Source organism: Acipenser ruthenus, chromosome 4, assembly GCF_902713425.1.
Source record: "Acipenser ruthenus chromosome 4, fAciRut3.2 maternal haplotype, whole genome shotgun sequence".
Taxonomy (NCBI): domain Eukaryota; kingdom Metazoa; phylum Chordata; class Actinopteri; order Acipenseriformes; family Acipenseridae; genus Acipenser; species Acipenser ruthenus.
The window spans coordinates 12,444,604-12,566,499 of NC_081192.1; the positions used below are offsets into that span (position 1 = coordinate 12,444,604).

Consider the following 121,896-nt stretch of genomic DNA (forward strand, 5'->3'; position numbering starts at 1 on the left):
GCAGAGATCTACAGCTGAGGTGGGAGACTCTGTCCATAGGACAACAATCAGTCGTATACTGCACAAATCTGGCCTTTATGGAAGAGTGGCAAGAAGAAAGCCATTTCTTAAAGATATCCATAAAAAGTGTTGTTTACAGTTTGCCACAAGCCACCTGGGAGACACACCAAACATGTGGAAGAAGGTGCTCTGGTCAGATAAAACCAAAATCGAAATTTTTGGCAACAATGCAAAACGTTATGTTTGGCGTAAAAGCAACACAGCTCATCACCCTGAACACACCATCCCCACTGTCAAACATGGTGGTGGCAGCATCATGGTTTGGGCCTGCTTTTCTTCAGCAGGGACAGGGAAGATGGTTAAAATTGATGGGAAGATGGATGGAGCCAAATACAGGACCATTCTGGAAGAAAACCTGATGGAGTCTGCAAAAGACCTGAGACTGGGACGGAGATTTGTCTTCCAACAAGACAATGATCCAAAACATAAAGCAAAATCTACAATGGAATGGTTCACAAATAAACATATCCAGGTGTTAGAATGGCCAAGTCAAAGTCCAGACCTGAATCCAATCGAGAATCTGTGGAAAGAACTGAAAACTGCTGTTCACAAATGCTCTCCATCCAACCTCACTGAGCTCGAGCTGTTTTGCAAGGAGGAATGGGCAAAAATTTCAGTCTCTCGATGTGCAAAACTGATCGAGACATACCCCAAGCGACTTACAGCTGTAATCGCAGCAAAAGGTGGCGCTACAAAGTATTAACTTAAGGGGGCTGAATAATTTTGCACGCCCAATTTTTCAGTTTTTTATTTGTTAAAAAAGTTTGAAATATCCAATAAATTTCGTTCCACTTCATGATTGTGTCCCACTTGTTGTTGATTCTTCACAAAAAATTACAGTTTCATATCTTTATGTTTGAAGCCTGAAATGTGGCAAAAGGTCGCAAAGTTCAAGGGGGCCGAATACTTTCGCAAGGCACTGTATAATGTTATACTCTCTGTGATTTGAATTTGTATGTTTTTAAGATCAATTTATGCCCGTGCCAAGATTACTTTGAGGACCACTGCTCTAAAGTAAGATTTAGAGTGAAGACTGGGGCCCTCAGTAGGAATCAGAAATCTCAAAGTATCCCCCAGCATCAATGCATACAAAGTAATGGTAAAATATGTGAGCACAGCAATATGAGCAAATCCCCCCCAAGCATGAAGAAAATATTGTCATCTCTATTCTGTATATTTGCTTGTGACATTTAAATCCATTCCAGGCCTTGTTCCAAACAGAGTATCAATGCTCTATTGTTCAATTTGACAGTCACATTTGTTACGTCTCACTCGGCCTAATATCTCAGATATTATAAAATATCTGCAGAAATTGACAGTGCAGACCAACTTATCAGCTGTATTCTAATTTCCTTATAAAGTCATTGATTTATTTAAGGTGCTGTGCCTTTGTAGTGTACTGTATGCATTTGTAGAATTGATCATACAATATGTTGTGGCATTATGCCTATTTCAGGAGTGTTCCTCATGTACAAGCGTGGTTATGTTTTGTCCCTGTTTTCATTACAATATGGAAAAGTGTATCAGAAAAAGGAACATAAAAATTGCTCAGAACATACTAATTCTTAATCAACCCATATGTGAATAGCACACTTTTGTATTCGTCAGATTCTATGAACTTATGTTTTCATAAATATTTAACAATTTGTTTGATAATGAATTACTTAAAACAAAACATGAAGATTTTTGACATCTCACTCTACCTAACACTAATATGCCCCCTAGTGAGTGCAACAAAAAAATATATTTTTACACTCTTACGGTTGCCCATTTTTTTGCAAATAACAGTTTTCATGAGTAGTACAGTCGCCTTTTGACACACAATTAAGTGTAACAGAAAGTAGAACGATGCAGTGCTGTTTCCTTCTCCAAAGGTGACACCACAAGTCCAGAAATGCTGCATTGAAGTTATAGAGTTTTTGATTTACATTCGTCTGGGCAGCAAAAACAGTAGTTTAAAGTGCGTGGGTATGCAAATGAGCATGCAGTCCACCAGTATATCCATCATTTGTTAGAGACCTAGAGCATCTTCACCAAGGATCACAAGCAATGGAAGTTTCAATGACAAGACCGCAGAAAAACCATGCATGTTTTCAGAGATTGCATGTCCATTCAGGAATGACATTCTGCAGGTTGTTCTACAAGACATTCCTACCCAATAATATTTAACTACTTGCCTCACTAGCTGCCATGGGAGTTGGGGACTTTATCATTTTGTTTCTAACTCTCAGGCTTATTAATTCGCTGAAGCATTGCAACTTTAGGCAGAGTGCTGCAAGCGTTTGCTGTGTTGCTTCTAAACAATGAAAGCAGGTAGGCACTGACTTGATGACTCAAGCAGATGATTGAGAATACTGAATAGAAAAGTGATTTATTGTGCAACCTACATTTCATTTGTGAGTGTATTGCTTCTATTGTGGAATTAACTAAAAACCTTTCAGACATATTCAAGTCCCATTCATCAAGTGTCAATTTTGAACTAAAGGCTCATTACCCTACTGGAAGAAAGATAATATCAAATATTTTGAGAGACAGCAGTCACTATACTGTACCTGGGTTACAAATGAATCAATCTTTTTCAGTGATAGGAGAGTGATTTAGGTTAGACCAGTTCGTTCAGGAAACCATGCCACGTTACTGACCCTATGTGGAAGTTTGTACCTTATAGGTATGGTCTTTCCAGAATGAATATCTCTGTGACAGTACAAAATGCTTTGGTTCATGCATACCATCAAAGCTAAACAAAACAACCGTTAGCCATTTTCAATAGGCGTTAGCAAATTCAGAATTGTACAAATAATCATAAACCACTTAAAAAATCAGCCCATCCTAGTACATCTTATCCATCACTTTTATATTTAATAGTGGTTCCTGAGTGCAATGTCTTTTTTAAAATTTGTAATAAGTTAAAGTTATGTGTAAGGTATCTCTTATTATTGTGGAAAACAGGGGTGCAGTACTGTCACCCAAACTGCAAGATATGTCATCCTTTATACAATTAGAGACAACTCACACATAGGGCCCAATTTTCATTAATGCTGACCAATGAAGAAAAGATGAGAGTCAGAAGTTCTTTATTGCCAAAGCACCATTTGTTAATGAAGTATTTAGAGATATTTACATTCATTGAACAATTCTGGCATATGTGACTGCAGTGTTTCGTTATATTCAGAAACATTAATTATTTTGATACTTCCAGCCTTTAATAAAGAGCTTATTTAAGATTTATATGGGAATTGTGATTTGAAACGTGGCTTCATTAACTTTAATATCACAGCACAGGTGTTGTTATTATTATTATTATTATTATTATTATTATTATTATTATTATTATTATTATTATTATTATTATTGTTGTTGTTGTTATTAGTGTGTCTACAGTTGCATTACAGAAATAATCGTCTGATCAGTGAGTGCTAATGGTTGGCTGCATTACGATAAATATTATTGATTCCATTATAAGATCCAATCAGTACTACAGTTACAGTTTTGGTGTTGTTCAATTCCATCACATTATTCAGTCAGTCAATTAATGGTACTACTGTATTGAGCACAAGGTATGCTATGCTAATAATATTCTGTGAAATGCTAACAATTTGTAAAGCTTTAAGCTTTAAGATGAAATAGGAGTCAAATGAATAATGAAACTCAGCTATATGCAGCATAACTCAGGGGACATGTCAATGCTTAAATAAACAGCTGTTGTATATAAAGTAAGGTGACAGCTCCTTTATTGGACTGCTGCAATTTCAGTCTTGGTGTTTAATTTATGACGGGTCATTTTCTAGTGGTAATTTGTTTTGTTTTTTATCCTTATTAACACTTCATTAATTTGTTTCATTTGACCGTAAATAAATCAGAGAAGGCAGGTTGATGGATTTTTTTTTTTTATTATTATTATTTTTTTTTACTTTTTTAAAATTTAGTAGTTGCCAATTGTTTTTATCATTTTTTTCTCCCAATTTGGAATGGCCAATTATTTTTTAGGCTCAGCTCACCGCTACCACCCTCGCGCTGACTCAGGAGCGGCGAAGACGAATATACGTTATCCTCCGAAGCCTGTGCCGTCAGCCGACCGCTTCTTTTTTACACTGCAGGTCCACCATAAAGCCACCTCAGAGCTAAAGCGTCGGAGGACAATGCAGCTCTGGGCAGCTTACAGACAAGCCTGCAGGCGCCCAGCCAGACTACAGGGGTCGTTGGTGCGCGGTAGGCCGAGGACACCCTGCTGACCTAAGTCCTCCCAGCTCTGGGCGGCACTTGGCCAATTGTGCACCACCCTCTGCTAACTCCCGTCCACGGTCGGCAGTGGAATAGCCTGGACTTGAACCATCGACGTCCAGGCTATTGGGTGCATCCTGCGCTCCACACAGAGCGCCTTTACCGGATGCGCCACTCGGGAGCCCCAATGGATTTTTTTTTTATCAGTTGCAAAATCCATTTAGTTATTATTGTAGGGGTCATTAAAAAAACCCTAAGCACCCCTGGCTTTTTTCTCAGACTGTGGCAGTATCCGTATAAAATGTCGTTCACTAAGTCTTGCTACTGTTTCCACTCTTTCAGTCTCTGGCATTTGTTGTGCATCAAACAGGAGGCTTGAGATCACAGAGGTCTGAAAGTCCAGAAAAGTGAGTCGATTCTCAGGAGCCGTAGTGTACACAACATGGCTGTTGTACAAAGAAATCTGGACCATGTACATGCCAAGTTTTTTGTACCATGCCATGGTCTTCCTAGCAGCAGTGTACGGGTCCAGCATCTGGTCCGACTTATCCACGCCTCCCATGTTTTTATTGTAGTCCATTACACACTTCGGCTAGTTTGTGTGCGTACCCGCACCTCGCACAGGAACTGCTATTGTTTGTAGCAGTTTGTAGCTGGCCCCTGGGACTTGTGTGCACAGTCTGCTACTTCAGGCGGGGCCTGGGTCCCACCCTGAGGCTGTGCTGACAGGCTCTCCCAGGATGCAACCGCCAAGTTGTGGGCACAGTTGCAGCGCAGTCAACTGCTTCTGGGGGGGTTGGACCCTGCCCCTCCGGCTGTGCTGTCGTGTCCTCCGTGCTGCGACCGTCTGTCAGGGTTAGAGGTGTGGTACATCTCTGCCGTATGCCGCTGGCTGGACGAGCCCTGTCGTTCAGCGTCGGCGTGCCGTGCTCCCTCCGACTCTGCTGCCCTGCCTGGCCAAGTTCCACCGTTCTGCCTTGGGCGCCGCGCTCCCTCTGGCTCCGTTGTCCTTCTAATTTAAGACTCGTTTTTTTAACCACTTCAACTGCAGATGTAAAAATGAAACCACTTCCCAGGTACCAGATTTTGAAAATAATAATAATGTTTTCAAACCAGTAATTGCTATAAAATGTTAACATATGATAAATAAAACACAAATAAATTACTTAAGCTGTGTTTTTCATTAACCCTTTATGCTGCTGTGTACTACATACCCATATTCAATATAGAGATAAAAACGTTTGTTTTTTTTCATTCAATATAGAGATACAGCTTCTCATTTGCAGCTGGCTTACCTGTAAAGTAGCTGCATGCTCTTCTGTTTGTACAGTTTGTACTGTTCTTGGCTCCACATCCTCTTCATCATAATCGCTGAGTGATAAGTCAGCATCACTGTCGCTGGTATCGAAATCCTCCGAACCAACTTCACTCCCGTTGCTCATTATAGAAAGACCACGTATGTTTCCAAGTTTAGCTTTCGCTAAAAACTATACAAACTATAACTAAACAAGTAAAACTAATAATAAATAAAAAAATAATAATTTAAAACACTATATATATATACTTGTATAAGCTGAATGGCTTCCTGCAATATATCTCCTCCTTCTAAACGCCCACAGCTAAAGACTGGAATTGCTACATGACACGCAATTGGATAAAAGTGTCACCTGACCCTCCCCCAACTTTCATTGCACATTCCATAGTACTAGCACTGCTTTAGAGAATGAAACCTGAAACGCTAGACTGAGAAACCGATCATAGAATAGAATGGAAAATGTGACGTACGCACGTACGGCATGGTACTGTAAGTGGATTTTCAATTGACGTATGTGCGTGCGTCATGGTGTTGAAGTGGTTAACCATTTTTTGCTTCTCAAAAATAGCCTGCATCTTAAATTCGAGTACAGTATAGTGATGCGTATATTAAAATCTCCAACAAAAGACGTGACTATCCGAGTACACAAACAGCAACATGAATGACTGCCTGGAAAAGACAAACCAAGCTTCCTGAGGAATTCCAAAAGAAACATTTACAATTTCAGCATTTCTAACAAACTGTACCAGCTAAGCAATACCACAGTTCAATGGGTAACGCTTTGTTATTATTTGTTTATTTAGCAGACGCCTTTATCCAAGGCGACTTACAGAGACTAGGGTGTGTGAACTATGCATCAGCTGCAGAGTCACTTACAACAACGTCTCACCTGAAAGATGGAGCACAAGGAGGTTAAGTGACTTGCTCAGGGTCACACAATGAATCAGTGGCTAAGGTGGGATTTGAACGGGGGACCTCCTGGTTACAAGCCCTTTTCTTTAACCACTGGACCACACAGCCTCCCATTTATATTACATGGCATAAATTAATATTAAATAGATATGCAATTCCATATTAAATTGCTAGGTTAGGGCTCTGGACTCTTGACCGGAGGGTCGTGGGTTCAGTCCCAGGTGGGGGACACTGCTGCTGTACCCTTGAGCAAGGTACTTTACCTAGATTGCTCCAGTAAAAAACCCAACTGTATAAATGGGTAATTGTATATAAAAATAATGTGTAAAAAATAATGTAATTGTATGTAAAAAATAGTGTGATATCTTGTAACAATTGTAAGTCACCCTGGATAAGGGCATCTGCTAAGAAATAAATAAATAAATAAATAAATAAATAAATAATAATAATAGTAATAATAATAATACATTAATGTTAAATTCATATTTAATAGATATGCAATTATTCCTTGTTGTTTTCCATTAACATTTAAGTCTGATTAACTGTATTTTCAATTAAAAACATATAAACAATGGGAAATTATTACATTGTTTACAAATTATTACAAAAAACAATTTGTTGTCAAATTGTACAGAGAAATGGGGAGAGGTGAAGAAATATATATCCTAAAAAATAAATGTAATAAATTACAATCAATATCGTTATTTCAAAAAATAGGCTGTAAATTATAGTTAACAACTGTGTCACATCAAATATATTTTATCCGTGTAATATAATGCATAATTAAAGCCACCAACCTAATATGTTATGTAATAACTCCTGGATGAGTTATCGACCCCGAGTGAAAAAATGGCAATCCAGCTTTTTTTTTTTTTTTTTTTTTTTACCATGTTTTTAACATGACGTACCAGGTACGCCTGTAGCACAGGGAAAGCACTTTTTATGATGTGCCAGGTACCTCCGTAGCACAGAAGAGGTTAAAAGTTGTCTGTGGTGTTCCACAGGGCTCCATTCTAGGTCCTTTGTTGTTTTCATTATATATGCTACAGTTAGGTGACATTATCCGCAGACAAGGTGTGAACTTCCATTGCTATGCTGATGATACCCAGATATATTTGTCCCTAAAGCCAGGAATTTCTTCTGCCTGGGTGTTATTAGCTACTTGCCTTACAGACATCAAGCATTGGATGTCACAGAATTTTCTAATGTTGAATTCAGATAAAACAGAGGTTATGCTAGTGGGATCACAGAACCAACTAAAAGGAAATGTGGGATTACATGAGCTCGACCCTTGCAGTCTCTCATCAAAACTTAAACTAGAAATTAAGAGTTTGGAGGTCATCATTGATTCTGATCTATCATTTGAGAGTCATATTAGGGAAGTTACTGAAGTATCTTGTTAACATTTGAGAAATATAGCCAAACTTAGACCAATTATTTCAGTATCTGATGCCGAGAGACTAATGCATGCCTCTGTTTCATCTAGAATTGATTATTGTAATGCACTTTTTTTCTGGTGTCCCAAAACGTGTGGTATCCCGCTTGCAGCTTGTTCAGAATACCGCCGCTAGAATTCTGACCAAAACCAGGAAAAGTGAACATATTACCCATGTCTTGGCCTCTTTTCACGGGCTCTCTGTGAAGTATAGAATTGATTTTAAGATTTTGCTGTTAACTTACAAGGCCCTGAATGGATTAGCCCCTAGTTATTTGCAGGAGTTACTGACCCTGTATCTTCCAAACCACACTCTGAGATCACAAGATGCAGGCCTGCTGGTTATTCCTAGGGTCAAAAAGCAACACGGGAGGGAGGGCTTTTTCTTGTAGAGCTCTGAAATTATGGAATGCTCTGCCTTCATTTGTCAGGGAAGCTGGGACCACTACAGTTTTCAAGTCAAGACTAAAAACGCACTTTTATAAAATGGCTTTCTTATCTTAGTGGATTTTAATGTAACTTTAAAATTGCTGCTTTTGAATTATTATTACGTGTATACTGTTATTTAAATCTGTTATTTAAATGGTCTGATTGTGGCAGTTGTATGTGTGACATACTATACAAATGTCTGTTTTTCTCAGCCTTCTTGTTTATCTACATTTCTTAATTTCAACTTTATTAATTTATTTATCAGTCTTTCCACTAAACCAAATTACACCCCAAACCATGATTCTGCAGCCACCATGTTTCATCTACAGACCTCCTCCATTCCCAAATGTGCCCTCCGTACCCTATTGGAATTGAATTGTTGGAAGTGGGACATCTGAGAACTGAATGGTCATCCAAAACTGTACATGTCTGTCTAACATCTACCGGTCCCAGTGCTTTCTGTGCTGTACATGTGGGGTTTCCGTCGGGCCACTTGCCCATAGTATATGCAGAACCGATTGTGCTGTCCATTGGTCAAGTACGGGGAGCTGGCGATGTCCACAAGCCTTTGTTGTGGGTTGGAATGGACTTGGTGAGCTCTGGCATTCTGCTTCTCACTTCGCCCACAGTCACAATGCCCAATTACGCAACCTCGCTAAGAAGGGGAGATATCGCATGTACCTACGCTTTGAGGCACATTGTATTCTCCTTCTGAGCTTCGCAATGCAGACGGCTCATATTTATACCACCGCTGTGGAGGTATTGTGGGTATTTTCGAGGGTGCTCATTTTAATATGGTTGAGCACTGTATACAATTGAGATCCTGGGTTTGCAAGTCTGAATGGTACATTTTTTTATTTTATTTTATTTATTTATTTATTTATTTTTGTGTTACATGAAAAAATATGCAAAGTGTTTATTTATATGATAAATGTTTCATATTGAAACACTCAGTTTTGTTGTTCTGTAACAAAGTTTAAAGTACTGTCATTTATTATCTAACTGAAGCAAAATGGTAATGTTTTTCTGATGCAGGGGAAAGAAAATGTCATTAGATCAGTGAGGCTAATAAAAAATATAATTTCATATAATATAATATCACCTACGGGATTAGATATCATAGTACTTGGTCTTTCTGTATGTTTTTAATGTTTAGCATTATAACTTAATGTTTTCTATTAAAAAAAAACTGATCTATTGCCACATACTAGTTCACTTATGTTGAATATTTTGACTGCATTTGAAGAATGCAGTACACACTTGATCCCCATTTAAATTATAAACCTGGTCATTACATTAATAGAGAAATGATATGCTGTAGCTGTAATAGAGTTTGGTAATTAATAACAAGATAACTTTTCAATTTAATGCAATTGAGAAAAAGAGTATTTGAAAGCTGGTTTTATAAATGATTAATTTGCATTAAATACATGTTTCATTAGTTCTACTATGTTTTGCATTGTCTTTTATTTTTAAGCACTTGTTTCCAAAAAATGATTCAAATATAATGGTTCATGCAGTAGTCCATTCAATGTGCCCACTTAAGGATCCAAACACAAAGACATAAAGCCAACAATTCAATTCACTTTCTAGTGCTGGTGAAATGCTATGGGACAATAACTTGTTAACTTAATCCAAATAAACTCTGGTTTTTTTTTTTTAATGAATTTGGGATTTCTCAAAACGGTTCCCTCCTGCAACAAAGTAATTTAAAATAGGCCAAAAGACAACAATAATACAGGTAGTTAGCTGTACTGTCAATCAGAAATATCAAAAGCTGACAAATACAGATTAAGAATAGAATAACATATTGAATCACAAAATATAAATCATACAATGTAAGTATCCCTAGATAGCTTCTAAAGCTTCAGTCTCATTGTTTACCTTTTGTAATTGATATGTGATGCAATAAGAATCCAACCAATTCAAACACTTGCGGTGCATTTTCAAGTCTTAACCATTACAAATAAGCACTGCAATATGTTGGTGATTTGCCGCAGTAGAGCAAAACCCCTTACACTTAGGCAATCAAAAACATGTAAGTCCATATTCACTTCAGCATTTACTCCACCAATTAACTGCCCTGTTATGCCATATTTTGTTAAGTCAAGACTGAAAATGCACTTTTATAAAATGGCTTTCTTATCTTAGTGGGTTTTAATGTAACTTTAAAATTGCTGCTTTTGTATTATTATGTGTATACTGTTATTTAAATGTGTTATTTAAATGGTGCCTTCACATGGGACCTTGAATGAACACACCAACTTATTTATTTAACATTTTGCTAAATTACCAGGTTTGTTTTTCTTTTGGGAATTTGCCCCTCTGCATCCAAAATAATGTATTAAACCTGTTCTTAAGGTTAGGACTTGAAAATGCACACACTCCTAATGGACTATAGCGTATTATCATCTTGGCATTAAGACTGTTTTAAAAGTCCACAGATGCAGATTATTATATGTAAAAAAATGTACTTTATGAAGCACCAGCCCTACAGTAATAAGCAACATTTGTAATAACCCAATTGTCATCAAAGATGAAGCCAATTATATCCACTTCTTAAATGTATCTGCAGGTGATTTCATCTTACCTAGTACATATGAAATAAAATATTATAAGATTGATGTCTGTACATTGGGCCTGTACTGTTCTTAATACATTTAATAATACATTATTCAGGTAGCTCTAACTGTTCTTCTTTGGCAACGGAATGGTTTATTTCCAACTTAATGAGTTTATACAATTGCAGTTTTCAGTGGTTTGTATCAAGCTAATGACATTTGATTTCTTAGTGCTGTGATTCTGAGAGGCTTGAATGCACACTCTTCTGTGACTTTCTGTTTTAAAGTCAACCAGTGAAATAATGAAACTCAAGAAGAATCTCAATCCTCCTGTGAGTGAAGAGGTAAGCTAATGAAGAATTCTTTCTTGACAATGCTGAGTTATAAAGATCACATTATTCTGATCTGATAATCATACATATCTCCTGTGTAGAGAACTAGACTGTACAAATAATTGAATTGCCTTGTTAAATGGAGGGTGACTATTTAGAGAAATTGTACTTTATGTTTATGCAATCAGAAAATAAAATGGGGAGAGATATTTAATTGGATTAACAGTATCATGAATAAACAAATATTCAGGATCAATGATGTCAATTGAGTTGCTTTCTTTTTTGAATGTCCCTTACTATTGCAAGGTGTTTACAATCAACTGTTATCAGGTCGACAGCAACCAAGATGCATTATGAAACAATTAACAGATGAAACAAAGCTAATCTTGGGGAACATTAACACATTATTGATCAATACTGAGAATATTGATCTCTATAACTATTAAAAAAAAAAAAAAAAACTCTTCTATCCATGACTGTCTGTCGTGGGTTCAATCCCAGGTGGGGGACACTGCTGCTGTACCCTTGAGCAAGGTACTTTACCTAGATTGCTCCAGTAAGAACCCAACTGTATAAATGGGTAATTGTATGTAAAAATAATGTGATATCTTGTAACAAGTGTATGTCACCCTGGATAAGGGCATCTGCTAAGAAATACATAATAATAAAAATATTGTAAGAACATAAGAAAGTTTACAAACGAGAGGAGGCCATTTGGCCCATCTTGCTCGTTTGGTTGTTAATAGCTTATTGAATCCAGAATCTCAACAAGCAGCTTCTTGAAGGATCCCAGGGTGTTAGCTTCAACAACATTACTGGGGAGGTTCCAGATTCCCACGATTTTCTGTGTAAAAAAGTGCCTCCTATTTTCTGTTCTGAATGCCCCTTTATCTAATCTCCATTTGTGGTCCTTGTTTCTTTTTTCACGTTGAAAAAGTCCCTTGGGTAGGCATTGTCAATACCGGTACCTTTTAGGATTTTGAATGCTTGAATCAGATTGACGCATAGTCTACTTTGTTCAAGACTGAATAGATTCAATTCTTTTAGCCTGTCTGCATACGACATGCCTTTTAAACCAGGAATAATTGTGATTGCTGTTCTTTGCACTCTTTCTAGAACAGCAATATCCTTTTTGTAACAAGGTGATCAGAACTGAACACAATATTCTAAATGAGGTCTTACTAATGCATTGTAAAGTTTTAACATTACTTCCCTTGATTTAAATTCAACACTTTTCACTGTACATCTGAGCATTTTGTTGGCCTTTTTATAGCTTCCCCACATTGTCTAGATGAAGACATTTTTTAGTCAACATAAACTCCTAAATCTTTTTCATAGATTCCTTCTTCAATTTCAGTATCTCCCATATGGTATTTATAATGCACATCTGTATTGCCTGCGTGCAGGACCTTACACTTTTCTCTATTAAAATTAATTTGCCGTGTGTCTGCCCAGTTCTGAATGCCGTCTAGATCATTTTGAATGATCTTTGCTGCTGCAACAGTGTTTGCCACTCCTCCTATATTTGTGTCATCTGCAAATTTAACAAGTTTGCTTACTATACCAGAATCTAAGTCATTAATGTAGATTAGAAAGAGCAGAGGACATAATACTGATCCCTGTGGAGACTTTTGTATGTGAATGAAGGATTGAAGCCAAGAGAAAATCAGTACAGAATACCAATTACTTTTTTGTATGACACTTCATGAGGCAGGAGCCAGGCCTGCGTAAAGGGACTGCTAGAATAAAGTCTAAGTGCTTGTGACAGAATAGGGGTTTCCCCTTGACTACTCAGAGAACCGCCCTCACTGAGGTGAGGCTGAACCGATCAACCTCCAAGGCCGGGAAGCGAGTTAATAGACTGAAAACATAAATAAAATACGTATTGCCTTAATTTTTAAATGTAGTAAACTTGAATACAGTAGGCCCACTTCTGATTTTGCTTGTCAAATGCAAATGTAGAGGCCTCAAGTGTGTATCCTAGTAATGCACTAATCTACTGTACTAGCACTAAAAGAAGCTCACTCTCACACATTCAAGGTCATAATGCAAACTGGCAACAGGAGACTTCAAACTGCTTTCTAATTTGATGCATCGATTCACCAATATGTAATCAAAGCTCAGGAAATTTAAGGACAGATGATCAATAATCGATGCATCGATTAATTGTTGCACCCCTACCTCAAACCATCAAAATGACTGCCATGGCGGTTCTAGTGTTAAAGAGACAGTAACCAAATACACAGGCCCTCTACATACCAGTATTTTTTTATCAGCGTAATTTTGAGTTCTCAACAAAATCCCTATTGAAAATAATGGTGTGATATCCTTACAATCCGAAACCTGTTGATTATGGAATCCGGCATTGTTTGTAAGTCTTGTCAGTCTAAAACCAATGGAAACCTGACTGTCAGTCTGGCAAGTCCCATGGATTTTATACCTGGGTCAGCAACATAGTATATATTTTATACTGTTACAGGGTGCACTTTTAAGCACATGTTGCAAAAATTGTTGAATACATATTTTGTTCCGCATATCATTTGCTTAACTTTTTGCTGAGATTCAGTTGCCCTTTGACAAGAGTCAAACTAATCACAATTCATTATACAGCCCTGCTCTCTAGAGGCAGAATAATATACAGCAGCACACAAGTAAAAAAACTGAAGCAACCTTGTGAACCCAAATTGCCACATAACTTGTTTGAAAGAGAAAAGTGGATTTGGGTTGAGTGAGTTTTGATCAGAAGCATCAAAAAGAAAGAAAGAAAAAAAACACTGAACATATGCAAACACACAAACTAGTGAAGTGTTATTACTTTCAGGGATGAAGTGGACTGAAGTGTGGGTATAGTGCCCAAAGCAGACTTATTGCACTATTGTCCACTGTCAGTCATATTTCCTACAGGTACTGTGATTATTTTCCAATATTTGAATAATAATTACAAAAAAGTACAGTCAAAAAGTATTTTATTATACCAATATATAAGTACTGTATACATTTCACTTGTTTTTTTCAAGTGTTCTTGGTCTTGCTTGTATATTTGAACAATCACTTGGAGTCTTTTTCATGTGTAATAAAGACTGAGTCCTCTTTTGAGAAATCAGATATCTGCAACTGTTTCAGCTTTTTCACTATTCTGAAAACTAAAATTATGCTAAGCAATGGGGGATGAAAAGTCAGCAGTCTATAACATGTGATATATTGGCCATTTGGGGCACTATTGTCTGCTAATAGTTGATGCATTTGTTTATACAAATGTTTGCATGTTACTGAAAGGTCAAATGCACTATTAATCAAAGTGCATTTGACCAACATCACCAAATAGTGAATCATTAATACATTTGAATATATACAGCTAGGTTTCCTCTTTGAGGTGAAACAAAGGCAAAGTTACTCCACAAGGTATCGTCAGAATCATCCCTTTGTAGAGTAATTACTAATTACTTAATGCAAGTCTAATTGGATGTTAATTATTACAACGTAAAGTACAGTACCATATGAATGTGACATTTTTTTTTTCAAAATTACTAAGATTCACTCAGACATTCCATTCTAATGAAAGCTTCTTCATTGTATCAATGTAAGATCATTTAGATCATTTTTTGCATGAGTTCTGGCCTCAGAATGGCCACTCTATACAGCACCTGGACACAAACCAAAGATAATCACCAACAGTTCACAGTGGTGTGGTTACATGCACAAATTAAACCTTTTTCTAAAGTTATTTTGGTAGTACCCTTTTGGGTAATTTGAGTTTCCATGTAGTTTTCTTTTAGGTAGAGAAATTCTCCATCCAAATGCAAAAGACTGAATTAATGTTAAAATACGGGAGGGTATATTTAAATGTTTCTGTCTGTGTTCCAGTTTGGACTTGGGTGACTAATGATATTGTACAGCTTTCTTTAACTAGGTTTCCATAAAGTTGTTTAGTGCAGCCTGCTTCATTTGGCCACCAAAAAAAAAGCGAAGGACACAAAACAAAAACCCAGACATATCGTAAAACACAGACAGCAAAAAAAAAAAAAAAAACATTCCATAAGATAATTCTTTGCACTATCCATGCATTGCAAGAAAAATGTGACTGCATATATATATATATATATATATATATATATATATATATATATATATATATATATATGCATATACATATTATACACGTACATATATAATATATACAAGAACAGTAGCTTGAACAATCCTAAAATCCAGCACTTTAGGTTACGCTAATGATATAAAAAATATCCAGTCAAAATGTTTGGTAGTAAATCTACAATAGGCTAACCTAGTTGCCTACATTTCCCACTACATAACATTCTTATAATACTAATAATAATACGGGCGGAACCTTGGTCTGTGTGTTTGTGTTGGACTGTGCTGCTGAACCACCATGGGCTGCACCCATGCTTGTCAGCGTGCAAAAGTGCCTTCTCCTGGTTGCAGAACCTGGTTACCACACTGGGCTATGGATGCAACTTGCACCAGCGTTGACCCCTCTCAAAGCATGGGAAAGAGGCCCCCGAAATTAATCAGTGCACCTGGCAGGAGTCAGGGGGAATGAGACAGATCACAGCCACTGATTGGCTGAAGTTAATTCACATTGTTCCGATATTTAGGGGTCGTGGGTTGTAAAAGAGACTGCGAACTAGCCAGTGTTGGGGATTCCAGTGAGTGGTGAATCGTTCTGCGTGCCGGTATGATCACCTGCTGCTGATGAATAAAGAGCCTGCTGTTTTGAGCTGCATATCTGTTTCGTGTCCTTCCTTAGCTAAAACACCACAATAATAATAATGTTATTTATTTTTTTTGTTACTGAGGATCCAGTATACCAGTAGCCCATACCAGTTTAATAAATTCCTCAGTAGATGCTAATCCACATGGGCATTTTTTTAACTTTCTAGAACTTCATTCTATAAATCTTGCAGCAAACTGATGTTAAGCCTAGTATTTGTCTTTTTGAACCAGCAGGGGATTTTTTCTTCGTCAACAAATCTTGCTCTATGAATTACGTTTAAGAGATTTTACTCAATACACGGTCCCTAAAGTCTTGTGCTGAGCAATAATATAGGATCACAAGTACAAAATACCACCTATGCTAATTTAATACATTTTAGGGTACAAACATGACTTTTTTGTCCTTGGTATCTACCCATGATATATGCTACTTAAGGATTGTATACAATGAATTGCATCTTATTGTTAAGGGACAGAAAAGTCTAAACTTAAAGCAATCAGCTGTCCGATCACCAAACATGAACGTAGAGGGTGAAAAAAAAATCTTTCTATATATATATTTAAAATTTAAACAACCAAAATATAATGCACTTTATGCTTCACCTGCAAATGGCAATAATCAATAATTTGAAACGTTGAATAAATTGTTTTAAAAAAATAATACTACTGAAAATAGAGGTCTCTAAACCCCTCCTACTAAATGCTTTTATTCTATTTGGTCAAAGAAGCATGCCAGGGCTACTTCCAGCAGATCTCAGATGTTAATAAAGACTTGCTTGGTATGGCCTTTAGTTATTGTAGAAAGTGCATGAGGTTCCGTCACAAACATGATCTTCACTGCTGAAGTCTTGTGAACATATGGTACAGATTTCAGACTTGTTTCCATGCACACACAAAAAAAGTTGTTGGTCAATTTGCACGGATGTTTTGTGTTAGAAGGTGATTTACTTTCCCTTTTAAGTCGTACCATGTTTTGGCAAGTGGTGCAGTCCTAAATGTGAAAGTACTGGAAAGCCAATTAAAATATTGGCTTCTCAAACAAATGATATGAATTTGCGTTGTATATGAACTTAAGGTAACATTTAATAGGTAATGCATGCGTCTCGCATGCAACTTTTAGGCTACTCCCTCTTGATCAGTGCTGCCAGATTGGTGTTTGGCTTGTTTTGAAAGCATCTAGCAGGTAAATGTTGGCTTTGGTGGTTTGGTTATTTTTTGGTTATTTTTATCATGGGTGTTTTTTTCTATTCCTTTCGATTATGAGGTAATCACCAGGGCAAAACTTCAGTCACTACAATGCCCTGTATCATATAACACATCCTTTCCTTGTCTTTTTTCTGTAGCTCTGCATCAGTAAAATTACACAAATGCTATTTTTTATTCGTCACCAATTTAAAAACTGTATCAGTACAATTACAATTGCTTTTTAATTTATTTTATTTATATCTGCCGACAGTTCTGGTCAATTTAATGTTACACTACATTCTGAATACATAGTATTCCCCTGGACCTACCAAGCACATACATTAATAAATAGTTTATAACATTACTTACTTATATAAAATCTTTATAAATATATATATATATATATATATATATATATATATATATATATATATATAAATAAATATATATATATATATATATATATATATATATATATATATATATATATATATATATATATATATATAAAATCTTAAATATAAGTGCAGTTTTTGGCTGGTTTACAAAACTCAGTTTGGCTACTTGTTGGCTGATTACTTCCAAACTTTGGTGGGGAATTACAAAAACAAAAATCTGTCAGGGCTGCCATTGATTAACCTCCCCTAGCTAAGTCAGACACAGGAAAAACATGGTTACACATTCCCCACCAAATTATAGCTTAACATACACCTTGTTTCCCTGCAAATTTACAATGTCACCCCTAGGGCACAAAGTGGTATACTTATCTAGTTGCAAGGGCAGTCATTCATTCCAATCACCGGTCTCTGCACTGACTGATATACAAAGCAGCTTTAAACCCATGTCCACTGGCATGCACTTTTGCTGTATTCTTTGCCAACATTTTTACTAAAAACATTGTTAGCCTTCTATCACAAAGATGGCTTGGTGGTGACGACAGACCAGGAAGAGACACACACAGTACTGAGAGGTGAAACGCTGATGTGCGTATTTAATAAACCAAAAGGTTGAAACACAAAACAAACACTTATACTAAACAAACGGCACAATGGCCAAAACAAAACAGACAACAATTAAAACACAACAAACAAGTATCGTGCCGGTGTAAAGCCAGCACAAGTAGCAATTTTTATCTGTTTCTCTTAACTTACCTTCCTCCTTTGAACAATACCAAACCAAGAGTGAGAGGTTCCTGCCTCTTTTAAGCAGCTGGGCTTGATTGCTTGTTCAGGCACAGTCTACCCTTCCTTGCCAACCTAAAACACCTGTGCACAAACACATACATTTTAAATAATAATAACACAACACAAAACACCCAGCCACACCTTCTTAAAGTAGTACTAGTTTGTAATAGAAGTTTCTAATTTTCTCTTCATTGCATGACAAGGACGACTGACTGAATCAGACAATTGTGTGGGAGATGTGTGGACTCTTGACTCTGCAAACATTTAAAATATGTGCCGCTTATCAGAGTCTCTATTTGGAGTGTACCATCAAAACTGGTATGTAGGGAACCAGACACATATTTTTTTGTTCCTAATAGCAAGGCGCAGAACGAATAATTTCATTTCCCCATGGAAAAGAGATTGCTTCATTGGTGCCCAGGCACCGAAAATAGAGCGATCAGGCGCCATATAAGCATTTTCATAACAAATCGGTATAGATTCTTAAGTTAAGGTTCTGCCTACAGAAAAAAAGTAGCGTTCCAGCTCAACTACAGCAATGGTTTTGGTCGTGTACTTCCTATAGTATGAGGAATGTACATGATAAGTACGTGCTATGTCACTTTCTCACGACAGTGGAGAATTTGGAGATCTAAACTGCATGTAAAATCTAAATCTAAAACAAAATGGCCAAAATGGTTTAATAGATCAATTAAAAAAAATATTCAGTGAAAAAAGGCACTTTACAGAGCATTTAAAAGGGACCAGAAACAGAAAGAGTACTTGGAACTGCAAACGCAAGTCAAAAAGGACGTTAGAAAGGCCAAGAGAGAGACAGAAATTAACATTGATAAGGGGGCTAAAACCAATTCCAAAATGTTTTTTCAATATTATAACAGCAAGAGAACATTCAAAGAGGAGGTTAAATGTCTAAGAGATACAAATTGCAAAATCATAGACGAAGAAATAAAAAGCAAATATATTAAATTATTACTTTTCACAAGTTTTTACAAAGGAGGATACGGACAACATGCCCCACATTTCGACCTGTTTTTATCCAGTTTTAAATAACTTTAGCATAACAGAGGCAGAAGTGTTAAAGGGACTAGGGGCTCTTAAAATAAACAAATCCTCTGGGCCAGATGAGATCCTCCCAACAGATTTTTCTTTTTGTAATTCAAAATGTCATTTTGAAAACACAAACAAATAATTCTCAAAAACAAATAATTATAGGAAAAATCTTTTGTTCCAAAAGTCTTGCTCTTGTGGAGGAGGAAAAAAGTTACAAGAAATAGATACAATTATTTATTTCAGCAATTTTTTTGCAAAACTCCAAAAATGCTAAGTAAAAGTATTCATACACTTTGATGCTATGATAGTATTGTCTACAAGCTGCTAGACATTTCAATATGATAGTGCAGAACCTAATTCTAGAAAATGCTGGATTGTAGATGGACATTCTTATAGAGTATAAAAGGGTTTGGCATAGGATGATTGGATTGCTGTCATTACCAGTAAGTCAATATGGGACAAGTAAAGAGCTATCTGAAGACCAGAAAATTATTTATTGTCATAAAGCCGGAGAAGGATACAAGATTTTCAAGTATTTGAGTATTGCAATTTCAACTATTGTTTCTATTATCAAGAAGTACAGGACTCATGGTACTGTCACAATGCTCCCTCAGTCTGGAAGAAAGAAGGTTCTTTCACCAAGAACAAGTGGAAGAATTGTGAGGAAGGTTAATAACAATCCGAGATTGACTGGCAAAGATATTCAAAGTGAATTGGTTGCAAGTGGGACTGGGGTTCCCATTTCAACCACAGGTTGAGTATTGCATGTTGAAGGTCTCAATGGTCGTAGGCCAAAAAGCCACAAAGACAATCACTTAAAGCTTGCAAAACGGCAATTGAATGATGGATTTGAGTTCTGGTCTATGGTTTTGTGGAGTGATGAAACAAAAATAAAGCTATTTGGTCACGCTGATAGTCAGTACATTTGGAGAAAGTTAAAAAAGAATAAAAGCAAGGTTCTGGAATGGCCAAGTCAAAGTCCCGATCTAAATCTAAATCCAACTGTCTGGGGATTTCTCGCAGTAAAGCATAGCGCCGATACCACTGTACAAAAGAGCCAGCTCCCTTGAAGGAGCGTATATCGGGCTTATGTCTTTGTGTGTGATTTCGTCACCTACCAGCCCTGCTGCTGCCTTCCCCCGTGCATGCTACAGTATTAAACATTCAAACCAATATATTGTACAAACAAACCAACCAGTACATTTTCAACACAAATCAACTATGTGTATACGCGAACCAATGCATTTGACACATAAACCAATCAGATATATATATACAGACCAGCCGTTATAGTTTTTAGAACCAATGCACTACATACACTAAATAAGAACATAAGAACTTAAGAAAGTTTACAAATGAAAGGAGGCCATTTGGCCCATCTTGTTCGTTTGGTTGTTAGTAGCTTATTGATCCCAGAATCTCATCAAGCAGCTTCTTGAAGGATCCCAGGGTGTCAGCTTCAACAACATTACTGGGGAGTTGGTTCCAGACCCTCACAATTCTTTGTGTAAAAAAGTGCCTCCTATTTTCTGTTCTGAATGCCCCTTTATCTAATCTCCATTTGTGACCCCTGGACCTTTCTTTTTTCAGGTCGAAAAAGTCCCCTGGATCGACATTGGCAATACCTATTTTGAATGCTTGAGTTAGATCACTGTGTAGTCTTCTTTGTTCAAGACTGAATAGAGTCAATTATTTTAGCCTGTCTGCATACGACATGCCTTTTAAACCTGGGATAATTCTGGTCGCTCTTCTTTGCACTCTTTCTAGAGCAGCAATATCCTTTTTGTAACAAGGTGACCAGAACTAAACACAATATTCTAGATGAGGTCTTACTAATGCATTGTAAAGTTTTAACATTACTTCCCTTGATCTAAATTCAACACTTTTCACATATATCCGAGAATCTTGTTGGCCTTTTTTTTTATAGCGTCCCCACATTGTCTAGATGAAGACATTTCCGAGTCAACATAAACTCCTCAGTCTTTTTGATATATTCCTTCTTCAATTTCACTATCTCCCATATGATATTTATAATGCACATTTTTATTGCCTGCTTGCAATATCTTACACTTTTCTCTATTAAATGTCATTTGCCATGTGTCTGCCCAGTTCTGAATGCTGTCTAGATCATTTTGAATGACCTTTGCTGCTCCAACAGTGCTTGCCACTCCTTCTATTTTTGTGTAGTCTGCAAATTTAACAAGTTTGCTTACTATACCAGAATCTAAATCATTAATGTAGATTAGGAATAGCAGAGGACCTAATACTGATCCCTGTTGTACATCACTGGTTACCTCGCTCCATTTTGAGGTTTCTCCTCTATTTAGTACCTCCTGTTTTCAACATGTTAACCACTCCCTAATGCATTTCCTTAAATCCTTGAAAATGTATGTGTGTTGGAATGGCTGGTTTCTCATATCTAATTATGCATACATACTAGTACTGTAGACACCGTATTCCTATGCATCAGTTATCTTCAGAGATGAACATCACCTGTATGTGAACATCAACATGCTTTGCATTACCGACAATTTAGCTATAGCTTTATCTCTTTACTACTAACATATCTGCTCATTTGTTCATTTCGGCAGTGCACGGGTATAACCTAATCTCTTCTTCAGATGCCGTATACTCACATCACACAATCTTTAACTGCGCAGGTGTTAATCAACTGATTCACACATCTACACTTTCATTTAGAAATGTGAATCCCCTGTGCACCAAGCTGTCAGTCAGATCAGACACCCATACAGGTAATGTGTCTTTAAGCGTAACTGAGCCCGCCGGCCAGTGGCTCGTTGAGGAGGAGCTCCTGCTTGCTTGCCTACTGTGTGTGCAATGTGTGTCTGTTTAGTCTCATGCGGATAATTCCTTGCTGGTGAAGTGAGAGAGCAGTTAGATTTAGAAGCAGTAAATATCACTGAAAACCAAAAATATCTTATATATATATTTTAAATTGTTTTAATTTTTTTTTTAAAGTATGTAAAGACATTAACGTGTCAACGTTTATCTTGCGTTAACTGGACCCCGGTTTCTTGTAAAGAAAATATTGTATTTTTTCATAAATAATAGTAATAATAATAATAATAATAATAATAATAATAATAATAATAATAATAGTACCATCTTCCTGATGTTGGATACCACTTCCAAAGGAACTCACTAGGACTTCATCCCAGTCTACATCCATCTCATAACTGAACTCCATCTGTGGATTCTCTGACAAAGCTGTCATCGCCGATCTACAAGTTGAATACCCGGTTTATAAAGCTTCATCAGGTAAGGGTTTTTTTTTAGCTTTTTTTATTTTTTTTATTTTTTTGTTTAGTTTTATTACATTTCTATGCTTTTTTAGTCGCCACATTTTACTGGTAAAGCTTTCCGTAATTTAAGTAACACCATTATATCAATTATGGCTGTAATGCAATATATATATATATTAATGTGATCCCACACAGACAGTATTTAAAGATCATTTACAACAGTGGTACTTGCTTCAATTGGTTATGAAGCGTGTGAATGAAATGTTGACATGATCAATACATTTAAGGTCAGAGGGTGTTCTAACTACATAGGTCATTTTGTTTTAAAATTATTTGACAGTTTTGTTTATTTTTTTATTTTTCTTATTGCATGTTCCCTCTCATTCATTTCAACCTGTATAACTGTTGTTAACAGCTGTTAAACTGGAATTTAAAAAGTGTGCAAATACAAAAGATCACATCTATTATATTTAAATACGCGATTAAAATAAGAGTTTAATAATTATAGCACACCTTTTTTCAACAAGCGCTTTGAACTGCCTTAACTATATGTTTAGTTGATTAGAAATAGTGTATGTATGTGTATTATTAAAATGTTACCATTACACCAATTGACTAAAAAAGTAAGCTTGCTAGATGGAATACAGGCTGTGTTTTACCTGGGTATAAAACAGAACATTTTGTTATTTAAAAGTTCAAGCTGCAGAATTTCTGATCCTTCTATCTTTGTAACCTAGTTCCAATGTATGCATTACGCGCAGCGTCATCTTTCCAGCGCTCATACAGATTTTTTATTTTTTATTTATTTTGTAAATACATATAAAAATATAATTTGTAATTTATCTCTTTGTTTATTGAAAACAGAAATGTAAACTGTACCTAATCTATTAGGAACACACACTTCAAATACTAATACACAAAGGGTTAAAAAGTACACATACACACACATATATATATATTAACCACCTGTTTATATTACGTACAGATAATGGTCTGTGTTCACAAAATAGTCAGGTGAATTTGTATGAATATTTTATTTAATATACAATCAGCACATCAACACCATAATACTGAAATACTAACAGTGATGCCTGACCAGAACATATGAAGTTATGTTTTGTATTAGTGATTGATTATTATAGCCTATACAAGTTGTATTCTTTAAGGTGTTTTGTTGTGAAGTTTTGTGTATACCAAGCATATCGTAAGTGTTTAAACTGCTCTTCTCACAAAGTTGTATTAACGACATAGTAAATTAGCAAGTATATATATATATATATATATATATATATATATATATATATATATATATATATATATATACACACATTTACAGTATTCCGGCAATTAAGTTTATCAAATTAAGGCACTGGTGAGAATTCAGTTCAACCACATAAATGTATATAAATGTGTCTGTATTTGTATTTAGACTGTATGATTGAAAACCATATTAATAGTCAGTAAAAATCATCAATTTAAAAAGATTATTCATATTAGATAAACCAGATTCCTGTTACCCTTAAATGAGATGCAATGTTCTCTTAACAGCATAATCTCCCACAATGTATCACAGTCCCACATCACCACATACATCTTAATTGTCATGTTGTTTCTGCCTTGGGACAAGATTTAAAACATCTGGTCTTGAGGAAAGTGTCCGTGTAGATTCTTTGACTACAGTGTAACTTTGCAATGGTTTATTATCTGCCTTATTCTCACGTTTCCTATTCCACATGAAACACCTTAAGGTCTGTCTCATTTTGTAGTTCCACACATGAAAATGATGTATCTTTTCTCCTTCTGAAGTTTTAAAAAGGTTGTTTCAATTGCAGTATGCTGTTTTTTCTATGTCATATATATGGGACCATTCAACAAATTTAGAATATTCATGATATTAGAAACCTTACATTTTTAGTACATGCGGGGATGTTTGAACATACAGTATCAGTAAATATTCTTTTTGAGAAATTGTTAGCAGCTATGGTTGCTAACATGTGTTAGTGCATAGCAGAACCCATTAAAAAACGACATATAAAATGAACAGTTTTTACTGTATGTGTCAAAACATCAATATTATGGGTCAACACTTGTAGTGAACAATCTGTCCCTAATCCATGTCTAACAAAGAGCCACCGGTCCCTATTTTGAAGTAAGTGAAATAATTGAAATGCTCCTTTCTGTAATTAAATAGTTTCTTGATAGTTATAGGCAACTATATTGTTTGATTCCTTTCACCGAATTGTTTTGCTTGTTTCAAAAAAGGCCACAATAAGTTTGGAGATAATCAAATATAAAGACAAGTATTAATCACTTGTAATAGTGAAGGCTTAAGAAATAGTTGACTTTGTAGTCCTTAAACAGATTTTGCTGAGACAGACTTTTTAAAATACTCTGAAAAGTAAACTCGTATTATTTTATATTGTATAATGAGATACTAACAGATGTGCAGGTGATAGAAAATGGGTAAAATCCTTGAAGTAACAATACAAAAAAAGTAAACAAGTTAAAGTCTCATTCAGCTTTTTGGTTTTAAACCAGACCATTATCAGACTGTGTGTAGTATCAAACTGAATCTTCATGGAGGATGTGGGGCACAGAGATAATATTATCAAGCTCCCATCGACACTGGAAATGTGTGAAACAGATGGAAAAAGAGAAAGGAGACATTTAACAGAAATGTTTTATTTTTACAGATTCAAATGTATGTTTTAGATTCAAATGTATGTTTTAATTCCCTTTGGCTCCCTCCACTATAGACAGACGGAGAAAGAAATGCCAGATGTGAATTATAACATTTTATCAGAAGCATTTAGGCTGCTACAATTATTTCAAACCAATTTATTTGCTGCATGTAAATGCCATTAATGAGCCATGTAATCTGTAATATTGTGATTGTTTGTCTTTCTACCCCAGAGCCTATTAATGTGCCCATTAAACATCTTTCATTTCTTAACGTGTTTTTTTTTAATGAAGGTGATGCACATCCACCTCAATAAAAAAATGAAATTTAAACAATTGATTGATTGATGTGTTAGCCCTAATGCAGACTGTTTGTTTTTTAAAGGTGGTTGCTCATTTCATCTCAATCTATGTTGTTTTCAATAATATAAACACTGTGACACTTGCTTATATGCATGCAAGTAGCTACGCCAGTGACAAACCTAGTGAGTCACATATGCTGCAGAAGCGTGGTGGGAGATGCAGAGCTTGCTACTTTTGCGCCAACTGACTGTAAAAAGTCTGCCATGAATGTCATTTTAGATGGCTTAGATCATTTCCCATTCAGTTGTGGCATTTCTTTGTTGGATGGTGATCTTAGGAAAGCTCAGGGTGCATTTACAGCCTATTGTAAACTGCACTTCAGCCGATTGTTTCATGTGACGCATCTATACACAAACTTGTCTCTCTTTTGTCACCAACAAAAACAATATGAGTTATTAAAAAAAAAAAATAGAAACTCACCCTACCTAGCCTACGTAAATAAGTGCTGTCCGTGCAGTAGTTCACATTTTGTAGGTTTACAGAAAAATGATTATCGATCTAGGGCTAGGACTCATAGATCCTGTATTAGTCACTGCGTTCCTGTGAACTAAGGAAGAAAATAAGCTGGGTGCCAGACATGGCCAAGTAGAGACCAGCCAAGCTGTACTCTGGCCTCCATGTTGTAATAGCTTGGCAGCTGTGTAAGTGACCGGATGGACGGCAGGAATGACCTGTTGATCTTCAGTCCATTCAGTCGGTATGTAGGTCCAATGCAGCTGTGAAGTCAAAGGCATTTCAAACTGGGGACAAAATGGGGGTAAAATACATGGCTAAAGTACATAAATAATTACAAGAAATCCATAAACATAATAAGAGTTCCAAAGAAAATGCTTCATGGAGGAAGGATTTTATTCCTGTAGATTTATATTGACTGAGTTGGTGAAATGTGTGCTGGGGTCACCAAGCACAATCTGTCAAATAGCTTACTGAGGACACTACATCTTTTTTTAAGGTATCCCTCAAAACAATCAACAAACTGCATCCCAACACATTTACCTAAAAGTATATTCTTTTTTTTGTTGTTGTTGTTGCTAACTATCTGAATATTCCCTAAAGACCTTGGTCATTATGAGAATTTAAGCTCTTTTGTGTCTCAAAGAAATATATCTGCTGCTGCTCCAGGATCTTATCTGTTCTCTGTGATTAAACTAACATAAATGCAATCTGACCTTTTTTGTCACTGTACAGTAAGCTCTCACAAGATTTGTCAGAAAGTCATTAAAATGCTTTATAATACTACTAATTAAGTTTTATCCTAGCAATAATAGGCATATATATTCATTAATATTATCTTGTTACAACTGAATTAGTACTTTAATTACATTGGATTTAAAATATGTAGAGTATCGTTTTAAAGTTAAATCACTTCTAGAACAAATGTTGCCCTGGGCTGAAATTAAAGGTTGTAGAACATGGCTTATTTTTAATATTTTGTTTGCATAGAAAACATAAATCTGTATGTTAACTCCAGTGTGCCATTTTCTTCTTTGCTATGGAAAATACATCTATATAACTTTTATTGTTATATAGATGTAATCCAACAACCATTCAATTCATGTTCAGTAGGTGGCACTGTGTTTTTTTCATATCATATCCATGGGGTACACTTACAGTAAAAGCAGTGTTACTGGATTCAGTATAAAAAAGTAAAAGCAGTGTTACTGGAGTCAATATAAAAGAAAAAAAAAAGACATTTATTGATTAGAAGATACTGGGGAATACCCAGCGGTACATTTAATAATGTAGGTCCTACACAGCTTGTGTTGCAATATTGTGCTCTTTATAATCTGCCATCCCAGACATTTACCTTGTTGTTCTGTAATGGAAAATACTTCTATGGTACCATGTCTTCGTCCCTGTGGTCATTTTATTTGTTTATGTATTTTTGTACATATTAGCATCGAAGAGCTTAGGGCCAAATGATATCACATTGATGAAGATAGAACCCTTTTGCAGATTGAATTCAGCTTGGAGTGGTAAACAGTAAGGTTTTTATTGACAGCAGGGAATCGTGACAACAATGTTATAAAATAGGTGTTAAAATCAATGTGTTTCATTTCCAGTGACCAGTTTTACACAAACCATAATATCAGTTATTGACTGATTATCATAAGTATAAATATAGTCACTTATCATTCTTAAACACCAGCGACCCTGTTGAAGCAAGTGCAAAGGCAATTCTTCTGAGAGGAATATTTTTTATATGAAACTAGCAAGAAACTGCTCTGACCAATAATTTAATTACATCATACGTTAACCATAAAAATACTGCGAGTTTTCTATCTTAAAATTGTGCTTTTGCACTTCCGCCACAATAAGGCCATTTAGGGCAGCAATGTGGAGTAGTGGTTAGGGCTCTGGACTCTTGACCGGACGGTTGTGGGTTCAATCCCCAGTGGGGGACACTGCTGTTGTACCCTTGAGCAAGGTACTTTATCTAGATTGCTCCAGTAAAAACCCAACTGTATAAATGGGTAATTGTATGTAAAATAATGTGATATCTTGTAACAATTGTAAGTTGCCCTGGATAAGGGTGTCTGCTAAGAAATAAATAATAATAAGTTACAACAAAGGATTGAATACAGATTAGTCTTGATTTATTTTTACATTTTAACAAGGTATAATATTTATAGTATCATTGGTTTCATTATTATAAAGACAATGTGAAATAATCTTTCTCAATTACATTCTAAAACTTGAAGTTCCACATGCTTGGGGAAGTAAATTATTTGATAATGACATAGCTTGTCTTCCCCACACACAAAAACACAATCCCCAACCATTTGAAACGATCCAGGGGAAGCAAACCCCAGGAATATGTGGGGGCAATCTATGCATGGATTTCAGAAACAAAAAAAAATTGTGGAGGTTGAGTCACTCAGTGATGTTGAAATTAAATACCGCAACAGATTTTCATCTAAGTTTCAAGGGGATTGACAGAAATGTAATTTTGTTTTCAGTTGTGGGATGATGAGTCTGAGGAGAAAAACAGACCTTGAAAGAAAGATTCAATGTAAGGACAGTCTTACTTGCTACTTGAGATAATAATTTAAAAAAAAAACATGCCATTATGATATTAACACTGAGAGTTCAGACTTTTATTTTTTATTAAGTACTTAATTGACCACTTTTTCTCACACTAACTTTTATAAAGTATGTGTCAAGCATAATACAGAGATTGAAATGGTCCAAAAAGTCCAATGATAATGGTGTTTCACTTTTTACTGAATATTTTTAGTAGTTGACTTTCTGCCTGATTTTCCAAACGTGCAAGGGAATTTAGAGGAAATATACTTACTGTTATCAATCTTAAATTATAAATCTGCTTTGCTTTTGTATTTCTTCTTAAATATAATGTTATATTTTGCAGTGAAGTTATATTGCTCTTGTAAACATGTTAAAATGTGATTAGCTTTATTAGTTCCAGAGCTTTCTTATCAGAATTGTCCTCAACACGAGTTACCCAAACTGTAAAAATTTCCTTCATTGGTATAGTTTCCTCCAGTACCAACCCACTTCCAACAACTCCCTTGGGGTTGACAGTAGTTTATCCATGTTGTTTACGATTTTATTTATATTTCTTATCTGGCAGACAAACTGTGAAGGTTTCTATTCTTTTATCTGTTTCTTATAAAAGTATGAATACAACAGAGCTATACCCAAGATATTTCAACGTTTTTAAAGAGTGCCTATCTCCAACTAAAATCAGTTAAGATTACATTTCCAGGTTTTTAGCTTCTGAATTTAAATAGCCTAGGAATGTGTTTCTCAGTTTGTTTAGCATGTTTTATGATCAAATGTATCCCTCCACGTTTGTAAAATGTGGAAATATGTAACATTATAAAATATAACATCATTCTTGTTTTAGCAGTCAAGTGGACTCTAACCAGAACTTTAAACCTTCCAAGATTACCAGATTAATTTAAATGAATCGGAAATTTCTAGGTGCTGTTTTCCGAAAACTGACCTAAGGAATATTCCGATCCTTTTTCCGAAAACTATGTTTACATGACTTTTGATATCGGAATTAGTTTTTGGAAAACTCAGTTTTCCGAAAAATATCGGAATTCTTATGCTCATGTAAACACACTGAGTGTTTAGTTTTGTTCTCTTGTGTGTTTTTTTTTTATTTTATTTGTATTTCTTCTTTTCTTGTGGGGGGGGGGGGGGTTGTTAAGTTAAAAAAAGATGTTTTGGATAGCATTTTTCAATGTATTTAAATCTCAGTAAGACAATTTCTTCCCCATTAATCTGATATTATTTCTGACTGTGCATTAGACATTCTGTGATACATAGCAGCTCAATACAATGAACTAGCATACTTAAAAACTATTTAAAACAATACTTAAAAAATCTTTACTTGTTTCTGCACACCACGCTCTGGTGCGATTTTGCAGTGAATGTTTTGATTTGTTATGTTAAACATGTGTTTTCACAGGCTTAATGTTGTCACGCCTAATGGTTTAACTCACATTAGTGGTAATAATATATAGTAAAGGTCTCCAAAAAATACATAAGTAGCTGTTGAGTCATTAAAGTTCTGTATGTTACCCAATTCAAGTACCATGTTAGTAATAGACTGAACCGCCAGCTCTCTGCTTTCCTGTCCAACCACTCTCTGCTCGACCATCTCCAATCTGGCTTCCGCTCTGCTCACTCCACTGAAACTGCCCTCCTGTCTGACCCTAGGAATAACCAGCAGCCCCACATCCTGTGATTTCAGAGTGCAGTTTGGAAGATACAGGGTCAGTAACTCCTGCAAATAACTAGGTTCTAATACATTCTTCAGGGTCTTGTAAGTTAACAGCAAAATCTTAAAATAAATTCTATACTGCACAGGGAGCCAGTGTAAATAGACCAAAACAGTAATATGTTTGCTTATCCTGATTTTAGTCAGAATTCTAGCGGTGGTATTCTGAACAAGCTGCAAGCAGGATACCACACGTTTTGGGACACCAGAAAAACGTGCATTACAATGATCAATTCTAGATGAAACAAAGGCATGCATTAGTCTCTCGGGCATCAGATACAGAAATAATTGGTCTAAGTTTGGCTATATTTCTGAAACGGCAAAAAGATACTTTAGTAAATTTCCTAATATGAGTCTCAAATGATAGATCAGGGTCAAAGATGACCCCCAAACTCTTAATTTCTAGTTTAAGTTTTGATGAGAGACTGCAAGGGTCAAGCTCATGTAATCCCACATTTCCTTTTAGTTGGTTCTGTGATCCCACTAGCATAACCTCTGTTTTATCTGAGTATCAACATTAGAAGATTCTGTGACATGCAATGCTTGATGTCTGTAAGGCAAGTAGCTAATAACACCCAGGCAGAAGCAAACATAGCTGGGTGTCATCAGCATAGCAATGGAAGTTCACTCCGTGTCTACGGACATGGTGCTGGCAGTCTAAAGAAACATTCCTAAATCTTGCATTCAGTAAGCTTTTATTAAATATACCATGTTTTTAATTGAATGTCATGATATAACAGGGAAATAACCCTGGTGTTGTTTTTTTTTTTTTTTAAGTGAATCCCCAGCTAAGACAACATGATAGCTAAAAATAAAGGTTATTGTCCAAATTATAAACACAAATATTGATTTATACCCTATCCTGCAGTTAAATCTTTGTGTAGCAAGACTGCTATATGATCTGCACTGTTTGAGGTATATACCACTCCTCTGTCTATATGCTTCTATTTACATATCTTAGTGCATAGTAATTGCCCAGATTCTTCCTACAGTACAGCACAAAGGCACTTGAGACTGTTGATAGTTTTATAGTGTATGGTGGGTCAAACTAAGCACAAGACATCAGGAAGATTTGCAAGCTAGTTATATTGTTGGCAATGGTACCTTCAGTAAAAAAAGACATAAATGTTCTAGATTACCAAGAAACCGCTGTCTACAAGTATAGATTGTTTATAGTTGTTTTGTTTTTTTTCAAACAGTTGTACAGTAAGCCTAATGATTTTCATTACTGTATTTTTCTTTAGCTGTCTCATGTTTTAAATGCTTCTGCGGTCATTGTCTTATTTCAGCTGAAAATAAATTACAAAAGAGACTTGCCTTCTGTTCCTCTCGATGCTTTGCTATTCAGGAAATCTACTTCATTTTAATTGGAGGTTACTTTTTTATGTGTGTCTGGAAACAATACTGTATTGTGCAATGTGTCTCCCATCACAGTTCTGAGGATAGAGATGTGCAGCCCAATGGACAAAATGAACTGTTGACTTTATGTACAGATGTCATTGTGAAAGAGTTATGATTAATAGTTATAGCCATTGTTGAGTATTACTTTCAATTGTGTATGTGCAGATGTGGATTTCCTTTTCAACGCCTTACCAAGGCCCCTGGGTAAAATTTGGCTCAGAGCTGGCCACCACATTGTAAACCAGCTGATACTTGCATAAGGGATGTGGAAGAACATATGTAACAAGTTTGCCTCTCCATTAAGGTGTAAGTGCTTGGCCATCTATTCACTAATTATTAATTTAAAATAATGTGAATGTTCCTCTTAAATTCTACACATGTATAATCAGTTGTCACAGTTCCTACTGTCAGTGATTCAGGTAAAAAACAGTAAGTATTAATATAAAAAATTAGAGCAATTTATTAACTTTGAACATATTCCATAGACAAAGTTAGTTTAAAGCTGATATTGCCAAACTCCTGACATCCCTGACATACAGCATCATACTTTAGGCTCCACAGATTTGATAAATTTTCAGGAAAATAATGCCATTGTCTGGGACAGTTGTCTAATGGCTACCATTATCAGGCATTGTTTTTTGGAAACATTTGATTCCAAGTGAATAATTTTCAACCATTCTATAGTAACTAAGTTAATATCCCATTAAAGAGCCATAGCATCTGCTGGATTTATGATTCTTTCATATTAAATAGTATTATAATAACAACAGGGCTTCCAGAGGAACTGTGTTATACCAAGTTATTCACATAAAAGAGTAATAATTATTGGTCCAATATACTGTAGACCTTTGATGGGATGCATGTATCACTGACAATCAGTTACCATTTTTTGACTTGTAACAGACAGAACATATTATTGGCACCTATACACAAGTATGCCCAAACCCTTGGACACAACAGTAATAGCCTGATCTTCATTATAAACAGTAGTACTTTGTGAACCAAAGGACCTGTTATACCTCTTGGCTTTTTCAATGGTAAGTAGAGGTTTGCTGCACAAGCATTAGAAGTATGCACTGTGGCAGGGAATCCATTATGACCATTTGTGTTTCTGTTGCAGTAATTCAATAATTCACCAAGCACAATCATTTCAAAGGAGAACTTTCATTATTGAACAAAACCATCAAATTACAGCCCTGTAAACATCTGTGTGTTAGCTATAAAATTAATTATGAGAATCACTTTTTTCTCCAAGATTGATAAACCAAAGCTAAGGGTGTGTTCACACGGGTTCATTTAGAGGGTTTGGTCTGCACTCGGTACGGTTCGTTACATTTGGTGTGAAGTGTAAACAAGAAAGTCAGCTTGGGGAACCAACCATACCTAGTTCACCTAAAGAGGTGGCCTCAGTCCGTTTGGCAAATGCACTGAGTCTGGTTCGTTTGCTAAACCTCAATGTGAACCAAGTCCTGCAGTTGTTCCAGCAATTATTTGAAGTAAAACTTCAAATAATTGCTGGTAAATAAACGCCGGGTCTCTGTCATTGCCATTAAAGCTGAGGAAAATGAGGAGGAGCTTGAACATAATTAACTGCTAATAAGTGACAGCGATGAAAGTGTCTCTCAGGATTAATAAATAATAATAATAATAATAATAGTAATAATAATTGGTGTATTTTAATGTACAAGTTTGAGATTAAACAATAAATGATTTTTGATAATGATACTTATTGCTTTTATTGTTCATTTTTAAGAGGATTTTATTATTATTATTATTATTATTATTATTATTATTATTAACAATGGTAGATCTAATTCTGTGTTAAAATACAAATTCGTACTTCTGCTTGTTTGTTTTGCATACCATATCCTTGTTAACCAGTGCAATGTAATTTTGTTATAAAACAAAACTATTACTTAGTTCCCACAGACACGCAACCTTTTAAATTGAGTTACAATGTTGCTACAAGGCTGTGTGTTAGCGGCTTCTCAATGACCGCATGAAGCATGTGAAGCTTGTGAGCTAATGTAAACGGCGGTATCAAATAATCGCCGGTCTCCAATATGTGTCGGGTTTGCTGACAAATATTGTAAATAAACACCAGTGGTGTTTAATTGAAGCTTTACGGTATACTGTTATTTTAACGGCTTCAGAGTTGCTACGGCGTCAGTGAACTGAAGAAAAAAAAATGTCCGTTTTTCACTGTGGTGTAGTCTGAAGCTGACAGAAATTTGGTCAGACACCAAAATCCAAATTACTTTGTTTAATGCCAATAGTAGAAGAACCATGCAGAATTGCGTAAACTGCATTATTCTCCTACTGTAGGCATTCAATATATGTATTTATTAAATTAGCGAAGTGAAATTTGAGAATCAGCGAGAGTGGCTAGCAGAACCAAATATTAATTTGTGAAAGAAATGAATGCCTGATGTGACCACTTTAATGGAAGAAGCTCATTTGTGATAGTTTTTGAGGTAGGTTCAAATAGATGCAGTGACTGAAACTACAAATGAAGCAAAAGGAATGTTAAAAGTTGTATGGAACTTTTTTAAACGATTCCAGGCTGACCAGTTTGCAGCGTGCGAGGTGAGATGCTGAGTGAGGCTGTTTCCTGTGCTTGTAAGATAAGGGGATAGATAGAATAATTTACAGAAATGTTAGGTAGGGAGGAATCGGGAATGGAGCCAAGAGTCTGAATTTCTGGAATTGAAAACAAGAAAGTGCGTCAGCAACCTGGTTCATGTAGCCTGGAATGTAATCTACTCTTTATGAATTGATGGCAAACTGCTAACCAAGTGATTCTTCTGAAAATGTTCATGATAGACTGAGAGGACGAACGGCCTTTGTTTATAATTTGAACAGTAGCGACATTGTATGAGTGGATGCAGATAGATTTTTTTAGCTCAGGAAGACCCCCAAAGAAATACAGCTATTGCAACTGGGTACATTTCGTACAACGCAGAAGACTAATCAGAATTAGGAATAGATTTAAACTCTTCGGGCCAAGAAGCAACAAGCCATTTTCCATTAAAGTATCCTCTGAAACTATGAGAAGGAGCAGTCGGTAAACAGCTGTAAATCTTCGAGTCATAGAAGGCATTCATCATAGATGTTACATGGATAAAATGTCTTAGATGTGATGTGACACAGTTTTTAACCAACTTTATAGCCTGCTTGAATGCTAGTGCTCTGATACATCCAGCGAATTTAAATCAATCTGCATGAAGCTTCCGTTTCTGTTCAATGAGGATTGATAATAAAAACTAATTCTTTTGATTAGGAGGTTTATTACTGTCTCGCGTTTCATGAATTAAAATTCCCAATTAAAACACTGGGCTGATTATCTACCTTTACTTGTAAGCCTGTGTTTTTTTCTTTTTTTCTTTTCATCAGTTAAATCCTTTATATTTAAAAATGGTCTCATATTGGAAACGTGTTAAGCGTTATACTATTTTTTTTCCCCTTAGCAGCACTGGTACCTCAGCAGAGTGTGTTTTGTGTTTTTTATAACAAAAAAAAATGCAAGTTGCCCTCTTTTAATAGACAACATTTGTTGTGACATTTTCAACAGAGATGCAGAATCGCATTGTAAGTGCAGTTTAAGATTACATTTAATAGAATCACTTTAACTGCAGTTTAACAGTAGCTTGTAATATAATCACACTGTAACTACAGATTAATACTAGACTGTAATCAAATGACATTGTAACTGCAGTTTTACACTAGATTGAAATAATCATTGTAACTGCAGTTTTACACCACAGTGTAGTAAAATTCCATTGGAACTGCAGTCTAACTACCACTGCAGCACAGTCCCATTGTTCCTGCAGTTTAACAGTAATACACATTGGAACTGCAGTTTAACACCACACTGCAGTAAAATCACACTGTAACTGCAGTTTAACATTTCATTTAATAGAATTGCTTTTAAAAAGTTTTAACTTTAGTGAACAATGAACAATATTTTAAATCCTTGCTCTCAATTTTAAAAACAATTATTTACATTTATGTTTCATGTTCATGGTTTTTTTTTTACTGTTAATGAAGATTGCATTATAAATGTTTCATAAATAGATGATAATTAAATAGGTTTTTATGAACAAAACATGAGGCATTTTGAGACCTTGTGAAATGAACATTATGTCTCGTCCATTAAAGCCTGTTTAAACTGACATAGAGGGCTACTACATTACATTAAGTCACTTATGTTGTCTAGTGTGAACCCACCTTAAGAGACAATTAATTTCTTACCTTACAATTATGCATCAAAAGCGATGTAGTTACAAACGATCAACATTGTTTTACTATTTTGCTAGAATTTCTAGTTTTTGCACTCTTTGCATTAACAAAAGCAAGGAAATTCATTGCAAAAACCTATGTTTTTATGGGCAGCAGTGTGGAGTAGTAGTTAGGGCTCTGGACTCTTGACCGGAGGGTTGTGGGTTTAATCACTGCTGCTGTACTCTTGAGCAAGGTACTTTACCTAGATTGCTCCAGTAAAAACCCAACTGTATAAATGGGTAATTGTATGTAAAAAATAAATAAATAAATAATGTGATATCTTGTAACAATTGTAAGTCGCCCTGGATAAGGGCGTCTACAAATAAATAAATAATAATAATAATAATGTTAATGCAGCAGAAGCAAGGAAATGTGGCGTTAAGGTTTTTAACCCAAACTCGCCATTCCCACCCTCACACAAGCAGCCAAAGGAACCATACAACACAAGCAACTGCAGACTGCCGTCATCAGGTAAGACAGGCACCTCCTGGCTGCTACCTGTAAATCAGTATGCACCTCTACATTCCATTACTATATCGACCTTGAGTTACAGCCTTGGATCTGCAGTCTCTTTTCCTAAATGTACGCCTTTAAATGTCAGCTTCAACAACATTACTGGGCAGTTGGTTCCAGACCCTCAAAATTCCCTGTGTAAAAAAGTGCCTCCTATTTCCTGTTCTGAATGCCCTTCTGTTCTGAAGACTACGCGGCGATCTGATTCAAACATTCAAAATCCTAAAAGGTATATAGACAATGTCGACCCAAGGGACTTCTTTGACCTGATAAAAGAAACAAGGACCAGGGGTCACAAATGGAGATTAGATAAAGGGGCATTCAGAACAGAAAATAGGAGGCACTTTTTTACATAGAGAATTGTGAGGGTCTGGAACCAACTCCCCAGTAATGTTGTTGAAGCTGAAACCCTGGGATCCTTCAAGAAGCTGCTTGATGAGATTCTGGGATCAATAAGCTACTAACAGGGCAGCAGTGTGGAGTAGTGGTTAGGGCTCTGGACTCTTGACCAGAGGGTTGTGGGTTCAATCCCCAGTGGGGACACTGCTGCTGTACCCTTGAGCAAGGTACTTTACCTAGATTGCTCCAGTAAAAACCCAACTGTAAAATGGGTAATTGTATGTAAAAATAATGTGATATCTTGTAACAATTGTAAGTCGCCCTGGATAAGGGCGTCTGCTAAGAAATAAATAATAATAATAATAATAATAACAACCAAACGAGCAAGATGGGCTGAATGGCCTCCTCTCGTTTGTAAACTTTCTTATGTTCTTTATCTAATCTCTATTTGTGACCCCTGGTCTTTGTTTCTTTTTTTCAGGTAGAAAAAGTCCCCTGGGTCGACATTGTCAATACCTTTTAGAATTTTGAATGCTTGAATCAGATCACTGTGTAGTCTTCTTTGTTCAAGACTGAATAGATTCAATTCTTTTAGCCTGTCCGCATATGACATGCCTTTTAAACCAGGAATAATTTTGATTGCTGTTCTTTGCACTCTTTCTAGGTGATCAGAACTGAACGAGGTGATCAGAACTGAACACAATATTCTAGATGAGGTCTTACTAATGCATTATAAAGTTTTAACATTACTTCCCTTGATTTTAAATTCAACACTTTTCACAATATATCCAAGCATCTTGTTGGTCTTTTTTTATAGCTTCCCCACATTCTCTAGGTGAAGACATTTCTGAGTTAACATAAACTCCTAGGTCTTTTTCATAGATTCCTTCTTCAATTTCAGTATCCCCCATATGATATTTATAATGCACATTTTTATTGCCTGCATGCAGTACCTTACACTTGCCACTTGCCATGTGTCTGCCCAGTTCTGAATGCTGTCTACATCATTTTGAATGACCTTTGCTGCTGTTGTCTGCAAATTTAACAAGTTTTCTTACTATCCCTGTTGTACACCACTCGTTACCTCCATTTTGAGGTTTCTCCTCTAATCAGTACTTTTTGTTTTCTACATGTTAACCACTCCCTAATCCATGTGCATGCATTTCCTTGAATTCCTACTGTGTTCAGTTTGAGAATTAATCTTTTATGCAGGACTTTGTCAAAAGCTTTCTGGAAATCTAAATAAACCATGTTGTTTGCTTTGCAATTATCCATTGTTGGTATTACATCCTCAAAAAAATCAAGCAGGTTACTTAGACACGATCTTCCTTTCCTAAAACCATGCTGACGGTCTCCTAGGATACTTTTACCACATAGGTCATTTTCCATTTTGGATCTTATTATAGTTTCCATAAGTTTACATATAATAGAAGTCAGGCTTATTGGTCTGTAGTTGCCTGATTCGGTTTTGTCTCCTTTTTTGTGGATCGGTATTACGTTTGCAATTTTCCAGTCTGTCGGTACAACCCCTGTGTCAAGAGACTGTTGCATGATCTTGGTTAGCGGCCCAAGGGATTTGTTTATTTTAAGAGCTCCTAGTCCCTTTAACACTTCTGCCTCTGTTATGCTAAAGTTATTTAAAACTGGATAGGAACAGGTCGACATGTGGGGCACGTTGGCCGGATCCTCCTTTGTAAAAACCTTTGAAAAGTAATCATTTAATGTATTTGCTATTTTTTTTTATCTTCGTCTATGATTTTGCCATTTGTGTCTCTTAGACATTTAACCTCCTCTTTGAATGTTCTCTTGTTGTTATAATATTGGAAAAACATTTTGGAATTGGTTTTAGCCCCCTTAGCAATGTTCATTTCTATCTCTTTCTTGGCTTTTCTAACTTCCTTTTTGACTTGCGTTTGCAGTTCCAAGTACTCTTTTTGTGTACTGTCTTTTTGGTCCCTATAGGCCTATTACAGAGAATATCTGGATCGAGATTTGTTTTTTTTAGCAAAGGAGTCACAACGGCATATTTAAATGCTAACGGAACTACTCCAGTACTCTGTGATTTATTGATGATGTCGGTCACCATCGAGCTGAGATCTGGGAAATGAGACACAATAAGTGATGTTGGTGCTGGATCCAAGAAACAAGAGGTCAGTTTCATTTTAGTGACTATTTCAACCAAGCTAGAAGAAGTAACCTCAGCAAAACTGGACAAGTAGGTACATGTAAAAACCGATGTGGCAGATGGCAAGACAGCATGTGAAACAGAACATGAAAACTGATGTATATTGTCAATTTTACTTATAAATTAATCAACAAACATGTTACATTGCTCTTTAGAGCTCGTGGGTGTAGACACACACATGTTGGTTACAAAATATGATTCATTGTTGAAAAAAGGTGCCTGGGATTTGCAGAACTGTCTCTAATGAGGTTAGAATAAAAGAGTGATCTGGCTGAATTTAAGGCATGCCTATATGCCAGTTTATGTTCCCTCCATATTTGAAGATGAACAATTAAACCAGTGTTCCTCCACCTGTGTTCAAGCCTACGCCCAGCTGTTTTCATAGAGCGTAGCTGATCATTGTACCATGGTGAACAGTGTGTGTAGAAAACTACGCATGTTTTCGTAGGAGCTAAACTATCAAAAACATTATGTAGGTTTGTGTTATAAGACTCCACCATATCCACCAGCGCCCGGGGATAAACGTCATATAGTGATGTGGCCAAAAGGTTTTCAGCAAATGCAATTAAATTGATAAATTTAACATTGTGAAATGTAACAATATGTTTAGCTCTGATTACTGGTAGGTAGAGCCAAGTTAAACAAATGGCCATATGATCAGAACTTGTCAGATCAAGGGCTTGGAGATTAGTAACTGACAGGCCCGTGGTGATAACCAAATCAAGGATATGACCTTGATTGTGAGTAGGGATATTTACATTTTGTGTGAACCTACAGCAATCCAAAAGTGCCAAAAACTCTCTTGACAGAGAACAGGACTGAGAGTCAACATGAATATTAAAATCACCTGTGAGCAGAATCCGATCGTTCTTCGGATGTAAAAATGTTAACAGGTCCGACAGCTCATTCAGGAATGAAATATTTTGTTTAGGGGGTCGATAAAGAAGGACCACCACCACAGGCACGGAAGAAACTAATTTAAAAACTAGAATGAGATAAAAACAGGAACAGCTACCGCTCTAATATTCTAACCAAATCGGTATACAACAGCCAACCCCCCACCATGAAATATTGCTACTTTAGCGGACCTAGGTAGTAGTGATTGACTTATATGGTGCGACTCAAAGATAGCCTTTGAAAGACAGCATAAACTGCTAGGTCTAGCACCATTGCACCTAGCAGAGTGGACTCGCGGGGAGACCAAATAGTAGTGATATCAACATTGGTATTGTTAGAATAATCAGAAATAAAACTGCACCCGGAGCCCCTGTGCAAATATTTTGGTCTACACACTATTCCAAGCCCATGATAAACAGTCAAAACATCATGGGAAATTGAAAAAGAGCCAACATGTTTTAAATACAATAATTGTAAAATAAAATAACATAAACACACAGGAAAAGTACAGTATACCACAGTCCAGGGAAATGTTCAATTTATCACAGTTAGAGTTCAGTGTAGCAGTGAGGGAGCAGAAATAACCTGCACGGCAGGAGGAAAGCACAGACCGGCAGTGAACAGCAGTGTAGTACGGCAAGGTCAATTTTAATTGCCACTTGCAAACCAGCGCTCATGCAGGTAGTCAACGGCCGGACCAGCTCAATAATTCATGCAAACAAAGCCGAGACAAATGCGCTCAGTTCAGGTGTAATTCAGCAGCTAAACCGAGGAAAGCAGGACCAGCTCAGTGATGCAAGCAGGCAGAGCCGGAACACAACTCTCATTCAATATGCGTCAGCGACAAGACCGACGGTGACAGAAACCGTTCAATGAAGCAGGCAGGGTAGAGAAGATCAGTTGCCGCTTGCAGGCGGCACTAGGTTCAGGTAGTCGGCAGCAAGATCAATAGGGCAAATGAGCAGGTAAACAGCAGACTCGACCGCAAATGAGCACCAGCAGGAATTCCAGTGGATCGGACAGGTAAGTCAATGGAGGCAAATCCGACGTAACAGGCAAAACACGTAAAAAGAAAAAAATAATACAAGTAAAAACTAGGACGTTAAAAGTAAGCTAATGTATAAAACTAATTTAAAAAGATCCCACAAAGCTAAAAGAAGTAAAGAAAAAACTAAAAAGGAGACAAAGAAGCGGCAGCTGTAGTGCGCCAGTGTCCTCTCGTCTCCGAGTTGTTAAACTACATTGTTTTGTTCTATTGAATGCAATGCTACTACTGGTCTGGGCAAGGAATCTGCAAACAGGTTTATATATACAGTGTGTATATATATATATATATATATATATATATATATATATATATATATATATATATATATATATATTCTGCTGCTATTGTATATATTAGCTGCTGGACTTTCTGGTAAACTAACAAAACCACTGACTTAACCTCAGTGGATGTTATATTATGCACTTGCTAATGCTTTTGTACTTTACTGCCTGCGACTGAAGCTTTTTCTTCATGTCTGTGATCCATATTGCATCATTTTGGGTTCTATGTTCCCACAGATGTTTGAATGTTAATTAAAATGATCATTAACAACAGTGAGATTTAATTATCACTTGCATGTGATTTCTGTCGTATGGTACAAGGCAATAAAGGCATATACAGTTTAACAAGCCTCATGACCAACTATGATCAGCAAAGAAAACATCCTATATAAAGTGTTAAGATGATCTAATTCAATTTGAAGACGCTTTCTCATTATTATTGATTGGTACTGAAAAAATGTGCAAATTGAAAATAAAGTAAAAGTTAGGAAATAATCATCTTGCAATTAACAGGTTTTTAACAGGTTCCAACAATGTCGTGTAGGTGCACTCACCTATTTCAAACTTTGCGTATGATTCGTATCAAATTAGCTTGATGCTGGGCTTGTTTGTATCCAAATATCTCATAAGGAGCTCAAAGCAACCCACAAACACATGTGAGTCTCAACGGGGCTGATGGACCACCCTGTAGTGTATGAACTATCCTTAAAAGTGCAGAAAATATAAACCATGTTCACAGCACTGTATTGGGGCATAACCATAGAACTGTATAAGAACAATATAGGCTATGTAATAACCACAGACAGATGGACACACTGATGACGTTTCTCACATTTTTATATGACAACTCCACAATCGGGAGACTATATATTTTTCCATCCATAATGAATTACAGTCAGCACTCACATATCCAACCCTATATGTGAGTGCCATATATATATATATATATATGTATATACAGTATATCAAAGGAGGTTTCTCAGGGGAGGCTAGGGAGGCAGCGCCTCCCCATTTAAAAAAAAAAAAGTACAGTACTGTGCAAAAGTTTTAGGCAGGTGTGAAAAAATGCTGTAAAGTAAGAATGCTTTCAAAAATAGTCATGTTAATAGTTTATATTTATCAATTAACAAAATGCAAAGTGAGTGAACAGAAGAAAAATCTACATCAAATCAATATTTGGTGTGACCACCCTTTGCCTTCAAAACAGCATCAATTCTTCTAGGTACACTTGCACACAGTTTTTAAAGGAACTCGGCAGGTAGGTTGGCCCAAACATCTTGGAGAACTAACCACAGTTCTTCTGTGGCTTTAGGCAGCCTCAGTTGCTTCTCTCTCTTCATGTAATCCCAGACAGACTCGATGATGTTGAGATCAGGGCTCTGTGGGGGCCATACCATCACTTCCAGGACTCCTTGTTCTTCTTTACGCTGAAGATAGTTCTTAATGACTTTCGCTGTATGTTTGGGGTCGTTGTCATGCTGCAGAATAAATTTGGGGCCAATCAGATGCCTCCCTGATGGTATTGCATGATGGATAAGTATCTGCTTGTACTTCTCAGCATTGAGGAGACCATTAATTCTGACCAAATCCCCAACTCCATTTGCAGAAATGCAGCCCCAAACTTGCAAGGAACCATGCTTCACTGTTGCCTGCAGACACTCATTCGTGTACCGCTCTCCAGCCCTTCGGCGAACAAACTGCCTTCTGCTACAGCCAAATATTTCAAATTTTGACTCATCAGTCCAGAGCACCTGCTGCCATTTTTCTGCACCCCAGTTCCTGTGTTTTCGTGCATAGTTGAGTCGCTTGGCCTTGTTTCCACGTCGGAGGTATGGCTTTTTGGCCGCAAGTCTTCCATGAAGGCCACTTCTGACCAGACTTCTCCGGACAGTAGATGGGTGTACCAGGGTCCCACTGTTTTCTGCCAATTCTGAGCTGATGGCACTGCTGGACATCTTCCGATTGCGAAGGGAAGTAAGCATGATGTGTCTTTCATCTGCTGCAGTAATTTTCCTTGGCCGACCACTGCGTCTACGGTCCTCAACGTTGCCCGTTTCTTTGTGCTTCTTCAAAAGAGCTTGGACAGCACATCTGGAAACCCCTGTCTGCCTTGAAATTTCTGCCTGGGAGAGACCTTGCTGATGCAGTATAACTACCTTGTGTCTTGTTGCTGTGCTCAGTCTTGCCATGGTGTATGACTTTTGACAGTAAACTGTCTTCAGCAACCTCACCTTGTTAGCTGAGTTTGGCTGTTCCTCACCCAGTTTTATTCCTCCTACACAGCTGTTTCTGTTTCAGTTAATGATTGTGTTTCAACCTACATATTGAATTGATGATCATTAGCACCTGTTTGGTATAATTGTTTAATCATACACCTGACTATATGCCTACAAAATCCCTGACTTTGTGCAAGTGTACCTAGAAGAATTGATGCTGTTTTGAAGGCAAAGGGTGGTCACACCAAATATGGATTTGATTTAGATTTTTCTTCGTTCACTCACTTTGCATTTAGTTAATTGATAAATATAATCTATTAACATGTCTATTTTTGAAAGCATTCTTACTTTACAGCATTTTTTCACACCTGCCTAAAACTTTTGCACAGTACTTTATGTATATATATATATATATATATATATATATATATATATATATATATATATATATATATATATATATATATATATATATAATTGACCACAAAACATATAGTACAATTAATAATACAAGTATAAGTCGCTGTGTGTGCGTGTGTTAACAGTACAAAAATAGAGATTGCAATATATCGCCCTCTGCAGGTGCAATTCTAATGGTGGCGCTTCTTCCATGGGTTTTGCCTATCTTGGTTTCTTCCCATTGAAATTGCATAAAACACGTGGTGCGTAAAAGCGTTCTCTTATTGGATTAAGCGCAGTAATTTTTTTAGTACAGGGAGACAGCGCCACCGACCCTGTATTGCACATGTGCGAGAGAGCAAGGATTGAGAACAGAGATTGAGAGAGCACGGAACAGTGAGAGAGCAAGAGATACAGACAGAGTGAGCTAGATGTAATTGGAATTTTGAACTTGACAATTTTAATTATCGCCGTTACACCAATTAGGAAATATTAATATATTTGGAGTAAGCCTTAGTAATTAGGGAGGTAGGAGAAGAGCTCCCTATTTTTTTTTTTAATCAACAACTTAACTATTATAAATTTAAAATTGTCATTTTTACTATTAAATTCTTAATAAAGCCAACTTTTGTTTGTATAAGTCAGTTCGTTTTCAATGTTGTCATAACATTTGTGCTTAATTGTTATGTTTATTATTGTTATTATTTATTATGAAATTATTACAATTCTACTGAGATGATAAATTATACAGTTGTATGCTTATTTCTGGACATTTGTATGTGATCTGCATTCTAGTTAAAATACATTTATAGCTGGGGAGTCTCTTTTCTTCTGATTACATTGGTGGTTAAACGCAGAACAAGGAAGCACGAGCTATGGTGTAGATCATGTAATATTAATATATCATTTAATTATATTTAATTAACTCTTATTCTCCAAAAAAAACCTATTTAAAACAAACAAGCAAACATGCCATTTTTTTAATGAATACAGTAGATTATATTAGATTATTATTTTGTTTATTGCAGTAGATTACCAGCAGTAAAACAGTAGACAGGGAGACCAGAGAGAGAGAGAAGGAGGGATTGATAAAGACAGAGTAGACCTCAAACAGCCATCCACCCTCCGTCTGCCCTGCTGTGTGACGCCCTGTGATCAGAGAAAGGGAGGGAGAATAATACATGTTCAGCTAACCACCCACCTAGGGAGCCTTTTCCACACTAACACCATCAACCTGTGAGCTGCTCTGTGACACCCTTATATACACAGGTAGGCTTCTCAGACACATACCAACACACATAAGAGTGCCGTACAGTTGGGTTCAGCCACAACTCAAACTCACTAATTCTCCACTCGCACTCCCGCCTCCCCTGCCACAGACCTCACCAGCCGCCACTGATATATATATAATCTGACATATTACACAGAGCTCTTTTTCATTTGTCATTTTTTAAACTGTCGCACAACTTCTGGTGAGGCGGTAAATAAGTGCAAGGTATTTTTGTCATTTCTAGCGAATATGAATATCTGATTTTTGTATCGGAATACATATGAAAATATATTTGTTTGAATTTTCGGATATTAGTCCTAGCACTAATCTTAAATATTTGTTGGAACAGTAAGTCATACATACTCAAAATACATATGGAAAATTAGCACATTTTTTAAATGTTTTTTTGTGTTAAAATTGGAAAAGCAATTTAAACAATCTGGCCGATCCGGGTATTTCATTGTAGAGTTTGAAAAAAACACAGTACAACTTCTATCACGCCTCAAGGCATATGGAGAATTATTCACTTTTTTATTTTTATTAAATTAACTCTTTAATGTAAATGCTTTGTGAACACAAAGATTCTTATAGTAGGTCCCATAGCTGGAAAATCTGGATGGCAAACTGTCCAAAAGCAGCAGTTTCCCAGTCTTCAGTTACTTTTCTATCTCATATACTGCATAATGTCCAAAATAATGTTTTATTGTCCTTGGTTTGCTTTTAAAAAAATTGACTATGTCAGGGGAGCAGATGCAAAGTGTTTGTTTTGACTGCAAAGGCAATGCCTAAGAAACAATGGCTTAAAATGATAAAGTTGCACCACACTGTCCATGTTGTTTGCTGTGTGCAACAAGCTGTTGCTGATAAACCTCTTCCAAGCTGATTGACATAAAATAAGCTATGTAATGACAGAAGCACCTGCATTGTTTATATTATTGCAAACAGGACAACACTACACACCAAAAACCTTTGAAAGAGTTTCATTTTCTTAATGTATTATCTTTGCATGCATCACTGCTTACTGCAGTATGATTAGAGGTTGACAATTCACTGTTATAGTCTAAGCTTTAATGTTCTCTGTAGCTTATGACTGCCACACAGACCTTTTCACATGTATGTTGAGATTGTTTTGGTACGGCTTAGCAAGATATAAATATAAATTGTTGTTGTTCATTTGTTCATGAATCTCAGACTTCTCTAAATTTCACAAACTTCTCTAATTGCATGCAAAGTTAATTTTGCAAATTTATTTTCTCAAGTTTACATAATTATTTATTGGTTTCTAAAAAAAACAAACAAAAAAAAAAAACTGCCCACCAGTACTAGAAAATTATAAATAGGTAATGCTACAGTATTTTTTAGACTCATTTAAACCTTTCTTGGGCTAACTATACATATATTTTTAAAATAAATGTATTCATTGTTGTCATTATTTATTCTCTTAAAATAAGTATTAAGCATGTGTTTGAAGCTGAAAGGTCATTACTGATAACATTATGGGATGCTTGTCTTAATCTTTCCCATGTTCTTAAAAAATGTAAGACAATTAAATCATCGCCAAGGGGCAATCTTTGTATTGTATTGTGGCAAAGTGGTTAACAGTGTGCAGGTGGAGGTGATCAATAATCAGACAAACAACGATAATCCAGGTGCAATGAAGGTTTACGTGTATAATCCAATGCCTGATGGCTAACAGCAGTAAACAATAACAATGTTAATGAAGCAATACAGCGGCGTGTATTGCTTATTTATAATCCGCGGGTTGGCCCCGAAGTAATAACAGTCCTGTTTCAGTTCACACACATGTAACACATACACAAACACAAACACCAGTCCACAGTGCGTGCTCTGGTGCTCGTGGTGAATACAGTTCTTTAGTGACAACAAAAGTGCAGTGTTGTTGATCCGGGTTTAGTGCTGGCTTTTGGTGACAGCTCCGGATCGTGTTAGCCATCCAAATAATTACAAACAGTAGTATTAACGACAAACAAAAACAAACAAAACACTTTCACAACACAGGTTCTCCTTCTGGTCATTTAACTTAACCATTTACAAAGGAACAGATCACATCACTACGTCCCCTTTTTATAACGTCACCCATGACCCATGACCTCCAATCCACGGGTGCCACACAGTTTCCCGTCCGGGTCACTGAGTTCATATACCGTAGCTTTCCCCCCTTTCTAGATGGCCAACTTTCACCTAACCCTGGGAATAAACTGTCGTAGCATTTAGTCTGGGTATTCTGTTCCCTTTATGCAGCTGCCTCGCAGGTCGGGAGGGAGATCTAACACCAGAATCTTTCGATCTCTGTCACATGCATTCATAATTCTATTTGATTCTATTCGATCTGATTCAAACATTCAGAATCTTAAAAGGTATAGACAATGTCGACCCAGGGGACTTTTTTGACCTGAAAAAAGAAACAAGGACCAGGGGTCACAAATGGAGATTAGATAAAGGGGCATTCAGAACAGAAAATAGAAGGCACTTTTTTACACAGATAATTGTGAGGGTCTGGAACCAACTCCCCAGTAATGTTGTTGAAGCTGACACCCTGGGATCCTTCAAGATGCTGCTTGATGAGATTCTGGGATCAATAAGCTACTAACAACCAAACAAGCAAGATGGGCTGAATGGCCTCCTCTCATTTGTAAACTTTCTTATGTTCTTATAATTAATAATTCATGTACACCACATTTAAAAAGTGCATCTTATTGGGGGAATAAAAGTTCCTTGCTAGAATCTGGAAGCCAAAAAAGGAGCCTTATGTTAAAAAAGTTATAGTTGATCATCACTCAGCCAATACTAATTTCCATTTCACAGCTTTTCCCTTCAGATATGCATGCATTATAAAACAACATTTAAGATCTGTGTAGTAAAGCATTCTAATGAAATAGCAGAAGCCATTTTCCATGGGGAGTTCCTGTCTCTTTTACTTATTTTAACATGGTTGAACAGTAGCTAATGGAGTTTTCTCTTGAACTAAGTTTTTCATTGATATAATTCCCTTAATTGAAATCTGATCCAAAAGGTCCTGATGTTTTACATTTTATAGGCGTCAGAAAACTCCTCTAAATCTGGTGTCGGTCTCAATGGATTTCTCCTAGTTAAAAAACAAATTAATAAAAAAAAAATAATAATACTGCTTTACATATCTATACATTTAAAAAAACAAAACTAAAATTCCAAATACATGTAATGATATCTAAGGGAATACATCACAAATGTTCATGGAATACCAGTAGGTATTTCACAAATGAGGATGACTGAATAACTGTTGAGACTCGATTGTCTACGGCCAACCTTATGATTGAAATAACCACAGCATACCATAAATGTTCATGGAGTAATACGAATGCTGAATAAGATGTCTGTTATAAAGTGCCAGCACAGCTTTTCTTCAGTTCAGATACTGTATCAAAAGGGAGAGACAGAAACAAAAGTTAGACTGAGAAGTTGTTTACAGTTTGAACACCAGTGCTGTATTTACTGTAGAAATATTGCATGAATCACTAGTATAGGGAATTGGAGGGCCTACTGTAGGAGTGTTATATCCGAGGCATGTTACAACAAAGAGCCTTATAGTGAGGGACTACTGTACATAATCCCAATAAAAAAGGGTTTTGTCAAGTGTTATTTTTATTATTCAGAAAGTATTTTCAGGAGTCGCCAGATCTAGTTTGTCTTGTCTTTTGTAGGTCAAGGTGCCATCCAGATCACCATCCCTGTCTGTTATTCCTGATATTCAGTAATACTGTGGACATGTTTATTAGAAGGCAATTCAATACCATTAAAAAAAGACCAACACTACTGAAATCTAGAACAATAACATTTATGTGGACATGTAAAGACTATTTATTACACTTTATATTTATTACACATTAATTAATACAGACTGAAACTGATTACAGCAGGATTTACCAGTGACTCTTCAGCAGGTGTGCAGACCTGTAGTTTTGTGAATATTAAAATGCCTAATAATGTATGAGAATCAGAAGTAATCTCCTGAATTACTTAGATCAGCTATTATCGTAAGAGCTTGATAACAGAGAAAATAAAGGTCTTCGCTTTCAGACACTTTTTTATCTGTTGAATCATATATTTTCGGATACCTTCAGTGTGCCTCCTACATCATGAATTGTAAACTCGGTTGCTTTTCTGCAGGAGAATCCACCCCTAACCAACACGTCATCAACAAGTGCATAAAGGCGCCGTGTGTTATTCTCTCATGTCGCTTCTTTTGTTTCGGCTGCTCAGACAAGTGCTGGGAAGCCGAAACGGGAGTCGACCGCTTAGAGCCTGGAGGAAGGGCTGCCCTCAGCCACGGATTCCCTGAGGTTTCCCCCTAAAAAAATTAAAATATGTGAGTAGGGGGTTTTTCCTTACCTGAGTGCTGAGCGGTTCATATTTAGTTCTACGGGGTGCGTGGTCGGGCTGGAGAATCTGGGACGGGCCGTGTCTCAGCTGCTTCATTTTCATTAATTTTTCAATATTTTGGGGGGTAGGTGGCATGCGCCACTGTGGGGTGCGTTAATCATTCATTATTATTTTTCCATTCATGGTTTGGCGGCCTCGTCTTTTGGGGGGAGGTGGCTCATAGCCACTTCCTAACTGCGGCACTGGGATGCATGTAACTGTTCACGTTTTTCCAGCCAGCCTCATGCAGCTAGCCTTTGCGCATCCACGGACGAGGCCTCCAGCCAAATTTATTATTCACTCAGGCCCTGAGCGCCCATCACAGTAATCGGGCCCTGAGCGCCCATCACAGTTCACTAAACCATCTGCAATTGCAATCATTAAATCTCATTCATGGCAGATTCTTTGTGCTTGAATGTTTTTGTTTTTTTCTGTTTCTGATGCTGTACAAAGATCCCTTTTAAACTTCAATACCTTAAAATGTTTACATTTTATTGTTATTGCTTGATTCTGGGTGGTCTAAAATGTTCGGAGAGTTTACATTTAAAAGAATAGAAAAATACATTTGCCTTCAGTGGCTTGGGCTGATATTTCTATCATGTCTTTCTGAAGATGGAACTATTACAGTTATATACATAGCAATGCTGCCTCTTTGATGGCAAAGCCAATCAAAGAAAACACTGTTAAGACAATTACCAGGGTTTGTTTTCAGTACCGTAGCATTAACCCCAAACAGCATGCACATGCACTAAATATTCCCAATGAATTATCCATTCAGCAAGAACAGCAAATATATGGAGTTTATAGATGAGATATTTTTTTTCAGAAGTTCATACAGGTGTACCTATTTACAAAGTACTTTGTTCAAATTAACTACAGCAAATAAGCTGAGGCTAATCACATCATTTGAACAAAGAGACAGAAGGAATATGACAGGTCTTTTGACTGTACAGCAGTTAGAACATTTATTTTTTTTCCATCATTCCGTATTGAGTGTGCCCATCACTGAATAAGATAATAGTGATGTGATGAACCCCATTAGGACTCTTGAAGACGCATAGACGTATTTCCTTTGTTATATAAAGAGTTATACTGCTTTTTTTCTAAAAATAAAAGAAATTGCATGTCTTCTTTGTCAGCTTATTAGAAATAGAGGTTACAAAAGTCAAGTTCATTAACTTTAATTCAGTCTATTCCAGCTAAACAGCAGTAGATTTTATTCTGCCACTATTAACGTCAATCTAACAAATACTATAATACTATATGTACTGCAGTATACTAGACTCCTCCTATCTCCTTAAACTCATAATTGCCATAGTAGCTGTCACTAAACAACTGATTGCTGTTGATGGGTTCCCTTACATCACTAAATCGCTTTGTTTTTTATCAAAGAAGGAGGTTTCTATTCTCATAAACTATACACTAGCTATAGTTCTATCTATGAATAGTTTATGTTTTTGTCAGAGTCTAGATTTAGCAGCATATAGTGATGTGTACTCTCTTCTTCCTAATCAGAATTATGTATTTGGCCTGTCATAACTCAATCAATCAGACTAACGGAATCAGATGCCTCTTATAATTTGATACTGTTTGGTTGATGGGTGGATCTTGGTAGGGAAAGTTTGTTCACAGTGATGGGTGGGATTCGCATGAACTTTAATGAGTCTGGGACTGAACAATGAGGTCATAAACCAGAATAGGGTGCTGAACACATTTAAGGATCTCTGCTATCATTGAAAGTTGAGAGATAAAGAGATCAATATAAACTATATAGTGATACTAAAGTAAATATTTTGTGGTGAAAGACGTTTAGTCTTTGTCAAAGAATGATAAAGTCTCTTTAACTATTCCTAAATGTTAAGAGATTGTATACACATTTCTGAGAAGGGAACGAAATGCTGAAACAGTGTAACTTAAAGTATTCAACTGTTAACACTGTTGTTTATTGTAGAGTAGGTAACTTGTCTGTAATTTAGGTTATGGTACAAGTTATTTGCATTCATATACAGTTTTTATGTGAATGAGCATGATATAACCCGTAAGGTACAAGTCATCAGATGTGCCATGGGTGACTCTCATTGATATCAGGGCCACAGTACAATGTATACTGTTTTTTGTTCTTCATTTTATTTTCTGTTTTTCTACCTTTAGGGACATGCATTTTATTGCATTTTGCACACTCTCTGCTTAGGTCGTCTCTAGCTTTTATTTGTACTTAAATGATCTATCATGGCTTTGGACTTCATGACTTCATTACCTTCGCAATCTTGCTTGGCCACCTCTTTAAGGGCTCATAAACAGTGTGAGAGCACATGTAAATGAAATTGTGAAAGAACATTGCATTCCTTGTAGGTTTTATTGAATGTTTTCTATTTATTTCACCATAATTAATACAGTTATATCGATGACACACCTTGTGTCATCTGATCTTGATTCATCTGTAGTGGCACTCACAAAGACATGTTTTGTGGATAATACAATAAATAGAGTCCATTGGTTGTTTATCTGGTTATATAACTATTAAACACTCAAGAGTGCTGAAATTAAAAATACTAAAAGAGACACTGAAGACATTGAAAAATAATTCTAGTCAAAACCTTTTTTTTTTTTTAAATTTAGTAGTCGCTAATTAATTTTTACCCCGTTTTTCTCCCAATTTGAAATGCCCAATTGTATTTAGGCTCAGCCCACTGCTACCAGCCCTCTGCTAACTTTGGAGTGGCAAAGACGAACACACACTGTCCTCTGAAGCGTGTGCCGTCAACCAACCGCTTCTTTTCACTCTGCAGACCCGCCATGCAGCCAACCCAGAGCTAAAGCATCAGAGGACAACGCAGCTCTGGGCAGGTGCCCGACCAGTCTACAGGGGTCGCTGGTGTGCGGTGAGCTGAGGACACCCTGGCCGACCTAAGCCCCCCCCCCCCCACAGGCGGCGCTAGGCCAATTGTGTGCTGCCTCCTGGGAGCTCCTGTCCACGGTCGGCAGTGGAATAGCCTGGATTTGAACTGGCGACATCCAGACTATAGAGAGCATCCTGCACTCCACGCGGAGTGCCTTTACCGGATGCGCCACTCGGGAGCCCCTAGTCGAAACTTTGTAATTGAATTGAGTTTCTTTTTGTATTTCTAAATTCAGCACTATTTCTAACTTAAATTTTACAAACAACCGCTTGCTAATCTGGCATGGGATGTGCAATGCTCCTGTGCTCAGCTGACATAGAGAAAACACACCAGTCAGCTCTCAAGTATCTAAAATACAGTTCAGTGTTTTTTGTTTACAGAGATAATCATTTATGTATGTTACTGGATTGGGAAATGCATATAATGTTAAATGAATGAGTTGATTTATGTTTATGCCTTTGGGGACTGATGTCTTCTAACCCCAGCTGAAAAGAAGTGGGATGCTCCTTGGGAGCATTAGATGAGTTGAGTGTGTGGGAGTAGCTAACACATAACTGCAGTTATTAGTACCTGATATTGTGTGCTTATAAAGAATTATGAAGGTTATGCTTCTGTAGTAGAGGGTGTAACAGAATGTCTAATAAACTGAATAGACTAATAAACTAATCTAATAAACCAAGGCTTCTTCAGAAACATATGAAGGACATTTTTGTGAAGTGTAATTTAATTCTACACATCATCAAGTCAACCAGAGAATATCACAAGACATCTGCCAGGTTAATAATATTGCGACACGCCTGTTCATCCATTACATGTTAGAAAGTAGGTTTACACTAAAATACACTGTGGTTGATCCCCCGGAGCCAGCATCGCAGCCGTTGTGTGTGCTGATGCACTAGGGAGGCAAAATAAGCTGATCCCTGGAGCCAGCATTACACTTTAGCCATCAACACCAGGCAGAAGGATATCTACATCATCAAACGCAAATGGATGGAGACACAGATGGATCCCATTAGTTTACAAACACTGTATTTTTAACACGTGTTAAGGACCTAAAAATGTTAGCACTCTTTAGTGAATAAAGGTTTGTATATCAAATACCTCTCTTGCGGTATTTTTTATTTAATGTGCATACATTTCCGTCATTAATTATATTTAAATGACTCTACTTGTTTAAATGACTGTTTATCACACGTTAGGTTACTTTTTACTACTTAGTGAATACAGCAGGTGGCCTAAAGAGGCTTACTGCGTGGTAAACACAAGCATGAGGCCCTAAATGATTTATGCATGCATTGCTTTAGTGCTCCAGTCCTTAGATCATAATAATTTTTAAAAGCATATAATTCGTTTCTATAGCATTAAGAACTATAAAAAAAGAAATCATCATAAGTACTATAAAAAGAAACTAAATCTTAAATGCAATGGATTTTATTTTGCTCCTTTTGGTAATTTGGGTATCCTGCTAATTTTACTTTTAAGAAAATAACTTAACAGAAAACTGAAATGCAACTGGATCCAAGGAGATACATTTTTCACATTAGTAAACATCTCGTTAGTAAATCAAGTTCTTAGTGACCATTACAAAGACAGATATAGCACCAGCATTGGTCCAGTTCAGTGCATAAGTTAAGACCTTTTAAAGTGGGAGAAAGCACCTTAAATATTCATGCAGTTTACACAATTTCAATAAGGGTGTGTTTACCACTGGTTCAGATTAGCCTATAGCAATCTAGAGTAAATTATGCTTTCAAAGATATAATTGCCCTTAAACCCTTCACCACATAACTGTGATTTGGGTCTGCAGTTCAGATAACAAGACTGTTTGAAGATGAATTGGCATATCTCGTCTTGCTCTGTTACGTTGTGTAATCTTGTTGTTGCTCAGTCTGGTACATAATCTCCATTTCTATGTTTTTCTTGTCCTGTCTGTTTTGCCTGCCCTTTGTTTCAATTGACCACGATCCTAATGCTCAAAAACATGTGTTCTGTCCCAATGTCCTCGTTATTTAATCTGTAAATGTGTGTGAAACATACTGTCATGTGTAGCAAATTGATTAGAGCCCATCTGAAGCTGTGCTGAAAAGACCAGAGGTGATATCTAAAAGTAAGCTGCTAACACAATCTAAAGGCTGGTTAATGTTTGAGATACTGTAACACCTTAGGGTACAAAAAATAGTATTACAGCTTAACACCAAAAAGTTTATTTCAGTTACACTGCTTTATTACACTCACATCTGGAGCTATATTTTGATACTCAACCCATTTAGTAGGAGTTCTGCTGAGAAAAGGTTAGAAACTTGTCAAACTGGAAGGAAACAGTCTAAATGATGTGTAATGTGTGAATGTATGCAACACAGGATACACTATACAGTAGGTTGTCATTTCTTGAATTTCTTGTACTAAGGGTGTTCTGTAACCCTTTAAGCTAATGGTAGTGGTGTGCAGGATTTGGTCACATTTAAAATTGGTGAGATGTCATCACATCAAAAATGTGTTTTTGACCAACAGCTTTTGGACTTCTCTGCTTTCGATGTGAGCATGTCCACTTCTGATTGGACTTCTCTGCTTTCGATGTGAGCATGTCCACTTCTGATTGGACTTCTCTGCTTTCGATGTGAGCATGTCCACTTCTGATTGGCCCCGCCCATTTGTGGTTCGGTCAACCCATTTCCAAATTCTATAAACAACCCTACTAAATTACATATTGACTGTATGTATGTCCTTCAACTTTGAGTTCATCTGCTCAATTCCACTCAGCTTCTTATGGCATTTGCATTGTTGGGAGTAAATTCATTAATAAAGTATTTGACAGATAATAGTTAAATACATATAGAATAAATACCACCAGACTGAGAATTATGTTTTTGGTCATGTGAAGGTTGGGTTTTATGGCAGCCCATGCTGTAATATGGATTACAGAAACTAACCATGCTGTATATTTTATGTGGCTTAAGGACTGACATGAGTAACACAATGTGACAGGGTGAGTTGTCGCCTGTTGCATTATTTATGTGGCTGTATAAGGCTGCAGAAAGACCAGTCAGGCCTGGAAAGCTGTTGGAAGAGTGAGCTGTTAGAGCACTTGATATAAGTGTTATGACATGCAATGCTAAGAAAGTATACATTTTTGATGGTAAGACATAGCTCTGAAGCTAGAGAGCAAGTTTTTATCTGCATGTGTCAAGGGTAGCTGCTGCTGCTTTTTACATATTGAATCCCCAAAACTGCGAATGCAATTCTACTAATATTTCAGTACTGATCTACACATGCCACAGTCCACAAACATGTTGTATCTGTTAATAGATCTGGAGAAATAAGCAAAATGTGGGAAAACATATTCTTCTTGTTCTTCCTGCACACCTTGTTGAAGATGAAAATCTTGAAGGCAGGTGTTCTTGAAACTCAATTTTTTTTTTTAACAATTGCAACAGGCTCTAGCTACATGGATAAAAAAAACCTGAATTATATAGTAAAAAGTAACCTGCTAATCAAAAGTGTGTGATTGGAAATTCCTTGGATGTAATATATTGGGCACATGTTGTGTTCAGAGTGGGCATTATTGTTTTGATATTGATCAAGTTTTATTGGCTAACATTATTGTGATTCACACATGAGTAATGCTACCCCTCAGGTCTTCACCATTGTATCGATTTCCCTACCCTATTACTATGCACTTGCATGCACAAGCTGCTTTTTAGACTTTTAAAATGTTTTAATTCAATTTATGGATTGCACATAGTGAAGCAGTGCATATTGTGTGTGTGGGTTTGTGAAAGGATATGAAGCTAGCTTTTGAGTAATCATATTACTATGCTAATGTAAAGCCATACCAAGTATAAAAAACTGTGCTGATATTACATTTAAAAAGTGTTCTTCTTAAACTAATTAAAAAAAGTTTTAGGAACAATGTGTTCTTGATGTCAGTAGTGAATTAAATTCAAACAAATGTGTGCAGTTGTCAAAAAAAAAAATTCTGCATGTGTAATTAACTTACAGATCTCCCATAACAAAACAAAAGAATGAAAAGGATCACCTGAAAAGTCAATATGTTCCTGGTTCACAACTCCAACTTAAAGTGTAAATTGAATTGCTTATCAAAATTGCTGTGTAAGCAATATTTTTTTAATCTTTTCAAATTGACTGTTGTAGATGGAGGATCAATGAGAAATAACTAAGTATTGCTTTTTTTCAGTAGTCTGTGAGGTGAATAATTCCTCTTTAGTAGGCTATATATTACTTTTTTAAAATTAATTATGATGAGGCTGTGAAGGTAGAAATGAGGGACATGGGCAACCTTTAAAAACAACATGTTATTACAAATTATTGTTCATCCGGTGCTGAGAGATAAGCAGGGAGGGAGTTTGACTGCCAACTCCTCTGAAGAAGCCAAAGGTGAGGTGGAGGTTGGGGGAGTAGGAGGTCAGATTAAACCATCTGCTTTAACTTCTGTTGATTTTTCTGCTGAACAGGAACCCTCTATGGAACGGGCCTGTAACTCACTGACACGTTTGGCTGACATGACGGCCAGGAGAAAGGCTTTCTTAAAAGACAAGTATTTAGGGTCCACTGAATGCAGAGGCTCGAAGGGAGCCTTCGTAAGAGCCTCTTGAACCAAGTCCAGACGACAGGAAGGAACCATTGGGCTAAGGGGAGTGCGGAGCCGCCTAGCCCCTTTTAAAAAATGCACTGCCAAAAAATGAGCTCCGGGAGACGGAGTCAATTTTGATGTGGCACACAGATATATCAGCCTGGTACACCTTCAACGTAGAGGGGGATTTACCCTCCTCTAGGAGGTCCTGTAGAAACTGCAAAACAACTGACATGGGGCAGGAGGTGGGGTCATGGTCTCTCGCCAAGCACCACTCCTGAAATATCCTCCATTTATAAGAATACTGAGACCTCGTTGAAGAGGCTCTAGCATTCTGTAGTGTGGCTATAACGGAGTCTGAGAGTCCGAGGGCACTCAGACACTCCGGTTCAGGGGCCAGACCCACAGCTGGACGGGTGCCACAGATGGCCCTGAGCCTGACTGAGAAAGTCCCTGCATAGCGGGATCCGCAATGGCTGTCCCTGAATTAGCTGACTCAGAGCGACAAACCATATCCTCCTGGGCCAGTGCGCCGCAACCAGAAGGACCCTCGCGTCCTCGTTCCGTACCTTCTCCAGGAAGGACGGGATCAGCGCTAGAGGGGGGAAGACATACAGCAAGCCCTGAGGCCAGCTGTGGGCTAGAGCATCGATTCCCAGAGGGCCCCCACCTCTCTGAATCGAGAACCACAGAGGGCAATGTGTGGACTCCTCTGAGGCAAACAGGTTGACTGTCGCACTGCTGAACCTGTGCCAAATCATGGCTACCACCTGGGGATGCAGGCGCCACTCGGCGTGCTGAGGAGCCCCCCTCGACAGCAGATCTGCTATCTGATTTTGAAACCTCCGGCAGGTGTACTGCCCTGAGGGACAGAAGAAACGGTTGTGCCCAGGTGACCAACTGGAATGCCGCTTGGTGCAACCCCGGAGACCGTAGCCCCCCCTGGTGATTGACATATGCCATGACAGTGGTATTGCCCGTGTGCACTAGTACATGCTTGCCCTGCAGCACTGATTGAAAATGGTGCAGGGCCAGGTGCTCTGCCCTCAGTTACAGCGCATTGGTATGGGCGGACTGCCACCTGCCAGTCCAGACCGCCCCCAACCAAGGTTGGAGGCATCTGTGGTCAGCACCTCTCTCCGGTATATTACACCCCATAGTTACTCCTTCGCTGAGGTGGCGAGGATTCTTCCACCAGCTCAGGGAATGCCAACATGACCGAGACACCGTCAGCCAGCGGTGTCTGTCTCGGGCTGGGTGAACTACTTGGGCATTGAGCCATGCCTGCAAGGAGCCCATATGGAGGAGACCGAGAGGGAGGACAGAGGAGGCTGCAGCTAGCAGACCTAGCAACCGTTGGCACAGCACCACCTGCACTGAGATGAAAAAGGGAGAGACAGGCTTGCAATGCGCTTACACTGTTGTCCGACAGGGAAGCGAGCATGGAGCAGGAATCCAGCCGGATCTCCAGGAAAACCGTCACTTGCGCCGGCTGCAGGGAGCTCTTCTCCAGGTTGAGCGTGAGCCCCAGCCGGGTAAGATGCTCCGTCATTAGCGCCGTGTGAGACACGGCTTGCTCCCGCGACTGGCCACAGATGAGCCAGTCATCCAAGTAATTGAGGACCCTGACCCCTTGCAGCCGCAGGGGTTCCAGAACTGCGTCCATGCACTTGGAGAAAGTCCTGGGAGCAAGAGACAGACCGAATGGCAGAACACAGAACTCGTACACGCTGCCCCGAAAGGCGAAGCGGAGTTACTTTCTGTGGCCAGGACGTATCGGGACATGGAAGTATGCGTCCCGGAGGTCCACGGTCGCAAACCAGTCGCCCAGCCGAATGGACTGTAGAATGTGACAGGTACTTAGCATCTTGAACTTAATCTCATTCACCAGCCTCAGCTCATTAAATATATGAGGTGAAGGCTGGGCAGGCAGGTCCTGCAGCAGCTGCGATTGGTACACAGTCAGAAGACCAGCTGTGTTTGCTAGTCTTGCTGCCAGTGCCCCCGCGCCATATGCTCTTTTTAAATACGTCTCAGTGACCCTGCACTGTTTATTTGGGCAGGAGAAATCACGGGATAGCGTTGAAATAGTCGGTGTCTGCACTAAGGCAGCCACCGTGGAATCAACGTGCGGGAAATGCTGGCGCCCCAGCTTCTCCACGTCCTGGAGGGCATACAATGCTTCCACACATCTGGAGCAAGTGGGCACTGATGCTGGGCTGCCCCACAAAGACTGCAGCTCCTCCACAAAATCCGGAACGACCAGAAGGGGCTTACAGCACTGTGTAGTCGACACCTAGGTTTCAGCGGACCTGGGTCTTCTCAGTCCAATGGATCTGGACCCGGGAAGCAGCTCTGCTCACAAGGGCTGAATTTGCCTTCCTCCATGGAGGTGGTGAGGAACTCCACATCGTCCTGCTCCTCAATCAGCTTAGACTGCGGGAGAGCAGGGACCAGTGCTGGAGCTGAGGCGGTCTCCAGTACCCCAAAAGCCAGAGTGGGTGCAGGGGGAGCTGTCAAATTGACAAGAAGTTCCAACAATGACTGCTGATTTGCAAACATGCTTGCTAGCTGTGTCATTTGTGCCCGCAAGGCTGACACATCTGCATTGGGCGAGTGCCTGCGCTTCTTTGCTTTCTTGGTCTTGTGCTCCGGAGAGCGAGACACAGACTGAGCACTGCGGCTCGCAGACAGCTGATACCAGGGGCTCCTCGAGAGTGTCAGCAAAGGCCATGGAGAGCCAGAGGAGGTAGAACGACCTTCAGCACAGTCTGCCCTCTTAGCCCCTCTTTTGAAAGCTAGCGCACATAGCACAAAAGGTGGGATCTGCCAGCGCTCACCGGGCATGATCAGCGCCCAGGCATTGGACACACAAATTGTGTCCGTCCTCTGGGGGGAGGCTGGCCCCACATCTCACACAATCGTAGAACGACGTTGTACGGATGGATAAATGTGCGGGGTGCTCTGCACGGGAGTGCTATGCACCAGTACTGTGCACAGGGTAAGACACTGGTGCTATGCACAGGAGTGCTAAGTACCGAGGTGTACCGGGCACGGGGACAGTACACAGGGATGCACGGGAGTGTTATGTGTACCAGGGCTATGCACCAGGTTAATCCAGATGAATGCACGGGGCACTGAGTACGGGGCACCAAGCACGGGGCACCGAGAGTGCTATGCACAGCAGTACAATGCACGGGGATGATGAGTGTACCAGGGCTACACACAGGAGTGCTATGCACTGGGTAATGCACGGGGCACGGAGTACCAATGGATGTTTAACGGGTACTATGCACGGGAGTGCTATGCACTGGGTAATGCACGGGGCACGGGGTGCCGATGGATGTACGGGGTACTATGCATGGGAGTGCTATGTACCACCGAAAAAGGCCCAAAGTGCTATGCACTGGGTAAATGTGCTATAAGCTGCCGAGCCGGAGCTACGTGGCGCGGCCCGCTAAAACAACTGGAGCCGGTTAGAAGACAGAAACAGTATATATATATATATATATATATATATATATATATATATATATATATATATACACATATTTGGAAAAACCCAAAAACAAAAACACAAACAACTCAGTTTGGCACAACGCGCGAACACAAAACAATTTTATACCAAAAACAGTCTCCGAAGAGAAAGAGATTCTCAAGAAAACAAGTGAAGACACGTCTGCTCAGGTTGGAGTGAGGAATCAAATGGCGAAGGTTGCTATGTGATGTAGCATCTTGTTTCAGATTGCAACAGACACGTGGTCACATCGGGCCTATCAGGCAGCTTTTTAAATATGTGCTCAGGTCATTTCCCAACTCGTAAGAGAAAGTAGTCTGTGTAAACACTGCTAAAAAGGTCTAGACAAAATCTGAGAGAGATTGTAGAGCAACTAACTGAAAATGTCTTCATGGTTGAAGCTATATAGGTGGATATTTAGTCCATACTTGCAGTGGCTGCCTTTGAGCAAGGCTAATAGCATCTTTTATGGCAGTCAATCAAACTTCCAGGCATATGAGGACACACTGTGAACAGGCCAGGGAAATACCATAACACAGTTGCTTTATATTTAGTTGAATCTTCCCTTAAAATAATGTAGGTTTTTGAATTAATTTTTTGAACGCAACAAATATTGAATCGACATGCCCCACTTTATCCTTGAGCCTTTGCACAGTATTTTTAATCTTCCTAATGCGGAAGAAGGTCTAAAACATTTCCTAAAACAAAAATGACTTTCATTCTTTTGACATCACCTTCTAAGAGAGACAGTGCTTCAGTCCAGTTATTGACAAACTAATGTTCGATTTTCCAAAGCCGTTACTCATTATTTACTTTTTGACAGCATTTCTTGACTTGTCTGGTCTGTTTTTAAAATAGCCGTCTGATCCTACAGGCTACATAGTGGGATAGTGGTGGTTTCTTTCCTGTCATATGCCGTCTTTGACAGACCTGAGCTCAATTATAAATTATAATTACAATTACAATTACAGAACAATTGTTTGCTGAAATTACAATTACAATGCTATTTTATTTAATTACAGTTACAATTATAATTACAATGACACTAAAAAGTAAACAGCTATACACATTAACATGCTTGCTCGATTCTAAATAACATTACAGGTAGAAATACAGAAACATACTATATAGCTTTTTTTGTTAAACAAATGGGGTCACTAAAAGTGGTTGAAAATACAAGATAAGGATCAAATGACAATGATGGGGTATAATTACAATTACACAGACGCCAAGGTTAAACTCCATTTGCAATTATTATTAGATTGTAATTTAAATTACCGTATTCCTTCGAATTTAAGATGCAGTTTTTGAACCATTTTTTGCTTCTCAAAAATAGACTGCATCTTAAATTTGAGTACAGTATAGTGATATTGAAATCGCCAACAAAAGACGTGACTACCCGAGTACACAAACAGCAATGTGACTGACTGTCGAGAAAAGACGAACAAAGACGTCACTGCCCGAATACACATGCAGCAACTGCCAAGAAAAGATGAACTAAAACGTTACTCCCAGAATCATCCATGACATACAGGCAGCCATTTTCAAAGAAGCGTCATTAGCTTCATGAGGGATTCAAAGAGAAACTTTTACAATTTCAGTGTTTCTAACAAACAGTACCAGCTTGGACAGATCCGAAATGCTGATCAGACCCCTGTATTTTTCGACATGCCAAGCAGTTCTCAGAAAAACAGCTGTGAATATGAGAAGCAACACATAACCGTAATGCTCTGTGTGATAGCAGACGGCCGCAAACTGCCTCCATATGCGTAACTGAGGTTGTATCTTTGTAAATGCATATTTATTTGATTTGTTATTCCTCCCTGGGCTATGTCTTAAATTCGAAAAAATAAGGTAATTACAAATTGCACAATTCCAATTGTAATTGACCCATGGTCTGCTCTATGATACAGATTAGTTCAACACATGACCTGCCACATGGGATAAGGCCATTTGGGTGATGGTTTGGCTTCCACCAAAGATCGCTGTGGTTGACATTGGCTAACAAGTGCAACGAAACATACCAGTAAGCAGAATCCAGTTATATCTTGTCATTTTCAGAGGTTAAAGGAGTGTGTAAATGTAGGGTTAGTTAGAATGTATAAGGAAGTGTATTGTGCCTTATCATATTCATGAGTATTCAAATGGAATGTTTTCTGAGCTTGGGTAATATGATTGATGGTCAGTCTATTATGAATTCTGTGATGGATCACATTCAAGGTTATTCTTGTATACTAAAACTCCAGTAATAAAAATGAACTGCAGTGTCAAATGTTTTTGTAGAAGCAGAAGGCTTGATTATATTTCTGAGGATAGAAAGGGGTCCTTTTCAAAACTACTGGAATATCTTTTTTTTTTTTTTTTTTAATCAACAATAATTTCCATTTACCATAAATAAAAGTTAATTGGTCCAAACCCTAGTTTGACTTCATGTTTGTCTTCTCCTTGCTGTCTAAGACTAAAGGTTTTTGGTTTTAAGTTTAAGATGGTCTTAAAGCAGCCTTGTCTCCTAATGTCTTATAAGCTGTTTTGGATCAGGAGCTAAGGATAACATAGGGAAGCTTTTTAAAGGACACTATACTTAAGCAATAAAACCCCAAGAAGAAGGCTTTGCAGTCTGGTAAGGCCTGCCTCATGTTCGGCTCAGGCATGTAACATAACGAGAAGGGCCTTATTGATTTGTAACAGTTATTAACATTGTTTGAAAGATAACATTTAAGGTCCTTTACCAGAGATTAAAGACCTCATATTGACCGATCAGGTACAAGGAAATCTCTGATCCATTTTCTAATCACATTTAAATCATTTAAAAAGAACACGTCCTACACATCCACATTGTGAGAGGATACAAAGTAATTACCCACAGGAGCAAACAGTGCCCTTATATTTATATACCACATGTGAAAATGAAGATTTTACTCATGAACTACTATTAATCATAAAAAGGTATTGCCATTTAAAAAAAAACTTTACAACAATGCTGTATGGTTCTACATTTGGGGTGACATCTACAGCCAGAATACATTACTGTAATTTTGACCGACTCTTAATGGTTGATTTCTCATACGTGATTTATAATGAGTAGAACTAGCCAATTGGTAATGTTAATGTATTCACACTGTTCAAATAATGTACTGAAATTTACTGTATCTTGATATGGAACATTTAAAAAACTAGCATTTATTTAAAGCGTGCACCTCATTAGTCAACCTTTTTTGGACAACCAGGGCCATTATGATAGCAGATGGGTGAGGAGAGCCAGAGGCAGTTATAGTTTCCAGTCCAGTAGTCAAATGAAATTACTCATTAGCTCACTGGGAAGATTAAAGGAGACATGGCTAAGATGATTTTTTTTTTTGGCACAGATAAATGAAAAAAGAACTTTGAATTTAATAATTGTATATATATATATTTTTTGTTTTTAACGTTTCAAAATGGAAACAAAGTGAAAGTTAAACAGATGAAGTAATGAAAATCAGCTTTAGACCTTTTTCTGCTTAATCAAAATTAACTTGCTATACCAGCATGAAGTAAAGTTTCCATGGTTACTGTGTACATTTAATTGTTATATAACTTCTGCATTATGTGTTCAAGCTACTCAGGTTATCTGGGTGTGTCTTTTGAGTACTGTCCTGTTTTAAAGTTGAATATCAAATCAACAGGTCAAAAAGATGAATACATATAATAGATTGTCATAGTTCGTGCAACATGGAGTCCAGTGTGTGCAAGTATTTAGACAATTGTAAAAGAAAACATTGTTCTGTACATACAGTACTTCTCTATTATCTAGCTATAATAAAAAATAAAACAAAAACACCCTAAAAACATTCCCATCCCTACCCAAACCACAGCTAAGGCAGAGTAATGTGGAAACATAAACATTTCTTTCAGGAGCACAGTGTACTGTATTATCACTATATTATTATTGTTATTGTTATTGTTGTTTTAATGGTCCAGAATTGTATTAATTGCTCATAATATATTATGAGGGATTTGTTTGTATGATGAATCCTGACAAATAAACAATAGACACGCCATTAATAATCAAGTTCTTATTCTGAAACAGCTTGGTTGGATCCTTGTTTATACCAGGATAAGCATACAGCTGTTAGTCAATCAACGGTAAATATGAGGTGTCACTCCTTGCCAAGTCAGGCATACAGTAGTTACTGTAGCATAACATGATACTCGTTCTTTCAACATTATTTGACATTATTTTTAATTGGAACATTTGGGCAGTTAAACATTGATGATAGATGGTGTAAATTAATTATAATTGTCCTATGTGTACATTCAATGTCAATGTCATGTTGTCATTTATGTTTCCACATCAATCCAAATTCTCCTTAATTGGCAATATCAAAATCTGTTTTATATATATATATATATATATATATATATATATATATATATATATATATATATATATATATATATATGTAGTAATTATGGGCTGTGGAGAGGAGGGCTATAGTGGAAAATGATTGACCGGAGGGAAGATATTGTTACTGACAGGGGGCTATAATGCCACTGCACCCTAGAGGTAACAGTCTTCCCAAAGGGGCATTTGATTTTCCACTGTGTCTGAGTCTGCAGTACATATTTAATATATGAATCAGTCAAGAAAATAAGCAAGGCAAGGTTGGGTAGTAAATACGACTTTATAGAAAAATACAATAAGAGCAAATTCAAATGAGAGAAAATAAAAAATACAGGAAATAATTACGTTTGAGAATGATCACGACTACGCTGAGTGGAGTAGTCGGTGAGGAAGGGGCACATTCTGCGTATGTTGCTGAGGAAAAAGCAATATATACCCCTATGATATTAGGGTAAGCTAGAAAGTCACAGGCATCAAATCCAAACTTTTTTGAGCTACAAAAAAACAGTCAAACCTATAATTTTCTGTCTAACTAAAATAGTAGTTTTTAACCGCTATTACTGTACACAAACTCATATAATGTAAACATGATACTTACCAATTATAACACTGACAGAAATATACCACGGCCAACCAACTTATAGCCCTATAATAAATGTGTTATGATTTTGAATGTGAGATTCTTAAGAACGGTATTGTCACTGTTTGCGCCCTGGCACCTCTATGTATAAATTAAGCAGTGCTATTTTTCATACATTTAAATGAAATGATAGCTTTGTGGGACAAATTCAATTTTAAGCACGCCTATTGTAAAAAAATAAAATAAAATAAAAATGTTTTTTTTCCGGTTTAAAACTTAAAAAAAGGCCTGGAACAGAAAGATGGTTTAACAGGTGTTACTATATCAATGTAAGATGTAAAAGCCTACTTGATGCATTTTGTAACACAGAATTATCACAAAATGCAAGAGACCGAGCTTGTACTTGCATAAAGTTCAGTGGCTGCTTTTACAACAGAATGTGATACACACACAAAAAAAAATACTACTGTATTGATAAAGAATATTAAACAGCTATAAAGTATTTGTTTACCTTTAATAGCCTACCTAAAGGCAATTTTTTTTAAAAAGTTCTACAGTTATTTACTGCTTCGGACACAAATTACATGAAATGGTAACACATGTTCTGTAGCGTTACAAGATGACGAATGTAGAAACATTCCCTATCACACACCTAATTCTTTGCTATAATTTTTCCAGCATCCACTGTGTTAGTTCTATCTTTGTGTATGCTTATCAAAGCCACTGCATTTAAAGTTGTCAGTGTTTTTGCTTTACTGTGTTGAGTGGCTCCTGCAAGAATAATTTTAATATGTTGGCTTGTTTTATTACATTTTTTGGTGGTGGTGAAATTAAAATTTTTTGCTGCCTCATCCACAATATTATTGCCTTGTTTTCCATTCTTTAATGATCCAAGTTCTCTATATATTTCCCATTTTAAAAGTAATCTATTCCTCACGCTGAAAAAAAAACTTATCTTACAGCAAAAGCAGTGCACACATTGAAAGACTGTCTGTCTATCTGCCACTGAGCTGGGTGACATATCCCTCTCCCACAGTCCTATTGCAGTCATGATCTGACACATTTTTTAAATCTGAAGAAACATTTTTGGGGTTTCTAGATGCCATAGCATCTGTGTTAAACAATACTTTTTTTTTGCTATTTTAAACAGTCCGGTCTTAAATTGCAGATTTATTTACCATTTCAATATCATTTTGCATTTCTTCTGATTAATGTTCTGAATGTTCCTTGGACATCTACCCAATAGAGACCTTTGATGGAACTTGCTGAGTTTAAAAAAAAAAAAAAAAAAAAAAAGACTTTTGGCAACTCCTGTTGTTTCAACATTTTTAGAACAGTGTGTACATTTGTAGCCATAAAATTTTTTTCACTGGTTTAACAACTAGGCTCGATTTAGATTTATTCGGAAAGGGGGAATTTGATCATGCATGTGTTACGCAGCACTGTTGCAAAATGATTTAGACCACCACTTGCACCATTGTAGTTATGTCACTGATTTCGGCCAATGTATGTTTTTTTTGGGAAGTTCTTGATGTGTTTTCTCCCACCCCTACATAAATAAAATAAACCATACCGCTCCCGCTTACTTTTACAGGCAGGTTTGTGTTTCATTAGCAGTCAAGCAGTGTACAATTGAGTACAGTAATTATAGAGCAGTTTCTCATACATCCAAGAAATTACACTGAACACAGTACAAGCAATAGTACTTCTACTGATACAAATGAACAACCTCCTCTCACCATTACTTTTCTCAATTTTTACTTATTCTTTCAAAATATTGTTTTGAAAGTAAGGTACTCTGTTTCCATTGATTCATTGGGGGGGTCCTCAGTCTGGATGCCTAGTGTCATGGGGGGCCTTGGGCCAAGAAAGTTTGGGAACTCCTGCTGAGGTCAACTTTAACCTTTAATTGTTTGTGTTACAGAGCTGCCTGGAAGAGGTTGTATTCTTGTGCAATCAGTAATGGAATCCCAAGCATTACACTGGCTCTTGTTATCATCAATATTTCTTTTGGTAAGTTATTTCATACATTTTTTTTTTTTACATTTTAGAAAAAAAGGTACGGTAAAGAAAACTATATTAATACATTAGATTATTATAGCATGTGCAGTAGGTTGTAATGAACAATTTGTACAGACGATCATAACTGTGCAGTAAAAAAATAAATGCAAATATATTTAGTAACAGGAAAAAGTCTTAAAATCCATTAATAATTTACATTACAATTCTGAATCTATGAGGAACTTATCAAAAAAGGGGGGGCATTTGTAATTGAAAGCACAATTACTATGTTTTTTTTATTTCATTTATATCGACCTGCTAGTAAGTTGGTAGGTCCTCTACTTGCCCATACACCTGAGATGATTTTCCTTGATAATGTTCTATTAAATGGTGTTTTGTTATTTGGTCCTGTTCTGGAATTAGCGAACTGGTGGCTCTCCACTGAATTTGAGACTCTGACAATGTTATGTTATTGTTTTAAATGCCTCAGTATACGATGTGTGACAATGCACTTTAAATTGTTTGGTTTTATTAGTAACACATTCTATTAAATGACTAGATAGTATCAGACTCTATATTAGATACTGTAGAACAAGATCTAAACTATAAAGTATCAGACTCCAATACTTTCATATACAAAATTGTTAATGAAGCCTATGCAGAGCGGTAGACAAACTTTCTGCCTTAGAAGCCAATGGATCCTAGGCCAAAAAATGTGGGTGCCAGATCCAATTGTTGGGTGCCACTTTATGAGCAGGTTGGTTGCTTCCATATTCAACTGCTTAAAATACAAGAAAAACACTAAAATGATGCAAAACAGAAATGTAATGTTTGTACTCACTGGTTTGCTGCCACATTGTTCATCTGTGCTCCCTGACACTGACTTGCTCTGCCTTGCCTGTCCTCCATGTGATCTGCTGTTCTGACACTGCTGTTCTGACACTGCCCCTGTCCTCCATGTGATCTGCTGTTCTGACACAGCGCCTGCCCTCCATGTGATCTGCTGTTCTGACACTGCGCCTGTCCTCCATGTGATCTGCTGTTCTGACACTGCGCCTGTCCTCCATGTGATCTGCTGTTCTGACACGACGCCTGCCCTCCATGTGATCTGCTGTTCTGACACGGCGCCTGCCCTCCATGTGATCTGCTGTTCTGACACTGCTCCTGTCCTCCATGTGATCTGCTGCTCTGAAGCTGCACCTGTCCTCGAATACTGCTGCTGGAACCGTTCTTCTTCATGCTGGCATTTTACATCTTTGGTTCTTTAAAAGTGAACTTCAAATCTCCTGCAGTTCTGCCTTTTGGCAATATGTTCCTTAGCCTTCTGAACTAATTGGAATTTGGCCTTAACTTAAGCCTGTGAACTATATACAACTATTACATCTTTCTTATTATTCACAATCTGAGTGAGCCTCACTAGATGTCCTGTGGTGCTTGGCCTGCCTCCCTGATCACCTGCACCGGGGTCTGCACTGTAAATCAGAGAAGTATGGTAATGTCACATTCTCGACCTGGATTAATCACAATCACACCCATTCTCCAAAACTAACTGGATTGCAGCCTGCGCATTTACCTTGCGAGAACACTTGCTGAATTTCATTTTACAAAATTAACTCTCTCTGTTTTCACGCCTAAAGTTAGTTCTGCAATCTCACCCGGGTTCAAAGTTCATTGAGCCTTCCCTTCAGTCCACATGACTGTTTGTTTTTTAAGCCTATCAGTCCCCACAGAGCTGAAATATTCCAGCCCAGCCTTGAAAGGGTAAAAGGTGTGTGCTGGCATCGTAGCGTATTGATGCGTATTGCACATAAATAAATAAAATTAAAGTGGGAGATTGCACTTTTGGTGTTTTCGCTAGTCTTTTTAAAAGCTAGGAAGAGGCAGTATTTCTGAGTCACAAAAAAAAAGAAATTGTATTTGCAGTCTGGAGCCCTGCTATGGAAGATTTCATCAACATAAATCTCTTTGAGTCGATTCCAGGATTTCACATTTGTTTGCAGCACTAAATCCTATTTATATCACTGATCATTGGTCTACTACATGTATATTGATAACATGCAGTGCAATTCTAATGTACATTTGTCATTAATCAACCTTTCAAAAAAACAAAAAATTGAACTAATAAATGATAAGTGAGTAAGTTTACAGCTGATTGAAATTCCATTTGTAAAATAAAAGGCTACTTTTATAGAATATGTGCCAGTTTCAGTTTAATACAAGGTACTAACATTCATAAAGTATTGTAAAATTGGTCTTTTCCCAGGAAACCTTTACAAAGAATATTTATGGTATAAAGGCAAAGAGCACATACAAGGCCTCATTATGAAAGGGCACTAAACATTATGGAGCACCATAATTGCAATTAGTGTGCATGTTCAAGATTTCCGTATTTGCTATTGCATTTGTATTCATTATCACATGAAATAGTGGGCCTATTATGCCGCACACTGATTTTATTGGTGGTCAGAATGAATATGTGATTTGTATGGTAATGTGTGATAATGCATTTAAATGAGGCACCCCACACTGAATAATGAGATGAGCTTTATTCACACCGTACTAAAGGTCAATAATCGTAGAGTGCACCTTAAAGTGGGCGATAATTTGTTTGTTTGGAAACCAGGCTTTAACCACAGATAGGAGTGCTATTTAAACCTATTTTTCTGGGCTGAAATCTATCTGGCATCAAGGAGGCATTACTTGCATTACAATTTTCATATAGAGTAGTGAAAAGTACCTGTAAATAAAAGGTTATATTAAGCTTGAATAAACATGAATGACTGTTATAATTTCTCAGATTTTATAGTTCATTCCATTGGTACAAATAATATCTGGTTAAATAAAACACTGGCCCAAACAAGGTATTCTAATTTAAAACAACCTCCTCCACTAGAATTTCTACCTTTGCGTTGCCTCTGCCTGTCCCCTGTGGAGAGCTGCGTCTGTTGATCGCTCATTTTCAGTCAGTGTAAGCCTCCACCTTTCACAATAAGTCACTGTCCAAAAAATACACCTGGACTGCTGGGGCTTCTTACATCACAGTGGTCACGGGTAAGTCTTGGACATTATCGTGCACATTAAATTATCGCTCACAAAACATGTAGTGTGCACACTGTGGTATGTAAATTAGCCAAATAGCCACATACAGACGTGCTCAAATTTGTTGGTACCCCTCCACAAAAAACGAAGAATGCACAATTTTCTCTCAAATAACTTGAAACTGACAAAAGTAATTGACATCCACCATTGTTTATTCCATATTTAATAGAAATCAGACTTTGCTTTTGATTTTTTATTCAACATAATATTGCAAATAATAAAACAAATGAAAATGGCATGGACAAAAATGATGGGACCGCTAACCTAATATTTTGTTGCACAACCTTTAGAGGCAATCACTGCAATCAAACGTTTTCTGTAGCTCTCAATGAGACTTCTGCACCTGTTAACAGGTAGTTTGGCCCACTCTTCCTGAGCAAACTGCTCCAGCTGTCTCAGGTTTGATGGGTGCCTTCTCCAGACTGCAAGTTTCAGCTCTTTCCATAGATGTTCGATAGGATTCAGATCAGGACTCATAGAAGGCCACTTCAGAATAGTCCAATGTTTTGTTTTTATCCATTCTTGGGTGCTTTTAGCTGTGTGTTTTGAGTCATTATCCTGTTGGAGGACCCATGACCTGCGACTGAGACAGAGCTTTCTGACACTGGGCAGTACGTTTCGCTCCAGAATGCCTTGATAGTCTTGAGATTTCATTGTGCCCTGCACAGATTCAAGGCACCTTGTGCCAGGCGCAGCAAAGCAGCCCCAAAACATAACCGAGCCTCCTCCATGTTTCATTGTAGGTATGGTGTTCTTTTCTTTGAAAGCTTCATTTTTTCGTCTGTGAACATAGAGCTGATGTGACTTGCCAAAAAGCTCCAGTTTTGACTCATCTGTTCAAAGGACATTCTCCCAGAAGGATTGTGGCTTGTCAATATGCATTTTAGCAAATTCCAGTCTGGCTTTTTTATGTTTTTCTTTCAAAAGTGGAGTCCTCCTGGGTCTTCTTCCATGGAGCCCACTTTCGCTCAAAAAGCGACGGATGGTGCGATCAGAAACTGACGTACCTTCACCTTGGAGTTCAGCTTGTATCTCTTTGGCAGTTATCCTTGGTTCTTTTTCTACCATTCGCACTATCCTTCTGTTCACTCTGGGGTCGATTTTCCTCTTGCGGCTGCGCCCAGGGAGGTTGGCTACAGTTCCATGGACCTTAAACTTCTTAATAATATTTGCAACTGTTGTCACAGGAACATCAAGCTGCTTGGAGATGGTCTTGTAGCCTTTACCTTTACTATGCTTGTCTATTATTTTCTTTCTGATCTCCTCAGACAACTCTCTCCTTTGCTTTCTCTGGTCCATGTTCAGTGTGGTGCACACAATGATACCACACAGCACAGTGACTACTTTTCTCCAATTAAATAGGCTGAATGACTGATTACAAGATTGGAGACATGTGTGATGCTAATTAAAGAAACTAATTAGTTTGAAATATCACTATAATCAAGTTATTTATTATCTTTTCTAAGGGGTACCAACAAATGTGTCCAGGCCATTTTAGAATATCTTTGTAGAATAAGCAATAATTCATCTCTTTTCACAGTTGCTTTGCTTTATTCTATGACATACCAAAGGCACACAAGTATACATGATAAAATAGCTTTTAATTTCATCACTTTTCAGGAGGAATGAAGCATTATTTCAATGAGCTGTAAGGGTACCAACAAATTTGAGCACGTCTGTAAATGAATGCGTTCTCTGTTAGTAAATGAGACAGTACATTTAGATTTATGGCAGGCTTACTACTTAATGTACACATTACAGCTACATTAAGTGCCCTTTTGTAAATGAGGCCCATTGTGTATAGTTTGCTAACAATTTTTATTAAAAAAAATATTTGTATTATTTTAGCAATTGGTCTCTTCTGGATTCGCACATCAAAAGTGCCAGTGTTTAAAATAATGTGTTTTCATCCCTTACAATTGTAGGTTGAAATGCGTGGTGGCTTGGTGGTCGTATGTATGACGTCATTTACTTCAACATTTGGAGTGACATCATATGTACGGCTGCTAAACTGCTGCATGGGACATCAGCATTCAATGGAAACATTACTTTCATATGTTGTATTGCATTAAACTCATTAGTCCTGAGTTGTTATAATTATGTCTATCAAATTGTTTTCAAGTTGTTGACTCTGTTTTTTAAAGCTTGCCTTTACTAGTAATAAAGAATAATAAGTATGCATAAGTGTTGGCATTGAAGACCGAGGCCCATATGCATAAAGTTTACCATGGTGATGCATAAACGCCATTTACCGTCAAAAAACATCACTCATCGCAACTTTATAAGAACATGCCCTTATAGAGCAAAATGTTCTCATTAACATATTTGTCTGATTCATAAATCTTTACTGTACCGTTAATTGACCCTTACCGGCATCATAATTAACACATGCCTCAGACCAGACGGAGAATGAGATGTGTCTTAACGGTATAATTTCCTATCATTATTTCCTATGTTTAGGAACGTGTATTTAAGCAAAGAGCAATAATAAAAAATAATTTTAGGTTTAATTATCCAATAATTAGGTAATTTAAGTATTTTGTTATTTATAACACATACATTAAATTGCATTGTTAACTCGTCTGAACAGATTAGGCCACTTACTGGTTGGAAAACATACAAATCAGGTTTGTTGCCTATTCATTGTCTACGTGGAGAAAATGGAAGTCTTCACCTTTGGGGAGAACGAGAAAATCAACTGAAGAGTTAAATTGCTAGAAACAAGGCTGTGTTCCCATATAATGAAGCTTACAAACTCACTGCATGATTTGGATTCTGATGTTAGCAAGTTTTTTCAGGTAAAAAAAAAAAAAAAACACTATTTTTCGTTCCTATATTGATCACTGGCAGTGCGCAGAAAGCTAGTAACTTCACATTTTTCATAGCATTCCATCTATCGATTAGAGGCAGCTCAAGTCATTTTAAAGTAAATTATATTTTGTTAATGTCTCAGTCCTACAATTCTAGATAATGCAAAACCTTTGGCCTTAGTTGCTGAAAAATACATTTCATGTTAAACAGGATCGTAGTTAGTTCAATAAGTTGTATTTTAGTAACTAATAATAAATTGCAAGAAATAGGTAGCATTTTCTAATCCAATTTCGCCATGAAACCGAGTAGTATTGTGTGACAGGCAGGATTTTTCATTCCCTTTACAAGCGGTGCAGTCATCACAGTGCTGGCAGAAGTCCTCCATATCTTGCCGGCACTGTCCCCAGTAGGCGTTGCCTGGCTTTGTTACGCGAAAGTGGCCGGTGCCTGGAGTGCCATGTCCTCAAGGTGCATGGGACCACCACCTGCCACCTCACTTCCCCGGTCGTTGGCTCTCTCCTCTCTCTCTGTAGGACTCCATCCCTCACGCTCAGGCTGGTCCATTGTGCCCACAGCCCTCTTGTGGCAGCCAACTCCCGGGCCACCTCTTCCCAAGCTAGCCATTGCATCAACAGTCCCATTATGCAGTTCTCCTCCTGGCTGTGCCTCCAGCCGACCACATCCACCAGCACCAGCTCCCTACACTGCACCTTACCGGTTTGTCTCACTTCAGTCACAGACAACTCTGTGCAGCCCTCTCTGGCAAAGGGTCGGCGGGACAGGGCTTCCACGTTTGCATGGCAGGCTCCAGCCCGATGCTGGATCTAGTAACTGAAGGACTGGAGCTGCTCGATTCAGTGGGCGACCTGTGCCTCCAGTTCCTGGAATGTGTCGAGCAAGAACGGCAAGCGGGGATCTGGAGGGGAGAGCACCGGCGACTGGGTCGGAGCCTCCCGGAGAGCGTCAAAGGCCGTCTGGCGCTTCTCCGTCCAGTTGTAGGGCTCTCCTTTTTTCAGGAGCTTCTTCTAGGGGGGCTTCGTAGCGAAGTCCCAGATGAAGCGGTAATAGGACATGAGGCCCAGGAACCCTCAGAGCTGGCGCTGGTCAGTTGGGCCCGGTGTCCCAAGAACCGGCACTTCTTCAGATGCAGCTTCAGCCACGCCACCGCCACTCGTTGCAGCATCGTCAACAGGGCTTCAGGAGCAGACTTTAAGGTCTCCCCATGGACCAGCAGGTCATCCAAGTAGACCAAACACTCCTGGGGGTGAATTCCCTTCATTCGTGCCGCTGGGGCAAGAACTATCTGCCAGTACCCGCTTTTAAGGTCCCACAATGAGAACCATTTTGCCAGCCACCAGGTCCAACGACTCGTCGATACAGTGGAGGGAGTAGGAGTCCTTTGGTGCCAAATACTGCCAGGGGACTCTATTTCTCAGGGACTCTATTTCGCATAACACCGGCAAGCCCGTCTAGGGGTCAGGACGCTCTCACTGTCCTAGAGCACGGCCTCGACCCTTTCGGCATGGGCCACAGTCTGCTTCAGGGAGGTGGGGTCAGGCCGCGGACGAAAGCCTCCTTCGCCAGGTCTCCTTGCGCGACCAGCGGGTTGTCCGGATATCCTCGCCGCGCCAAGTACAGTACGTCAGCGTCCAGAACCCTAAGCTTCTCAACGCTGGCTCGTATGCGGGTAGGGAGGCACTGGCGCAGGCCTACAGCAGGCTCCTCCCTACCAAAGCGGTGGTTGAGGGCAGTAGAGAGGGCCTCGAAATCCCTGAGCTCTTCATGTACAAGATCTAGTAGCATTTGCAGTGCTTCCCCTTCCAGCACTGCTGCTAGCTCAGGCAAAACAAGGCCTCTCCAGTAAGACTGGCTATTAATTGCAACAATTTGTCCCAATCAGTCTTATCATCGAACTTGGGGATGCTGAGGTAGGCCCTGTTGTTATTGTCAGTCATTTCCGGGTCCCCTGTGCCTCCTTCTGGTGTCACTTCTGGCATCAAAAATGATTATTAACGATATACAGTAAGTTCTTAAAATCATGTTTGGTATAAACATTTGAATATTATTTATTAAGAGCTGCATTTTCAGGACCCATTGAGAATAAAGGATAATATAACCATAATAAAATATAAATAATAAAGTCCAGTCTACTCATAAGCCATGAGCGACAGTTATTATAATGTTGTAGCGCATTAATAATTATAGGTACTTTTAGGGACGTTTTGTTAGAAAAAATAACTTTAGATGCATAACATGTACAATAAAAAACACGCTTTCCTGTTCCGTGAATTGAATGACAAAAATGTACTGTAACAATATATGTTTAGTTTTTTTTACATCCAAATGGTGAAACTCAAAAAAAACATACGGTGTCGTCTCTCCTGTTCATCAGATTAGTCGTCCCGCTGCAGGTTCTGTTCAGTCCTAAAGATTATGTTAAAACATGGCTTGGCACAACAATAACGCATGAAACCTACAAGCAGATGAGAACTTGGTATGTATATGGATGCTTCTGTAAATCAAAACCGGTACATTAGTAACACTATAGATTTATTGGTTTTTACACAGTGATTAAAACCTTCAGCGTTATGGCTTAGCTATATTTTTAACCTTAATTTCCCCAAAGCTTTATTCTCAGTCAATCTAAAAAGATTGGTATCTTGTTATACTATAAAGATTTTAGGAAGCCTGTGCTGTTTTTTATGTTTTATTATTTCCCTTTTCAAAAAGGAAATCAGTACCACATCAGCTCCTACAGTGTTTTTATTGCCTTTTTGTCAAGAATGGAAAACCACACAAATTAAATTGTCGCCTGCTCATTTTTAACAGGGGTATACATTGTTAATGTTTTGGAACAACATAATGGCTTTATACCTATTCTGGTAGTGCTGATGCAATGCAATCAGCATGTGTAACAGTACCTGCCAGTTGAGGCTATTTAATAAAGGTTTCCTTAAAAAGAGTCTCCTTTTTCTCAGTTTATCTTTGTGAATGGACAAATACGTGTTCATTTTACCATGTGTAACAAATGAAATGTGCTTTGATTTTGCTTAGTATGTAGGAATACCTAGACATTAAATAAACCATGGTACAGTATCATTGTTGACTATGATTGATTCATGCTCAATCATGGTCTAACAATGAATGGTTAGCAATAGTTTGGTTTGTAAAGCTACTTTAGTTTTTGTGATGTGGTACTGTCTTTAATTCTTCAGTACTACAAATGAAAACTAAAGTTATTGAGCAAACAAAGGTACAAAAAAAACTAAACCTTGGGAGATTTTAGGTTTTTATACTAGCAAGGGGGATGGGTGTTGATAAACTAGCGAGGGAGATTATTTGCGTCCTCTAGATATATCATATGACAAGGGCTGTGAATTTTCCTTTTTTAAAAGGTTCTGGGAGAAAAAAGTGCTCTGTGCTGCTTCCACATCCAGTAACGCATCCCATGCCTTTTGTTTGATATAGAGAAACCAAGGGAAATGATATGTTCTTTGTTCGAGAACCAATCCAGCACATAATACTGCATGATTATGAAAAGCTTTTTGATAGAAACACATTTTTTATTTTGGGGGGGGGGGAGGTGGGGGCCCCACTATAGAATTTGATGGGATTAAACTGCCTTTCATTTATATATATATATATATATATATATATATATATATATATATATATATATATATATATATATATATATATACCATATATAAACAGTATTAAAATAGGTAAAATGGAGACAGAACAGAATGCATTGTACAGATGACGTTTACATTTAACAAAAACAATGTTATTTTGATTCTTGCACCCTTGCATGTATACACGTTATCCTTCTGGCACTCTGCTGCAGCAAACCACAATTCAACCCCCACTATTTATTTGAACAACTCTTGCAGTGTATAATGCTAGAGATCTCGCTAAGAAGACACAACAAATATTTAAATGAGTATATTGCTGCTTTTTTCATTAACATATTTTCTGTTAGTATATACAACAACATGCAAATTACGGTATGTTTGCGCTGCGACTGGCCCATCTTAGTACATCTACCCCATAGTCTCCCAAGCACTCTCATGTTGCTTGTTTCTCATTTGCTAACATTAATATTCATTTTTCTCTGTTCAAAATATATTGAGTTAATTAAAGAATGGAGGAAACGCTGAAAATAAGGTCCAATATGTGTTACAATGAATATGAAGAAAAAGTATGTTTTCTTTTACATAAAAGAACACTCTATATAATCTACATTTCCCTAATATTTAATTTCTTAACTTCTTAATATATTATTATGGATCTAAACAGTAGATGATCTGTAATATACTGCCAGAGTTAATTAGGCCTAATTATGAGGACCAAGGCTATGAAAATCAAACATCAAACCGTGTATGTGAACCTTTTCAGGGCATTACTTGAGATTCATCCATTGTTGTTTGAGTTTAGATCATTATTTCCCAAATGCTTACACATTATTCCAGTAACAACAACAACCAGCTGCAAATTGCCAGAACCAGATCATGGGGACAATTTGGCTGAAATTCTGTATTCCCAGGGATAACTAAAAGAGCAGTCATTGAGTATTATCTACATAGTAGTATATGCATATTAAGTTATATGAACCAAATGTTGTGCTTGTAAGACAATTCCATAGTTTGGACGAAGATACATTTTAATCAGAAACTCATTAAAAAACAGTGCCCACAGGAATTCAAAGAAAGCATGTTGGATTTATATTTAATCTGTTATTAATTGCATCCTTGAGTGCTGCATAGGCACAAATTATTTTGTATACAGTACTGTGTGTTTTTAAGCATGTATATTCTGTAAAAAATATTGCTGTTGTCATGTCTGAGGTACCCTTGCTTACATTCTTTTCTTTTTATACAGAGGATGCTACCAAGCCTTGCTACAGAAACGTATGCAGAGCCTACAATAGGAACTGTAGTGACTCCTATAGGGACACAAAAAATTGAAGAAAGACAAAAGATAATAGATGCTCAATACAAATGCTTTGAAAAAATGTATAGAGATCCTTCATACAACAAAACAGGTAAACATTCTTCTGTTGTATACCTTTTTAGAGCTTTCTCGTCTGACAAGATGCTCCTACTTGTTCAATGGGGTAGAAAGGGGATAAGGTTGCCAAGCAATCATTTTAAATTCTGCTATAGCCACAAGAACATTTACAGCGTGAATTTATCTTAGAGAAAAAAAAAAGTATCTTCAAAGCTTTTGCCATTTAAAACAGTCTTCACCCAAGCTTGACCTTGATCATTTGCATCACAATAAGTTATCCGAAACTGTATTTTCCTTGTGATTCAGATTCTTCTTGCCTGTGACGAGTTTCCATAGATTTTCATATAAAATATTTAATAGCAGTCCATCAACATACTACTAATGATGACACTTCATTAGTAACTACCTCAATATCACCACAAGTTTACGAACAGCATAAATTAGCGCTCATTATACAGGAGCAATCAGAATGTGCATCTCATTATAAATAGATTTGCAATGCTGAAAGTCAAGATGTATAACTTCCTTCTAGCAAAGATAAATGAGTTGGTTTAGTGAACAGAAAGAAGTAGTAGCCAAATAATAATAGGATCGAGCTCTGACTTCTGCAGACTCTGACCTCGATGCAACTATGGCACCGGCCAAAAAGAAAAGGATAACAAATTTCCAGAAAGACAAAATTGACCTGTTAGTTGGTGAAATTGAAAAAAAATCTGGCTCTTTTGTACAGCGGTATCGGCGCTATGCTTTAGTGCGAGAGGTCCCGGGTTCGCTCCCGTCCTCCGCCTGTGTGTGGATTGCTGCGCCCTGTGTGATGCGCCTGCCTGCGGGAACCAAGATCGCTACAATATGTAACCCTTGGTTATATCAAAAATCATAGAGGCCAGGTCAGAAATTGTAAAATGCAAACACAGGTTTTATTTATTATTACAAAATAATTATACAAACAGCAGACATCAGTTCCTTTTTATGAATGTATAGTACTACTAGAAGCCAATCGTGAGCTGAGCAGTCAGTGTAACACACTGTATCTAATATAAAATTAACAAAACCAGTGAATTGACATAACAAGGAAACAATAATAACACAAAATCAAACGATCCAACACAACACTTTAAGTGCTCCAAAAATAAATAAAATAATTAAGTGACAAACATAGTGGCAACCGCCCCCTTTTAAAACAATTAGTGCACACACAGCAATTACACACATTCATCGACTGCATCTAAATAATCATTCCCATGCAAGGACTATAGAAAAACATGAAAGGAAAAGGAATAAAGCTGCCCAGCTCATTACAGGATATTTATACAAACTGAAGTTTTAAAAGAGCAGAACCCCACTGAATCCCCAGAAACGTTTAAACAGGAAGTTTCAAATACGACCAGCTAATTGAATCTATGCCAGTGAAAGGCATGCGTAAAATAACAGGCACAACCTGAAATTATAAATCAGGAAAAAATGATAATACATCAAGGGTAAGCGCGAAACATCGATATTATAATGAGATTTGTACATTTGCATACGAAAGTAGTTTGAAACGAACAGTTGTAACTAAACTATGGAAGCGCATTGCTGCCATACATTAAATATATATATATATATATATATATATATATATATATATATATATATATATATATATATATATATATATATACAGTACTGTGCAAAAGTTTTAGGCAGGTGTGAAAAAATGCTGTAAAGTAAGAATGCTTTCAAAAATAGACATGTTAATAGTTTATATTTATCAATTAACAAAATGCAAAGTGAGTGAACAGAAGAAAAATCTAAATCAAATCCATATTTGGTGTGACCACCCTTTGCCTTCAAAACAGCATCAATTCTTCTAGGTACACTTGCACAAAGTCAGGGATTTTGTAGGCATATAGTCAGGTGTATGATTAAACAATAATACCAAACAGGTGCTAATGATCATCAATTCAATATGTAGGTTGAACCACAATCATTAACTGAAACAGAAACAGCTGTGTAGGAGGAATAAAACTGGGTGAGGAACAGCCAAACTCAGCTAACAAGGTGAGGTTGCTGAAGACAGTTTACTGTCAAAAGTCATACACCATGGCAAGATTGAGCACAGCAACAAGACACAAGGTAGTTATACTGCATCAGCAAGGTCTCTCCCAGGCAGAAATTTCAAGGCAGACAGGGGTTTCCAGATGTGCTGTCCAAGCTCTTTTGAAGAAGCACAAAGAAACGGGCAACGTTGAGGACCGTAGACGCAGTGGTCGGCCAAGGAAACTTACTGCAGCAGATGAAAGACACATCATGCTTACTTCCCTTCGCAATCGGAAGATGTCCAGCAGTGCCATCAGCTCAGAATTGGCAGAAAACAGTGGGACCTTGGTACACCCATCTACTGTCTGGAGAAGTCTGGTCAGAAGTGGCCTTCATGGAAGACTTGCAGCCAAAAAGCCATACCTCCGACGTGGAAACAAGGCCAAGCGACTCAACTATGCATGAAAACACAGGAACTGGGGTGCAGAAAAATGGCAGCAGGTGCTCTGGACTGATGAGTCAAAATTTGAAATATTTGGCTGTAGCAGAAGGCAGTTTGTTCGCCGAAGGGCTGGAGAGCGGTACACGAATGAGTGTCTGCAGGCAACAGTGAAGCATGTTGGAGGTTCCTTGCAAGTTTGGGGCTGCATTTCTGCAAATGGAGTTGGGGATTTGGTCAGAATTAATGGTCTCCTCAATGCTGAGTACAGGCAGATACTTATCCATCATGCAATACCATCAGGGAGGCATCTGATTGGCCCCAAATTTATTCTGCAGCATGACAACGACCCCAAACATACAGCGAAAGTCATTAAGAACTATCTTCAGCGTAAAGAAGAACAAGGAGTCCTGGAAGTGATGGTATGGCCCCCACAGAGCCCTTATCTCAACATCATCGAGTCTGTCTGGGATTACATGAAGAGAGAGAAGCAACTGAGGCTGCCTAAAGCCACAGAAGAACTGTGGTTAGTTCTCCAAGATGTTTGGGCCAACCTACCTGCCGAGTTTCTTCAAAAACTGTGTGCAAGTGTACCTAGAAGAATTGATGCTGTTTTGAAGGCAAAGGGTGGTCACATCAAATATTGATTTGATGTAGATTTTTCTTCTGTTCACTCACTTTGCATTTTGTTATTTGATAAATATAAACTATTAACATGTCTATTTTTGAAAGCATTCTTACTTTACAGCATTTTTTCACACCTGCCTAAAACTTTTGCACAGTACTGTATATATATATATATAACCCTGCCCATGGATCACAAGTGATAATATAGTTGACTACGCCACCCTTACTAGATGTTATAATTATATAAGGGAGTTTGAGTATTTAAACAAGCAAATCTTAAACCCCCCGCATAGATTCCCTTCAGTTAAATGAAAGACATAGACATATATGCAGTTCAAAGATGCCAAAGCTGTTTATTAAAATACAAAAGAAAGAGATGAATAAAAAAAGCTCAACAGATATCATGCAATTCAAACCAAACAACAAGTACAGTAATATTAATTAGATTGATGTATTAAGGCAACTTAAGACAATAATTAATTAAGACAATAGTTAAACACAAGCAGTGCTATCCACACATAAAGAGAGACAACTAGGTTGGTGTAAAATGTGAAATATCCTAATATTCCTTTACGACACCGACAGCCCAGCTATAACTCAAGTGCAGAAGGCCAATCACGTACAGTTATTAAAGATCCAAACCTAGTAGAAGAAAGCAACTTCAACGTTCAAAACAATACATAGATCAATTATTTCATTATGTATAGCACCAAAGTCTCATGTGCAAAATAGCAAGTTGCAATATTTATACACTAATCAATAGTCTCATTTAAATATGTATAGCAGCAAAGTCAAAGTGCCATGAGTGCATAATAGTATTAGCTGCCTAATAGGTGGACTAGATATTCAAATACACATTTATCCTAATGCAACAAAACCCCAAAGTCCAATCCGTGCTTAATGATATTAACCAGTTAATGCAGACACTTAACAGTCGGGGTATTAAAGCAGCATAGAGAAAATCGTTAGCGTCAGTACAAAAACTAAACTAGTTATCTGACATTCACATGGTGTCAATGTGTTTACAAGCAGGATTCCCCTGGGTTCTACAACTCTACCTGTTGCAGTCAACCTGCTACATATATATACATATATATATATATATATATATATATATATATATATATATATATATATATAATGTAATTTCGTGATAGGGAATTATCACATAATTACGCAATAGGGAATTATCACATAATGTCATGATAGGGATCATTTATGGGCACTTTTTACAACCATGTTGGGACCGGACACTAACAGTAGTGATTTGTTTGGAGCACTGATCGGAATCTGTACAAAAACAAAAATACCTTGTCTAGTAAAAAGAAACAGCTGCCAATGTTATACACACCACAGTAGTTTGATATTATAGTTTCATTTCTACAGCTGCTATCACCAATCATTTCATTATGATAGCATTGTTCAGATTATGCTTCTACTTATGATATCCATCTGCTGATTATAGACTGCAGTAATATTATACAATCCAAATATACACTATATCACTTGTACACATAATTCTGAGCAGCAATTACTATATAAGCTTTGAAAGCCATTAGAACTGTTTTTCTTTTACAAATAGACATTTATATTAAAACATGTTTTAATAAACTTTCTGAGGTTAGTCATTATACTGTCTGTGTATACATATATACACCACACACAAACACCCAACACAGCATGATGAACTGGCACCAGAGCATGGCTCTTTATTATCTCATTAGATAGATGCAAAAGCATCTGCACAATGAACAGCAACCTCAGAGCTGCATGAGTGTCATTGAATTGAGTAAGATACTGTTGGGTACTCCATTGTTACAAGAATCAGCGAGCAATCGGGAACTGAAGGGACCAAAAATGTGTCTAAATTGTTTGCTACCTGTGTTGTAATTCCCTGCAGAGTGAATACCTTCATAGGTTACTGTAACTTATACAGCAGTGTATTGCTTGTGCTAAACATAACCGGTAATGTTATGTTTAGCACAAGGTGACCATTATTACTCGTTCTCAATGATACAAGTCTTACATAAATGCTAGTGTATGAACCTAAAGAGACATTAGCACCCCCATAGTGGACTTGTCTACAGTAATTTGTTAGCACAAAGTAAATATTGATATGATATGGTACAATGGTAATTCAGATAGATTAGAAAAGATTGAGGGAATAACTCATTGGTGCTTGAAACTTTTGAACCATTTTGACTGAGTCACTTTGCAACCGATTCAATTTGGCAGGGGTGGGGTTGGGTGAGGTGTGCAATTGTATAAGTGCAAAAACACACTCCAGGGTGTTTAAATATAGTCCAATATCAACAAGCAATGTCATTGTTAAGGTTGCTTGGTAGTTTGCAGTTTACTATGCTTTCACTGTGATTTACTATGCTTGCCAGTTGTTTGCCATGCGTAACTACACTTTGCTATGCTTTTACCTCAGTAAACTTTTATAAGGGAAGACACATACAGCTGTAGACTAAGCCTGTACAAACATGTTCCGATGGTTCTTTACTGTTACAGGGGAGAAACGTTACATTGGCAAGCTTGTCTTCATTATCATGGGAGCTGTGATATAAACAATGGATCATTTCTGATAATAGGTCCTTACTGTAATCGAACCTGGGATGGATGGCTGTGTTGGGATGACTCACCAGCCGGGACGTATACCTCTCAGAACTGTCCTAACTACTTTCCAGACTTTGACTCCACTGGTAAGGCATTGTTAGTGGACCCTATTCGCAAAGCTTTAACTCAAATCAGTTATTTAAAGAATATTTCTTTCCAGTGTTTCATATTTACAAAGCCTTAAACACACGATTCTGTCTTAAATTACTTTGTGCAGACTCATGTACTGTATATTGACATATCCTGTTGTCAAAGCACAAACTAAAACAATGAGTTTAAAAATAAAATATTTAAATACAGATAATCTCATTCAACTCCATCATTGTAGAAAGGTAGTTTTTTTTTTCTGGTCTAAATATAACCATGCATAATCTATTACTGTACAGATGCTGTGTCACTATAAAGAAGAAAATATATTCAAATGACTGCTAGATTATTCCAGTACATTACAGCAGCAATTACATCTGGTTATAATTTAAATAATGTACACAATTAAAACAATATTTTCTACAATACATGGTTTCCAGTTTTTCTGACTTCATTACAATTGAAAAACGTACATGCTATACAGTTAACTGAATAATGCTGTTTATTGTACTCTTTAGAGTTATACATTTACTCTGTCTATAACAGTTACATTCTCTAGAACAAGTTACTTAGAATATTAGAATCTTGGAATAGATATGTGCCTCTGTCTGTTTTTTGCATACTGTATGTATGCTACGTTTCAATATCTATCCAAGAGATGATCCAATGTAATTGTGATGCAACATAATAATGACATTTTTTAGCACAAGTTATCTGGGGATATACTGAAGAACCTGTCCATCTTTCAGTATGTCATAACTGCATTTTTATATGCGTGAACAATACAGTGGATGTAGGTCATAGTGGTCTACATTTTAATGAAACGGATACATTTGTATTTACATAATCAATGAGTCATCATGAAGCCCAGTATTTATTCCACAGATGAGCATGTATGAATAACCAACAAGACCTGTTATGTACAGCTATCCTCATGAGTGAAATAAACACAGCATTCCATGAATGTACATAAAGTATCCCCTGTATAGCTTTATGGGGTACAATGTATGGCAAAGAAGATACATTGAAATCTAAAGTAAAGGTTTTGGGGATTTACTTTCCTTAAACCAAGCTCTGCATCTGCTAAGCAATGATGCAACACTTTCAAGGGTGCCATTTGCCTAGTCATTCTGTATAATTCTATAAAACTAACATAATGCTTTTATTTGTTTTTTTAAGAAAAGGCAACAAAATTCTGTGATGAAACAGGCAGCTGGTTTCGACATCCTGAAAGTAATAGAACATGGTCTAACTATACCCTCTGTATTGCCTATACAACGGACAAATTGAAGGTATAGTCTGAAACAGAGGATTTCCTGGAGTATGGCTTTTAAATGTACCTTGTATAAATTATACTTTAAGTTAATTTGATTAATATAAATATATTTGCACAGCGCAGCAAGAAGCAGTGTGTCTATACCCAGCATACTGTTTGAAAACAGCAAAACCAATGTATTACCGTAGTAGAGGAACTAACGCCATTACAATATACTGCACTGGACTCTCAATCTGTATTTAAATTTGACATTATAGGATAAATAGTGAGAGAGAATTATTATGCCTTATGAGAAATAAATATATCTGCTTGTGGCCAAAAAACATTGATACTGACATATACATAGGAGATTTTTTAAGCATTGTCAAATCTCAAAATCCTAATATTTAGATATTGAGCACTGCATCCCTACAGGCTTTCTGCCTGCCTCTATCAGTATTTCCTCCTCCCAATTGAAGGCATAAAGCTCTTGATTCCTTCATAGCTTGCTTCTAAAATTGGAAGTAAAATATCTTTGTTGTGAAAAATAACTATTGAAACTGCTGTAGGATTGAGTATACGGAAACTGCTGTACTACAGTTCATACGAATTAATCATTCATTGGTCAAAAGTTAAAGTTTCTACAAACACTTTATATCATGAACTTTAGGGTTATCTAGGTTGCTTTAATATACCTTTCTTCAGTATACCCAATACAAACTTAAAACTTATATATGACTATGACAGTCAACAAGAACAGAAAGTATCAAAAAGTAGGAGGCTGTGTGGTCCAGTGGTTAAAGAAAAGGGCTTGTAACTAGGAGGTCCCCGGTTCAAATCCCACCTCAGCCACTGACTCATTGTGTGATCCTGAGCAAATCACTTAACCTCCTTGTGCTCCGTCTTTCGGGTGAGACGTAGTTGCATCAGCTGCAGAGTCACTTACAACTACGTCTCACCTGAAAGACGGAGCACAAGGAGGTTAAGTGACTTGCTCAGGATCACACAATGAGTCAATGGCTGAGGTGGGATTTGAACCGGGGACCTCCTGGTTACAAGCCCTTTTTTTAACCACTGGACCACACAGCCTCCTATAGTAATGTAAATTTCTGACCTTACCGAATATAAGAAGACACTCCCTATCATTACAGTGTAGTCCCTTGCCTTCCATGAGGTTTGAATTCACAAGCACCAAAATTTGGAATGAAAAACAAACAGAACAATGGCACTTGAAACATCTATTGCTTTTCTCTGCTTTTTTCAGATGGCGTATATACTCTACTACATGGCCATTGTTGGTCATGCTTTATCCATAGCTTCTCTATTGATTTCCCTGGGGATATTCTTCTATTTCAAGTAAGTATACTGTATAACATCATTACCTGGTGTTCGCTACCATTCACTTTTTCATAGTGTTTGTGCTGCACTCTTGCAAGCCTAATACTCTACAGAGTGTCCCAAGTGCTTGTTTAATGTGTGCAGTTTCAGTTACTTTCCCGTGGAGGGTTTTTTTGTTTATTTTTTTAAACAATACATAATATAAATATTGGCACCTAGCAAGTCCATCCACAATTCAAATTTGTGTTTTTAGGTAATCTTGCTGCAGTTGTTTTCAGGATAAAACCTCACGGTTATTTTACTCATTGACAGAAATGCAAAGGATAGTATCAAAGGTATATACAGTTCTACCTTCATAAAGGGATGCAAGGTTTTACGAAATAAACTTATCTTTGACTAATCATAATACAAAGAAAATCAAATTCAGTTATACTATATTGACAACACAAGTCTGAATTAATTATCCCTTTTATTATTACTTAAAAATCACAGAAAACACATGCGCAGTAAGAAGTATTCCACATCTCTCGATAAGCTAATGTTTTGTGCATCCTACTTTTCATGGATTGGCAAGCATTAATCAAATCTTGCCAGTGTCCAGCATTTATTCTGTTCAAAATCATGTTAAATTGTTTCAGTGTTTATCAAAATTGGGCCTATAGACCCTTTTTTTAATTAGCTTGTAAATGAATAGTGGAGACTTCAGGTGAATTACAGGCAGTGAAACCTGTGATCTTTACAGGTACTGTAAAGGTGATATATATTCAATATGAGTGGTCACTATAGACCAGGATCCTTACAGGTGGTCAGGTCACACTTTTCTCAAAGGGGGGTAAAATAAAAAGCTCAATACAATGAGATATAACACCATCCATATAACGGTAAAACAGACTACTAGAAAACTGTGTATTACATTTTCCTCAAGTAATTCACAACCTGTTTCACATAAGATTGTAGGAAGTGATTTGGAAATAAGAAATAAAAAAAAGAAGATTCACATTTTAACTTCAGTGATGTCCAGTCCAGATTTAGATGCTGTGATTACAAATATCTGCCATGCATGAAGCTCAGAGGATTAATTAGGGGGAAATCCTGTTTCCAGATGCTGAAAAGGTGAAATTTCTAACATGGTGCAAGACTAATAAACCTCTTAACCTAATTTACAAAGTTCAGCCCATAACCCAAGTGATCATAGATATTGTTATTTTACTATTTTACTGAGCACTAACTTTAACATCAGTGTGCCATCCAGATAAAATCATGCAAATGCGTGGTCAACGCGAGTGATTATTGACAAACTGGCTGTTTACCACGCATATGAGAAAGCCTGTGCCGAATGTGGTCGAGGGATAAACTAGGTAATTGATAGCCAGTTAATCCTTCGGCCACAATATAAAAACCTGCAGCTTTGGTTGAAAACGGGTTGGTTGTTCAGAGGTGGAACGTGAGTAACAGAGAAACTAAAAAGAATAATAACAATTGCTACTCGTGCTGGCTGTCTGTTTTGGCCAATGGGTAATTGTATGTAAAAATAATGTGATATCTTGTAACAATTGTAAAGTCACCCTGGATAAGGGTGTCTGCTAAGAAATAAATAAATAATAATAATAATAATAATAATAATAATAATAATAATAATAATAATAATAATAATAATAACATGCTGTTTTGTTTTGTTAAAGCGTTTTCATTTTGTTCAAGCCTTTTATTTATTAATAAACCACACATCAGCGCTTCACTCACTCCAGTCTGTGTCTGTCTACTTCCGGGTCTGACGTCACCACCAGCCATCCTGTTCACAGTGTCATTTAAAATGTTTTTGTAAAAAAAAAAAAATATATATATATGTTAATAATAGACAAAGGGCCTCATTCACTAAACAGCGGTAATGTGTTTTGCATACAGTAAGCCCCTTTACTGCGTGCTTTGCACACCTGCTGTATTCACTAACCATTGGCAGGCAACTTGGCGTGTGGAAAGAAACGCACAGAAAAAGTACAGCGTTCGACTCATTTAAATATAATGAATAATGTTAATGTATGGAAATGTATACAAAACACGTCACAAAATACCACAAGGGATTTAATATGCAAACCATATTCACTTAAGGGCGCTAACTTTACTAGCTGCCTCAGCTTGTGTTAAAAGTACCTCTTATTGAAACCAGACGGTCACAGAACCAGCAGAAGAGCTGCACAGGAGAGCGAGAAGAAGAGTCAGGGAGAGAGTATTTCAGACCAGGCAGAGGTTACTAGGGCTGTGTGAGGAGGAGATAATAACTAGATACAGATTGAGCACAAATCATACTAGCCTTATATGTAGGGGCCCAGAAAATTCACAATATCACGAATTTCACGGAAATCGTGTATTTGACTGCCTACAATGAAAACTATGCATTTTATTTTCCTTACAGTATTTTATATTAATCTTCACCTCCCCTGTTCATTTCATACTTTTATCAAGTAAGAGCAGCGCTACAATAGCTGTACGCGGTCCAGCGTCAATGCCTTGCATTTGGTTACTACGGCAACGGGGTCAAACAAATACGGCTTCATGATTGATGAATTCCTCATACTGTACAATGACGTAACATGCGAATCAGAGGCGGGAAGTTTCAAATGGTTGTTAAATAGTGTTGATTTATCATCTTGCAGTGTATGATTAACATGATAAAATGCAGACAGCTGACAAATCAAAAAAAGCTAAATTCATTTCAACAGAAGATCACGTTCTGACCATCGAAAAGGGGAATTTGCATGCATATGGTGGGATTCTGTTTTGCTCAACTTGTATTGTGTCTTTGGATCATCTAAGAAAAGGTACTATTGACAAGGATCTTGACAGCGCAGTACACAAAAACAAGAAATTTGAAGTTGAAGTTCAGGCTAAACAATTACCGAACAAACATGTCACAATCACAGGATTGTTTAAAAAGAGCACAGAAAGTGGAGAAACACGTAATGTCAGCACATTTGAATTAGTGGAAGCCTTTGTGCAGCGAACATACCAATACAATGGCTGGTCAATGAAATATTACAACATTTTTTAATGAAAAAAAATCCCTAATTGTGGAGCCGTGCCTAACAGTGACAAACTCGGACGAAAGTATCTCCCTAAAGTGTCTTTCATAAAGAAAAACAGAAAAGCTTTGGTTTTGTCATTTCAGGTTTGCAGTTAACATTTCTCCCGTGTTTAATATTTTGGGATTAAAAGCAGCAAAATAGTCTATGGTAATTACACGGTCATTGTAATTAACGTGTCAACATACTTTTTAAAGGTTTACAAAACTTGAAAATGTTGCTGAATATGTCATTCAAGGTTGTTTTTAAAAAAATTATTTTGTCTGCTAAACGACTCTTGTTTCCAGCAAAAGTTTGTTTCTCATTTTTTAAAGATTGTTTCAATAGCGACTACAATGTTCCAATGTACTCGTACATCCTCAGACAGTCCGGGATATATGAACATTACAAGGCAGGTGTATGTGCAACACTTTTGGCTATGTCAATACATGTATAATTGACTGAGCGAGTGCTTTGCTGACATTTGATTAATATTACAAAATAAATCAGAGGGAGATTAAGTTGAACAAACAAATATTTATTTGATTTGCAGAGTTAAACATAAATGTTCCATTAACAACTACTTTCTTTGCTTTGACTGTCTCACAGGATGCTGTGATTTGGGACAAGACCCCCACCCTCCTCCTACAGAGGGCATTTATGTTGTCCTTAATGTTTCATTGAAGTTAATTCCCCACCACTTCTTCTGCTAATACATTTAGTTCCTGGTCTGTAAAGTTTAGATTCCTCACTCTGTCCTCCTTGGTCGCTGTCATTGTGACAAGCTCAGAACCGCACTTACCTTTTCTTTATAGTGCCCTTATATATATATATATATATATATATATATATATATATATATATATATATATATATATATATATATATTATAATACAGTGTGTGGAAAACTCATGCATAATTACGCGTGTTGAATTCCACGCGATGTGACAATTTGCAAATGAATCATTTAGCTTGCTTTATTTGTGCATATAATTAGCTTAGTAAATAGAGCTACTGCTGGTTAATTTTTGCACACAGTGTAGCTTCCCCCTGCCACGCGGTAATTCTGGTCATTTACTGCCGTTTAGTGAATGAGGCCTAAAATCTTAAATAAATAAATAAATAAATAAATAAAACACACACACACACACTTAGAAATGTTAACCAAATGCAGGTTTGCATTGTGACTGTCACCAAGCATTGTGATTTAGATTAAGAATTAACATTTTATTTAGTTTACTACTGTATATTAGCACTTTGCTAATAAATTAATCTGTTGTAAATATTCTTGTTTTTCCAGGAGCCTCAGCTGCCAAAGGATAACTCTCCACAAGAATTTGTTTTGTTCCTATGTATTAAACTCCATTTTTACACTTGTACACCTCACTACGGTTGTAAGCAACCCAAAGGTAGTGGAAAGTAATCCTGTAAGTATCATTTTAACTTGTTTTTATTGCATGCCAGTCAATTATATTAATAGTTAACTAAATTCCACTTGCATTACACTATTCTGTTGCAGCTGTACTTATGATTTAGGACTTCCCAGGTCACTACACATATTCACTTACATTATAATTTTATTTCAAAGGCAATGTGGTACTTCTTTAAGTGAGTTTTTATAAGTGTGTGTCAGTTGCATCACCACAAATGATTTTTAAGCAGGTTCCTTTCATAAAACAATTTGTCATAACTAAAAACTAATTTACACGTAAACACCCCCTTCTCATTTTTATTTCACATATCTTCTGGACATGTTCAGGAACAACCAAAATTTCATCATCACTTAGTAAATCTACATCAATTATACAGTCGTTCGATTTAAACTCAGCTTTTGCATTTCTTTCCTTTAATCATTGTTCAAACAAGCTTACACCCCACTTACATTTTGCCTGAGTACTTCGAATGATATTTATGTCTTCATCTGTTTTTGGTTTGGCAAAAAGATTAATAACTTGACTTTCTGTGTCTGGTTCACATTCCTTAGTTAAATCTAAAAACGTAAGCCTTGTGCCTTCGGCTCGGAATCATAACGCCAGTCATGGTCACACTGTAGAGCCTTCATCAAAAGGGCACTATTGCTGTTAAGAAATGTTTTTTGGGTTTTTTTTTTCTAATTTTTTATTTAAAAAAGAAAAAAACACTTTTTAAAACCTATATTTACCTTGAACTTGTAATTATTTGTTGGGTACCCTTCCACTAATAAGTTTTAGAAAAATTGTTGCAAAAATGTTCATAATGGATCATATACATAATTAGATTTTTAAAAAAAAACAGTATTAAACAAATAACTTTTTACTTGTTTTGGTTTGTTGTTGTTAAAAGAAGCTCCAGTTGAGCTGACAGGCTGGGATTGACTGATTTGGCAGCTGCGGGTACAGGACTGGCTGTTTTCGTTGGTGCAAAGTATTGATTAGCTAGTTTTGGTGGATAATAAAATACATTTGTTTAGTATTTGCTGTCCAGTAGAACTGAGCTTTCATTATGGCAAGTCAAAATGAAAAAGCCGGCACTTGCATAGATTGATTTTAAGTTTGATTGACAGTTGATGCTGTGACATTCCAGCGGGCATCTACTGTCTTTTAGAAGCCTGCTAGAGCTGGAAGCTGATTAGCTGATGGTACTGAATCATTTTCTAAGTGGTATTTGAGTTTCCGATGCATACTGTGCTGTGATCAAAGATGGGCCAGATTGTTTTAACTTCTGGCAATATCAATAATACAGATCTTTCCCACATATACATTTAACTGAAATGCTCACAAGCTAATCCATCGTAGATGCCATTCACTACTATCAACGTGTAAATTTATGATCCGGGGCTCACATAACTTTTAAAATTAGGTTCTCACATGAGTATCAGCAGAATCCAGGTCTAGCTCCATCTCCTCTTCTGACAGTTTAAACAATTGGGATGGCAGTGTCAAAGACCACAACAATAGTTTCTGAATGTTTAAGTAGGAGTCTGGATTGCTGGTTACTACAATTTTTAACAAATCATCATACATTCTATATTTATGTCAATATCCTACCACCATATTGTCGCCCTGGGCGATTCAAAAGCAAATATCCAAACACTTAGTCACTTTATTAGTGTTGCTGAACAAGGCACAGTGGTATTTATATATGGATATAACTGAGGGTGAAAAATATATTATTTTAAGTAAAATGGTTAGGTAGATTTTTTTTTTTTTTTTAAACTCACATTTAAATGTAACAACTTTCAAACATCGGCGCCTCCTCTTACCCCCGCTCAGTTTGGGAAGCGAAGAGTAAGCAAGCTTCCTTAATTAACGCCATTCCCCGTAACTGCATCCCTCTTCTCTGAATGGACAGATTAGAGGTCTATGCTATCACTGGTTGTTTTAAGTGCCAATTAAAAGAAAAGTATTGATCTTATGAACTGGAGTGGTTCCACCTATCACGCTCCATATTTTAATAAAAACATGAAGCAGCCAATGATAGCGCTAGCAGGGAGGGACTGTAGTTAAATTGGAACCCTCTCGGAGATAGTTGACAGAGCCTGGAGAGCCTGAGTCTCTGGGGAAAAACCCAGAGATTAGGCAGGTATGGCTCACCTTGCAAGCGTGAGCACCCTCGCTGCCTTTATGAAAAATGCTTCCCTGTTAAAAATGTACTAATGCCTTTGCGTCTTAAAGAACAATATGGAAGTCTGCATTTTTCTTTATTGGTTCACATGCGTACCAGTTATGTGAACCCATGGTTATGATGTCATGTGTAACTAAGAGTACCGTTTTAGTAAAAAAATAAAAATAAATGAGGTGTGGATATATAATTATGATATTATGACATTATTAATATTGTAGATATCAAACTTTTTACATTGCATACAAACTAGTTTTCTATTTCTTTCTTTGTACCAATTTTACTCGCTGCATATGTATTAGAATGATCCTGCTTTTATTATATGTAGAACCTTGGTGTATTTCGGGGGGGTGGAGCTGGGGCTCCTCTCTCGTGTCATCCCGCTAAAATATCTGTCAGTCACCCTAAACGTACCTGCCAGTCACCCTATTTAAACTGTAGCCAACTCCCGGGTTCTTGTCTTGCTTTTCAGTTTCCTCCACCCTCCCTTCCTCCTCCGCTTTTCTGCGTCACCTCTGCAACGGTCCCCTGGGGGCAAGTGAAGGTCACTTCCCAACCTTAGAGGCCGACAATGTCGCCTCACCCTCCGAGAGGAAGGTTCCTGCTGGTCAGAGGGGACCCCCGGCCAAAACTTTTCTAACTACATTTTGTTTTCCATTCTCTTGCTTAAATCTATTCATTTACACCTGTCTCCCCCTTCAGAGAGCAAAGCTTGCTCCCAACTTTCGAGCTGGTCATTGACTCAATTTATCGAAGGTGGCTCTTACAGCTGGGGGGGGGAGACCCCTGGCCCTCTTTATGTGTTTATTTATTTATTCTAATTTCCAGTGCTTGTGTTCTCCCTGCACAGATCACGAGGCTCTCCATGCGGCCTCGGAGTGTCAGTCGAGTCTGACCTCTCTGGATTAGATGTCTCAGTAAGCCAGGGAGACCTTAGTTTGTCCTCTATCCTTCCTTAATTTCCCCTTGGTGGAAGTTACCTCGCTTCCCAGCCTTGGAGGTCAGTCGGTTCAGCCTCACCTCAGCGAGGGTGGTTCTCTGAGAAGTCAAGAGGAAAACCCTATTCTGTTGTTAAAGTCACAAGCACTTAGTTTCTTTATTCTAGTAGTCCCTTTACGCAGGCCTGGCTCCTGCCTCATGAAATGTAAGCAATACATACACAGGGGGCATGTCCAGGCATGATGGACTGTTTGGGTAATGGAGCCCGAGAGGAAGTCGAGGTGCTTGTATTATTTTCTAGGAAGTTTAGACTAACCATTCTTCAATTAACATGTTATTAAAAAGGTTGACATTTACATTAAATGACATTTTCTTACAACTAAAACTGGTGGAATGATCTTGTTTGAGTTGTGTTTGTGATGCGGTTACAAACATTCTCAGGGCATATACTAGGGATTATATCCCTCTAGCTTAACCAATCAGTGCAGGGAATGTAAAAATACAATGTGGTCCTGTGACGGGGTGAAAACCCCTCCCATGATAGTGTTTATTTTTGTGATTTTTGTACCATTACTTCTTTTCATTCATTCATTCACATATTCTGCAGTATGAATGCACATAATTATTCCACCAACTACATCAATAACAGTATTATCTTTATTTTCATATTTAAATATGTTAAATGTATTACTTTTGTTCTCAGGAAAGGGTTAATTTTGGGCTGTGATTTAAATACTTAATTTTTATGTGAGAATGTAGCTGAAATTGAGGCAACTGTGAGCCTTGATTGTTCAATCAATTAATACAATTTGGTTTAAATGATGCCGGTGTATGTAAAAAGGCTGCAACAAGTCTGTTTGTTTAGACCTGTAGAGGCTGGGGCTTAAGAAAGAGCTCCAGGTGGTCGCTGCCAAAGGCAGCCAAAAGTTTGACTGTAGATTGATATTTGTTAAAAATCTCGTTTTATTTTTGTTAAGTAAAAGTCCTCAATAGCAACACTTTTTCAACAGATGCCTGATTTCCATCATTTTTGCCTGAGTGCTGTCACCTAACCCTTGCATGTGTTTTCCTGGAGGCAGCAGTTGATTCTCTTCCTGTACAGTAGGTGGTTCTGTTGATAATAAATAGCGGTCTACACTCCCAAGGGTATCTCTCACCATCCTGTCTTGTTTCTTTATACTGAATACACAGCTGGCTAAATGAACATTGAGCTCCTTAATGCCAATGTCATGCAAGTCTCCAGTCTCTCCTATCTGCTGTAGATATATTTTTAAAAGGTTTATATTGAAGGCAGTTTTCTTTATTGTGTTTTTGTTTTCTTGGTCTCTGAATTATTCCCGTTTTCAGTGCTTGGAATAAAACAGGCAGTCAACAGTTTAAAAGAGAGAATTTGAAAGAAAATTTAGCTGAGAGTCACAAATAGGTAATGTGTCATTACATCCCATAATAAATGACTTTTTGAAATAACATCACCTATTTATGACTTTTTTCCGTATGGGCTAAGATGCAATTATATATAGCTACCTTTTGTTTTTCAGGGAGGAATTTGAAACTGAGCCATTGAGTCTGTTTTGAGCTCCAGACCTGAATTCTTTTTAGCTTTGGATTGAAGGCTGCATTACTTAAACCATAAATCCTTCTCTCTGGAATGCTACTTCATCAGCCACCACATCTAAATATATTACATTTAAATACAGTATATTATCCTTGGAATCGACCTTACTCCCTGTATTTCCCATTTCAAGAATTGTTTTAAACACTGTACTATTGTTATCTAACCACGACTGTGATCAGAACAAATTTTAAACTTTAAAAAGCAAAGTGGTATTAAGGTTGGAATTAAAGCCGCTCAAACTAATACTATCAAATTAATTACAGATGTGACTACAAAAAGTAAAAAAAAAATCTGCATTTTATAGAAATGTGGCAGTAAATTAATTCAAAAACTACCCCAGTTGCCATGTTTTTTAAAATGTGAAAACAATTAACGTTATGTTATAGTCAGCAGTAAAAACTATAATAGATAGACTAGGGACATCCATCCTCCTGGTACAGATTCTGCTCTGGTAACCATAATTCTTCAGCATTAAGACAAATATTAAATAATTTCAGTGAAGGGCTCTTATAGTCTGGCACATTCTTAAAAGCAAATTTGCCTAATGTCAACTATTTAATTCAGTCCAATTTGGAAGAAATAATACAACTGGCTGATATGTTAAGAATTAAACATATTCTCTGTGTGGATTATGAACAGATTTTGAATCAACAACAGTTTTAAATCTAAACAAAACTGAACGGAAATAATTAAATCAAATGGAAAACATTTACGGTTCAAAACATTTATTTTAATATAGAATTAAGGAACAGTTAGCCCATTGTCTTCAATGGGCTAATTGTGAATATTAGGACACACTGAGACATCAAACCTCCTCACTTCAGTTGTCATACGTCCCTTTATTTAGTTTTACTGCCTCCTCCAGTTTGTTACAGGTGTCAAGTCATACATCGCTGCTATTTTGTGTCAGGTATCATTCATATCTGGTGTCAGGTGTCACTCAAATGCTATATCATGTGTCATTAGTAATTAGTGTTAAGTATCACTTAAATTTTGTATCAAAAGAGACACATCAGAACAGAAGCGCGCAATTTTGTATCAGGTAACTTATCTTATTTACTTACTTTTTTTTTTTTATCAGGCATGATTCATATTTGGTGTCAGGTATTCATATTTTTTATTTGTTTGGAAACATGTAAACTACCTGAATTAAACTGAACTGCACCATTTAAACGATGGGTGGGGTCTTTTCAAGAAAAAAATATATTGTTATATTAAATTAATACAAAACAAAACATCTAATTGGACATTAAACATTATTTCACATTGACTATAGTACTAAGTAGAACATAATAAATTAAACACATAAAGAACATTTCTGTGCTTTTGTTTTGGAGTACAGAGTACTCAGCTAGTTTACTTTCACTTTTATCAGACATCCTGGAAATTACAGGTAATTTACACAAGTAAATTAAGAATACACAATCTTATTTTGACAATAAAATTGCTTTACATTTAATATATATATATATATATATATATATATATATATATATATATATATATATATATATAAAATGATTGTATCAGAGATTGGTTATTATATATTGTCACCTGAAACAACTCTACTGTAAATATTATTCATATAGCAGGAACTTGAGTCTGGCCAGGTGCATTGTGGACTCTGTAGTTTCTTAATTGAAGCTTACATACCGGCACACAATTATGTAAAAAAGCTAAGTTGTTTAATAATGAATTGGAATGCCATTGAGTCGGTTTGTGATTGCATCGTAATACAAAAATATATCAGGGGAAAATGATACAGACTTGTTAGCTACTTAATGTTAGTTCATAGTTTATAGATTTTCTAAATGTTTATTGGTAGTAAGCTAAAAAGAAGTGTTTACATGTTTAAAGGTGGCAGCCTTACAGTTATCGTTTATATTTGGTATTGTGTGCCATTCATATCTTTTATCAGGTATCATTCATACTTGGTATTGGGTGTCAGTCACTTTTGGTATGAGGTATCACTCGATTTCGTTGTCAAGCATCACCTGAGTCAGTCCTCAGGTATCATCCCGTTTAGGCATTAGCTTTTTTGTGGGACTTAGTTGATCAGCCAGTCAGACAAGCATTCAGTCTTTATGGGGATTTTTAATGGTTAGCTTAATGTCAGTCACTGAGAGGAATTCAACAAGTGTGACAAGTTACAGTAGATAAATCAAATTATGTTATGCATTTATAGAAATATTATGTCTAATAATATGTATACATATAGATTTTAACTATTTATACCTAAATAATAAACTCTAGCTCTCCAGAATATGTCATCAAATACACCGGCCTTTCTCGCCTGTGATCATTTTTTTCTTTTTATCGATTTGAAAAACCCGCCAAAAACATCTTTACTCCTACAAAGAAAAAGCTTTATAATTTAAGCTGTCTAGCAGCTTCTTTATCTCTCTGTATCCGTCACCACCTTAGAGAGACTTTGAGACTACTTTCCAGTGCTTAAGAACCCCAACCCTGCTCAGTCACAGATACTGCTCTGTGTGTATCATGCCACCCATGCTTTATCTTTACAGGATTCATAAGCAGTCCACTGCTTTGTATTTGCTATTGCATATTACATTCATGCATACTGTTCATCTCAAAATGAGCAACCATTGGGTATGTCCCTTCATATTAAACCATTCACTTATCTCCATTAATAGAAATACATTGCTGTAGATGATGGATTTTAGCTGTCTTCAGCAAAAGATTGAAATGGCTTGCATTAGTCTATTTGAGCACGCCTTGCAGATGCTAATTGTAACATACTCACTGCTAACCAAATATCTTAGTAACTACATTCACATGGTATATCATCTAAAAGAGGTAATAAAATATCAAATAAAGAATAATAACCTGCAGATTTTATTGTGCAGACATAAATCATATTGAAGTGTCTTAGCAGTGTTAGCCCATAGAAACTCTTTAGGCAGCACTTTTGTTATTAGATTGGAGGTTGAAAAACAGCACCTGGCAGTAAAGGTACACAGTAGCATTGGCAAACAAGCTACATTTAAACAATTACAATCTTGTGTGATTAACACAGCAACATGCTAATGTGTCATGTGTAGTGCGTTTCTTATAGAGGCCCTGTACTTTTTCATGCCTCTTCTGCTTACCTGTAATTTAGTCTTACAGCCACACAACGTCAGTTTAGACTCAGCATAAGTAAGCTAATATGCAACAATTAAACAATCATCCCATTACTGAGCAGTTTATTAAACAGAATGAGATGCGATCACATTGTCAATCTCAATAAATTAAGTCCAGATGGGAGGAATATGAAGCACAGACCAGACCCGGATTTGCTGGACTATTTTCGAGAAGCTAGAGGTTTGAGCTGCACATCAATCTCATAATGGTCGTAGTTGTCCCTTATTATTAGGTCATGTTTTTTAATTAGCCAGTAATGTGTTAATTACTTAATTATTCTTAATATCAGCTGGTTGGATATGTATGACTGAACTGCAGGTTCGTGGGTTCATGCAAATTCTTCAGCTGTGTTTTGCCCCCAGAGGGAGATGCAGTTGATGGGGATGTGCAAATTAAAAAGATAGGGGGCTTGACTAGGGATAGATCCTGACCCTGAAACACTATGCTATAGAGTTTGTTATAGCATCAACTACTTTAAGTGTTTCAAAGCCAAAAGCAAAGGTACTTTATGTAAGTAAACGATCATGTAATGCTGCTGAGGAGGGAATTATATGTATATATAAAATGAAGATGCTGTTACAGTGTGTTCCGAGATGCTTAAGCCCTATTATAATTTAAAGGGAATCCACTTTAGGCTGCTTTATTTGGAACTTGATCAGCTCAGAAAACGTAATGTTGTAGTCTTAGCTTTATTACTGATTATCATCCAAGTTCTTTTTACTGCTACATATTATTCAGTTTTGGGACTTTTTTCAAAAAATGAATTAATTATTTATGTAAAACGAAACATGTTTGTAGTTAAACTTGGTTTGTCGTCAGTGTAATTGCAACGCAGAATGTACTTCAGGATTGTATAAGTTAAATCGTTCCAGGTGTTTTTTGAAGATAACTCCAAAGAGCAAGAATTACTGGAGACCTTGGCTTTTGATGTTAAAATTTGATTTACAATGACTTTGTTTTTCATGGGTAATATTCCTCCCCTTCAACAGACTGCAGTGTTATTCAGCCAAGGTTCAGTAATGAAAAAGTCAGGACATTTCCAGAACGGTGTTACATATAGAGATTACCAGTATATAAAATATATGTCCATTATAATAAAAATAATCGAAAAATGATATGCATGCTATGTGCTAGCAATTTGCTATGCATACAACTGTAAGTGTAAAGTGACCTGCTTATTTATCACCACTTTTTTGCACATTAGTAGTATTAAAAAAAAAAAAAAGTTAGTTTTCTATGTTAAAAATGTTTAGACCCACTTTTGACACAAGCTCCTAATATTGTTCACCCTGGCATTGCCTGTGTGCAGCTACAGAGAGCTGTCCCTGCACTCACAGAGAGCAGCATGTGGTTAAAACTCCACCCACGCTGCACTGTAGATGAAACACACAGAAGCTTTTGTGATTATCACATTATGTCAGAAAACTACACAGTACTTATATTTGTTATACAGTGTATTGCTAGTACGGGGTTGTCCGGTGTGGACCATGCGGCTATAACGAGAATGATATAGCACACGGTGCAGATGCACAAACAATGTATAAACAAACATACAAAAAGGCAACACAAAACACAGTGGGGGGGAAAAGCATTTTGCAACCCAGTCTACTCAACACTGCGCCCACTATAAGGGAGGTCCCGCTGCAGGAACCTTCTCTCAGATTTTCAAACATGCCACCTCTCAGATCATCATCTCTGGCTTATCAGCCTTGAGGGTGTGTGAGTTACTCCCGCCTTTCAGAAGCAACCCACATATTTTCAATATCTACTGCATTTCTAAATTACACAAAGGGTAGCATTGAAATTAAAAAGGAACAAATATTATTCTCTCACTAATAGCTACAACAAAAATGCCATTAGAATGAAATGCATGTTTACCTTAAGGTGTGCAGAAAAAAAATGTGACTAATTGTTATTTTGTTTGCTCTGTGATGAAACCTAATGTGATCCTAAACAATCTTAATACAAACTAAAATAAAAGGATCTTTAGACACATTTCCTTTTTACATGCAGTTTAGTTCTTGTTGCACGTAGCCGTTTGAATTTCATGGCAATACAATTTCGAACAAACCTGAAGCAGTGTGATGTATTTAACAAGCAACCTGAAGTGAATTGAGCTCTCAAAGCTTTCTGTTACATCAAGGCATCCAACGCAGCAGTCCCATTAGCTGCTGGCAAACTAAATATACTTCAAGGCAAATGGACTGGAGTACCTACTATTAATGTGATCAAAACCCATGATTACCAGGGCTGCTGATATTCTAGGGACCAGCTTTGCTGAAGCTCTGCAGGCATTCCCAGTATAATATCCTCTCAGTCTGCCAGTTTGGGGTCATTTGCAGATAACAGATTGTGTCATCAATAGGGTACTGATAAAATCAGAAATTGGCTCATTCTTAGATTATACAGAAAATCCTATTATCTAATGCTAGAGTTACTTGGGAAGCCTAATTCTAACCAACAGTATTCTAACCTTCTGTGTGCTCATTTTCCATGTTCTGTTTTCAGTTGACAGATTACAGAATAATGTTTTTGTCTCAGTAAGATGACGGTTCTTCGCCTTTGGAAATGCATTTTATGGTATGGTGCTATGTTTAATCAAACCAAATGGGCCTTGCCTATACCCTCCAGGCATGCCATGCAAAATCTTAAAGAAATATAGTGATGGTATGATGACATCACAATTATAGAAAAGGAACATTCCTTTCTAGAGTCCAAGACTTAAAGTCCACATGTATTATTTATATCCAAAATATCATTATCTGGTCTTCCTTTATTCAGAAGGCCATGCATATAAATGTACAAACAGCACAGTAGGCAAAGAGATTGCCGTGGTGGATAGCAATGATGACCTTTGCCTCTTTTTCAGGAAATCAGATGCATATGTGTGTGATTCAATATTTTATTTAAAGGGGACGTCTTGTTCCCCATCCTTCTTAATCAATCACTTCAAGTCCTTCATGTGCATGTGTGTACAGTTTGTAGCCATCATTGTCTATAGTAGGTGGAACTAAATGCAAAGACTGCTGTGGGCAATGTTACTATAAATCTCTGTGACACCGACCTCTGCTAAAAATAAATGGAGAATCTGTCACTGCAGATGGGGGGGAAAAAAAGAAACTGATTATCATGACAGGAGCGTCACCATTAGAAACATCAATTACTTTGCCACTTTTTATGCCAAAGAATGTTTCATCTTGTATACAGGGTGGCTTAAAGTCACTTGACTGGGTATATCCCCCTTATTCATACATACAAAAAATGATGTATTTTAATACCGGCCCAGAACAAGCCACAGGGAACACAATGATGCAAATACAAAGACACCTAGAGTGGGCACTGTTAATCACATGGTTAATTAACTCAACAATTAAATGTATATGATTTTTTTTAAAGCATTTTGATAATACAGTATATCTGTTCAGACAGCTGGCAATTGATGATAGTAAATGACATGATGGATTGACCCACCCCATTTACCATAGTAAAGAGTAATAAAGCATAGTGGAGGCATGTTAAAGCATAGGTAAGCATTGTGACAAACCATGGTAAACTATGGTAAATGCAGTTTATAACCACAGGAAAAACTGAGACTACTGCAAATACTGGGCAAACATTTAAAAGGGATGGCATACATAGCAAAGTGAATTTTGTAATATGTTTGCATCAGTGAATAATGTGTAAAAAATGAATTAAATCTAGCCCTAGCAGCTTGGGCCAGCTCCTGTGGCTAAATGTTGATGGAGAGTTGGAGTGATTTAAATGTCTATTCACATACAGTATGTCCTGCAAAGCTGTAATAAAATATTCCCATAATTACAGATTGACAAAATACCTTATTCTGATTTAAAACTACTGTGCCATGATTTATAATTTATATAAATTATAAGGTACTGGGCTACCTTAAATGTGAAGGTCAAAACAGAAATGAGCCTGAACACTGTTTCAGATTTCAGGGTTTATTACCTCTCTTAATTCAATCATGGAGGTTTGCCTGGAGGATTACCTTTTGATGATCTGAGAGGTAGCAACGCCATGTGGTTAAACTGGACATCACATGGTTCGATGTGACAACCTTAAAATCATTTTTGATTTTATGACCAAGTCTGATTATAAAAAGCCATGTCTACTTCCATATTGATAACCAGGGTTAATTAAACAAAGCTGTTTTTTTTTTTAAGGTTTTTATTTCTTTGTAATAAAGTCAATGCAGTTATCAACACAAATGAATTAGCTTAACATTTACATATACATGTCCAATATACTGTAACTGCCTCATTTACTAAGCGGTGGTAATTTGGCCAGAATTGTGGGAGGAAAATTAAGATGACTGGCATAGCATTTCCCAAAGTGTCACATCCTATTTATTAATTAATTAGAAGCAAAAATACTGGTCAGAAAAAATCGAATTAGCATAAAAATTGTGGGATAGCAACAAGTCTGAAGTTGCGCACTGTATTTATTATATTGACAACAAGTGAAGGCTTACTTACTGGTGGCGGCAGGGATACAAATATGAGAGGGAGATTAAAGAAAATATGTTGAAATAATTTAGTTTCAATTTAAAATAATATTTTATTCTCTACGTACCCTACAACGTGAAGCCTACAACGCATCAGCTAGGTATTCACTTGATTTTACTACTGTACTGTTTAAGCCTATTGTACTTATCTATATTTTTACATATTGTAATGTGTACAAACACATTAATGTTATTTTAATATAACCTCATATTTGTTAATTACATTTTTTTTTACTAAACAACCATAAATCGAAAACATACATATATAGTACTTTATTAATTAATGTCGAAATATATATAATATGAATAACAAATTAACTAAAATACAGATAAATGCGCTTGGTGTCAGCGAACGTAATGTAGAAACAATTAAAAATTGTTGGGGGGGAGGAAATATGTTTTGGCTCCAATAAAAACCCAACTGTATAAATAGGTACCAGAATTTGAACTCAATTCAACTGTTTGACACAATGTTACAAGAAAGAAAAATGGGCTCACCTTTGGCTCTCATTATGGGGCTGCCCTGGCCACTGTTTCATTACAAATGCATCGGGCTGTGACTTGCTTCTTGTATAGGCAAAGGAAAAGCTTCGCATCTGAAGGCGCTGCCTATGCAGACATAATCTATATGACTTTGTGATACACTAGGAAAGCAGAAAATTGTTCATTTATGTGTTTAGTATTAAAGCTCACATTTGCAAATCTTAAGATTATACAACCTGATGGCGCTTAGATAGAATGACATGGCCACTTAGCATATTACTAAATTAAACACTTCTAGGACAAAGTGCTTTTGTGTACCAAACATTTCATGACTGTAATGCTTTGGTTCCAAACGCTGCTTCTCTATATGAGTATATGTACCTTCCCTACACTTGCTACTTTGTGATGATTGGCTACAATGTGCAGCGACAGTGTAGCCAATCGGGAAAGTTGCTTCTCTTAGCAGCACTGTAGACACTCGCATTCAGATAGGACATATCGATTGATTTGACCAATTCTTTATTACGTTTGACAGAAGGACCAAGAGACGTTATATACTTTTTGGCATGACTGGTGCAGTTTTCAAAGCTGCCGGCAACACGCCAGAATTCAGGAACTCATTTAACACCAGGAGGTTGAGAATCGCAAACACGAACTAAAAAGAACAAAGGGAATAGGATCCAGTGAGCAGGAGGTGGGTTTCATTTGAAGGAGGAGATCTGTAAGGGATACAGAAGTAAGCAGTGTGAAGCAAGAGAGAGAAGACCCAACAAAACCAGGAAAACTAAGAGACTGTGCAGGAGCAGCATGAGAGGAGTGAGAATGTGTTGATGAATGTTATCAATCTTAGATTTAAAATATTCTAAAACACTGTTGCATAACTGACGTGAAGCTGGCAATGTAATGGAGCAGTTAGGCTTTAACAACCGATCAATGGTGGAAAACAGGTGTCAGACAAGCTGCTCCAGATCTCCGGCCTCCAAGGGCAAGCCCTGGGCCGGAGCCTAGCAAGCATGGTGGTGGTACGCAGACAGCTGTGGCTGTCACAGGCGAGGGTCCCCGACGAGGATAAAACAGCGCCATTGGATGCACCGATATCCCCGGGGCATACTTTTGGGTCAGCAGTAGAGGAGATCCTGCTGCGCTCTCATCGAGAACGCGAGGTGTCTCGGCAAGTGGCTGCGCTGCACCCTCCCTCCCCGTGCTCTGGCTCGGGGCAGGTCAAGCCGCTAGCACTCCACAGGCACACACAATAACCCGGATGGTCCCGATTCACATGGATCCACTGGGTGACCTGAGACACCACCTGCAGGGAACCGCAGCAACAGGCAATCAGACCCTTCCTCAAGGAAAAGGAAACACAGGGCGTGGTGCTCCCACGCAGCAGCACTCCAAAAGGCAGTTGCAGGGCAACGCCTCAGTGTGTTCCGCCCAGGTCTCAGCACCCCCAGCAGGAGCCCTGAAGGCTTGCAGCCTCAGGCCCACCCATTTACATAACATCAGCTGCAATACTGGCGCAATTGCACCTCGGATTCCTGGGTGCTCACCACCGTGCACACTGGTTACGCACTGCAGTTCCACGTCGGACCTCCTCCCTTTCGAGGGATCACGGTTACGTCCGTGAATGGCCCTCTCCGGGCTTTGGCACTCAGGCAAGAAGTAGAGAAACTGCTTCTCAAACGCACCTCTCAAGAAGAGGGGTTCAGTAGTGGTTAGGGCTCTGGACTCTTGACCGGAGGGTTGTGGGTTCAATCCCCAGTAGGGGACACTGCTGTTGTACCCTTGAGCAAGGTACTTTACCTAGATTGCTCCAGTAAACACCCAACTGTATAAATGGGTAATTGTATGTAAAATAATGTGATATCTGTATAATGTGAAATGATGTACAATGTGGTATCTTGTAACAATTGTAAGTCGCCCTGGATAAGGGTGTCTGCTAAGAAATAAATAATAATAATAATAATAATAGATACTTTCTGGTGCCAAAAAAGGACGCTGGCTTTCGCCCCATCTTAGACCTGAGACACCTCAACAGGTTCTTGAGGGAGAGGTTCCACATGGTCACGCATGGCCAATCCTCCAATCTGTCCGACCGGGCATTTGGTTTACAACAGTGGTCTTGAAGGACACGTATTTTCACGTTCCTATCCGTCCAGCACACAGGAAATACCTCTGTTTTGCCTTTCAGAGGAGCGTATTTGAGTTTTCCGTGCTACCTTTTGGCCTCTCCTTAGCCCCCCGCACCTTTTCGAAGTGCGTGGATGCAATCCTAGCTCCCTTGTGGCTGCAAGGGATCAGGGTGTTGAACTACCTGGACAACTGGTTGATCTGTTCCCAGTCGCAGGAAGGAGCAGTGGCCCACACAGTGACAGTGACAAACCATCTAGCGAGACTGGGTATCGCTCTCAATGAGGCTAAGAGTAGGTTAATACTGGTGCAGTGTACAGTCTTCTTGGGTCTCTTCCACCTTTGCGAAGGTGTAGTGATGGGAGTGATACACAGCCGTCAAGTAGTGACGACAGACAAATCCAGCCTGGGTTGGGGTGCTGTCTGGGCAGGCAGAGGAGCGGATTCTGGTTGGGCCGTTGGACATCCCAGCACATAAATATGCTGGAGCTCAGAGCAGTGCACCATGCGCTTAAGCATTTCTTTCCTGTGCTACAGAACAGACATTTCCTTGTGTGTATGACAAGATGTCAGTGGTGACGTACGTGAACCACCAGGATGGGCTTCGTTCCCCGGGATTAAACCACATAGCCTTTCAGCTGCTGATCTGGGCACAGAAGCATTTATTGTCCCTCCAGGCTGTTTACCTTCTCGGAGTGGTGAATTGGGCGGCGGACCTCCTCTCTAGGGAGGGTCCTCACCCGTCAGAATGGCGACTCCATCCTCAGGTGGTGCAGCACATTTGCGATTGCTTCGGGGAAGCCCAGGTCGATCTCTTTGCCTCGGCAGAGACAACTCATTGTCCCCTGTGGTTCTCCCTCCACCATTGCGGAAGTCTACTAGGCGTCGACGCCCTAGCCAATGAATGGAGGGTGGCCACGCATTTTACTAGAGTGGTGGCCAAGTCATGGGCACCCTTTCGAAGCACATCATTGACTGACATTTGTACTGCGGCTAGCTGGGCTACTCCGCATGCATTCACCAGGTTCTACCGAATCAATGTGATCCTTATATGCCTTCATTAGGCACAAGGTCCTTGAGGGTTCATGTGCGCACCACTAATACTATTGAGGCGTCCCTCTTATGCTGTCCACTCACGCTCCCTCGCAACGGCTCCGGTATACTTTCCCAAAAGTATTGGTTGGTGGTCGTCTTCGAATTGAAAGTGAGCATTAGGTTACTTACCGTAACCCTGGTTCCCTGAAAGAGAAGACGACCACCAAACCTTGCGAGGTCGCATCACTCGCATTCGCGGGTTCGATGCAAAAGAGGAAGTGAGCTCCGCGGAGAGACTACTTATTCCCTCGGCAGGCGGAACCGAGTACGTCATTCCATGGAGGGTCCTATCGGCAGCTCTGACATAAAATGCTCAGCGAATATCTACCTAAGGCAGGCATATCCCAAAAGTATTGGTGGGGGGTCGTTTTCTCTTTCAGGGAACCAGGGCTACGTTTTTCAATGGTGCAGTAAAAACTGTACAATCCGGCATTGCTTGATACTCAAACTCTGCCGGATTCGACATTTTTTTAATTTGTAGTAGCTTCGGTATTTTTTATAGCCTGATAAAACAACTAAACTATAAACTATATATATATATATATATATATATATATATATATATATATATATATATATATATATACTGACTAAAGAGGGCTCTAAACCCATTGTACTGTATGCTTATTTTTTCCTGTTTGGTCAAAGAGCTTGCCAAGGCTACTTCAAGCAGATCTCAATTGTTAATAAAGAATTGCTTGGTAGGTGCTGGGTAGGCTACCTCACAAACAGAATCTTCACTGCTGAAGTCTCGTGAACATAATGTACAGCTTTCGGACATGTTTCTTTGGTATTGGCAGCTTTATAGAGTGATAAAACGTGAACGTGCGTTACCCTTTTTTCCAGCCCATATGTTCCATTTGCTGTGATAATATTACCACACACATATATATTGCTGCTTTACAAACTGATAAAAAGACCAGATGTTTCAGATATGTTTGTGTCCTTCGAGACTCTTAAAGCTCTATAAATGTATCAGTTTACCACAAATGCCTACTACCTTTAAAAGGTGCATGTGCAAGTTTGCTGCTATGTAAAAGAAATGCTTTTTGACCTGGGTGTCTTGAATGCTTCCTCAATTTTTTGTTGTTTCAACTTCAAATATTCATGTTGTCAAGTATTTCCAACAGTCAAATAAAGGTAGAAGTTAGGCTTGGAGATTATGTGATTACTCCCTATAAGGAAAAAAAATACATAGCAAATACCATACTGTACATTTTATTATGTTGTACATGTTTTAAATTCAATTATAAAACTTTTTTGGCATCTTCAGTATCTTTGTCTTGATTAAAAACACAGACTGTTGGTCATTGCATTTATTTTAGTTTCTTTTAGTATTTCTAAATTGAACGCTATTGTGTGAAAACATGCAGTTCTTTGTTGATAACTAAAATAATTGTTACTCTGTGTTCCCCTAATCATTGACGATTTTTGAGTTACCCATTTAAAATAATTGTGTTTTCCCTCTACTTACCTACGTGTTTTCTCCTATTTTGTTTTGCAGATTGGATGTAAGGTTCTGCACTTTTTTCACCAGTATATGCTGGGATGTAACTATTTGTGGATGCTTTGTGAGGGGATATACCTTCACACTCTTATTGTGGTGGCAGTGTTTGCAGAAGAGCAACATTTACACTGGTACTATCTGTTAGGATGGGGTAAGTCCATTAGTAACAAGTACATTGAATATGATGACTTGCACTCATTGTAAAATACTAATATGCAAATCAAAGCTGTTAATAGATTTACCGCAAACCTCACAATACTTGCATATCAAAGTCTCACTGGGCATTGTACCTATATATATATAATATAAAACAATAACTGATCAGATCATTTGTTTAAAATATGCATGCCAGAGTTCTAATTAAGGACATCCAGGAGGTTCAGTAAAATAAGACCATTGGGACAGATTTATCTTCAAACCAAAATACAATTTTCATTATTTTGTGAAAGAAAAATTAGTCTGTGAATGTACACCACAGTCATACATTTAGTCATTAACTGAAGTGTCTGGGTTGCTTGTTATCAGTTAAGTGTTTTCTTCCCTTTCACGTGAAGTGGTGCGAATTGCATTTTTCCAAAATACCTTGATTAGCCAGACCCCTGTCCACATTGATGCAGATCAACACAGTTCATACTTACTGTAAAACAACAATAAAGAGCACCACTGGAATTGCCATTGCGAAGGTGCTCCTGCATTCCTGTGACCGCTATACTATACCAGGCACGCTCAATTCAAGGGTTGTTGTTCGTTGGGAATAACCAATAATGATTGAACCTGCTAGTTGTCAGTATCCTGTTTAACCAGCTTATTTTTTATTTTATTTATTTATTTGCATTTTTTATAGCGCTTTTTATATAGAAGTATCTCATAGCTCTGTAAAGTACATAGTAAAAAAAAAAATCTAACCACAATACATTTGTAAAACATGTTACTCATCTACCACAATCATACCATTTAAATAACATATTCAAACAGTATAATCAAAATATGTATACACATATACACACATATGCATACATAGATAAATATACTTACATACGCACATCCATACATCATCATCATTATCATCATCATAATAATAATAATAATAATGATAATAATAATAATAATAATAATAATGCAATATAAAAGTTACATTAAACCCATGAAGACAAGAAAGCCATTTTATAAAAGTAAGTTTTCAGTCTTGACTTAAAAACTGTAATGTTTCCAGCTTCCTTGACAGACGCAGGAGGAGCATTCCACAATTTAGGAGCTATACAAGAAAAAGCCCTGGTGACCATAGGAATAACCAGTAGCCCCACATCCTGTGATCTCAGAGTGTGATTCAGAACATATGGAGTCAGTAACTCCTGCAAATAACTCCTGCATTCAGGGCTTTATAAGTTAACAACAAAATATTAAAATCAATTCTATACTCCATAGGGAGCCAGTGTAAATAGGCCAAAACAGGGGTAATGTGTTCACTTTTCCTGGTTTTAGTCAGAATTCAAGCAGCAGTATTCTGAACAAACTGTAAGCAAGAAACCACCAGTTTTGAGATACCAGAGAAAAGTGCATTACAATAGTCAATTCTTGATGAAACAAAGGCATGCATTAGCCTCTCAGCATCAGATACGGAAATAATGGGTCTAAGCTTAGCTATATTTCTCAAATGATAAAATGATTCTTTAGTAATTTTCCTAATGTGATTCTCAAATGATAGATCAGGATCAGCATAACAATGGAAATTAATTCCATGCCTGCGGATAATATCACCTAATGGCAGCATATATAGTGAAAACAACAAAGGATCTAAGATAGAGCCCTACGGAACAAATCAGACTTCATCTCCCCAGTAGAGATAAACTGGAACCTATCGGAAAGATAAGACCGAAACCAAGTAATATGGTACTGCACTGATCTTCATTGACTTTAGTGAGACAATCTTTCTTTATAAAGCATAGATTCTCAATCTGTGATCTGAGGTCTAAGGTGGTCATTGAAATATCCCAAACATAATGCCATTGCATCTACTACAAACCCAAACTGTTAATCTGCCAGTTATCAAAAGGTTAAAGACCTGTTCCCTTCAGCTATGTTTATAGTGCAGCTGAGGTAAAGGGAAGCTGGGAGTCAGTCCCCTTGGTCCTAATCACAGGGTTATTTTGGGTAGCCAATGGGAACACCTGTGTGGGACAATTTAAGTATGGTCTTTAATGACTCAACTTAAGGGAGGCATTTTTAGAGCTTGTTGGGTTTTAGATACTGTGTGTATCTGAAATAAGAAACTGTATTTTTAAGTTGCAGTTTTTCTTTAATTAAATATTTTAAAAGGCGCACATGTGGAAGTACTGACTTGATGCACGATGCAGATATTGCCTTACTTCATGGGTTTATTATTTGTATACACTCTTATTGTCTCTTGAGAAAGATGCCTAGAGGAAGATGAAAAAAATGTCATTTAAACACAATGAGATGCAAATCTACTGCCTGGAGGAACAACTGAATGTTATTATTTGTGGTGCAAATAACTTTTTATACTGTATCGTTCGATTGTAGAATATAGCAGACATTCTTTTGGGCACCCATCATATCTGGTTGTATATTTAGTGGTCAAAATGTCTTTTTCATTACGGCACATAGAACTGAATTTATGCTTTTACATTCAATCTTTCATGGACAATACGTTTACATATTTTTCATAGGGTTCCCTTTGGTGCCAGCATCGATTCATGCCATTGCAAGAACAAAATATTTTGATGATAAGTAAGTATTTTTCTATTTCTGTTTGGAACATTTTTTTAAAAGCCTGTTTCAGTAGTTTGGCACAATGGCTGTGCAGGGGTCCTCCTCTGTCCCTATGTGAGTGCCCTTGAGGAGGTGAGGGTTGGAGCAGCTAGACCTTCATACCGAGCTTCACTGGCTCCCAGAGTGAGACTTCGTACAGAGGTGGCAAAGGAGAAGAAAGAAACAAATGTAAATGCACTTGATACTGAACCACGCCAAGGTTCAAACTAAATGTACATGTATTTTTGTTATTTATAGTTGCTGGATGAGTGTGGAAACCCATCTCCTCTATATTGTTCATGGACCCATTGTTGCAGCATTATTAGTAAGTATATTACTAAGACAACTTTCTTGTGAGGATTTTTAATTATGTTCCATTTAGACTTGCCATATACATTTTTAATAAAGAAATGTGACTCCCATTCTTTAGAGACATCTGCTGCTTAAATATTGAAGAGTTTCTTGCCTCATTATATTCAAACAGGTAAATAAGAAAAACATGAGGGAACTGAGAATTAAGAAGCCTTTTCAAAATAGACAGTCATACTATATTTAGAAGAAAGATATTAATTTGAACACATAGATGTGAACATGGTCTGGTATTCAAGATCAGATTATTAATTGCTTATTAAGGGTGTCTGCTAAGAAATAAATAATAATAATAATAATAATAATAATAATAATAATAATAATAATAATAATAATAATAATATTCAATTATCATCATTTAAAGAGTAACTAAATATGTTGTAGGGTTAACAACAAAACACAGTACTTACTGTTGCTGCCTGCCGTGTGGTATTATTCAATGGCAGACAAAGTGAATACAAAATGAACTGAGCAAGAACTCTACTCTGGCGTTAAGGCGGTTAGCAGAGTTCTGTGTGAAAAGGGTTTATGCACATATTGATGACAGGTATGAATATTCAAATTGGAGGTACACCCATTGTGGGGACTGTGATGACAGCAGATTTTGTGATGAATGGAGGGAGACATTTTAATGTACGGAGCTGGTGTGAAAGGAAGGCTGAATGTGAAATGGTCCAGACTGATTGATTTATGAACAAGGACATATCAAAACGGAATTATATAATATATTGTGTTTTGTTGTAAACCCTCCAGCCTGTTTAGATGCACTTTAAGTCTACATAAAGCTGTTTTCCTTTTTTTGGGGGGCGGGGGGTGAATTGTAGAATACACAGTGTTCCTTAGACATGGTGGGCAAACAACTGCATTAATGATGACAAACATTATTATTACAGCACTAAATTCACAAAAACTTTTGGTATGTTTTTTATTCGGGATTTAACTTCTGGCATATCCGTAATATCATATTGTATTCTTTTGTCTTTTATGTGATTTACATTCATTCAGCAAGACACTTGCACTACAGTTTAACACTGTTTTCCTTAAATGATGTGTGTATGTTAACCAAAATCTGTACTTGTATTTTACAGGTTAATCTGTTCTTTTTGCTTAACATAGTACGTGTCTTGGTCACAAAACTAAGAGACACTCATCGAGCAGAGTCTAATATGTATATGAAAGCTGTTCGAGCCACCCTAATCCTTGTCCCTTTGCTGGGAATCCAGTTTGTTATCATTCCTTGGAGGCCAGAAAACAGACTTGCTGGGGAAATATATGACTACATTATGCATATATTAATGCATTACCAGGTACTATTATTTATTATTGTAAACTTTATTATGGTACACAATATTACCATTTCATGTAAATATTACTGATAAATCTTATTTTATGGTGTATTTCTTTTTTAGGGCTTGCTTGTGGCAACCATATTCTGCTTTTTCAATGGGGAGGTAACTATTGTTTTGCATTTGCATTCTACAATATATGAATAATCCTTGTTTTAAAAAAGTTAACAAGCCTGATTGTTGCACTGGTTCAAAGTTTGCCTCCATTTTTGTTAACTGGGAGATCTTATAAGAAGTAAGAGCCAGTGCCATCTCATTGCCTTTTATTATACATAGCAGAGAACTACTGTAATTACTGTATCGAGTCACTGACAATACCTAATAAACAAAAATGAAAATACAAAAGGCCATAAAAAACAAATTTACTGCTCTCACCACTACTCTTCAAACTTTATTAGAAAGTTAATCTGGCATCTTGCATATAGTTTTTTTTTAAAGAAATGTGTGGGCATTAATGAATAAGCTGTTATTAAGACTGTGGGGGGTAGGTCATGTTCACTTTGGCAGAGATGTCTGTGTCACTGTCAAAGCTTTTTGAGAGTCTGCTACTAACACCTCTTTGGCCACGTCATGCATGGTACCGGAATCTGCTCAAACCATCTGTTTCAAATAGTTCTCACAGTTTTTAGAGGCATACTATGGATTGTAGTCTTTCTGTAGTGTGAATCCTTGACTAGTTTTCCACTGTCCAGATGGCAAGGTTTCAGAAGAATGCTATTGATTTTGTGCCTTCTACAAGATGCTTTGTGTTCTGGATAAGAATAGATTTTACTTTCACATTAACATTTAAGATCTTGAATTCTTAGGACCTATATATATATATATATTGCTTGTGCATCAAGTGGATAAAATCTTGATACCTAATGATCACCAGTTATCACCAGTTAAGAGAAAAAATTATGGCATACTGTATATGCCATAAATGTTAGCTTGCGAGGTTCGGGGGGCGTGAAGCTGGGGGGGCTGCTAATCTCTAATCTTTCAATTTTCTAATCTCCAGTTAATTAGTTCTATTTACTATTTAAGACCTGATCACCTGCACCTTTTCTGTCTAGTGTTTCGTTTTTTGCAAACGCTCAGACGCCGTCGTTTCGTGCTTCACCTCTAATATCTAAACTTCGTTGCCTCGCTCACGCAGGTCGTTTCTCTGCACATAGCTGCCAAGATATTATCAATCATTTTCTTACCTGCTCAGGTGATCTTTCTTTTCAGTCATCTTCTCTTTTCGGCTCCAAGAGCTCCAACGTTACTCTTTCCTGTTCCATCCGGTCTCCACCTCGGCTTCATAGCCGTCCAAACCGCAGCTTCAATACTCAACTTGTCTGCAACTTTATCAGAAAGTCTGGTCCTCCGTTAAACTTCCAAGCTCCTTCGACATGACATCGACATTCCCGTTGTCTGCGATTGCCTTACCTTAGCTCTATTTAATTCTACCACGAAGTTTTGTCGGCTTAATCCTTCTTTACTCCTCGCTTGCAATCCGACGCCCCTCCCCCCGCTCCCACTGAGCCAGCACAATTACCGTTTCATCAGAAGATCCTGCCCTGGACCTCCATCAGCTACGTTCAACATTTTAAAGACGTATCCAGCCCATTCTAAACTCAATTTGTAACTAGTGGCGGCTCGTGACTCGACTGGTCACAACATTCTCCAACTCCACTATTGTACTGTAACTTTTCCACCGGCGCCTCACAGACTATGGTTACCACGGCAACGCCCTTATTGAGTGACTGCGGGGAGTGGTAAGTTGTCATGGTGACCAGGCAGCTTCATCAGGCTCTGCGTGCTCTGCGCCTCAGCACCGCAATCTTCCGGCTTCCTGTTGCTGCACTTTCACAAATGGCAGAGACGAATTCAACGCGCCGAACCATAACATCTAAATATTGCGTTAACTTATTTCCATTCATGACTATCTGTCCTAAACATGTCTAGAATATTTATTATACAAATCTAAAGGAATAAGCAAATGTTGTTCTACATAGACAAGGATTTTAATCGTAATAACTTCTTAGATTATACCCTGATTCACTCAGGTCAATGATGTAATTCCAATCATAACCTCTGGATGGCAGTATAATACCACAAGCTCTCTCTCTATACATTAAACCAGTTTGGTTTCACTGCAAAGCTCGGACACTACAGCTTTTCTATCTATTCCCGCAGTTCTCACTCGGATGGATTCTCGGGAGTTCCCATCCTGCCTCATCCTCAGTCTATCTATATCAAATGACATTCTTCAATTTCAACTCTTACCCCCCTCCCCCCGCCCCTTTTGAGGTGGACTGCTCCTGACCAAATCTATAGATATTTCAACAGCCTCAGAGCAGTGGATTCTTCATCCTCTTAGGTTCTACAGCAGCCTCAGCTCTATGTATTCTCCATCTCTGGCTTCATCTAAATCAGTTTAACTCACAGTCCAATATCCACCGCATTCAGCAGATGTCTGTGCTCTACAGCAGATCATCACACTACCGATGGCAATCCACCATTCACTATTACAGATCCCTGCTTCAGCAGATATCGGCGTTCTGCAGCAGACCACCACGCTCTACCAATGGCAGTCCACCATTCACAATAACAGATCACTGCTTCAGCAGATCTCTCTCTACAGCAGACCACCGCTCATTATTGACAGCACTTCTTTGTTTACCTCCTCAGATCTCTGCACCATCCAGCAGATCCCATCCTCTACTGTTAATTGCTCCTCCCTGCAGCAGATCTCTGCTCCCTCTTCAGATCTACATACTGTTCTAGCATGCAAGTTGCTTTAGTTCAGTCTAAATCTGGACCTGCACTACTCCAGATCTTCCAACGCTTCCGCTTTCCTTCAATACGCAGATCGTGGAAGCATTCCGCAGTCAAGGCTAATGCTAATCCCCATCTAATCAAAAATACGAGGTGCTTGTCTTTCTCAGCAATCTATTCATATGTCCACACATCCTCTCAAATATTACAGCATTAATACATGGTGAGAGACGTGGTGAGACTGGAAATCTGTCTTGTTTATGAGTTAAGGAGTTCCACTCTAGGAGAATAACTGGAGTTGTGAAACCCAGTCTCTCAATGTGAGTTCACCTTTTCCATTTCAAGCAGACATGATAGTAGCAGACCACAGATCGATCCCGTATTCACTGACACATAGGATAGTCAACATCTCATCTCTGCCCTCCATTCCAGTAAATGGAGCACAAAGCGTGCTGAGCTTCCCCAGCAGTCGATTTACACATGTTCGTCGGTTCCAGCTGCTACCTCAACTGTCAGTTCCAGCTCCCCTTCGGCCTCCACTTTTAGTGTTCAAGTTCCGTCGACTGGTCCCGTCTGCTGCGTGCCCCCCCCCCCCCCCCCCCCGATTCACCAGCTGTCATTTGACTGAATCATCCTCTCAGTAACCTCCTTCAATCTGCTCAGCATTTCGTATCTGCAGCTCTCTCCCTCCTTCGACAGCTTCATATTGTACAGCCTGGTCAGTGTTTTAAACATTCTGTGCCAGAATCTGATTCATCCTATTCCTTCAAATCAAACCAGATCATGGCTTTCATCGTCCAGCTAGGGATTTTTTCTTCCCACCATTCTCTCCATACCAGTAGTTTGTCTGACTCTTTCCGGAATCTTCAAAGTTCCCCCCCCCCCCTGCTGCACCTTCCAGCCTGCCTATATCAACAGACATTCTCCATTCATTTATCTCTACTCTTTGGAAAGTTTGCTTGTCCCCTTACAAAGATCTCCTCATGGAGACCATCTGCCTAACAGCTGATTCTTAAGAGCCTTCCCTTCTGCCTCACCTTCCCGCTGTCCGCATCAATGACCATTCTCAGTTTGCTCATTCTACTCTTCTGAAACGCCGCTTCTCCCCATACAAGGATCTACCTATGGAGATCATCTGCATCTGAGCCCTCTTCGGTCTCCTTAGGAGCTCAGAATTCACAGTTCTAATTTACGCCATCATTCAGTTGTGTACCTCCAGACGGATCCATTTCAGCGCCGTCAGTTAATTCAGCTGTCAAGCAGATTCCCCTATCTGCCCCTTATTTTCAACGTCAAGGTATCTCATCTGCTTCTCGGCCGCCTTCGGCTTCCTCAGAAGCTCAGACTTCACAGTTCCCTCAGCTTCAAGCTTCCCTGCAGCGACGAAAATCTCCTAATCAGCCCAGCTCTCCTCCCTCCTTTCTAGAACAGGCCTCCCTCCTCAGCTGTATTCTCCCCATTCATTTCGTATAGGTGCAGCTACCTCCGCTGCAAGAGCCAGCATCAATCACAGTCTGATCAAGACCATGGGCCGCTGGTCCTCTTCCGCAGTAGACTATTACGTCCATTCATCTCCCTTCGTTATAGCAGCAGCCCATTTTAAAATTGCTAGCATGCCCGGAGTGGGGGCTACCTGTTCGCCGGGGCCACCTGAGGTTTTCCCCTAAATTCGCTTCGAGGGGTTTTTTCCTCTCCACTGAGTGGCAGGTATACACATAGTCAAGTATACACAGTCACATCCCATTAACAAATTTACTAATCCCCCTTTGTTCGTCCTTCTGGTCTTTTGTTTGTTTGTTTATGTTATGCGTTGGCATGTTCTGTCTTGTTTGTCTCACGGTGTGGGAATTTTCGTAGGTGCCGGGGGTCCATCCTTTGGGGGGCAAGTGAGGCTCACTTCCCCGACCTCAGGGCTAGGCAGCCGCCTCCCTTACCTTCAGGGGTTCTCACCGCGTGAGTCAGAGCGGACCCCCGGCCAAACTCTGTCCTGTCGCAGCTCCTGCGCTCATCTCACTCGAGGCTCTCTTCTATTCTGCCTCTCTTCAGGACGTGGTCACTCGTGCCGAGTCCTATACTAACCTCAATGCTCTGTCCTTATTTTCAGGTCCCAGGCAGCGTGATGTCTCGGCCAATCAGGGGTTTTACGAGCGCCCCTTACATAAGCCTCAAATGCTGGGTACCTCTCTCATCTCCTCCCGAGGGGTGGCTTTTCAAGTCTAACCCTCATATGTGTTTTCAGGTTGCCGGGTCTTCCGCCCCTGGGATGTCGACAGCGTCGGCCCCAGTCGACGACCTCTTTTCTATCCCGTTTCCGGTTGCCGGGTCCTCCGCCCCTGGGATGTCGACAGCGTCGGCCCCAGTCGACGACCTCTTTTCTATCCTTTCCGGTTGCCGGGTCCTCCGCCCCTGGGATGTCGACAGCGTCGGCCCCAGTCGGTGACCACATTCTGTCCTACTAACTGCTCCTTGCTGCTTCTTCTGCCTTATCTTTCCCCCCCAGCTCACGCCCAGTGAAATATCCAAATGGATCAGTCACATTATTTTCTAAATATGGAAAATAAGGTTCCATATTCAAAACGCATTTATCCCATTGCTCAGTTTACACAGTTTGTTATTATCATTATTATTATTAGTAGTAGTAGTCGCAGTAGTTGTAGTAGTAGTAGTAATATTGAAAGGAAAAATTGCTAATGTTAGAGAACTAATAAGACACAAATGAGATGCATATCAGAGCTATTAAATTAACCTGAATCATTCATTTGAAGCTATTTGGAACATCAAATTAAAATGTTCTCTTTTTAAGAATTTAAAATGTGTACTGTATTTTGAATTACACATTTCTGCGTAGATATTTACACGGTAAAGATAACAGAAGAAATGTACTGAGCTGTATAAAGTACTGAAACAATCAAAACAACTAAAAATAGCACACATTGAACACCCAGCATGTGGGTACTTAGCAAGAAGCGTCGAATGAGGAACTTTAACAAGGTCTTTTGATATAATTTGTTTAGAACATCAAAAATTACTGACTGCAGAAAAATAGGTCAATTATTAGCTCATGCATGAGCACTCAGTTCAGATAACCATCAGTGGACATTCTAAACAAGTTGGATGTGTTCAGGGGCAGAATTAAGCACCGTAGATATAAACAGTAATCAGTTGTTGTGAGCATAATTGTTTATTTGACATAACTGGATTCTTTTTGCAGTTGTTGTTGTTATGCCTGTATAATGTTATACCATGCACTGGCATAAGACATTTCACTTTTGAATTTATTAGGAACATGAGTTGTTTGGTAGCTTAATATTATTTAGAATAATGAAGTAAGTTGCTGCTCTGTCACAGTTGTGTTCATCTGTGCTCTAGACTCTATTCCATTCTGTTTGCACAAACAGTGCTTTGAAAGCTGCACAGCTGGAGGGATACAGCTTTTTGATGTAGTTTTGAAGATTTATTTCTTGAGTGTAAAAAAAAAAAAAAAAAGTTTGTTTTAAACTTTTGATAATATAAGTTATTAAAATGCAATGACCTTAGTAGTTTGACTTACCAAATGATTTGATGCAGTACAAAGGTCCTTCCTTTTAGGATGTACCGTAGGTAGTTTTAAAAAAAAAAAAAACGGTTTTCTATGCATTGGAAATTACCTGTGTGTAAGAGGTTGCACGAAAAGGGTTGTTTTTTTTGTATTTTAGATATTTTAGGCTTGTGAGAGGGATATTATGATATACAATAAGAGTTATGAATAGTTTCAATGTGTTAGTTTTACTCATTTAATCCTGTTAAGAACACACTGGATATATTTTCTGTGAACATATTGGTTATGTATCTTGTATAGTACTGTGTAATATCAAATCCTTTCTTTTAGGTGCAGGCAGCTCTCAGAAGACAGTGGATGCAGTATAAAGCACAATGGGGTCAACGTCGTCGAGATCACTGCTCCAGTCGTTCTACCTCTTACACGGCGACCTCAATAACAGAAGTCCCAGCTTACCTTTATCACCATGACTGTAGAAGTGAACATTTGAATGGAACACACTCCGAAGACTCTGAACTTGCTGTGTTGAGATCAGCAGAGACATACGCCTGACTGGCATGGTCCTTCTGCATTCTGTTCATGTAGAACTCTCCACAGCCGATGCCATGCACAGAACAATCTGACCAGACACCCAAGTAAATGTAAATACTTCATTGGCAGTGACAATCCAACCGGGGGACAGCTGATGGATATGATATTTGAAGTACAGTGTTGCTTATAAAATAGGATACACTGAGACCTACAGCATTTACAAAGCTGACAGCTCCAGGCTTTCAAGGGCTGAGAATTATCCTGTAACAGGATTGTAGTTGTACAAATACCAAAGGGTGTGTAGGTTCATAGACTGGGACACTCTCTATTCATGCTGAGCTAAACACATAACAAGTTGTAAGATGACAAATTATACTGTGGAATTATAGGCTGATATGATAATGTTCCTAGGTGCCTAAACTTCAGCTTGTGGGTCTTGTACATATTTTCAGTGTCTATCTTAATGTGCTTTTGGGTCATTTAACTTTATTTGATCCTTTGACATTTGTACTTGCTGTTATTTTTTAAACACAAATCTTGTACTTGCAGTTTTACATGTTATGGTTTTGGCCACGTGAGCCGTTGAAATGTTGCTACAGTGATATATCTGAATGTGACTTAGAAGTGAAAACCTTACAACTGGAGCGGTCCTTCTAAACGTGACAAAAGAATACATTTTTAATGTTGAAAGATTTACCTTCTACAGCTATGGCCAAATTTGCATCACCTAGAATGTTAGGATTGAGATATAATAATACAAATATAAATATATATATATATATATATATATATATATATATATATATATATATATATATATATATATATATATATATATGAACATAATTTAGATCTCTTATTTAACATCATGTAATCAAAGAAGCAACAACATTATATCGCAGAAAGTCTATCAGACCATAATAGTAGTACAGTATTTCATGTTAGATTTCAAAATGTCACATTTTTCCATTTGTGTCAGTTTTTTGGTCAAGTATATGGAAAACTATAAAGCGGTATGTAATTCTATTTGTTAATGTAACATTATTCAGCAGGTTTCATTCGACTTTATGAAGCAAACTTAGTTAATTCTATAGGGTGATGTAAAACTTTTGGCCATAGCTGTAAACTTACACTTTAAGTTATATATCAAGGTTTAACTCAAGGGTTAACCTTGTAGCAATTGTAAGTCGCCCTGGATAAGGGCGTCTGCTAAGAAACAAATAATAATAATAATAATAATAATAATAATAATAATAATAATAATAATGTTTATATGAAGTCTATAAATGGCACTTGGCCATAAGTAAGACCTATAGCTTCACAATTAAGTCTTGAATTGGTGTTTGTATTAATTAGCTCCTATTTAGAAAAAAACTAAACAATAAAATATGTTTGAAGTCGATAGCACTGTGGTGTTCTAGAATTTCTCTACAGTACTAGGTATGCTTATCCCATTTGTGGTTCACATGAAGATCATTTTAAAATGTGAGAGGGCCAGTTCCACCAGTGC

General features: G+C 37.7%; 1 protein-coding gene across 1 annotated transcript; it reads left to right on the forward strand.

Moving 5' to 3' along the window:
* The first annotated feature begins 22,033 nt into the window (after nt 1-22,033).
* LOC117399939 (calcitonin gene-related peptide type 1 receptor-like) lies at nt 22,034-121,134 on the forward strand. Its single transcript, XM_033999397.3, has 13 exons — nt 22,034-22,697; nt 67,616-67,704; nt 78,484-78,646; nt 84,292-84,402; nt 85,583-85,695; nt 86,923-87,014; nt 91,357-91,483; nt 109,086-109,239; nt 111,776-111,836; nt 112,116-112,182; nt 113,315-113,533; nt 113,636-113,677; nt 120,186-121,134. The coding sequence occupies exons 2-13, from the start codon at nt 67,654-67,656 to the stop codon at nt 120,405-120,407; spliced, it is 1,422 nt and encodes a 473-aa protein (XP_033855288.3). The 5' UTR covers nt 22,034-22,697; nt 67,616-67,653; the 3' UTR covers nt 120,408-121,134.
* The last annotated feature ends 762 nt before the right edge of the window (nt 121,135-121,896 follow it).

Excerpts from the sequence above, each read along its gene's own strand:
- LOC117399939 (XM_033999397.3), top strand. The coding sequence starts at position 67,654 with ATGGAATCCCAAGCATTACACTGGCTCTTGTTATCATCAATATTTCTT. Across the intron at positions 87,015-91,356 it reads GGGATATTCTTCTATTTCAA|GAGCCTCAGCTGCCAAAGGA; the intron begins GTAAGTATACTG and ends TTGTTTTTCCAG. Across the intron at positions 109,240-111,775 it reads GTACTATCTGTTAGGATGGG|GGTTCCCTTTGGTGCCAGCA; the intron begins GTAAGTCCATTA and ends TATTTTTCATAG.